Below are 144,179 nucleotides of genomic sequence, written 5' to 3' on the forward strand. Positions count from 1 at the left end.
GCTAGCTAGCTACAGCTAAACTCTGACAGCGAAAGTCAGCAAAATCAGCAGTCCACACCTAAAACTGAAAACCTTACTTTTGTCTACGTCTGTCTGAAATCGATGTGATTGATTGATTGTTTTGAAAACTTACTAATATTTGGCTGTTAAATCTGACACTGTTGTCTTTGCTAACTGCACACACATGCTATGTGAGATTGGAAAGACTGATGAGCGTAGAAACAATCAGTCTGCAAAGGTCGTGTCTAGAAAGGAACCACTGATTTGCAAAACTCTACCAGGATTTGTTCATGTTGTTTGTTTGTTTGGGTAACCAGGGAGCAAATACTTGGTTAGGATGAGAGAAAGATCATGGTTTGGGTTAAAACGACCGAATTCATTTGTCTGGGTTTCCCTTTTAGACACAACCATTCACAAACTACAGTAGACCTACTGTTATGACCTACATATGTATATTTGAAATAAATCAAGTTACTTAATTTGTAAGTCTGCAATCATCAGATTTAAGAATAAATGATTTTCCCTGAATGCAGTGGTAAAAATAAAGATCATGTGCTGCAGCTGAGCTTTAAAAGGAATAATATCATTTGATATCGGGGTCAGTCTCCACTGTGAGATTCTTTACAGAACACGAGTACAGTTTGGGACCTTGGAGAGCAGTAGCCTGCTGGCACATCCCGACTGAGTGAACAGATGGTTCACTCAGCCACGCACCCACAAGTAGTGGGCGAAGGACACCGCCGGAGGGGACTCCAGAAGATTCTGCAGGGACATCAAAGTCTGCGAGGAGCAATCAGAGGTCTCATTAAAGCTTCATGAGGTGCAAAAAGCAAATATACAATCTTATATCTGGCTTACGGCAGTACTGTAGTAAGTACTATCCTTAAGTAAATATTGAGGTACTTGTACTTTACTTGAGTATGTCCATTTTATACACCCTCCACTACATTTTAGATGAAAAAACAGGGACAAAAAACAGTTAGCCATAAACCACAAATTGTGTTTTTTTTTTAAACTTCAGGGTTTTTGTAGTTTTAGTGGCACTTTTGTTCCCTTTGGACAGAGCTAGACAGATGGACAGATCATTTTTCCAACCTACTTAAGATGAAACCATGCCCACTAATGTGTAACAAAAGTCTTGACAGCTTTGTTCTTTGCTTATGTTCTCCTTCACTCAATACTCAACACAGTTGGGAAATAGCATGCTATCTAGCTAATTCTTATCTTATTTGTAGTCTGATAAACAGTGAATTCATTAACTCCTGCGGCTGACAGAGCTATTCTCCAACTGTAGCTGTAAAATACCACACAAGCTAGCTAAGCCTTATGTCATTTGTGGTCTGATGAACGGTAAATTTATAAAATTCAGTGCCCTTTATCACTAGTTTAACTGTAGCTGTGAAACAGCATGCTAACTAGCTAATTCTTATCTCATTTGTGGTCTGACGAACGGTAAATTCATAAAAATCAGTGCCCTATATTGCCCTTTTCCAACTGAAGCTGTCAAATAACACACTAACTAGCTGAATTTTTTTTTCTCATTTGCAGTTTCTATGCTTGTATCAAACTACTGACTAATTGTCCTTCAGAATCGAGGTTTTCCATTAAAGTTAGGAAATAGCATGTTAGCTAGCTAATTATTGCTTCATTCGTGGTCTACTAAACAGTAAACTGATCAAATTCAATGGGGTTTATGATTATTTTCCAATTGTAGCTGTGAAATAGCATGCTAACATGCTAGCATGTGATCTGATCTGATCTAAATTAATCAAATTCAGATTGCTTGACCCATGTGAGGTTTTGAGGCTTTTGTCATACAGAAGCCAGGCTAGCTGCTGCCTCGTAGGCTAAACTAGATTGCTGCTAGCCATAGCTTAATTTTCCACACAGAGTGGCATCTGTTTTCGCGTTTAACTTTTGGCAAGAACATGTGTATTTTACAAACTGTCAAACTTTTAATTTTTGGAATGCAGGACTTTTACATGTAGTGGAGTATTTTTATTGTGTGTATTGTTGCAAATGGTCTGAATATTTCTTCCAGCACTAACTAACCAAACAATATAAAATTTAGATCATTTTATTATTAAGTGGCTTTACAAGCTGTAGTTATTAAAATATTCAGGTTTGAGCACTCTGGTTTCTCAGATATTTCCTGATTAGTAAGCATTCAGGCTGATGGCATGTTGATTCAGAGCGAGCCAAAGTAAAAACCAATCTCCCCCCTCATGTTACTGTAATCTCCAGCATGTGACCTCCCCTCGGGCTGATGACGGAGAGATGCTGGAGAACCTGCAGCGCTCACCAAACCAGTGGCCGGTCTGCCCTGAGAGGATTTAGAGGCAAAAACACAGCAGCTCTGGGACACATATTATATTCCCACTGGTAAATCCTCTCCAACTCATTACCAAATCCTCGCTGCAGGGCTGCTAATCTCTAAAGAGAGACCGACCAGGTGCCAGTCTTTTTGTAATGGAATTGCACGGCGCTTTAAGTGATTGCATCAACAATGGCCAGTCCTGATAAATTAGATTAGAAGTAGAAGAATCCCATTTGCACAGCACTGTCTGCAACAAGACCCTAAGAAACTTTAAAATAAAAAACAAAGATCGACAAAGGTGGGTAACTAAGTACAAATACTTAATTACTATATTTCAGTAGCTTTTCAGGTATTTACTTTTTTTTTGCAACTTTTTACTTTTACTTCTTAGTTTTGAACACAAATATCTGTACATTTACATAACTGGCTTGTTACATTACTGCATCTGAATACTTTTTATTTTTATTTTGCATCATTGCGCACCACCTTCTCAACATCAAGACTGATTTCAACCTAAACAGACAGGATTTCTTTTCCTTCAGTGTAGAGCAAGTACAACAAAACAAGATGAAAAAGACAAGGCAATAAAAACTCAGGGCAAAAAAAATTTAAGACAAATAACATAAAATGAAAAAATACGCGGCAAGATATAAAATGACGACCCAAGACGTAACAAGACGAAAATTATATTACAAGACTACCAGCAACTTAAAAGACTAGCATGATGAAAAATAACAAGACAAAAAAGGACATAAAAAGACTTAAAACAACTTAATGAGACCTGACAAGAAGAAAAAGTAGTAACAAGACAATAAGATGACATGACAAAAAACAATGTAACATAACAAATGAAACGATTAAAAACTAATGGGACAAAAATTATATTAAATGAAAAATGTCCTCCAGAACCTTTTTACTTGAGTACTTTTTCGCTTTTAGTTGAGTAAAGAAGTATTTCTACTCTTTCCAGAGTCTTTTTCAGTACTTCTACTTGAGCGCACAATGTGTGCACTTTTGTCTCCTCCGAAGATCGGATGAACCTATTAGATTAATCTATTAGAACTGATTTCAATGCGTCTAAATTCTAACTAATTTGATTGATTGCAATATTGTGTTTACATCTGCTAGTCTGTGTGCGAGCGCGCTCTTCATCCACAGGCCGTTCACAGCCAGGAGGGAAGCGATTGGAGCTGTCAGAGGAGAAAGTGATTTGGAAAAATTATGTGGGAGAAAAGCCTGGCAGCGGGTAGCGGCTGTGAATGTGATGAAGAGACAATTGGGGAAATAATTGTTGCACTTGTGCGGATGGAAAAAGCTGCCGTCAAATTTGCAGTTTGTTGAGAACAAAAACAAAAACTGAAGCTGAATAAATCGTCTTTGTCTGTGAGAAAGATTCTGCTTTGGTGAATCCAAATGTCCTCGTTTGATCTGGTGATTGACTGTTCATCTGTTTAGGAACTGTGTGTGTGTGTCAGGAAATAGCACACTGGCTAATTCTTGTCCTGTTTGTGGTCTGATAAATTCATCAAATTCAGTGCCGCTAATCATTATTTTCCAAGCTGCACCTAATACAGCCTCTATGTTTCTATCAAACTTTAAACTCAAAGTCCTTCAGAATCAATGTTTTTCTTTATGGTTAGGAAATAGTGTGCTGTCTAGCTAATTCTTATCTTATTTGTGGTCTGTTAATCAGTAAATTCATTCAATTCACCCCTTATCACCTTTTCCCAACTGTAGCTGTGAAATAACATGCTAGCAAGCTAAATCTTGCCTCCTATGTGGTCTGATTTAACAGTAAATTAACCAAATTCAGTGCCCATCATCACCTTTTTCCAATTGTTGCTGTGAAATAACATGCTAAACTAGCTAATTCTTGTGTCATTTGTGGTCTCTCAAATTCAGTGTCCCATATTGCTATTTTCCAAGCTACAAATAAAACAGCTTCTATGCCAGTATCAGACTGTTAACTTGTCCTTCAGAATCAATGTTCTCCATTAAAGTTAAAAAAAATAGCATGCTATCCAGCTATTTCTTGGTTTATTTGTGGTCTTTTAAACAGGAAAAATAATCAAATTCAGTGCCCCTTATCACCTTTTTCCAATTGTAGCTGTTAAATAGCTTGCTAACAAACTAAATCTTGTCTCATATGTGATCTGATTTAATTGTAAATTCATCAAATCCAGTGCCCTGTATCACTATTTTCCAAGTTACACATAATATTGCCTCTATGCTTGTATCAAACTGTTAACTCAGTCCTTTAAAATCAACATTTTCCATTAAAGTTAGTAAATAGCATGTTAGCTTGATACTTCTTGCCTTATTTGTGGTCTGATAAACAGTAAATTCAGTGCTCCCTAGCAATATTTTCCAACTGTAGCTGGACGCTGGATAGCTAAAGCTTGTTTCATCTGTGCTCTGATAAACAGTAAATTAATATATAATTCATATAGGCTGTGGGTGAAAGATTCAGCTTTGGTGAATCTAAATGTCCTCATTTGATCTGATGATTAACTGTTCATCTGTTTATGAAATGTGTGTATGTGTCAAACACACACACACACACACACACACACACACACACACACACACACACACACACACAAAATGCTTTTAATAATCAGTGATGGAGAGGATGTGCTTGAATTTGCATTTTCAAAGACTGATCTCACACTTAATTCATAAATCATGGCTTTTACATCAGTGATTAAAGGATTACACAAACAAATTTGGCGTATACGCTGCTATAATCTTTGTTTTTGATTGAATATGACGGGCTTACATACAGGATTTGATTGGTGGAGCTGTAACTGGGAGAAGAGCTGTGGTGTCCAGTTTATCATCCAGCAGCTGATGGTCTCTGCAGAGGAGATTTGCACTGAACTGGAGGCCTTCACTTGGCCACAGACACACAGAGAGTCTCCACAGAAACAGATATGAGTCCGAGGCTGCGGATGAGACGCTGTTTGTGACATTTCAATAAACAAATCTTAGTCATTTGCTTGAGCACGAGTTCCCTCTGCAGCTGTGGGGAGCATTCAGACGTTCTTATTTACGAGAGGCTGACTAAACCGAGCCACAAAGATGTGAGCTTTCTAACCAAATTATTGAAATTAGATTCACAATTAGCTTTGTTTCGCCACTAAACATAATTTAATGTCAAAACAGAGCAGGAGAGCAAAGGGCCGAGACGTGTGGAGGACAGTTATTTCTGCAGGATGTTTACTTGTACTTTACTCTGACTAATGAGATCTCAAAATAACCAAGTACACCAAAAGTGCTTCAGACTGAATGTGTTGCTGCACAGCTGCTGACTTAGGTCACCTAGTTACTAGAACCTGAAGGCAAAGAACATCGTGGGTAATGCACGGCACTTTTCATAGACATAAAGGGCTCAAAATGGAAAGAGACACAGAGATACAACCACGTATCCTCTTTCTTCAGAGGCTTTGAGAAGCTCTTATACGTGAAAATGCAAACTGTAATACTCTGATAGAGAACAGGACATTTTGACGTGCAAACACTGAATTCTTTGCTGCAGTGAGCTCGGTCTCTGCTTTCCAGCGTATATCACACATGAAAAAAAAAAACTGAAAGGAAAACTTCTCTGTTGGTAATGGGAAAGGCGTCAGTCGGCTCTTTTTAGTGGGTTTACACGTGTTTAAAACCTGCATATACATGCTAATTATGATGCTCTGTGGTATCATTACCAATAATAAATATGCAATGCAGACTTGAACAATAAAGCCACAAAAAGTACTTGGTGACGTTAGGGGGAAAAAAAACATGGTTTGTGATCGAATAAGAAGGAAATTTTGATTTTTTTTATGAATCCATCAAAAAGAGAAAAACCCGACAGATCGGAATAAACAACTGACAGCAGCAGCTGCAGCTCAGGGACCCCCGCAAACTCTGTATCAGCAGAGCAGCGAGCTAACGTTTATCAAGTGAGCGGAGAGAAGGAGACACAGGACGTGATGACAGGTTTCATCCGGTGAATCCCAAACACAACAACACCTTCTGAGTGTCAGTAGAAGATGAGGCACCTTGCCTCTGATCACCTTGCTTTGGCTGTAATCTTATGTCAGTGGCTGCTGTTTTATCATTAAATACTGTGTTTACTTATTTTTTTAGGGTCATAATCATGTATGAAAACCTGCACGCAAGCATATTTATACAGATCTTTTTATATGGCTGAGATTCGTGCATGTTCCCGCGACTATGACGCCTTCTTATGCAGTTGTTTTGTAAGAACTTGCAAGTACACCTAGTTGGTGCCGATGTCAATCAGTACCACGTTGGTGTCAATCATTTTAACAGGTGACATCATCAACAACAAGCCTCCCACACATGCAGCTCTGCGTTGTGGAGAAATCATGTGACAGTTTCTCTGATTGCACACACGCTGACTTATTTTTTCTGGCTACACTAGTGATCCAAAGTCAACTGAATTTGCTGTTTGACATGAATCTAGGCTCAACTTAAACGCAGACTCCAGTTTAAGAAAAAAAAAAGTGATTGTGAAGTGGCAGGTAGGAGAATGGCAGGAGCTGATGTGGCAGCTGGAATCCAGTGTAGTGAGCTCTCTAGTGGGCTTACGTGGCAGATAAAGTGGCAGATTGGCAGGAAGTCTTCAAGGGAGGAAAAACAAGTGCGAGGCAAAAAACTGGCAGGCAGGTGAACAACTAACTGAGCTGCAAGTTGGGACTGGATGTCTGCACTGGTTTCTTATAGTGAGGAGGTGATGACCTGATGATGGACTGGTGTGCTGACTGCTTGATTACTCTCAGATGTGCAGAGACAGCCGGGATCCTGACACTGTTTTACCCTGGAAGACATTTCACCCCTCGCACAGGATCTGCTCTCCTGGCTGGTGGGGAGTAGCGGGCATCTTAACTTCCTCCGGGCTCATTCACACGTCCGTGTCACCTGTGGGTCACTGAGGTCTCACCGCAGTCGAGAGAGAATCGTTAAGAGTTGCGAGAATAAAGGCGTGAATTGGTGTCAAAGCGCCTGAGGCCGGATGTGTCAGGACGGCTTTGTAAGTAGCTGATAAGTGCTGCCTCAGGCCTCGATCTGGATGACACTCACGTGACAAATCGAGAGCATCTTTGTGTTTCTCCTGCACCGAGGCTGCTTCAAAGGAAAGAAGGGAAGCGGCGTTTCAATTTCTGTCAGTTTAAACAGAGGATTTAGCTGCTTTTACACCTTTTTGAAGTCACTTAACTCACGGCTAGGATTTGTTAAAAGGTAAATTTGCAGCATGAAGCGAGTTTTACTGCTGCAGTAAAGAGTTTAACTTGATATTATAGTCATTTGGCACATTTCTGTAGATGCACATGACAGATAAGATGTTTACACCTGGTGTTAACATGCATCTGGCATTACAATGTGTCTCCACATGCATCTCAAGTGACCACTTATAATCACTTTCCCACTATATGCAAATACACACACAACTACATCAGCAACAGTTTGGAACAGACAGTTTTCAAGAATATTTCTTTCAAGAAAGAAATAACTTTTATATAAATTTAAATGCAACTTTTGAATCATTTTTTATCAGTTGCTCTTCCAATTATTGTTAAAGATTGATAATAATTTGAGGGGACATTAACTTTTTTCAGTTTCTAAAGGAGGGCATGGCTGAAAAAGTTTGGGAACCACTGTCTTAAATGGAGGCGATGCAAACGAACGAGTGAGAAAACAACCGATTCTTTCAATTTTTCTAAATGAGGACGTCCTAACCTGCTCTGTGCGTCACCAAACAGGATGAGCGATGTGTCGCTTGCTTGAAAAATCACTCGCCCTGGCTCTGTTTCACCAAAGTTTCACGCACCTCCAACCTGTTTCATCTGGTTAAAATCTATGTGACATCCTTGACGATTCTGTTTCCCCTCATCAAAGCAGTCAAAAGGGATGATGAGAGAATAATTAACGTGGTTGAGAAGAAGCAGCACCTTATTTATGATCCCCAGCAGCCTTTTTATAGGAATATCCTCAAAAAGGACGGGGTTTGGAGGGAAAAGGGGAACTTTTGGGAGTCACAAGGAAGTAAACTTTCCTCCAACTATATAATAAGGCTGATTTAAGAAACTTAAATTGTGAATAAATAACAAATGCGCTGCTGCAACATCAATTGGACACGTGGACAGTTGTTTGCTCGCATTGCTTCTAGTTAGGAGGCAGTGTTAGTCTTTATTTTTTAATTATTCCTTGTCATTTGACATGTTAACTGTGAATAAAATGCTGTCCTCTGTCGACGGCGTGTTCAAACAGCTGCTAAATGTTGGCAGGTCCCTTTTTGCTTCTGTGCATTAGAAAGAGGCTGCATTTGAATTTGAATTTGTACTCAAACTGATTAATTAATTAGCGGTGATTAATTTATTAATGGATTAACTGATTAATCGTTGCAGCTCTACATTACAGGAACCAAACTTACAGGATGTCAGTTTGAGTTGGCAGTTTCCAGGACACACTGTGAACACGCAGCTAAAAGAATGTGGCCTAAGCAAGGCGTCTTTGGTGCGTTCACACCTGTACGTGGAACTGTCCACCTGTGATCAGGTCACCTAGAACGCATCTTAACACCGTGTGGAAATGGGCTCAAATGTATGCAGACACAAAACCAAATGCAGCCTGGTTTTGACATTTGCACAGACCCGTGTTTAGAGCTCAGGCTCTAAGAACATCATGTACATTTGTTTTTGCAGTTACGGTTATTTTAAGTTGCAGAGTGTTGATTGAAGTGGTGCGGGGCTCTTCAGATGTGTTAAATTGACTTTCATAGGTGTGAATGTACTCTGCACAAACAGCACGGAGCTGAATTTTTACAGTCACAGAGTTAAATTAAGGCGGAGGATTTTGCTGAGTGTGTTGTAAATTATACAGAAACAACACAGTACATTCTGTTTCAACATTATGCAAATCCAACTCATCAAAAATAAATACAGAAACCAGCAAACATCCATACACACACACACACACTCGGAGGGAGTATTATGGAGCAGCGAGATTTGGGGGAATCACAGCAGGGAGTGTGTCAGTGGTGAAAGCCAAGTCACAGTGAGGGCAGGCCGTCACTAAGTCGCCCTAACAGGTCACTGTGGAGGGAGATGGATGAAAACTGGCAGCGGACGACAAGAATTAAGCTCCCAGCCTGAACTGCTCGCTGAGATATGAAGAGTTTCAGTCCAAACTGAAATATCCACCATTTGAAAAAAATATGGGCAGTGCAGCAACCTTAAAGATTTAAAGCACAAATACTGCGCATGGCAGTGGATAATATCGTTTTTTAAAATTAACCTTTTGCAGTGAAATACTTCTTTTAAGCTTTAAAGTGAAGTTCTACAGATTTTACACGTCAAAGTCTGTTTATGGGTCTTGTTTTTGAGTCCTACTGTACATGTGAAAAAAGTTACAAGCCTTTTGTAGTTGCAAAGGTAGCTGCATAAAATTTGATACATTACCTCAAGTGATGTAATTTGAGTCAGTGTCAGTTGTTTTCAAGTTTGAAATTTACAAGAAAAAAGACCTGGGGTTGTGGAGTTTGAAAGATGTATAGGCCGCTCTTCGTCTCTGCTTAAGGCTAGAGGCTTGAGGCTTCATAACACACGTGAATCTGCAACAAATTGTTAATGGTAGAGTTGCATTGTGGGTAATGTAGTTGCAAGGAAGAAGGCAAGACCCCTCTCACAAACAAAAGAATCAAAATGTTGTTTTGACATTTCTTTGGCGTTCTTCTTTACTGAAAATGCACTGAACATGAGGAGGATTTGAAATTCAGTTCTGGGAAATCCTGTAAAATGATGTCTGCAGCGTGTGCGTGTGATTATCAACCCCGCTGATCTGATCCAGAGGACACCACAGGGACGAGGGAGGAAATAGCTCTTGCGTCACTGAGTCCAGTTTTCTCTGTCCATACAAACACCAGCACTTAAACTGATACTGTAAACTGACTATATTTGTACAGGAAATCCTCTGAACCGTGACGACACAACACGCCACTGAACTCTGAAAGACTCCTGACTTCTTTCATTCATATTTTCATGTCTTTAGTCTTACTCTAAAGCCCTACAGCACGTTTGAGAAAAATATTTTAATCTCTGTATAATGAAGAGTTGTCTTCAGCCATGCTGTCTACTCATGTGGTGAAGCATCGGGGACAAATTAACACACAGAGAACTCACTTAAGTAAAACCTGAATAATTTATTTTCTTCCACTGTCTTGTTTCTCTTTCCCATTTTTTGTTTTACTTCTGACATGGAATAATTGTCACAGTCTGCCAGTCTGCAACAGCAGGAGACAATGAACACAAAAAGAGTTTAATGTACAAAAATATATCTGGAATGTTTTGTCTTGATTATACTTATGCATTGTGATGTACAATTTGTCATTCAAAAAGTGCATTTACTTATGTTTTTGTGACATCTTCTCTTTACAAATCTTCAAATACCTTCTATAAAAGCAAAAGCAAAGACGGAAAATGTGTCCTGAGTCACTGATATTATAACAACCTGATTTCTGCAAGTTTGAGAATTTAAAATCGTAGAAACAATCATAGTAAACAGTTGCTTTTCGAGGCAAAGTCCTGACAGTTACATATTTACATCCCTCTTCATCTTCGTTGTGATGTTTTGTGGATACTGAGGGACCAGGTCTCGGCTGAGGTTAAACTTGTTGGTGGTTTGTTGGACGGACTGTTAGTTAGCGGGGACGAGCAGGACGAAACCATCTCGGCTCTTCTTGAAATCCACGTTGGTCTGACCGGGTTTGGTTTCCACGGAGACGCTCTTTGGTTTGCCCCGCATGTGGAGCTGCATGGCCGAGCGAGAAACCTTCACAGGAAACGGGACTTTTCTTATTCTGTAAGACAAAAAGACAAACACAGATTCTTGCATTATTATACTTGTTTTTCATTAATAAAGTTTAATCTGTGACCTCAACCTTCACTTCATTTCTTAACACCAGACAAACACTGGGGCCACATTCACACAGCCTATGCATACAGTCTCACAAGTCAAAAAGTGCTGAGCAGTTATGAGTGCGTAGGGATGTTGGTCCTGCACTGGAAACCAGGGTTGCCAGGTTTGTGTGACAAAGCCAGCCCAACTGCCAATAAAACCAGCGCTGGCCAGCAGAGAGCATAGGCATGTTTATATTAGAGTATATTATGGATATTTATTTATAAATATTATTCATGTAGTTTACATGCAAAAAGGACCACCCAACCAGCAGACAAAAAAATTAATCCTGCTACAACACTTCAAAAGTAGATCAATTCTGAGGGAAAAAGACAACCCTGCTTGTCAAAGACACAAATGCTTGCAGGACTGCATTTGTGCATTTAAAATAAAAATGCTCCCTCACAAGGAAGCTTTTGCAATCGCAGATAATGTTTTGAGAACTTGTATCACATGCAGTCGCCTGTTTTTTTTTTATCTGTTTGGGGTTTGAGACTAAACAAACACAATAGAGGAGCTCCATGTCTCACTGCTTATCGGTCGTTTTGCCTCTATTTTGGTGCATTTTGGGGCTCCTTCCTCTCTTAAAAAAAACAAAAAAAACAAAAATCCCCCCAAAACATTTGAATACTGATTTGGACGTTGATTACAACAGTAGAAGGTTTTGAGTCCTTTGCAGGTCAATGAAAATAAAAAACAATACTTCGTTTACACAGTTGTTTACAGAGAAATTTAACAGTAAACCAAACTAATATCAAACTGGAGCAACTGTGTTTCTTCAGGCAACCAAATTGCCCAACAATATCTAGCTGAAATCATGGCATCTGTGACTCAAGTTGTCAAAAGACACAGTATTGTTCACGGTGCATTTGTCATCAGTTGTGAGTTTGTGCATCACAGGTCAATAATAATTCCAATCACAGTGAGACCAGGTTCAAAACAGGTGTGTCTGATACCTTAACACAACTTTAACCCCAAAGCAGCTCCTCACAGAGATGAAGACCTGCAGTATGAGAATTTGTCTCATTCCATCATCATTGTGAGTATATTTTTCCACACAAACATCTCCCAAGCAGTGAGCAGATTCCACCTGATCTCATCCAGAGTGCAGGTGCTGTGGTGTCACACACCGAACCCGTCGGCTGACAGTTGGGACGAGGAAGTGCGTCTCTGCACAGTCAGCTGAAGACGATCCACTGTGAAGTCGCTGCTTCCTCTTGGCCCTCGGGGATCCTGCAGCCTCAGCCGGGCTCCAGTGACCCCACTGCTCCACCAAACACAGGCTGGCCGGTACGTGGCTCAGTCTCTGCTGTGTGCATGAAAAGAGACTCGTACCGTATCCACCTACGTCACACCCTGAGACCCGGGGGACTCTGGTTGATGTCCCTGGTTGTTGTGAGGATATTTTTTTCTGTGAATATATTCAGAGTGGTTTGTTGTTTTTCTGTCAGTAAAGAAACTTTGTTTGAACCCAACACGAAGGCTTTAAGCAGATGCAGAACAATATTTGCCAACACAGCTATTTGTGGACGCCTTTGAATGTTGATAATGTGACTGATAAGCAGCGCTGGCTCACGTATTTAGGCCAACTTGGCAACTGCCTGCCTACTTTGGCAAGAACGGCCCAACGTAACTGTTAGTGTCCTGACGGAGAGGTGCTCTTCAAAAACGTGGCTGAACATCATGGCAGATGAAGTCCCACTTCAAGGTGAATTTAATTTATGCAGATTACATAATTTTTTAGATGTTATGTAAGAGTTCTGGCAATCTGGTTTAGCACAGGAGATCCACACCAAGTGAGTGCATCAGATAAATTAAAATCTGAGAATAGAGACAGAAAACTGGCTCCACACTCTAAACCCCTGCAATACTGCATGTATTAAATATAAACGTATAAAAGACGTACAAGTCACGTGTTTATGTGTGCGGTTTGTGCTTCTGCATGCGAAAGAGAGGCACTGCATGATGTTTGTGTTTATTTTGTTTGAGTATGTGAACAGCACCAATGTGACATTGCTAAAATCGGCTTATTGACATTATTATGTAGAAGATTACATAGCAATCCATTTTAAACTGGCAACTGTGTGCACTTGAAGTCTACTCTTTGTGTGCAAAGAAAGCAGCTTTTTCAGCTCTGATAGCACTAAGCTAACGCCTTCCCCCTGCCTTTGTGCTGTGCTAAGCTAAACATGTTAAAGAAATATTTCTGTATTGTAAGGCTTACATGGTCAAAGTGTAACATAGCTAGTTGCATGAAACAATTTTCACTTGATAAGATCAATTAACTTCCCACTGAGCATTGTGTATCTACATGACAAGCATGGAAGGAGGCATAGGAATATTTAGGGAGAGACAGAAAAATGTCTCAATTAAATAAATCAGTCACTAAAAAATAACCAGATCCGAACCACATGCATGAAGAAAAATAATATTCTTTTGAAACTGTCACCAGTTTGTGTGTCTGCCACTTTATTTGCTTTAGTGCTAAAAGAAGTTGGACTCGCTGCACGTTTCCAGATCTGTGTCGCTATTCATCATAAGTCACTCCAACAGGTGTGGCCTTGCTCTCTATTTTCCAAAGTCCCATTTGGCCCCTCGTCAACCCCAAACTCCGCCTTGCTGAACCCCCTAAACCAGCTGTCCTGCCCGACTGGGCTGGACACAGGAACCCACTGACCTCCACATGGTTGTGATTTGTCTGTGATACTAATCTCATCCTGCCAGCTACCACAAGCCAAACCCGACACCAACCAGCAGAGCGTGCTGAGGAAAGCCTCTGGCTGTGCCTGAGGACAGTCGACGATCGGCTGTGAAGGCCTGCGGTGCAGCAATGTGCAGCTCTCTGCTGCTGCAGGAGGACAGATGAAGATACAGCCGAGTAAACACGACTGTCTGTCTTCATTTGAGTGCTTCTGTTCCGACACAGCTGGGTGATAAACAAGCGCCATTACAGTCTAAAATGGAAGTTTAATCAAAGCAGAATTTATACTCAACATATAACAACAACAAGAGTTTTGGCTGCGATGAGTTTTTGTCATTTCTTCCAATTCTTCTGACAAGCTACCCTGGAAACAGAGGAAGTAGCATAATGTTGTTATGGTGCTGCCAAACCTCTTAGGCAGGGAGAGGGTGGGGTAGATGGTTGGGTGTAATTTGTCTGTTTGACACCGGACACTGTGGTTTGCAGCCCGTCTCCAACCAACAATCAGCATGGTTTCTTTGAACTATGACCGTGATCGTTTCCTGACCTTAACCAAGTACTTTTAGTCCCCCAAACTTACAGTGACCCTCATTTATCTTTAGAGGTTGTTCACATTGAAAACTTTTTGTAATGGTTGTGTTGGACGGCACTAACAAATGACTCTTTTTTTCATTTAGCCTGCAACGCATTTCAAAAAAGCTGTGACTGGGGCAACAAAAGACAGTTGGGAAAGTTGTGGAATCCTCAAAAACACCTGTTTGAACTTTCCACAGGTATATGGGTCATGCAAGGATGTGGTGAGGTTCACCACATCCTTGCATGACAGTGGGCAAATAGTCATAGACACAGTTTAAGTTTAAGAGAGTGCTGTGATCTCTGACCCCTCGGGAAGCACTGTATTAAAAACCCACATAATTGTATAAAGAATATAACATGGGCTCAGAAACACTTTGGAAAACCACTGGGAGTTTGGACAGGGCAGCAAAGAGAAAGCCATATATCAACATCATACGTAATATGCTGCCAACTTCTCTGGGCCCACAATTGTCTGAGATGGACTGACACAAAGTGGAACCTCTGCTGAGTCCACATTTCAGATTTGATTTTAGAAATGGAGGTTGTGACATCCAGGCTAAAGACAAAAAGAACCATCCAGAAGGAACATATAGGTCTGCCATGCAGACAGCGTCTTTTTCAGAGATGTCCCTGCTTATTTCAGAGAGACAATTTCAAGACATTCTGCAGGTTACAACAGCTTGGCTTTATAGTAAATTAGTTCAGGTAGTAAACTGACCTGCCTGCAGCCCAGATCTGTCTCCTACTGAAAATCTGTGATGCATTATGAAGCACAAAATACAACAACTGAGACCCCAGACTTTTCAGCACCAGAAGTTGTACATCAAGCAAGAATGAGAAAGAATTTCACTTCCAAATTTTTAACAATGGGCATCTTCAGTTCCCAAACAGTCACTGAGTGTAGCTTATTCTCTTTCTGGCAAAGTAAGATAAAAAAAGATCAATTCCACTTTCATATCTGTGCAGTCCACATGAAACCAGCTAGCTTACCATAAAGACTGGACACAGGTGGAAATAGCTAGTGTAGCTCTTTAACAGGAACAAAACCCACCTGACAGCGTCTTTAAAGCTCACTAATTATCATGTTACATGTTGTATGTTTAATCCATACAAAAACAGTAGAAAAACATCAAGCTGTGGCTTCATGCTGGGTTTTGTACTGGATTATTTCTTGGCTTGGAGCAGCAACTTCCTGCTCAGAGCCAAGAAATATTTTTGGCACATAACCCATAAAACGGCCTGCACAATGGATTAAACAAAAGACATATATCGTGATAATTAGTGAGCTTTAGATGCATTGGTAAGTGAATTTTGTTACGGTTTTAGAAAGCCTGGCTTGCTGTTTAAACCTGCGTCCAGTCTTTATGCTAAGCTAAGCTGCCTAAATTTGAAAGGTCAGATAGAGTCGATCTTCTCATCTAACTCTTACCAGAAAGCAAATAAGCATATTTCCAAATGTCAAACTTCTCCTTTAAAAAGAAGGATTAATAAAATGAAGCCATCTCATCCTCACCTGTAGCTCTCCATCCATCAGCGCCCCTCCTCTCCACCCCACAGACCTCCTTTTCTTCCATCCCACAAGACTCAACACCCACTCGTCAACACAAGCTTACAATTTCCTCTTGCAATCCTAATTAGCGCTCCCCCAGCTGCCTGGCAACCATCACTGGGGCAACAGCAGCATCTACGGCCCTAGCAGTGGGGGCAACGTGGGCCGATGCCACTCGAGTCCTCGGGGGCAGGCGGGGAGCGGACCGACCCTGCTGGGTTAGTTTTGGCGTCACAGTGTTGATCATCGCCGCTCTCATCCATTATAATTACCATCACCGTCATCAGAAACAGCGGGCCCATCTCAACCAGCTGCACCCTGCGTCTTGAGTCTCCTCAGGGGGCATTCTGGGAAAAAAATGAGTCATACTGTACAGCAGAGCGAACGCATGTAGAGTGATTTCTATAATATGGTTTATGAAAAAACGCAGCGGTCTTGTGCTCGCACATGGCTTGAATCATAAATATGTCAGAAATGTGTGATGTACGTAGACTTCAATAATTTCCTTCGCGCTGATTAATTCTCAGGACCACCGACACATTTCTGAGATAAGATCAAATCAGCTTAAGAGCGAGTCAGTGAGGGAGCACGCAGCGGAGGAGCCGAGCGTCTCGTCAAATCGATTATCAATGAGGGACGACGGTCGAAGCTACCAGGGGTTTTTATGCAGCAGGAACATTAGTCCCACCTCGAGGGCAGCTGGCTGTTGTTGAGCTCCTCATATCAGCTGAGTGACAACACCACAAAACAGCCAAACATGTGCTTGCTGAGATAAAAACTCTTTTTTTAACTGATGAATTGCCTCGTAGTACTCGACACTACAGTGAGACCGTTGTCAGGAATAAAAACATTGCTGAGGAATCCATTTGTTTCACTCGGAGGTCGATTTTAAAGCAGCACGTGTGCCTCGTTTGAATCCACAAAGAGGCCTTTTGATGCCGGTGCAGTTTTTAAGGTCAGCAGTAGCCGGCTCTGTGAGTGCGCCCAGGAGGCTTTGAGACGCTCGAACAGAAAGTCCCCGAGATTTAACATCCGAGCAGGAGGCACAGTCAGGACGTCTTTATGAAATCCGCTCCTCCACAGACTCTTTGATGTAAACGTGTGGGAATGAGCTCATCGAGAAAATACGATGTAGAATTCACTGTTCCCGAGTCTTTTTCACTGCACGCTTGATGTTTCCCTCCCATCACACTGTTAAATCGTTCTTTTACATCACATCATCTCTTTCATGTCTTTCTGGAACTTCTTGTGAAATTTGTTTCACCTGAAAAGTGCTTTCAAATTTCATGCGAACATAATAAAATGATATAATGGTTTATGTAACATCCATATTTAATGTTTCATCATCTTACCGCCTATAACTGCATTTTGTATATAAAATTAGTTTGCTGACTGACTTGCTCAAATATGAGTTATTTGCAAAAGAGCATTAATCTCTGTACAACACAGTGTGAGCAAGTGAATTTGAGTTATACTGACACACTGCTTGTAACAATTAGGCTTATGTTAATATTATGTGCATGTATACACCAGTGGTGGAAGATCTTTTTACTCAAGTAAAAGTAGTGATACTGCAGTGTAAAATACTTAAAATGAACAGTCCTGCATTTAAATATTTACTTGATTAAAAGTACAAAAGTGTCCAAATATACTTAAAGTACAAAACGTAACTCAAACTCAAAGAGCACATTTTTGAATATTTTACACTGCGTTATTGGATTATAACTCATGATGCAATAATATGCACATTACTTTAATGTTGCAGCTAATCTGTAATGTTGCAGATCAAGTCTTTTTTTTATCCGTTACATCATAAGGTATTTATTGATTTGGTTGGTTGGTTTTGTATTAATTAATTAATTAATTTGGATCTGCAAAGAAACTAGTAACTAAAGCTGTAAAATAAATATAGTGGATTAGAAGTATAATGCAATAAAAATGGGAAATATTGAAATTTAGCACAAGTGCCTGAAAATTGCCCTTAACTGCAGTACTCGAGTAAATGCACTTGGTTAGTTTAGACCACTGGAATACCCAAACTTAAACTTTGGTTATCTACTGTAGGGATTTCAATTTACTCCATGACTGCGCTCCTCGGCTCCATTCAGCTGGATTTTGTTGGAGGAGTGACTTCAATAGCTCCTGCACTGGTCAGTAATTTTAATCCTGTCCAGAGTGAGTATGTCTGTGATTTTTCAATCCCCACTTATAATTACAGCCTTAATTACCTGCAGCTTTCCAGTTAACTCACTGGTCCTCCTGTAATTTAAGTCCATTCCAGAAAGACACTTTAAAAGTATATCTTTGAATCTTTATATGTGGAGCTGTGTTTATTGTGTTTAATCTGACAGACTCGTTAATTTCAACTCATACACTAAAGGTAAACTTTATTAGACAATATATTAACATCATTGTTCCCTTTCTTACTGTAAAAACCTGATCAACATTCAGATATAAAAGCAGTTTTTTAACTGCCAATGTTGATGAGAAAATTACAGCGATACAGAAATATTATACCAATATTAAATATGATATTAAAGCTCTGTTAAACTGGACTAGTATTATCAGAGGCCCACATGGGACTTAGAACTGACCTCTCATGTCTGTTTTTGCAGCACAGAATGAGCAAAGTCTGTATTCTATACAAACTTACTGACATTGTACCCCAAATATGATCTCAATAATCTACATTTCATCAATGTTTCAGAAGTAGAACATCTGTTCTTAAACAGTCACATCAACAGCATAATTAAACGGTGTTTTGCTCACTTTCTATATATGTTACAAGTATAAATAAACATTTGCAGCTCACTTATATCAAGCTACAGAGGCTTTGTGGCTATACTTGAATATAACAACCTGTGGTTGCTCCTGACCGCCTCTGTCATCATCAGTTTGCTGAATTAGTCGATCTCACAGCACATCTGTTTACTGCCGTTCAACAAATTATGAGACACTATCAAATTTCAAACCTGTTCAGTTGTCATGCTACCCAAAAAACAAAGGCAAAAACTACCCCAAATCACCAAGATGTCAACTGCATTATCACGCAACCTCTCTGTCTGGCAAAATATGGTAGGTATTACAAATTAAGATTAAAATTACTGATGACCTCCACATTTACTACAAATTAAAAGAGGTCTCCTGGTAATGCTTGTCCCATGTAATCTGCCTGTGATGACGGTCACATGATTTTCCCACTCATCTCTTGTAATTTGCCAGTGGCTTAAATGCCACCGGAAGGATGACTTTTGGAAGAGAAATATTTTATCACCCACTTCCTCCTGTATTATTAATCCTTTATGAATGGGGCTTTTGTAAGTCACTTGGGTATATTGTATATCCTAAGGTCGGGGTGTAGCAGCGAGGATTCAGAACCCTGTGAAGACAGAATGAAGCAGCAAATCTTTATTTGAAATGTCTGACGTTAAAAATATCATCGGATGGGAAAGTACAGGGAACATGTGACCATAAAATGACTTTTGTTCCAACTTGAACTATTGCGAGGGCGCACTGTAAGAAAGTGTAACACCAAGAACTGCAGCCTGAACTCACAAATTTCAATTCATCCACCTCCCAGGCCCCATGTACTGTACAACCCTGATTACAAAAAAGTTGGGACACTGTGTAAAACAAAATAGCATGTGAAAGTTTGTTAATCCTTGTTTTAATATCCTTAATTTAAAACAATACAAAGACAATATATTTGATGTTTTAGCTCATCAAATCATTCATTTTAATAAATATGTGCTTAGTCTGAATTTGATCCCAGTAAAACGTTTCAAAAAAAGTTGGGACAAGGCAACAAAAGACTGGGAAAGTTGTGTAATGCATCCATTTGGAACATTCAACAGGTAAACTGGTTAAAAGCAGGTGACAGCATCATGACTGGGTATGAAAGGGGCCTCCTTGATTGTTGGAAGTGTGGACAGACTAACAAAGACGGTTTAGGTGAGTTTTACATATTTTTCTGTCGAGTTTGAACGGAGTGTGTTTTCTGAGTAGTTAACGAGCCAATTAAGCTCGTCTTAGTTCGGTAAAAGAGAGAAACTTGAATTCAGAAGGTGTACAGTTGTAAAGGGAAAACTAGGTGTGAGAATATTTCATTTCTTGACACTCACACAGCATAATGTAGTGAATTCGCAGGTTGCACACATCTCCCACTTGAGAATGTATTGCCAATTGCTGGTTGATGAGCTGGCAATGGCTGCTTGGAAAGTTATCACAACCAACCCTTAGTCAATTTTGTCATGAACGACCACGAACATTTTGGCCAGACAGAGGGGTTGTGTTCACAGTGAAGCACAGTAAAGAGGCAGAAAACCCTACACAGCGAAGACTAGGTGAGACTGAGTGTATGGCAGGAGCGTGAATGGTCAGTGTGTGAAAACATGCTCACTTTCTTACAGCGGTAATCTGTGGTGGTGTCTTTCATGTGAATTCCTGGAAATTAAATGCTCATCTGCAATTTTCTGTCCCAGTCATATCTGTTGTTAATGCAAGTGTGCTGGAGAAGCATATCACATGATTAAGCTATGTCTTTCCACTCATGTCTTAAGGAATCCTATCTATTTTTCATATTTGACGATAATAAAATCTTCATGGAAAAATGATCAAACTAAGATTACTATAAATTACAACCGATCAAAGCAGCCAATCCTGTTTCTTCCTTTGTTGTTCCAGCTTCCAAAAACTGTGATAAAAGTTAAAATATTCTATTCTCCTTTTGCTGGGAACTCCCTACAACCAACTTAAAGACCTCTTTTGGTCCCTGGACCCCAGTTTGAAACAACTGTGCGCTCTCTCTCTTGACTATCGGCGAATGGAGAGCTGTTTTCTCTCAGCCTCTGCTCTGTGTTTGCTCCATGTGTTATAATTATGAAAGTAGCTTAAAAACACGAACATGAGGGTAACCATTTAGTGCATATTGCTGTCAATTAGTAGATAAATAGCCTAATCAGCCACGGTCAGTAATCAATACACACATTATTAAACCATTAATCAAACCAGTAACTACTGGCAGTCAATGTCAGACAACATTATCATGCATACCGAAGACGTCAGTGTTCCTGCAGTGGCAACAACACATAAAAACATATATATTAGCAGTTTGAATTAAACTGAAGCTCCCTGCGCTCTCCGAGGAAAATATTACATCAAACTCCCTTTAAAGTTCCTTTAAGAAATATGACTTTACTATGCAACCTAATTATTTTTCATTGCATGAAAACTGTGTCACGGTATCTAAATATGAGCATTTGGTCACAACATGAAAGGCAGAGACAGAAAAACACTGATACTAAACTGCCGCCAGCTCTGCTCGCACACACTGAACTGAAATGTGTAGGATAAAAGCGTATTTTTTATACAGATGCTGAATTATTCACACACACACGCTGATAGCAGCCAGTCACTGATGATAACGATCCTGTTTGATGCAGAGCGGCTGTAATCGACAGCTAGATTCAGACTGGACTTTGTGGATACATAACTGAACCACATGACCTGCTGGCGCTATGGGAACTGAGAGGGAAGTAGGTCGGTGTGTTAAGATACACTGTTTACATCCACCTGGGTTAAAAGCTGTTGCCATAGTTACTCTCCATATGATCCTGTGCCATGTATCAGACCAAAACTAGAACCAGATCAGAGGCTGTGGCATTGAAAAACCACACAAAAGAGACACGGAGCGAGGGACACGGAGCTGACCGAGGAGAGTTCAGAGCCCGAGCTGCCTCTCCTGTTGCTCCGACCGGCAGGACCGACTAAGACGAACACATTGAGGACAGCCACTGAGGGAGGAGAAAAGAGAGGAGGCTATTTCAAGCTTGGGATGACGCCTTTCACGACCTAAAAAGTGAATTTAGACTAGAGAGGGCTGATTTTGCCCACCCCTGCACTAACTGACAAACTGTCTACGTCCAACGAGGTCAAACTAGAAAGTCAACAAGTCCTTGGACACCAGTAAGAGCTCACTATGTGCGTCTCTGGTCATTAAAGCCACATCACAAGACCACTCACATATGCTTTGAGGTTAATGAAATCACATTTTTTTTTCCCCTCTCCTCGTTTTCTTGCTTCACTGTGGAGGGAGGGGTGACCCAGAAGATTGCTATTAATGCAACACCGTCCCAGGTCTTTCCATATTCATAACTGAAAGTGCTGATTTAGAGGAGCGGAGAAAATGCTGGAGAAGGAGAGAAGAGGAGAAGAGGAGGAAGAGGTTGGGGAAAGGAAAACAAACTGAAGGCAGAGGAAAAAAAAACAGGATAGAGAATGAACAAAAGAATCAAGACCATAAGAAGATGATGAGTCTGGACTCTCCTGATGATTCAGAAAAGGTTTTTATTAAGACAGTTTGAGATGAGACTGAAAACAACACTGCGGCAACAGTCTGCATACAGTAGCTCACCACGTGTCTGCTGAACTCTTCCTTTCAGCTATTGATGCCAACAATAGAAAGCAACAAGCTCTAACTGTTGTGCAAACCTAGATGTTGCAGTTTGGAGTGTAACATAAAACTAATGAGGACACAGCTTCATCTCTTGGCTCATGAGCTACACCTGGATAGTGCTTGATGTCAGCACATACCTGCAGCACTATACCCACAGAACTAAGACATCACATCTCTCCACTCCTTCTCCAGATCTATAAAACAGTCAGTGGCTGTCTGAGGGGTTGGCGAGAAAAAACATAAAAAGGGCTCCAGCTGAATGCGGCAAGGCAGCAAAAGTTGTGTTGCATTATTTGCAGAGGTGGAAAAAGAACTGAGCATCTGAACTCAAGTGCAAGGACACTTACTTTGCTAAAATATTACTCGGTTACAAGTAAAAGTACTGGTGTTCGAAAAATACTTACATAAAAGCACAAAGTATTCATCTCAAAAATCATAATAATTTATGAGATAAAACAAACACATTTCTGTTCTTTCTTCTCATTTTCATTTTGTTCTGGTTTGATGTGTTATTTTTTCACATTTTGCCAAAACAATGTCAAATGAGGTGCAGGTACTGCCATTTCTAGACTATTGATTAAATATTATTGAATACATCTTTAATTGGTTAAATTCTCAGTGGTGATTATTGATTCATTGGCTAGTTTGTAATCAGGTAACCTTATTGGCAACAAAAATGCAGAGGAATGATTTGGATATTACTTCAACTTGTACTCAGTACTCAATAATGATTTTAAAAGTAACTAAGTACCAAGTACCCCCAAAAACACTCCTTAGTTACAGTAATTTGAGTATTTGTAATTACTGTAAGTACTTCCACCTATGATTAATGGTGAAACAGTTTCAATTCCTGGTTTGGATTAAAATTGTTTTATAACAACACCTCTGTCCTAAAGTCACACAGGGAACGATTTAATCATTTAAAGGCACTGTGATGGCTGCTCTGCTGGTTTCTCTGCTTGTTTCACTCAGTCTTCATTGCCGGTGACAAATTAGAAGCTCAATCATCGGCATGGGACACACCTGAGCCTGGTGTGTGTGCCCCATTCAGATGAAGCCAGAGCAGCAGCCAGTCTGAGTGGCAGTCCTCCTCTTCTCAACCCTTTTTCTGCTCTTTCTTTGTCTTTGCAGCACAACACCCATGCAGCATTTCCACTCACTCACTCACTCCCTACAGATTTCTCCCATCTACTTCTTTGTATTTTTTGACCATTTCTGTTTTGATTTAGTTTACCCATGTGTTTCCTGTTTTTATTGCAGTCTCAGAGCTGGGCTGTAACAGTACGCATGTAGCATGCATAGGGCAGCCTATATGCCACTTCATCATGTTTTTTCCATTCTAAGGGCATCTTAGAGGGAATTCACGTTTAATCTACCATATGGATATCCAAGAGGGTTTTTGGGGAAGCATCTCAGCTGGTAAAGAAACTTTTCTGTCCTGAAAAGAGTGACTGCAGTGATCAATAAAATAATAAAATCCCCAAATTGCCTTTTAAGTAAAGAATCCTCCTCAATCTTTTAAGGCCGGGGCTGATCATACCCTAAATCCTGCCTTTAGCCCGCTCATACTCCCCCAGCTGTCCCAGCAGATGGTCCACGAGTCCAACCCCCCTCTAAAACACATACACACACACACACACTTCTTCTCTCTCAGTAAACATACCGACACACACACACACACACACGCCTCATTCATGCTGACAGCTCAGGCCCAGGTGACAGGAAGAGAAAGCAGGAGAGAGACAGGGATGAGAGGACGTACAGGAAAGAGCGACGGATGAGGAGGAGAGAGCGGAGGAGCGCGCTTCGCCGAGGGAACAAGAGACGGATGTGACATGACAGAAAACCAGACAGCTTGTCTTTGCTGTCCTCACCGACAACACAGAGCGGCTTTGAAGTCAGATTTTACCTTGTGCCTCTAACGCTGCCTTCGTTGACCCAGTTTTGTACAACTCAGTGATCCAGCGCTCACTCTCTCAACTGTAAACACTCACAGATCCACTCTGTGTCTCTGGTGTTTGAACTGGAGGGAGACGCAGCAGGAGTCACAATCACTCCATTCACTGCTTCCTCCTCTGACCGTTCTCCAAACCTCATAAACTAAAATGACGTGCGCGTGACTCTCATAGTCTGAGGTCTCGCTTCCTGACAGAAGGAAGCATGAGAGGACCGCGTTTGTGTGTAGTCATCCTCGTCCTCCCCTCGCACATGCTCACACACTTCTACAGCTCACCCCTGACATTGTCTCATGAGTCTTTTGATGAGTAGCCTGGTTGAGGTCACGACCCCCTCCATTCACCGCAGATGGTGGCACAAAGACAGGCGGAGGGCTGAAACTGACTCTCCTCTGCGACGCACCCCAAACCAGAGCCCCGCAGCTGCTGCAGAGACCCATGACGCAGAAAACCCCCCTCCCAAAAAAAAACGACAAACCCAGACCAAAAGTCTAAGACTCGTAAAACCCACAAAAGCCTCACCGGGGATCTGGGATCAACTATCTGAACATACACACAGAAGGACTCATAAAAGTGGGAACACACACTCTGGTGCGGCTGCCGTCTGCACGGCCTCTGAGCCTCTGAGCTGAGCAAAAACAACAACAACGCAACATCACACTGATACACTGAGTGAGCTGACAGCTCATCTGATGTTTGATGATGTCTGATCTCCACAAGACCAGAAATCACATTAACACTTAAAACTGCCTGTCGAATGTGAATACGGCTCATTGCTTTTGTTTTTCACAGATTTTCACTGATGTATAGCAGGATTAAATAACCAACCGTTGCAGGATTTTTGGGGCTGATGTTGATGTTGAATCGGCCGATATACTTTATATTTAATAAGTGCAACAGCTTGATCTGGGATGTTGAGGAGCAGGTCTCTGGAGGATATGGGTACAAGAGTCTCTGAATTCCTGTTGTTTGGTCAGCCTGAGCCCCATTTTGTCCACGCCTTTTAGATAAGTTAGCATAGCTCCTACAGTGCCTATAAAAGGTATTCACCCTCTTGGATGTTTCCCCCTTTTATTGCTTTTATAAACTAAATCATGGTCAATATAATTTGGCTTTTTTGACAAAAACATTTGCCAAAAAAACTCTTTAATGTCAAAGTGAAAACAGATTTCTACAAAGTAAGGCAAATTACTATTATATCATATCCACATCCTATTATATATCCTATTTATAAAAAGGATAAAACATTCAAGGGGGTGAATACTTTTTATAGGCACTGTATGTTGCATGGTGAAGCAAAACAAAACATGGTCAATAAACTTATGTGTTATACTGATGAGATATTGTACTGAAGAAAGCCTATTTTAACCCGCCAATAGTGGCTGACCTGATTTATTTTATTCTCTAAAGTAGATTTATATTTGCATTTGGCACGTGGCGGATGCTACTTTTTGACCCTCTTCCAACTGCAAGAGGACACTAATCACCAGAGTTTTCAGTCAACGAAAAACAACTTTGAAAGCTCAGAAAATACTTCCAGGACTAAAAGCAAAGATAAAAAATTGGGAGGAAAAGAAAATGGCTTGAAATTATAAGCCAAAAGTAAAGTGTAGATGTGAAGTTGAATCTCTTCAGGTGTTGGACTGTCAGTTGGATCAATGAGACACATGCAGAAGCCAACTTTGACTCTGGGCACTTATGATGCATCTTTCACCATTTCCTGACATTTTATAGATAAAAAATACTTGATTGTTAATGAAAATAACTATCAGCTGTGCCCCAACATTTAACAGTTAACTCTGTGTTTACTCAAATGGCACTTTTAAAATCCACGTTTTTTGTATTATTGATTGATTAAATTCAGTTTGGCTGTAAAAATTCTCATTTTTCTCTCTCTTTCAGGCACATCTAATGGTCTTCATCACATGGAGCTGCTCAGTTGTGTCTATTACTGCAGTCAATGTGTGTTCACTATAGTTATGCATGTAACTGGGAGATTTGATCTCTTTCAGCCTTGAGTTTAAACACATCCAAATAAACAAATGCAGATGGTTTAGGTTGTTATCATGTGACCTAAGTGTGTAATTAAATAAACCCAAAAATAATGAGTCTGATCTATAAAGACACCAAAGTTTGGTGGATTTTGGCAGAAGCTCAATGAATTTCCACCAGAGACCAACTGTGTGTTTGTTTTTATTTTTTTCGCCCGTTTTTTTTTTTTTTTTTTTTTAACGTCACTCCATGTGGTCCTGGCAGGATTTGGAGGATTAATACTTTGGGGGACCAATCACAGCAGACTGGGTGCTGCCCCAGCGGGCCGTACTTACAACAACACACACACACGCACGCACACACACGCCCACCAACACAACCAAAACAGTCTGCTGCGTGTGAAAACTTGCGGGTTGTGCCATTCAGATGGAGTCTGGCAGAGATGAATGTGGGTGGATGTGAATCAGATTTATAAACAGCGACGACAAATCAGGTTCCGAGTGATAAATGTGATAAATGTCAGCGTGACTGATTCATTTCACGGCAGTTATTCACATCGGGGCGCACACCCCGACAACTATGACAGTGATAAATGCCAAGAATATGATTTGCGTAATTGTTATGCTGCATTAATAGACTCGGTTTGAGCCAGGGTCTTTGACCAGTAACAATGAGTCTGATGCTGAGCTGTTTATTCATGTGACACCGAGACCCCAAAGGCTGCATGTTTTCTCTCCAAACAATCACTAATTAATTTCTCCTCTGCTAAAAGTTTTCTAATGAGTGAAATCAGCTGCTGCAGTCTTTTGTTCTCATGCAAACCTGCCTCATCTTATAACAAACAAACAAATGAATAATCTGAATAAGCAAACTAATTATACTAATGTTATTAGGGGTGGACAAATTTTTAAAATGGACAAAATCAGGTATATTATCAATATTTTGTCCAAACACCTCATTATACAGTATATTTATCAATATAATGACAATATTGTCAAGATGACCATTGGTTGGTAAAGCCTGCCTTATGGACAGGTGTGTCGGACTCTGAAAGAGCCAAAAGATCCTGCAAACTGTCAATCATTTGTACTCATTTTATTAACTTTGTTTTGGTCCTTTCATCAAGTAAAACCTTACCTGATAAATGAGTTCAAGCAATCGACAGTGTGCTTCCATGTTTTAGTTCTCTCACAGTAGTTGTAATATAAATGGTAATGAGTGAATCATCAAGTCTATTATCAAGTTTTTTTCAATCCTGAGCTGACTGTTTAAATTTTTGTCCTACATCTGTCATGTCACGTACAAAACACTGGAAACGTGTCTCAAAAGCAGATTGTTGCTTCCGACCTCATATGTGTTCTGCAAACAACGTTTTTACCCACGACATGATGAAAGCACCAGGAACAGACTGCTACCACTTGAGGATTCGAATAGTAGAAATCACAATCTGCACTTATATAGCTCTTTTCTACTTTAAAAGACAAAGAGCTTTTAAAATTCGCCTCTCATTCACACACACACTCACAGTGGCGGATGGAGCTACCATGCAAGACACAGGATTGTTAATTGGGAGAAGCTTTCCGAAGGTCACTTCAACACAAGGACAGGAGAGACTGGTTGTTTTCTCTAAATACATTTGGTCAAAATGTTGAGAAAAATAATTCCTGGTCTGGTCCAGATTGAGCCTTTAGAAAAACTGAACTTGAACTTCAGCATTAGTATTCATCTTTAGCATGGACTGTGACTTTTGACCATCTCACACAGACCATTACAAAGACAACAGGGACATAATCCGCAGTGTTAACCTGGTAAGAAAACAGTGTCTGATTGTGGGACTGACCGTGTGAAGTGGTCCACCATCGTTCCTACCAGCTCGCCCACTCGATCCTGGTTGGGGCACAGCTGCCCTCGCTGCAGACACAGCAAGATGTCGTCCTGGGAGGTCGTGTGTAGCACCACCATCTGGTCAACCCCGCTGGTCACACTCAGTCCCGTAAACTGTGGAGAGAAACAAAACACACAAAGTCAGACACCAACACCACCTGTGATAAAGTATACAGCCACAGTGAAAGACATATGTCACTGGTTAATATCCTCTGTCTTCATGCAGGTTGCACTCATCTAATCTACGAAGATTGTGGCTTCTTATATCTCTACCACCATGTTTCTCGAAAGACAGACAACTTCTGCTGTGTTCAAGAAACATTGCAGAATTATACAGAAACAATGAAACTGACAGTCACTTACATAGCATATTGTGGGTTACTAATCCATTAGATTTTGTATTTGTTGACCTTTTTTGGTCCTAATTTCTCTGTCAACAGCATTTACATATACAGAAATGGAAAACAAGGTAGCTCCCTAAAAGTTAAACCAAAACACCTCGATCGCCCCCTGGTGGCTGGCTGCAGTATTGGTCATTATCCTCACCCCCTCCATGTTAGCAGAGAGCAGTTAATGAGCTGTCCATTGGCTCATGACCACACTTTGCACAAAATCTTGTGCAATTCTGTGAATTCATGTTGTGATAGGCCACTCCCATTACCACACCGTCTTCCATCCAATGGGCATGAACACAAACACACACCTTCATGCACACACATATACTTGATGCCAAATGTCATCCTCCTAGAGTGAAAGCTGTGGCCACCAAAGAGTGGGGAAAATTTCTGTGGACCGACCAGTCAGCCAACAGAGTGAGCTCTAGAGCTGCTGGTCGCAGCTAAAAATAAACTTTCCGCCCTGCTTTAAGTAACTCAAAATATTATTGTCTTCTGTACATCAGAGGAGGAACACAACAACTGTACAATTCTGAGCTACCTGAAAGGCTCCATTTTCTGTTCAGAGGGAAATATTGCACTTTTTACTCACTACATTTATTTGAAAAATGTTGTTCTTAAAACCTGTCCTGATTGTGATGATGATAAAATGCTTGCTACAGATCACACTACTAAGAGTATATAATGTAGTCAAAGTAGCTGTAGCTCGATCAGGTGCAACAGTAAAATGCTGCTTACACATAATTAACAATTATTAATGTAATATGACAATCACTGTTTGCCTGCATAACAAATGCTTTTGATACTTTAAGTACATTTTACTAATAATAATATTGTACTTCTGAAAGCAGGGCTTTAACTTGTAATGCAGTGTTGTTTAAATGTTGAATCACTACTTTTAGTTTAGTAAAAGATCAGAATATTTCTACCACTGCTGTGGTGAAGCCCTGACTACTAGGGCTGAAGGACAGTAATGATCAGTGGGACATACAGTATGAGAGTGCTGAAAATTAATTTGTATAAAAATGTCAGGGATTATCACGTCAATGTATAATACCTGTATATTTTAATACAGTAACAGCACAGTATATCCTGGATCAAAAGCCAGGCCATGAATGAAGTCAGAGGATTATTTCTGTATGTAGGGTGAGAGAAATGTGCACGTGTGGAGGTGCACTGAAGGGAAAGTCATGAGGTGTGACCCAGTTGGAATAATGCACAGATTTACTGTGACCAGTGAGAGGAGAAATATTCAGATACTTAACTTGAGTAAAAGTTGCAATACTACAGTGTAACAGTAAAAGTCCTGCATTCAGACTCTTCCTTTCTCATGAAAAGGTACTGGGATCAAAATATACCTAAAGTACCAAAAAAGTTCTCATGATCAGATTCATTTCAGAACAATTTTATTACATATCTGGATTATAATCAGTGATGCATTAATGTGTCCATCACTTTAATGCTGCAGCTGATAAAAGTGGAGCCCATTTTAATTACTTTATATACTGCAGGGTAGTAGCATAAAAAGGAAACAATTGTAGGTGCAGTAGTAAAGTAGATGTGGGACAGTATGTATGAGAGGTATGCAGACTGTGAGACAGAGAAAGTGAGGTGCGTCACAGATTTTAGAGAGGGAATGGGAGACAGAGTGGACTAAGCCTCTTACGGCCCCCGGCACACACAGGTTAATCCAGCCGGGACGACAGCGCGCAACACTGTCAAGGCCAGACTCTGGTACAACCTGTCCCTTCTGGGACGGGGACACTGCAGAGGTTATTCAGCAGTGTCCACTCATTTATTGGATTTAAAAAGAATGTGATGGACAGACAGATTTCTTCAGTGAAAGTATTGTTAATTAAGTTAATGAGAGTAACTTTATGGAAAAGGTGTGTGGGGTTTTATAACATCAGTAAATCCGTTTGTATAAGGTTGTAAAACCAAGGTCATTTGATCTAATCAACATAAAAAGTGTTTTTTAGAGCTGCAATGAAAGATTATTTTATATTATCGATTCATCTCTTTTTTCCCTTGATTGTTTAGTTTAGACAATAAAAATGTAATGTATAATAATGCATACATATATGCTATAAAATTGAAAAAAGATTCTTATATTCAGGTGATTATACACTAATGAAAACACTTATGAACATTACATTCTATTTTTGCTACATTTTGCCAATAAATCCCTGTAAATTTCATTTCATTTAAGAGAGGAAAATGTAAAATATGTCCACTTGTTGGTTATATTTTTTTTCATTTTACATATAGTGTTGTTCACTATACTTTTGTTGTAACTATCTTTGGCTGTAGCTAGTCTACTAGCTGCCGTTAGCCATGCAGCTAGTGGCCCTTAGTTGACCCGAATCTGGACCTTCAGCTAGGAGCCCTGGGAGAGTGATCGTGTACACAGCAGGAGAGGAGCAGGCATCAAAAAAGCAACAGAGAGCCAGAATATTTCCTCACATAACGCGGTGGATCGAGGATTCATTTTAACCAAACCAGAGTTGGTGATTGTTGAACTCGTGGGAAGACAAACCAACATGTTTTCGGTGAGTTTTATTTTGTTTCTGTTGAGTTTGAAGTGTGCTGTGCAAAAAAACTCATCTTGGGTCAGTAAAAGAGAGAAGACGTGTCTTGGAGTCGTAGTTTGCATCTCACTTTACATTTTTATGTACACAGGCTCGTACTGCGGACTTGTATAAAAGAAACAGATATTTTCTGATGCAGTTGTTCATCTTCTGATCTAAGCACCAACTGTGAGTCATGTAACATTGAAAAACTAATTTTTAGCAGTTGTTATGTCAGTGTTTGGTTTTGTGAGTCATTGAGGTCAGTTTTTTCATGTGTTTAACATGAGTTTCAGTTGAGTCAGATGAGTCCGATCGATTCAGGAAAAACACTAAAGAACATCACAATTACGCACCATGCTGTTGTTTTGTCACACTGTTCCAACAGTTTGTGACGTTAGTCTCCGACCTGTTTGACATTTTGGTCATCAGGACGGACAGCCAAACCTAATGGCTCTGTACCGTATAGTCTGGTGACACAGTGTGAGGGCAGAGCTGCACTGCTACTTTCAAGCTCTATTCTCCGTGTCTGACCTGGATAAGACTCATTCCCCTCAATCTGAGCAGCGCAGCTTAATGGCAGCGGCTATCTTTAGCCGCTCCGCTGCTGCATAATGATGGTTTTTAACCCTCTAGCATGTTTTGAGCTCTCTTTCTCTTTCTCTGTCTCTTTCTCTAAAACCACTGCTCGATGTCCAGCTGTGCTGAGTCATTATGTGATATGTAGGTGTTGTTGGTGTTAATATAAACCTTCAGTATAATTACGCAGTACAGTAGAGAATGGATCAAATCTGCTATTTCACTTAAAACAGAAAATGATAGACTCTGAAAGCAAAATGTCATAAAATGATCCTTGAATATGACAGAAATGACAAATGACATAGAAATGTCATAAAGCTGATGATGATACATGTATACTTAGTGGTACACAGCATCAGCAATAGTAATAAACAAATGCAGCTCTCTTGTCTAAGAGTGGAAACCATCCTATACATTAAACTGTATCTCCTGCACAGAAAACTGTAAATATGTTTTTTATTTTATATTGCTAAAATAAATTACATTTGACAGATCCATAAACTTTCCGAAGCCTAAACTGAATCCTGCTTCTATGACAAATATGTCAAATATATTTCAATTGACTGTTAAACCCTTTCGCTGAACGATCATCCAATCATAGCGAAGCAACTGTACCGAGGCGTAGCAGACCTGTCAACATGTTGAAGCAGTGTGCATGGAGCTGTGCTGAGAGTCTCTGTATATAACGAGTTAGGAGGCTGGTATCCCGACGAAAACCAAAAACACAAGAGCAAGAGAATGGATCAGACAGTGTGTTTGTCTGCTCATATTTGAGCTGCATTAGCGTGCCCTGCTAACTATCTTACTACATAGAATAGATTTGAATTCAAAGCCAAAGAGCATATTATTTTAGTGTATTGCTTTTCAGAGCTGGAACTTTGACTGAGTTTAAACTATGAAGCTACTATATATCAGAGTTAAGGTGTTACATGCTGTTAACAGATCTGTGCCTCCACCTCCTCTCTGACTCGCTCGTTGCCTCTGTGTCGCTCATGCTGCTGACTTTTTGTCAGTCTGCGTCCAGCTCCCACTGAAGCTTCTGCAGCAGCGGTGTGGTCAGAGAGACGATAGAGGCAGCAGGGTAGAACGAATCTCAGGCCAGTGCAGTGTGTCTACCTCATGTTGAGTAGTTAGTCTGTTAGCTCACTGCTAACACATAAAGGCAATTCCTATTGACATGCTCATGAAAATTTGCATTGAGCTCATGGTAATATTATCTTAACAGATCCATTTTACTTCACATGCTCAACATAAACTGACATGTGAGCTCATACTAATGGACATGTATTTCCTCTGATCTGTGGAAACAAACTAATAACTGCTGACTTCATATTGAAAACTTAATCTATTACTCTGGCTTCAACTCTCCACAACTGACCAGCTACAGCAACATCAAAATGTCAAAACTCAAAAACTACTCAACAAACTATTTCAAAGTTCAATTTCACATGTATAGGAATGTTAATTTAAAGGCTCTTTGTGCAGTTTTCAGGAGTTCTGATTTTCTTCAAAAAGTATTTTATTTACTACTTTTACACGCAGTATAGAAATGTTGTTGAAATGAAACTCAAAGATTGACTGACATGTGATGTGCATTCTTACCATAAATAAAATCCATGATTAACAGTCAGTTAAAGTGTATGACTTAACTTTTTCACACGGTCTAGTGTTATAAAAGCAAACAAAAATCACAAATTGTAATATTGATTTGCAATACTTTTAGAATGGCAATAATTAAGAATCTGAATACACACTGAATCGGCACCCCAGTATTGTGTCAGTATCAAAGCGAGAGTTAAGTGTATCGTTGACATTTTCCATTCTTCTTATTTTCTATTTATGCTGCTGTTTTTGACTCGAAATACTTGCCTTGATCAATATTTATATTTTCAGGACTTTGGTTGTTCTTTTGCATGAATATACCACAGCAAATTTCTTGTACATGAACACCTCCTTGGCAATAAAACTGATTCAGAATCTGCTGATTAAGTACAGCCCTATATATTTTTATTGGATTCTCATTACAAAGTGAATCTGCTGGACACATTTTAATTGTCAGCTACAAAGTTTTCAGGTAATTCCCAGAGTTACTGTGAGGTAATTAAATAACACTATCTAGCTATAGTAAAAATCTTACAAATTACTTGACACATGTAATTTCTGAATTAAACAAAATTTGATTCAAAGTCTGCCATCATTACTGTAAACTACGTATGTGACATGCAGGAAAAGGTTGATTGTCAAGATGATTTCAAAAGGCCTCCTGCAACTGTACCTTTTGTTAAGCTCTAAATCAAGTCCCTGCTGTCTACAGGTTGCTTCACAACATCCTGTTTCATTCAGAAACACATCAAACTGTGACATCTCAAAGCTATTTCCAGGGACCATGAAGCATGAGATTAAATAAAGCTGTTGTCATTTACTGCCTCAACACAAACAACAACACCAAACATACACATAAACACACACCGACTGATCAACACATCCTCTCAAATCTTTGCTCTCCAAAACAGGTCATAAACCCTTTAAGTCGGACAGAGATGGTGTTCTCGCACTGTGAGTCCTCTCGCTGCTGTTGTACTGTCAAAGGTCAAATATGATGGAAGATGTGTGTGTGTGTGTGTGTGTGTGTGTGTGTGTGTGTGTGTGTGTGTGTGTGTGTGTGTGTGTGTGTGTGTGTGTGTGTGTGTAGTGTATAGAGGAAGTGTGCATTTGAGAGGACAGCGTAAAAATAGAGGACAGCTGGGATAAAGTACAAGGGGTCTGACCCACATTGCTGGTAGTTATTAGGAAGTGGAGCTGCTACTTGGAGCTGCACAGTGTGCACGAGTGTCTTTGTTTATCTTTTAGTTTAGGGTTCATCATTTGACAGTTTACTTAAAGCCTCTGGAGCTGTGACCTTTAACAGTAAAATACAGATCTGAGTGTAAATAAACATTCATAGCTACTTAAAAATATATATATAGTTAAAAAGACCATTTCTCAAGACTATGTGGGCGGCAGATCATGTTTGATTGACAGCTCCCTCAGGAGTCAGAGTATGAAAGCTGAACAATGTGCTGCTGTGTGTGGACCATAGTACATGAGAGCAACAGCTTAACATATTTAGCCACCTAAAAAAACAAGACCACCTAAAAAAAAAACAATATCGGATTAGGTGCATGCTATATTTATGACATTTTCACCACTTTACTTTACCATCATACAGCCTTTTCCAATGGGGAACTGCCTTCTATGCCCTCCTCAATGTCACCAGATTCTTTACCTTGCAGAACACAGGACTTGCTGGTCTACCGCTGTCTTGATCTGTTAGTTTGTCTTATTGTGTGACTTTGGTGTTTTAAACCATCAGTTTAGATCTGAATTAACGTTACCTGCAGCAGACCGTGGCAGCAGTAGACCAGCAACTCCTGTGCCCTGCAAATGACTGTTTTTTCAAATGAGTCTTGGTGGATTTGAAGGCAGCACAGACGGCGGCTTCAGTTCAGTCTAACAGCAAAGTTAAGTGGTGAAAATGTTCTAAATATAGCGTACACTTAAACTGATGTTGGTTTCTGCAAAGTAAAATTAATGTCAAAGGAGTCTAAAGCGACATAACCGTTTCAGCTCCCCGTGGTTGAGTTCAGACTGAGAGGCAGATTAAACCAGTTGGAGCAGAGAAGTTCTGTTGTACCCACTTAGTGACTGACTTGGTTTATTTATGATTGTGTAATTAACTGCGTAATTTCCTTAATAAATATCAGAGCATGAGCCACATTCAAATAAAATACAGGAAAATGAACGAATACCTAAATGACAATATTTCAAGTTTGGATTAAAATTAATTTCTAATAATTTGCAGATGCTTACTAATATGTACGTACAAGGTTAGAAGGCTATTGTGGATTTGAGTTTCCAGAGGCTTTAAGAGTTAAAGACTGGGTTTAAGGGTTAAGCTCAGAATTAGGCATTGGTTAAAAAGGTACACCAACAATTTTACATATCATGATGAGTTTACTTGTCATTGAGGATAATACTCAACCTATAAAAAAGTTGTATGTATTAATTCAAACATACTACAAGGAGGTTTTAACTGGTTATAGAACAGTCTCAACTTAATACTGATGCCTCTATATGACCTATATAATTTAAGAAGACCATCAGCAAGAAGATCATCCATTTCTGTTGTTCTTAATGTGTGCCCTTTCAAGTGAGATGAAACAAACCTGTGTTAACATTTTCCCAGATAAAGTTACAGTGAGTAGTACATTAGCCAGTTAAAAAGATTTTATTTAGTTAATTTTATTTTTTAAGTCATTGTTTGTGGTTATTACAGTGGAAACACTGCCATTTTTGTTCACGGGGGCCTCCAAAATCAACAAAATCTGAAAGTTCCTTGTGGCTGCTTTAATTGGTAATTTCTTAACCAAACACTTGCAAGTTTTATTTCTCTCATTCATTTGCTTTGTTTTCTCATGTCTGCTTCCACTGTTTATTCACTCTCTGGCTCTCTCAGCCACTGCTCTTTTTCAAAAATGAGTCAGAAAGCTGACAACAAAGTCTAACTTTGTTTTTAAAATGAACAAACAACAAGAAATGCCCAACCCTCATCTTTACATCAGTACAAGAGTTCCAACTTGTTCTGTGAATGAAGCCATGCACAAATTGTAGTTGCCGCAGGTCAGAGTTTAAACAAACGACGACTTCAAGCCCTGCAAAACTCCAGAACCTGAGCAAAGTGTCAGAGCAGCAAGTTGTTTTTTTTTTTAACATCTTACTGGAACTAAATTTAGTCCCGGTCAAAAGGTGAGTTTTATTCCTGAGTTTGTTGCCCCCCTGGGGAAGCTGATGCAGTGGAAACACCCTGATAGAGTTTGAAAGATGTGCTTGTTTACTGGGCAGAAGATGCTGAGAGGGAAATAGAAGATCCAGTGTTTTCCGGGGCTGACCTACATTAGAGACAAGAGTGAGGACATCTCTGCCTCTGGTGTTTTATTTGTTGAAGTATTCCTTTAAAGGGACAGATCAGATTATTTTAAGTGGGGTTGTCTGAGGTACTTATCCATAGTCAGAAGATGGTGGTTGACACAGCTCCAGTTTAAAGAAGCAGCAGGAGTACCAGGGATACTGTTGACAGGGTCAGCAGCAAAATGTATTTTAGCCACCTAAAACGCTATATTTTGATCTGTTTGTTTGTGTTATTGTATGACTTCAGTGAATAAAAAACTAACCTTTTAAAATACCATAGTCACACAATAATACAAGTGAACTAACAGATCAAAGCAGCAGTAGCCCAGCAACTCCTGTGTTCTGCAAGGTAAAATGTCAGGGGAGTTTCACTGTTTTGGAGGGTGATATTTGGCTTATACAACAGTGTTGCACAGTCGAAAAAGGCTGTCTGACATCGAGGTGAAACTGTGAAAATATTCTAAATACAGCATATACTTGAAATGATACTGATTTTTTTTAGATGGCTAAAATATGTTTTGTTGCTGATCCTGTCCACAGCAGTACATTGCATAACTTCCTACACCAGTACTCCTGCTGCTTCTCCAAACCAGGAACCTGTCGACCAACACCCCACTTCAAATAATCCGAACTATCCCTTTAAGATCGAGTGTAATGAGTAGGGATAACACTGACATTATTTTATCTCTATTGCTTTTATCAACAAAACCCTGAAGAAACCAAAACAGCTGTGGTGTGATACATCTTCATGGCTTTTCCAAAGTGCCATACCAGCACATTTAGGGCACCTACTCTTCCACAGAAATGAACATGGCCAGTGTATTCGCAACACGAATCCATGCTCACATCGCTTTCAGAGGAATACACTGGTCATGTCAAACGAAAATATGACCACAGTTCAACAGTATGGCTCTTACTTCTGTATGTGTGTGGAGCTCTATAGGCTGGTGTGTCGTTGTGCATTTGTGAGTGAACGTGTGCTCTCCCGTGTGAGTACTTACAGCATCTAAAGGAAGTCTCTTCAAAACCTTGTTCTGTTTCTTTGGCTCTAATTTGTAGACGTACTTGTCTGTGACGAGCAGGACTCGGTCTGTGCTTTTGTTGAATCTGTTCACCTGAGAGAGCAGCAGAGAGGAAGGAGAGAAGAGGAGAAGGATGAAGCCTCACATTTGTACATTTTCTGTTAAGAGCCCTTTTCTGCAGCCTGTATGATCTTTTGAGTTATCGCTGCTCTGAATTCAAAAATGTGTTTTCCTTGAGGAGCTGCAATACAGACAAATCAAAACACAAAGACAAATTCAGACAGAAAAGAGACAAAGGATTGTTTGGGTTTGTTAGTATTGGACAACAACAAAACAAATTGATTTGCAAAAACCTTTCAATTCATATTCAAGTGAATAGAATACAATACAAAGACAAGATTTTTAAGGTCCAAGCTGATTAACTTTTTTGCTTTTTTTTTTGTGAATATACACTCATTCTGAATTTGATGCCTGTAACGTTCCAAAAAGTGGGGACGGGTATGTTTACTACTGTGATACGTCACCTTTTCTTTTAACAACACTCACTAAAGTTTCTCACTCTTGCTTGATATACAATTTCTCAACAGTGTTTTTATATTTTTTACTTCATAACGCACCACACATTTTCAATAGGAGACAGGTCTGGGCTGCTGGCAGACCAGTCAAGTACCTGAAATCTTTCAAAGCCACACTATTGTAACACATGCAAACTGTGTTTTTTGGTATTGTCTTGCTGACATAAGCAGGGACATCTCTGAAAAAGATGCTGTCTGGCTGGCAGCATGTGTTGCTCCAACCTTGTATGAACCTTTCAGCATTAATGGAGCCAAGTTAACCATGACGCCATCGGCATTAACACACCCACATACCATTATGATTGCTGGCTTTTGAAGTTAGCGCTGGTAACAATCTGGATGGCTTTTTTCTTCTTTAGCCCAGAGGACACATCGTCCACGATTTCCAAACAATGTGAAATGTGACCACAGCTCACTTTTCTACTTTGCTGCAGTCCATGTCAGATGAGCTCAGACCCAGAGCCATCAGTAGTGTTTCTGGATGTTGCTGATATATGGCTTTAGTTTTGCATGGTGAAGTTTTAACTTGCAATGCAGTTTTTTATACATTCCCACCTGAGAGATCAAATGTCACAGGGATTCAATGCTGGTTTTCATCCTTGTCCTCTGGATTCTCTGAATCTTTTACTGATATTAAGGATTGTAGATGATGTAATCCCTAAATTCTTTGCAGTTTTGTGTTGAGAAAAGTTGTTCTGAAGTTTTTCACAAAGTGGTGAACCTCACCCCATCCTTGCTTGTGAATGACTGGGCCTTTTGAGGATGCCCCCTTTAATACCCAATCATGATACTGTCACCTGTTATCAACTAACCTGTTTACCTTTTGAATGTTCCAAGCAGATGTTTTTTAAGCATTCCACAACTTTCACTTTTTGTTGTCCCCTTCCCAATTTTTTTAAACATGTTGAAGACATCAAATTAAGAATGAGTGTATATTAACAAAACCAATAAAGTTTATAAATCTGAACATTAAATATCTTGTATTTGTACTGTATTCAACTGAATATAAGTCAAAAAATATTTGCAAATCATTGCATACTGTTTTTATTTACACAATGTCCTGACTGTTTTGGAATTGGGGTTTAATTTCACTCTATCAAAGCCCACATATCTTAAAAATACTAAAGTCGGATTTAGTGGAAGCCCTCGCTCTACAATCCCTGATAAGAAAAATATGGCCACTAATATCCACAGGGAGATGATAAGGGCAAGTTCAGAAGGAGGTTAAATAATAATCCTCTTAAAGGTTAAAAAATTGTAGGAGTGAAATCATAGTTTAATTCTTTTCTTGATTATTTTTTATCTCATGCCTTTATATTCCTGTCTGAGACGGCTGTGTTCACCGTTGGAACATGAAATCTTGAAAGACGAGCTGACACAAAGTAGAGAAAAGTGCGAGGGGGTGGAACAGAGAACACAGCAAGTGAGAAAAACATCCCAAAGCTAAAAAGGAGGCAACAAAAGAAAGAAACTCCTTGTACAAAACAGACATTTTCATTTCGCCGTGTTCTTTTCCCATGTACTGTACCTTCCTACAGAAGCCAGAGAAGAGGACCTGACTGTACTCGTCTTTGTTCCTCAGCTCCTTGGTAACACGGATGAAGCCAGTGCTGGTGTGAGGGCAGTCTCGCACCTGCAGAAATGAAAGGCCAGTGTTACTGCAAGAAGTCGGCTGATGCCCCCAGCTACAGTGCAGCACAGAGATGGTAAAGGAATGTATCTCGTTGTTACTCGTAAAACTCTGGGTGACCTCCCTCAGCCTCTTTCAAGCCTTTTTATCGCTTTAATTCCATAAGCAGCAGATCAAAGCTCGGGGCCTCGAGCTGCTGTTACCAGACACGGTGTTTGACGTGCCGTTACAGAGGGAGCAGGGAGACTGATACAGGAGCTAAACCGCCTGATGAGAAATACAGTCGGGGGTCGCTAAGAAGGAAATTTAAACCCGTGTCGTAGTCTCCCTCCTATAGAGAGGAGACTTCATAATATCTTTTATGTCACTATTCCTCCTAAGAACTGTTTTCCATCCTAAATATGTACTGGGGAAAAGGTCCATAATTTAAAGATGTATTTATGCTGAATATGCCAAAGCATGTGGCCAAAAGTATGTGGACACACCTCTGGCCCCCTGAGAAAGGCTTGTATGCTGAAACCAAGGAAAATTGAAAAAGCAGGAACAGTCGTTACTTTACTATAGAACATCCTCTGCTCTGCTTGGTGCCAGACTTGAGGACAGAGGAAAAAGCACACTTCAGAGAATAAAGCACTGCCTGATTTTTAGAAATGTGCACATTAATTTTTTTGCTGTTAGTCTTCAAACAGCATGACTGATATCACATCTCCCATAAGATTCAACAGAATATTGATGTAATGACCCTCCCTTCTTTTTGTACTCCTTTTTTTTTTTACGTTGGCTGAAACATGCCAGAGTTTGTTTTAAGGTCCAACATGACAATGCTGTGACAATAAAGGCAATTTAATTGTTTTAAGGGAAAGTGCCTTGGAGTTTTTGTGTTTTTCTTACTTGGACATCTCTGTCTGGTTTTCATGGTTTGAGCTAGAGCCTCTGGTACCAGTGAGGGTAAATCCAGTATACAACTAGAAGAGTGCACTAAGTAGAGTGCAGATCTCTGCCAGGTAACAGATGAAGCACCTACTGCAACGGCAGTTGTGCCCAGTGCAACCAGCAGAGATGTGCAAAGTTCTGTGTACTATAGCATAGTGTAAATTTTTTTATCTAGACGTAAGCAAAGCTTGCAGTTAAATGGTGTTAATAGTTGTGGTAGTAGTTTAAGATAAATGTTTTGGCATGATTAGATTGTCCCCAGTAGCTGATCTTAATTGCAATAAGTAAGCAGCATCATTTACCATTTCTCATGTTTATAACAAACCAAATTTCAGGAATATCAGTCTGTCAGTCACAAGTCTGCATCTCTTATTTGTTTACTAGTGGACCTTGAACACTCACAGAAGCGCATAGCAGTGACGTACAGCAGTGGCCAATGAGGTACAGTCAGTATGGCAGGGATTTATTCATCTGGCATCGCGTCTAACTTTAGTGCATCATAACATATTAGATATGGTATTAATCTTTTACTGCATCTATCATTTTCTGACAATACAAAGGGTCAAAAAAACAGCTGCTCCTTTTCTAATGGAGCAGCTGTAAATAGATGTAAATAAAGAAAATAAGTTGCATGTGAGGTCAAATTCAAAGGAGGAGTAGCTGTTTTGATTAATTATGAAGTTAGATGTTTTGCAAACAAAATGTTCTGATGAACTCACACACCAGCAACATGCCCCTTTTGATTTCCAAGATGAGCCTGAAATCTAAATAATGAAGTAAACTTGTAGAATCTTGTGATGTTGCTGAAGGTTTCTGAGAATACGTGACATACACTAATTGGTCTAATGGTCGATCTAAAGCAATGTCAGGCACATACAAGTCACGATCCAGGCCGACTGCATGCCGCATTACATGCACTTATCTATGGGTCTTTGTGGAATTAACAACAATCACGTGAAGCCGGAGCCCTGAAGGAGGGCAGCGAGTCACAGGCCGTCTGACAAACTAACGAGGGGAGTGATTCAGATCTCTGCAACAGTCATGCTCACGCTCCCTGAAGGCGTCTTTAAAGCCTCAGGCCACCAAACACCCTCAGATTAGCCAGTAAATGAGCCGACTGTGGGATTCATTAAGGAAGGGCTGTGTTCACAGGCACCATCCTCCTTGAGTCATGCTGTTTACTGCGAGGCTCGTCACATGCACCATACATTCACAACAACAGATGATTTTCTGTGATCCTATACACTGCTGGTCATTCAAGTCTTATTTACTGTGAAAACCGATGGATTTTCCCATTTATTATCTTAAAAGTAATAAGCATGTTGTGCGCAGTGTCACACTGAGCTGTTAATGTAAATGAGGTCATCTTGTGTTGAAGATTTCTTAGAAAATGCTTCAGGAAACAGGAAGTGAGGAGAAAGCACAAAACTTCTGTTGATTTTGCAGCAGATTTCAGTTGAGTGAAAGCTATTAAAAAACTTAAGTTTGCTCTACACAGCGGATTTATATCATTGTCTATTTCTCACAAGATTTTCACCAGTTTTTGCAGAGTCCGATTCAGTACCAGTAAATTCACTTCTTTAATCTTTTTGACAAAAAATGTTGCCACACAAATTCCCAAAGCAGTTAGTAAATGTATTAAAAGAGTAAAAAGCTGCTTTCCTTCAATAGCACACTTAAATATACTTTGCTGTGTGTAGGATTTAGTGCCATTTAGCAGTGAGTTTGCAGAGGTGAGCTTGAGTAGATTGTAACCAACTGAGCACCACTAGTCTCACTTGTTGGGGTAAAATATTTGAAACTCATTGTTCGCATATTGGATTTTTTTCTGTATCCAGCAGCCTTATTCATCAACCAACTCAAATGAAGCTCAGGTCAATCAGGAAGACTAACTTTATGCTTCATTCATTCACAATCTTCTATCTCTCTCTCACTCCTTCCACTTAATCAGCTGATTATGAGCGTTCCCTTTTTACAGCTTTTTGCTGTGATCACCATCAGCCAATCATACTGCTGCTGCAAACTTTAAATCTTCTCTGCTGCTGTCAGCTGTCAGTTTAGACAACTGTTGTGGGCCTCCTAAAGCCTATTCACCTCCAGTGGGCCCTATCCAGAGTCGACTACACGACAAATCTAATGGGGGGACTTAGGGTAACCACAGGAGGAAACAAACTACTGTTTCAAGAACTCAGTCTTCCACTCAGACATGCACTGTCAGGTTAAGTCCGTCTCAAACGCCAGCTAAACCAACTGGGACTTTCTTTTGTGTACGTCTGTGTTCCAAAAATACTTTTCGCAGGGTGGAGAATGAGTTCTCACACACTGCTGTGGAGGCTCCACGTGTTATGGCTTTCACATTCAATACGATACATACAAACTGATTAATAAAACACAAAGTTTGGTGCCAAAGGCTTGCCGTGTTTGTGTTGGAGGGGAGCACAACAACTCATTTTGGGGGGCAAGGGGTGCACTTCTGAAGCCCACTCCTCATAGTGTCCGGATTTTAAGCATCATCTTCATCTCATCACCACCACCACTAGTCTCCTCATAGTTGGATTTCCTTCATCACCCTCTTAAAAATAGTTTCTATGCATAATATATACCACGGTGGGATCTAATCACCAAAGACTATTCACATTGTCAAATTAAAATATTTTTTCATTTAGAACAAAGTCTCTCCTGATTGAAATGACATAAGTATGGCATGTTGGTGACAACGTGTGTCAATATTGAAGAGATCTTCACCTCTGTCCCTGTCTCAGGTGCAAAAAAATAGCCGGACAGCAAAAATTTTATCTGCAACAATTTTGATAATTGTTATCACTGATAATTTCACTGGTTCCAGATCCTGAAATGTGATTATTTTCTGTTCCTCTCTGTTCCTCATAACTTAAATAGCTTCTGGTTTTGGACTGTTGCACAGATTTTTAAATTATTTTTTGAGTATGAGTGCTGCTTTAGAAAACTGCAATTCACATTTATTACTATTACCTTACATTTTAAACACCAAACTTCAATAGATTAATAAAGAAAATAAGTGCAACATTAATCGATAATGAAAATTGAACATGATATGTGGTTGATTATTGATGAAAGTTAAGTCTGCCCACATGCCAGTTCATTTTTCCTTTGTGTTGATGTGTGTTTCTTACATTGGCCAGGTAGTCCCTCTCCCAGGCTCTGCTGACTCCCCAGTCTTTCCTCTCTCCACTCAGAGCAGTCAGAGCTGCCACTTTGGCCCGAACCTCCAGCATGTCAGATGGAGGGATGTTCTTCACGATCTGCCTCGCCCACCACCTGACAACAAAAGATGAGAACAAGGCAGCATGTCACGTGGGTGGAGTAACACATCAAAGGTGCAGAAAAAAAACAACACAGTAGGAGGGACAGCTTCAGGATTAGTTCTGTGAAGGATAAAAATAAACTTTTATCTGCAGTAACAAAATGCATGATTGATCCAAAACTCCCTCACTCTGTCCCGATAACTCACATTATTCTGCAGTTGATGAAAGACTATTTAAAATAATAATTTGTTTTTAATAAAAATCAGTGTTTTATAGTTAGAAGAGAAGACTCCCTCGGCCTCAGCCTCAGACAACTTTCTCCAGTCCTGTTTCCTGTACTTACACATGCTATATGGTGGCTCATCTAAGTAATGTTAGCAAAACACAAGCTGACTAACAAGCTAATCTACATCAAACATTACCTAGCTAGCTTGCTAATTTTAACCATCAGATGTAACTAGCTGGCTAACAAATGATACTAATGATACTTGATTGTACTTGCTGCATGTGTCAATAACTATATACAATGAACATTATTTTATCAGCTAACTTGAGCTGGTGTGATTTTGCTAAACATGAAATACTGTGCAAGCTTAAAAAACACGACTTTTCTACCATCTTAGAATGTAGATCAAAAAACTCAACTGACACGCTAATGGTAATAAGCATGAAGTTTCACTGTCCTCAAACTGAAATATGAATAGTTAAATGAAATAGTTAACAAAAAAATAATGCACGTTTGAAGAAATGCAGTATACTTAATCTTAGACATATGACAGAAGAAAGGAGCAGAAAAGTAGTGTAATGTTAGACATATGATGTATGCATTTTATTTGCATGACACTTTAACTTGACTAAATCTACTGTAGATTAGTTGACAAAAAACTGACTCAACGACTACTCCCAAATAGTAGTTGACTAGTCACAGGAGATATAACAATTTTTTTTTCACCCAATAATAACAAGCAATTTTCATCAAAAAAGTGTCAGATACAACCTGTAAAGGATTAACTTACGTAGGTGGACCCAAACTGGAGCTAGGTAAAATAGCAGAATCCTCAATTGGATGTTTACAAGTGAGCTGCGATCTGAATGGACTAAACCTCCAAAAAGGTTTGTCTGAGTTGGAAACAGTTTGACTGCACAACACGGCTGCTTTCTTGAAGGGTTAGCAAGTTTTTCCTTCTCTAAATAACATAAATTCTTTTTTATCTAACAGCTGACCACAGCTGAATAATTAGTCTGCAGTGATGCACAGTACTGACTAGTATGTCTGTAACCAGATGACTACAAAATGACTAAAGCTAATGACATTTCAGTCAAAAGATTATGACTAAAACTAGATTAAATTTGCTGTCAAAATTAACACCATATTTATGATAAACATAATTTAATTTGCTTATTCAAAACAGATTTACTCTTTATTAAACTGATTAATCGCTATCTGGTGACAGTTAAAGACTAAATATTGACATATTTTAGATTGTTATTTTTATGATGTTTGAGTTTCATTGTGACAGCTCTGACCTGCGATGCAGCATGACTGTGATGTTGTGAAACTGGGACAGCGCTGCAGGCGGGGTCGGCCACTCCACACTCTTTCCATAGTCGGCCGTGGTCCGCACATTAGCAAACCTCCTCTCCACCTCCCAGAAGTGGGCCTTCACCTTGTAGCGCTTATAGCAACCCATAATGGCGTAGATGGCCCTCATCCGCCGGCACCTCATACGAGCTAAAGCCCCACGCCACACCTGTGAATTTGAGGAAAAGAGAAACATTAGAGGCAGGAAGCAAGAGAGGAGAAACGAGAGAGTCCCAGAGAGTTGGAGACAAACTTGTGCTCCAGTTAAAGATCCAGACTTCTCTGCAGAGTCATCAAAGTAGGTCAGGAGAAAGAGAAAGGAGAAGTGTATTTCATTGAGGTAATTGACTTTAATGTTAACTGTGCTCTGGATCTCATTAATTATCCCAATTATTGTTACAGGAAATTAAGATTCAAGCTGGCAGATGAATTTCAGTCAAACATAACCAGAAGCCACATATTCATGAGGCTGAGGCAAACGGCAGTCTCCCCTTTGAAAGCCAGAGGCCTGCGTTTGAAACAGGAGAAGATAACGCTGCAGCTGATTAACTGTAATCACATGATCCGAGCTGCCTGTGACATTAAATCAGATCTATGTGTCAATTAGATCAATTCATCCCCATCAGAATACAAGCACGCCATTAGAAACAGCTGTAGAGATTTTTCATTTTAAAATTCAAATCATGTTGAGGCTGTGAAAAAAAAAAATAATGATGACAACACTGATGTCAAATAATGGATTAAACTATTACTGCTGACCTTCTGCAGGAAGAGCACCAGGATGGGGATGAGGGCAGCTCTCTCCTGTTCCAGAGTGTAGAGAGATCGCGGAGTTCGGACGAACAGCTTGGTGTGTCCGTAAGCCACATCGTCCTGGAAACCGTGCTGAGTGACAATCGTCTCCACGGCCTCTCTGTCTGAGGCCATCAGGTGGTGCGGCCAGGTGTACTCACAGGTCATTTTATACCTGCACAACATTCAGGAGGAGCAAGAGGAAATCATGGGTTATGTAGCAAGAGTGCTGTCAGTATCTCTGGCTGTGTGTACAAAAGAGGAACCACTGCTATTGTGACTGTGACTGAGAAGCTTCTTAATTTACGTGCAAAAGTCTTTTTAACCAGTGGTTTTATTTAAAGGGGCAGCCCATCAATTTTACATGTTAAAGGCAGAACAAGTAGGACTTTCTGAAAAAACAAAATCTATAGACTCATCCAGGGCAGAAAATTCACAGTGCCACAATGAAGGCCACTGTGCCCCCTCAATTTGCCCTTACGCCCCTCAAAAATTATATGCCCTGCAGACACAGTGGCTTTGAGGACCTGCCTGCACTCCTCAAGCTGATTTTGTTGTTTTCTCCTCTGCCCCCTTACCATCAATACGTTTTTTAGAAACCTTCTTTCTTCATCTTTTGTTGAGATGCTGACATCAACTGAAATGCTGCACATATAACCAGTGGTGGGTCAAATTTTAACTCTGGTTTGAACTGCTGGACAAGCAGGCTGCGATGAAGAGTCACAGCAGAGACAGCGCACTCAGGATGAGTGCAATAAACAGAGCGTGTGAATATGGACAGAGGTGTCAAGGTTAACTTCATTTTTACTGTGAACCTAAAATAATTGTCTTGTTTGATGGTCTTGCTACCCTGGAATTTGGAATTTTTGCCCTAAAAACTAGACTCATCTAAAAATAATCCCTCTCAATAATCCCTCTCGATCATCACTTTGACCCACTAGACGCATGTAATGGTGCATGTATGAGACCCTGTCATCTGCTTGTATTCTATTTTCCTATGTTTGGGATGTTTCTGGGGGCCAACCTTTGGGCAGTGGGTGTATCTCACCCCAAGTAAAAAACAGTGCACAGGGTGTGAGGGTGGGACTCTATAAAGGCATAGCTACCAGGTGCCAGATCATAAGCACACATCCAAGAGGAAGCTAAAAAAAATGGCAGACACAGCGCCAAAGAAATGCAATTATATTATTTAAATTCATTATTTTTAATTAGATTAAGTATTATCAACCATCAATGAGGATAGCTTCAGTGTCAAAAGGAAAAAGAAAAGTAGCCTGGTTCTATGTGATTTGTCATTTTGTTTTATCACTCAAAGAGAAGCGTATAGTTTGTACTTCCTTTCCTCTCTGCCTTTTTAAGCTAAATGAAAAGATTGCATGGAACATTTTTCTCCACTAAATGTAACATGGAAACTTCAACTACTTTTAAGTAAGTAAAGATTTCACCATAGTAGCAACTTCTGACATACTTGGGATAGTTTGGTACATGTTTACACTCTGGGTGTTACACTGAGTGGCAGAAGTAGAGCAAAAAGACAAGACTTTTTCTCAACTTCCTCACAGAGGAGATTACCAAAGGAGGAGCTGAAACACTAAAGAAGTTTTGCTTCCTAGAACATGTTGTTGTCTTACCGCTGCAGGAAGCGATCGTAGGGCTGCCTGTAGGCGAAGCCGGCCCTCCGCACCATCACATTCTCGATCAGGCCGAGGTAGGCCACCTGGTGCTGGCAGCGAGCGTCATCAAACAGCACCGGAGATTTCATCTCGTTGGGCTTTATGCATCGCACATAGTAAGGCTCCTGAAAGACAAGACAGAGGAGAAGCAGGTAACTCCACAGATGACTTTCAGAGATCACAGAGATTGTCTTTCAACCGGACAATAATAAATGTCTGTTTGTATTTACTGTAAAATATTTTACTGGACATCTAAGCAGAATCAAAGTTTTTAGTATCAATCAATTTACAGAGAGATATACACAGGGAATGTAACAATATATTGAATACTGTGATATTGCAATTAAAATGTAAACTGAGTTTTTGGTATCGTTGCAAACCGAATATACAGCATACTAGCTAACGCTCAAGATTTTCCTAGGAGACTCCAGTTTTTCTTTGCCCTCTTCCTGTCTCCCTCTGTCTCTCTCCCTTAAGGACAAATTTTCAGATCTTTTTTTTTTTTTTCACTGAAAGTTTTCATAGAAAGGGCCCCATTTTTCTAAGAGCAGTCCTAATTAATGTACCCTTAGAAAACATTTGAAAATATTTTCTGTGTTAAGTGTAATCAAATTTGAAACTGGAGCACTAGGGGAAACTGTGGGTCCATTGTGTTTTCCAGCGTATAACTGTCTTTTATGTGTCATCTGCAGAGTTTTTTTCATTATTTTCATTCCTTAAAAGTCAACTGAGTGCAAAAACAAAATCTAAACCACTCAAATTCTTTCAAGGGAAGGGCCCCTTGCATTGGTTTTGTAATCCTTCCTATTTTTGAGGGCTCAAGTTTAGTAAGTATGATATACAGTAATACTGCCAATAAAGATGCATTAGCACTGACACAATGTTGTGTGCTTCCAACTGATTCAGTGTTTGTATGATTGAGTCAATATTTTTTCATAACAGTCTTGTTTTATCACCTGCACAAACTTGTATTTGTCTTTGATTTTTGCATGTTTTTCATCGTTGTTTTCAGCACTGCTGTGTTCATCACTGTGCAAGTAAATAAACCACACTCAGCTTGTAAACTATGACACAGCCACAGCCGAGCTGGCAAACTGAGTTCACTGACCTTAATCAGAATATTTCAACAAACGCTACAGTGAGCAGCTGAGCCTCATAACGCAGCCAGCATATCGACTTATTAACAGCACATTTAACTGTACGTTTCAACTTCAAAGGTGATAAAAAGCCCCTAGTGTGGTGTTATGGCTGGACGCCTGCACCTTTACAGGGACCTCTGAGGGACACAATGTCCTGTCACAGAACAGAGGCTGCTCTGTTTTCACTGTCTCTCACTCTCCGTCCATGAAAGATGAACAAGGCAGAATGAAGTGAGCACTTTCTGCGCGCTCTCCGACACTGTCGTCCATCACATCAATGATGCATGTGCATGTGTGCCCCCAGTTTCAACTTGAGCAGAGATTTAAGAAAGGAGTCAGTTAAGGGGAGCTGGGAGCAAATGAGGAAGGCAGACTGGGCACAGGTGCGTCAGTACAGCAGTTGAAGAAAACATACGCTCTCTCAACGTGACCTGAAGGAAAAAAAACATCTGCCAAGGGAGTTTCCTTTCATTTTACCTCAGCCACACCGAGACGAGATGTTACATCGGCCCGACAGCAGGCCATCCCAAAATAACAGCAGGAAATGTCAGACTTCAGTCAGTGAGATGAGGCCAGGAGAGGTGAGCAGCACATTTTGCGGTTGACCACCACCTCTCCAACACTACCCTCCCAACTCCACACGCAGTCAGACAGGAAGACGACAAGCACCCTTCAAAAACTGTTACTCTGTGACACCAAAAAGAGCACATTTCTATGCATATATGTTGGACGGCTGCGTTCTCCTTCTCTCTCCATGTTTTGTCATTCAGGAGGATGAACCCGCCTCCTGATAGAGACATCGCACAGACACATTGGCAGCCTCAGAATAGCCTGTGAGTCATTCAGGCTTTACAGGGACCAGAGCAGCCCAAACTGGTGCCGCATCCGCCTGTCCTGATGGTGACAGCAGTATAAACTTGGGGAAAAAATCTATGTTGGCACTAAACACCAACTCCGACATGAAAATATGATCACATAATCAAGCCTCCACTGATTTTCATTTGACGTCAATTCTGCCCTACAAATACAGAAAACTACATATTCAGTCAAATCTGACTGTAACATTCAGACATCTGTCTTACCATATTATCTTTTTTATCTTTCAACAATCATATCGTCATTTATTGTTTTTTAATTTTTTTTGTATTGTTATTGTCGATTTTCTATTCATGCTTCTTGCCTTGCAGTGACTTACTTTCATCTTTTTTTAATCTTTTATTCTGATACAAAAATATTATGCTGTATAAATTCAAAACTAGCACAAACTACAAAACAGAGCTTAAAATCAAACCAAACCACAGTAACAGCTAAAGCAAAACAGCTATATCAAGTGTAAGCAAGCTGGTAAGATTGCCATGGCTGACCTAAAACTCATATAAAATGATTTTTTTTTCCCTAGCTCTTTTCTGTAATCAAATATATCCCCTTTGATGAATTCTTGATAACTTTGTCACATAACAAAATGAGACAGTAGCTAAAGCCAGTTACGACAGACAAAAAAACACGGCTAAACTCTGACTAGCTATCTAGCTAGGTAAACCAAAGAAGCTACATCAAATTTTAGCTAGCTCAGCTTAGCTGAGACAGATCTATCTTTAGCTAAAGATAAAACTAAATTTAAGTTTTCTACGATTTGAAAACCTGCCTTTTGATGAAATGATTTTCAGTTTAGTTACAGAACTTATTTTACTTAACTACTTGAGGCATGAGATGTAGAAGAAAAAAAGCTGAATTCATTACATTAACAAACATAGCAGTAGCTAACTGTGGAGCTAACTGTGGAGCTAACTAGAGCGCTACCCTATATTAAATATTACTAAGCGGGTGACACAGCTATCTACCGGAAGTTACAGCTAAATTCAGTTTTCTTTAATTTGAAAATATAACCTATATTTTGATGAAACAAGATCTTGGCAATTCAGAGACAGTAGTTCAACACAACAAAATAAGGCGTCAGACTCTTGTGAAGCTAACTAACTTAGCAAAACACAGTAACCGCGATCTCAAATAGCATGGTCAAGCTACCTTTAAATCACATATAACAAAGCATTAATTTGATAGTCTAAATACAGAGTGTATCTCCAATCTCCAGCCGAAAACAGTACAAAATGAAGGTTTTACAATCTTTATATTGGTTACACAGTTGTCAAATAAATAGAAAAACCTAGGCTGCTTGTCTTCAATTTATACTTACCAGAAAAGTAGGCCTCTTTAATAAGCCTAAAAACTATGCCATTCACAGCTTCCCCCTGGGGTTAAAGGGGAAGGAACAGGAAGTCAACCTTAAACTGAAACCACTGACCTTGCAGGCCAGTTTATCCACCAAGGCCACAATGGAGTTCTTGAAGAGAGTGGCGGCGGTCAGAGGTCGCTTGGTGACTTCTGTGATGCTCAGATGACCATCTGGCCACATCTCCTTCAGGACTGGGTTGGCACTACAAGAGAGAGGAATGATCAAGAAAAGGGGGCAAAGAGCAAAGAAAGGGCATCATTAACTGGGCTTAAAGAGGATCGGTGTGCAATCAGGGTGAAGAAAATAACTCATTTGTCACTCATTTTTGAGAACTGGGACAAAAACATACTTTTGGGGGTATGATTTTACTCAAATTATGCTAGAAAAATACATTTAAAAGATCAAACTCTTGCCTATTTTAAATCTTGTAGCAGGCCAACCTCCTAGTGATTAAGGTGTTTATTAAATTTGACAGTTGACAAAATGTCAGAAGGAAGTGAGACAGGGGGTCCTCAGGGTATAGAACCATTTTATGCCTGATTAAATCATGTTTTTGTAAAAATCTGATGGAGTTGACAGAAATCTATTCTAACTGTCTTAGCAGAATTCAGTAACTAAATGTGGATCTAACAAGAGAGCTATATCGCATGTTAGCTAGCTGGTGAGACAGCCATCTAGCTTTGGTTTAAGATAAAACTAATTTTAAGTTCTGTAAGTTGAAAATCAGCATTTTGAAGACATGATTTTCAATTTGGTTACAGTAGAGAGTATAAGATGATACAAGAACTGCTGCTGCTAAAGTTAACTAATTTAGCAGAATAACTAAGTGGCGCTAACTAGAGAGCTACATGTTAGCTAGCTAGTCAGACAGCTATCTAGTTTTCGTAATTTGAACATCTTTATATTGATGAAACAACATCTTGGCAATTCAGTTACTTCACTTAACTTAATGAGGCATTCGACTCCTGTGAAGCTAACTAGCTTAGTAGAACACAGTAACTGCAGAGACGCAACATATAAACCTAGATAGGGCATTGCCACTCAGGCTTGCCTCCAATTCCTCCCCAGGCCACTGATAGTATCGTGGCACTTAAGGCGAAAAATTCATCAAACTGCAAACAAGCTCAGTTATGACTCTTGCTGTGATTAATTTTTTTGATCCATGGAGGTTAATATTTATAAACTTTCCTCAAGTTGAGAAAAGTCATTAAAAAATCTGTGATTTTTAAATTGTTTGAAACAGTGAATTCTTGTCTGGGACAAGGGTGCTTTTGGCACAGAGCAATTTTAGAAATTAACAAAAAATTCACCAAAAAAAATGTAATTAGAGTGTTGGTATTAAGAATTTTAAAAGACTTTTTGCTAGGACATGATTTGTCCCAATTTTTCAAGAATGAGTGTTAAACACTTAACCCAATTATTGAACTGTTGACTGGCAGTGAAGAGTGTGTTTGGCACCTGTTGTACATGAGACGCTTGAAATCCTGGTACAGCATGTCCTTGTTTTTGTCCAAAAACCCCTCGACAGAATATCTGCAATGAATGTAGAGAGAGAAAATGAGAGTAATCAAGAGTAATTGACCAAAAGTAGTTCAAGAGAAGGAGGGAGGTCCCACTGAAGAGCTGTAAGAGTGAAGTGGTGTGTCAGGAAAAGAGTCAACATGTTAAAATCACAATGAAGTCAGACAGAAAGTAACAGTTCCAACAGCCACTAAAGGGGTCACTATCATTACCCGTTAACAGACTCCAGTCCCTGTTCCAAATGATTCACAGTCCTCAGGCTGGAGGATTAGAACAACAGTCATGCCGCTTAGACGATTTACAAATTAGGAACATGGTCAAATTCTCCCCATGGCTCACATTTTATAGAGGAAAAAAAAACAAAAACAGAACTGTCTACAAACTAATCTGTCTGCTTTTTTTTCAAACTGCTCAGTTGGTTTTTGGTGAAGCATCAGTGGGAGGTCACGGGCACACTGTAAGGCACAGTTACATAAGCCGTCCAGCTCCGGGGTAAGAGCCTGCTGTAGTGTAAGTGTTGCCTCAAATAAACCTCTCCCTCTCCATTCTCACTCACTTGCATAGTTCTGCTTAAAAATGCATCCAAAAATCATACTTTGTTCTTATTACTTATTACTATCAGTTAAATGCATTTAAAATGTCAAAAGTAAAGGTACTACACCGCACCTGTGAGTGAATTGATGAGATTTTTTTGGTAAAACTGCAATATCACTTCTGCTTATTGGTCCAGTTCTTTATTGATTCCCTTATTGGTTCCAGATCAATTTTGTGGGGTGGGAAAAGCAGGTCTACACAGGGTTTCAGTAGCAATGCAACTGTTTCATTATCTAAGTTTAAACACAGTGTAGAAAGAGAGAAGAAAAAATGTCTGCATGTGACTCAGGTGTGCAAAAGCACCACTGTTTAACTGCTGTTAAATTTGGAATCCATTCCTGCTCGGTTGGGAAGAAGTAGCACTTGTGTGTACTGTGTCAAATACATGGCACTCCTGAAAGCTCATGTTGCGTAGAAAGATGTTCAGCATATTGCTGGTGTTCCTATCTTACTTTAAATGATCATTTCACAGACATTAAACTTTTTCATTAAATGAAGCCAGGCTTTGGACTGCTTCTTTCTCTCCATGACTCCTTTTTGCTGCAAGTTTCCAGCAGCGTAGATGCATGAGTTTGACATCATTGTTTTGCAATGCGTGACAGTCAGAAATTATGCTGGCACTAATGTAGCGACGCCTGCAAGCTAGTTCAGCCAGTCCACTTGAGCTGCACTGCAATCACATGTGCATGCCTCACACTGTGTAGTACATACCAAACGCACCTTCCTATCTGGCGGTCTATTTAAACTGCTAAAACCTCTCATGTCTCCCTCTGCCTGTCAATGTCATTGCTACCTTGCAACAGCGTCACTGTCTGTTCATTCAGCCCCACCATCACCCCAGCATCTACCTGCAGGCTCTGACAGGGGGTCCAAGATACATGTTCATCACTCCTCAATATCTCTTTGTAAACATCATCTGCGAGGAGTGATGAAGTCAGAGCCTAGACACCAAACTTTAATTATGTTCTGCTGCTGCAATAAACATTCTTAAACGTGAACTGTCAGACTGAAATAAAAATAACTGATAAGCTTGGAAGCAAACAATTCAGAGTGTTGGGACAACGGCAGCTTTGGCAGCTGTGCTGCTGATTAGTTGTCGACTATTAAATTAATTGCCAATTATTTTGATAATTGACTAATCAGTTATAATATTTTCCTCTTAAACGTAGTGGAAAAGAAGTATAAGAAATACTCAAGATAGTACAAGTACCTCAAAACTGTAATTAAGGACAGTACTTTAATAAATGTACTTCTTCTATATATTCTCTCTGCATCCCTCCCTCTCTAACAAACACACACAAACAAAACCACAAACACACACACAGTGTGTCACATGTTGTCTGTGTGGCCGTGTTTGTGACTGTGTCCTCGGCTGTCACATCTGGAGGCAAAGAAGCAGAGCCTGGCCATGACAGATGTGTCCCCTTGGCTCACAGGCGCTGAAAACCACCTGACCACATCCCAGGAAGCTCGCCGCAGAGAGACAGAGTGTGAAAGGAAAAGAGAGAGAGCAGTCAGGACACACAACAACAAGCCACAGCAGTCATTTACAAGGACAGGATAGGACAGGACAGGAGAGTGCTGGGAGAGGACAGACTAGAGAGGACATGCAGAGAGAGAGGCTCTCCAGAGACACAAGGATGATTTAGAGAAAAGTATATTTAAGTATGAAGGTCAAGGCTGGAGCAAGGAGAGGGCTGCATTGTACAAGGTTAGAGGGAGCATGCAGGTGACAAAGATGTGATGTTTCTTGCGATATAAAGTTATGCATAGAGGGGATATGTTCTATCTTACGGCTGCTCAAAGTGCTGCATTTGCAGGCTGGAATACTGCAGGGAATTAAAATGTGGATGGCAATGAGAGCCAGGTGAGAGTTGCAGCAGAGAAGGTGGAGAGAAGGAGGAAGCAGGATGAGGAAAGAGAAGAAGGAAGAGGAGGAGGAGGAGGGAGCGAAGTAGGTCAAAGCTTGTGACAGCGATGGTTCAGTGAGAGTGGAGAGAGGGGGAGAGGGTATATTTAGCCAGAGTAAGGATAGACTCGGATGTGACAGGGGATGATGGGGGGGCCAGTGCCACCAGGAAGCAATAGACGAGGGGTGACAGCTCAGCTGGAGCGACCCAGACGTGGCCCTGAGACGAGCTAAGGCAGGGTGACGGGGACATGCAGGGACAGGGACAGCCATCTGTCATTACCACTCCAGGTCTGTCGCACATGCTCTTATCCAGCCCGTCATGTTAACGCTGGCAGCGGTGGAAGGTAACTAAGTTAGTAAGGGTATAGTTCTGATGTTTTGAGGTGGTGTTGCATGAGGTACTAATTGATAGTCAAGCTCCCAGTTTGGAGAAACAGCAGGAGCACTAGTGTAGCAAGCTAAGCAATGTACTGCTGTGGACAGGGTCAGCAGCAAAACGTATTTCAGCCAAGAAATCTATATCACTTTAAGTGTATGCTATATTAAGAATTTTTTCTCCACTTTACCTTGTCATCAGACAGCGTTTTCCAAAGGGAAATTGTTCTTATATGAGACAAATATCACTGTCTTTAAAGCAACCAGACTCAGTTAACAAAATCAATCATTATATGTCACAAAATACATGAGTTACTGCTCTACAGCTGCTTTGACTGCTGTGTGTGTTTTAAGACTTCTATTCTTCTATATAACATTAAATTGTCACTAAATACATAGAAATTGAAGAATACATTTAAAGATATTATAGGTAATTATGAGCATTTCTGACATCATACAAACCCAACAATTAATGGATTGATCAAGAAAAGAAAATAATGAAAATATTCATTAGTTAAAACACTCTGTAAACTAGTTTCAACCGTCAAATGCTGCTTACACATTAATGCATAAGTAAAAATGTAATAATATATAATAGCATAACATTCACTGTGACATTTTTAATTTTTTACCTATGATACTTGAACTGTTATGGTTTGGGGGATTTTGTTGGTAATTTCCTGTTTTATTTTGTAGTTTTTGCCTTCCTGGTTTCTGTTGACTTGACTTCCTGCCTGTTTTCCCGCTCTTTTGATTTCTAATGAGGTTCACCTGCTCCCTTTGTGTATATTGTCAGTTTCTTCTTTCAGTTGTCAGGTTGTCTGTGTCTACTCCCCAGTGTTCCTATTTTCATTCTGGATTTTTCTTTGTGGTTTTTGGACTCTTGTTCTGATTTCTCTTTGTTGGACTGTTGAGATGAGCCAATTTTTTGTCATTTTAATTATCCTTGCCTTTCTCCAGTAAGCTCATTAAAGTTATCTTTTCATTCATTCTCTCCTGTATGTCTGCATTTTTGAGTCCATAACTGAACCTACTACATGAAGTATATTCCTGGTAAAACTAAAAGTTTCTATGCAGGACTTTTACTTATTGTGGTGTATTTAACCAGTGTGGTATTTGTACTTGAAGGACCAGTGTTTAGGATTTAGTTGCATCTACCAGTGAGATTACAGAGCGCAACCAACTCGCCTACCCCTTCCATTCCTAGTGTGTAGAACCTATGGTGATTTAAAAACCAAAAATATGTATATAGTTATTTTATCAAGAGCCAGTGTTTGGTTCTATTCTGAGCTACTGTAGAAATATGGTGGTGCACATGGCGGCCCTCATGGAGGAGGGCCCTCTGTAGATATAAAAGGCTCAGGTAACGAAAATACAATTCTTAATTTTAGATGATTATACACTAAAAAAAACACACTCATGAATATTATTCCATTTCTACCAACGTCAATCCTAAAATCCTAAATCTTGCACACTGGACCTTTAAGTAAAATATCTGAATACTCTCTCCACCATTGAGCACTGACACAGGGAGGGCAGTTGGGCAGAAAAAACACAGTGCAGTGAGCTATCTTGTGCTTTAGAGATAAATGAAATTGCCGCTGTGTTTCAGTATGTTTACATCGTGTTAGTCTGGATTTCCCCAAGTCAAAGAACCTCAATAAACCCTACTCCACTTCTCCTTTGATTACTGCTCGTGCTACATCTCACTGAGCCAAAATTGTCTCATCAGCTGGCTGCATCCCTCACTGCCCCCCTCCTCCTCCTCCTCCTCCTCCTCCTCCTCCTTTCGTGTTCCCTTGACATATTAATGTCCTTCCCCTGTCTAGATTGAGGCCAGTACACGTGAGCGGTGGGGATCTTCTGGAACCAAAGCCATGACGGGTGACTACTGGCCGGGGGCCTCATCTGGCCACTGTGAGGTTTAAATCCAGTGAACACTTCAAGGAAGTGGAGCAGTGATGGAGAAGTAAACTGAACAAAATGTTTGATCTCTACCAAACCACTAATGTGAACAAAAAATATTTTAAGAATAAAAGATAAAAAGCCCCAATATGCATAAATCCTATAAGTTCTGTGTAAGAATATCTTGTTTTAGGTCCCTGTTCTAGGGGAACCCTAAACATAACATAATAACAAGAACTGAAAACAGCCTTCCTACATGATGACACTTATGTTGTCCACTTCTTGAAGTCAGTGGGTTTTTTCAACATGTTTTTGGTTAGATGTCTGAAATAAGGTCTGTGGCAGCTGGAGAGGGACTTGATTGGCATTTACAGAAGCAAGTAGCACTCTGTGTTACACCCCCCTGCCTTGTAGCTATAGCAATTGATAGATGTAATGCTAGGAGGGAGAGCTGTACCTTAGGTGACTCTTCCTGGACTGAAAACTAAAACAGCCTCTGAGACCATCAGAAGCCAGTTTGACAACAGGGAATAGACAACAGCACTGAGGTGGCGGTCTTGCTGGGTTTAGCTCTCAGTGCCCCGGAGGCTAACCAAGCTAAAGTAAGTTTATCTAACCACTAACTGCTGGGAGCCAAACCCAGCAAGTACTTTTTAGGGGGCAACAAAAAATTATTTTTGTGATTATCTTGCTAAATAGAATGTGTCATTATCATGACACATCATTTTGAGCACAAAGCTTATTTTCTGCAATAATCTGAAATTAAATGTAAAAATCTTGTTGGCTTTTTGTGGAGGGAACCAGAGCAAAGCTAACATCTGGTTTGGCCGAGGGCAGGGTCTCTAAACATACAGACACCATCAGAGTCATAAACGTTGATTGAGAGGGATTACTTTTCATATGAATCTATATTAGGAAAATCCTGAATATTATGCCATTAACCACAATTTAGAGTAACATCTGATCAGTAAAGCTGTCACTTTGAGCACAGCATTAACAGCAACACTGGAACGCCTCTATGAATTCACCCACTGCTGCCACTGTCATAACCTGACCTCTCTTTAATAGGATTATTTGGCTTACACTTATGAACTCTGCACAACATCCTGTCACTTTTTCAGCCACAGTCTAGCCCATAACGAAGCAGATGACTGCAGCAAAGCGTGTAAATGTGTAAGCAACTCACGTGACGTCTCCAGCATAGTGGCGAATGCGGAAGTGTTTCTGAAAGTCCATGGATTTGTCTGTGGGGGTGAGCTGGAAATGAGGGGGAAAGACACTGTGAGTGCAGAGCCAACAGTGAAAAAAATAAACAGTTTTTAAATGTATATTGTAAACATTTACAGTGCACAGATGTCAGTTTTAAGAGGAGGGAATAGTGGTTAGATTTTGGAGCACCTGTTGTTTGAAAAGCATCTTATGTCTGAAACAACTCTAAAGGCAAAACAGGACAAACTCTGCTCTCTACTGACTGCAACGCAAAACTGCACCCCTGAATGAAGGACCCTTTTTCTTGCTTGTTCATTTTAAGTCAAGAAAGTACAGGGAAAAGTATTTATCTATGCTCTCATCAATTTTAAGATTTTGGCTTCTTTCAGACTAGTGGAAAGAAAATGCCCAATATACACATTTAGATGTTTTTTTCACTACATTTTGTCTCTTTGAGTCTGTAAATGTCTCCTAAATTTAACAAAAGTTGTCATTAGATAATGCATCATTTCCATATTTAAAACATAACATTTCATAAAACTTATGACACAAAAAATAACTGTCTCAAGTAATAAACTGAGGACGTTTCATGGTCATATCTAGCAGTTAAAGCTCTCAAGAGGTTTTACTCATACTCTGATCCCGAAATATATTCACCATTTATTCCTATCTACAGTAAATTCTGTCTGTTCATGTATTATGCATTGCTGATTTTAAATGACATTTTATTGCCCAAAAACAAGGTTGATTTTTTTTTTTATGGCTGTTGACAGTATTTTCTGATTTATGGAGTGATAAAAACAGATATCCAAAATTCCGTCTGTAAAAACATTTGACTGTTATGACAACAAGTTATGCAAATTAGTGCATATTAAAGTAAAGCAACAACAATTATTTGTTCCCGAAAATTGTTACACCACATAAAATGTGTTATTAATCACCAAGCCAAGTGTGAATGATCATCAAGAATATAAAGTTAGGTTTTCAAATTATAAACAAATGTGTCCAAAAAGCGAGTTAGCGCTGTTGTATGGTGTATTAAATAGGCTGGAATCCTATTTATGGTTTTTCACAATTGCTAAAACAACAAAGCCTTTTCTCTGAGCCAAATTCTCAGTGCCCTAAACCCATTTATCAAATCATTCACTCTTTGGCAAAACTCTAAAGGCATTCTTACTCACTAAAACACAGTTTGCACTGTGATGCACTTGTGTTGCAAAATGTTAAACACAGGTGGCAGGAGCTAAACACAACTCCAACACACCTGTCATCATAACACAACTCAAAGTTGTTTGCACTTTTTTCTAATAATGTCATTAAACCAACTGACTAGAATAGAATCTGGATGTACGAGTAGATCAGTAAATGTTTCTTCCACCATACCCCCCTTTACTCAATGCAACAGAATAGTTTCTCTTAACATGGCGGTGGCAATGGAGTGATAAGTGTAGACTTTTGTCAAGATGTTTTTTTGCAAAAAGTTTACAAAAGCATGCACATCCAAACATGATAAATACTAATAATACTCAACAGAAATACATATCAAAAAAGGAAAAATACATTCCTACATCATGATCCCAAGAACATGTATTCCTTTACCATCATGCAACAGAGAATCATCAAATGGTTATATGTTTTCTTGAAAATGCAAAATGTGGTTATAAGTAAAAAAAACAAAAAATGAAAAACCATGTTTTGCATTTTCTTTTTATGTAGTGTGTAATGCCTGCTCAGTTGTACTCATAAACTGACTGGATGTGTGTAGGTTCTGAAAACACTGTTTGATTTTGAGCACAGATAAAATGCTTTTGAGGTGACTGATTGGTTTTGCCAGAAGAGTCAGAGGTTTTGTGAATGTGGTTTGAAGATTTGGTTTTGTGTTTAGTGTTTTGAGAGAATGGTGGAAGGGTTGTGACACATCCATCATTGGTTGAAGCTCAGGCAGGCTGCAGGAACACTGCAGTAGCACAAGATCAGTGCAATATTGTAATTTGACAAAAACAAGTGAAAATGAGTCCTACACTGTAAATTAAGCTGTTTGTAACTGTCAGTTGTTTGTCAATGTAACGTTAGGCCTGTTACCCTGAAAAGAAAAGTCCACTGCTCTGAAAATACGAACTCTGGAGTTGGAGTTCGGTGACTGCCTGAATCCATTAACATGTCGCTCAAAATTAATTGTTAAAGACAAACTTACTCATTTGGCAAACATATTGTGGTCCCTGTATGATTTACAACAGTAAATATAAGACATATTTTTCCTTTAACTCAAAATTCAAATCAAAATGTACATCTTTCTAAGAAGAAATGCTCAAATATTACATATTTTTGATTGTGTAATCTCATTATTGTTGGTGGTCAATGCCAGCTAGTAAAATACTCGTACAACAACTTCACCAAGTGACACAACAGACAACCCCTAAAACACAATTTGCAGTGGTCATTTTTATCTGAATTCATGACAGCTCAGTGAACATTATCATGCATAAGTCATTTCTCAGGAAATTGCTTCATTAACTAGAACCCATATGTAACAGGTTCCATGGTTTTCTGTCAGCGTGTTTCTTGATTGCCCATAATTAAAAGTGCAAAATAACTTATTCTTGAGATCTTGGGCAATTACAGAAGTGCTTATTAAAATCATTTACTTTGGCATTTATATCCTACAAAAGCAAATGTTATCTCCAGTCTGGGCTGAAAAAAATATTTTCTCATTTGTGTTTTTCAGAGTGAAGTCTGAGGAGGATATGTCAACAACAAAATAACCACTTCCCTCCAAGTAAGGCTTCAGAGATCCCCTTTTAAATTGCAACATCTTTTTCAGTTTCATGTTGACCAGCACCCTAGTAATGTAGGAATGGATCTTCATTACAATTGGCAAATGTACTGCTCATATGATTTACAGATGTTGTGTCGAGTCATATGATAAAAAGAGATGAAGCACGTGATGTTGTGATCTGTTTTTTACCTTGCGGGAGGTGTAGTGGGGGTGCTGGGCCAGTTTGGTGTCCATGCTGTCCAGGCAGACCGTGTCGGTGACTTTACCAACAGTGAGACACGCTTCATCCAGAATAGAGATGATGCCTTTGTGGGGCTGCTCCACCAGGTCCACGATGATCTGGTTGTTGAAGTAATCAATCTGTGTACAAACAGCATGACTTTTAAATTTGAGGGGAATGTAGTGATGTGTCTGAATCATTTGACTGCATGTCAGCTTGTGCTTTTCTGTGTCTTTTTGATGTGTGAGTTTTCATTTAAGTGCCTAATGTTGCCTTTGTGTGTTTCATTTGCATTAAATTTATCTCTAACAAATAACTTTTTTATGGGCAACTTTTTAAAATGAGCATGTTAGCATTTTCTTTCTACGAAACTACACCAACTATATAACCATCAAAATAAAAATACTTTGTATAAATGATCATTGCTGCTAATTTTGCAAATCATATCGCAACTGCAATATCAGTCAATCACAATGGATTTTTTTTTTCCAAAATCGTTCAGCCCACTCACACCAGCAGCAGTGTCTGCCCATTCCAATGACTGAGCTGTAACATTAGCACCAATGAGCTAACTAGCATGGTGATGCGGTGGCGGGTGTAGTTTGGTAGTCAGAAAATAGTTCTTACATCTAACAGCTCATAACAAGGTCTGTGTTGTGATAATGACAAGATAAGAAAAATATGCATCCATTCATTACTATAACTTCAACACGTCCTTATCTGTATGAACATCAGACTATTTCCTGCATAGCTGCTACACTTAAGTTGTAAATCCAGAACAGCTGAGTATCAACTGATCTGCAAATGTGTGTGCTCTTCTGTATGACACAACATCTCTTGCATTATGTGTGCGTGTCAGTGTTGGTGTGTGTGTTTCCTCACATGTTGCCAGGTGATGCCCTCTCTCTGGTATTCGCCTTGTTCCTGTCTGAGGATGAGCTCGATGAAGAGCTGCTGCAGCTTCTCATTGCAGTAGTTGATGCAGAACTGTTCGAAACTGGCCGACAACAGAGGAACAAACACTTGAGCAACACCGTCAACAATGACTCATTTCTTTCCATCTAAATAAAGAAACACAGTGGACAACATGATGACACCAACCTGTTGTTGTCGAAGATCTCAAAGCCGTAGATATCCAGCACGCCAATGACAGTGTTTTTCCCATGAAGCACTGGGTTGTAGTCTTTAACTTCAATGACACTGTTGATGCGGCCTACGATCCAGCCAAAAAGTCTCTCATAAAGAGCCTACAGCAGGGAAATAAGAGAGGGTGATTAAAATAGCGCAAAAACTGTGAAAATGAAGTAAAAGTTACAACACAATTTTTTTATTCAAGGGAAGCTATAAAATGACAAATCATCCTGATATGCTATTTTGTCAAAAGGAAGTAAGTTGTTAATTTTTTAAGTAAACCCATGAAGCAACAACACAACACCTTGGCGAAAGCATCCCGTGCAAAGCAAGCCTCCTGCTCCGTGTGCCCCTTCTCGATGACCTCGCCGCCCCCGGTGGCAACAGTGCGGTATAGCAGGCTCTTACTGACACTCTCGGGATCTGAGTCTGTCAGCTCGGCGATGTGGTTGACAGCTTCGAGGTCTTGGATCTGAACGCTCTCACCGTCACTCTCAAACTGCATGTTACCCTGGTAAAGTTCATTATAGGATGCTTTTAGCATTGGTGATCTGAAGAATAACAGATTACTCCACATTGATGAAAAATCTAAAATACACACAGGAGGTGAAGAAAATACTCTTTGTATTAAAGGAATAGTTCAGGTTATATGTGGGGTTGTATGACGTACTTTTCCATGATCAGTGTTTTACCTACAAATACCGATAAATTAACAGATAAAGACAGCAGTACACCACTCCTGTGCTCTGCAAGTAAAATTAGTGGGGGGGGGGTTCCATAGAAGTCTGGTTGGTTTAGAGATAGTTATAGCTGGCTTTTATAGTAGCTCTTTCCTGTCAGAAGCTGTCTGCCAGCAAGGTAAAGCAGTGAAAATAAATAAATATAACATAAATTTAAACTAATACTGATTCTTTTAAGTGAGCTTCTTTTAAGTCCCTAAAATAAATTCTGCTGTTGAGCCTGTCCACAGCTGTCCAAACTATTTACAATATTTATTAATTCATGTTATAACTTACCAACAGAAGAATGGAGGCCAAAATCTTATAAATTGAGTTGATCTCCTCTTGTGAAAAGCCAATCACTTCCAGAGCATTCATCACTGCTTTGTGGCTTGATCGATCATTGTTGGATGTCTTAATAAAAACAAGGATTTAGAAAAGGTATTAGAAAAGGTCTTCTTGCAATTTCTGCCTAAAAAAGTAATATGAAAACTATAAATTTTTCACATTTCAACAAACAATATGAAGGTGACAAACTCACAGTAATTGCAGCTCCCTCTTTAGTATACATATAAACAGAGGGATCATTCTGTAGATGTAATGTCTGCAGCATCTCATCTGTGCCTCCACGCAGTAACTGTTAAAACACACATCAAACATACAATTAGCTCAGATCCAATATGACTATATCATTGTGTAGGAACTACTAGAGTAAAGTTTACCTGGTAAAATGAATGGAAGTTCCTCTCTCCATCCTGCTGCTGGACCACCCTGGACTTGAACAGGAGAACAGATTATGTTAGTGTGCCAAACATCTATCCACAGACACTCATTCACAATTATTCTGTGATGATTTAAAACATTACACAAATTCAAAGTGTTGTTTGCTGTAACTGCATTGTCTATAATTTTACTTTAGTTTTCCGAAAAATTGCTTTCAATTGCTTTACCATAAGAGAATGCATATTTAGCTACAGAAGAAACTGAATGTATACTGGGATAAATAATATTGGTAGTAATAGTAAAAACCAGTAATAATACTAATACCAGCAGCATTTCTATAGGGGGAGGCAAAGACCAACCAACTGCTCCTAAACATCCGTTGCATGTTTGGATGAATTTTCTGACCTGTCACAAATTTTGGACAGCCATTCTAAGGCTCTTCTCACCTGTGTGAAAAGGCAAACGGGTCTGAAATTGCAATGGCAGCATGGCACGTCATGCGGAAGTAAAATATGGACAGGAGAACATAGCTAGCCTACCTCCCATTTTCTCAAGTCATACTGTCTAGGTCTTCTGAGCCACCTGCAAGTCCACATATGCTGGCACTTTAATTAAGAAGGTTCAGCACACATGATGGCACATATGATCAAGGCGGCACGTTTCTGCCTTGTTAACACAAGCTGTGGCTTTACACTGCAGACAATTTACTGGTACAGTAGGATTTGGTACTAAACAGCATTTCTAAAATCGTATAGCGTACACTCAGCTTAAGTGTGAGAGTTTCTGAGGAAAAACGAGACAAACTAGAAGGGCACTCGATGAGCACAGACCTCTGCCAAGTCCAAATGTCCAATGTCACAATGTTAAGAATAGTAAAAAATAGTTTGCATGATCCCCTTCAGAATTTTATGGGTTTACTGGCTTTATTGGTCCATGCTTCATCCTTCCTCCATGTTTCATGATAATCAGGCCAGTAGTTTTTCTGTAACCCTGCTGACATACAGACAAATGGCACTGAAAAGATAACCTCCTTGGCAGAGGTAATAATAGAGCTCCAAAGAGGTCAAGGCGAGTTTTCTAGTCCAAAAGAAAAGTAAAAGTAACACTCTGACCTGAAGTGCAACATGTCATGTGGCTGCACTGGGGTCATCTGTCTCTTTCATGTGTCAAAGATATATATTTCCCTGGATGGTTGCTGAACTCTGGTGAGAAATTGTACATCTAAAAAGAAAGTCTTTGCTCTTTGATTTTGAGGGACTGACATCATGTATAGACCTGGAGTAAAATGAATCAGATCTCCACTATAGCTGCACTCAAAATGTCTAAAAGTCTAAAAACACCATGCGGTCAAGGATGGACCACCCAGTTTTCTGTAGAAAAAAAGAAAAAGATCACCACTAGATCTTTTTCCAACAGAGTTTAAGTTCAATATTTTTTCTTCAAGACAAACACTCAAACTAATCACCTATCATGTGACTACAGCAGCACCACTTTCACTGCTGATGAGAAACATGACGACTTGGAGACAGTGTGGTTAATTCTGCCCTTTGAAAATGAATCATGGCACCATCATTCACACCGGCTCTGGGTGCCAGACGGTTGTTTAACGGAGCGTATAAATACAGCAGCATCAAGTACCCCCAGGTGAGCCATTTATTAATGTGCAGCAGCTTCACAGACACATCTATTCATGGCTGTTCCCTCACACCTCTTTGTCATCACCTCATGAAACATTCATGTTCAGGAGAGGAGATGTAATTTAAAAACTAAATGAGCAGAACTTTTCTCTACTTTCCTGCCGAGGTAGGCTCACTGTGTCTCAACTAACTCCTTTGTTGTTGTGGTAAGTCTCCTGTCTGCAGCCAAAGCCCCTCCATCACTGCCCACTCCCCCCCTCACCTTCTCCAGCAGGTAGTTGTTGATGTGTCCTCCGGTGGGATCGCCGTTGAAGTTGAAGTTGATGTCCATGTACTTGCCGAAGCGGCTGGAGTTGTCGTTGCGATTTGTCTTGGCATTCCCAAAGGCCTCCAGCACACAGTTCGATTTGAGCAGCACATTCTTCACACTTGATTTATCGCATCATAGAAACATGTGACAAACAGCCATCAGGGAAGTGGAAATGGAGTCAGGAGGACAAGAAATTTAGATGATTTATGGCAGTGTCAAATTCTTATGATACAATTTGTTATTTGTGTTGGATTGAGATGTTTCTGTTTATTTTGCACAATAAAACACAGCAGCAGAAACACAACAACAAAAGAAAATAAGTAAGTTTTCAGGTTTCAGATTTTTTTTAAATCCTTGAGGCTTATACAAGGAAAGCCAACAAAGCCATCTGAATTCACTCTAATGCAGTGGTTTTCAAATTTTCTGTGCATAATGTACATCAAAGGCAAAACCAAAATCTGAAGGCACACCTGTATTCATATTCATGTAAAATAGCCTCAATAACCAACCTAACTAATGGAGATAAAAAGAAGCCTACTAGCCATTAAGAGTGTGAAAACTGGTGTTTACTTTGATATATGGTTTTTAAACAGGGTTTCCAATCGGAATTATCTTAAAATGTCTTAAATACGATTTTGACAGATCTTAAAAATCGATTTACTGTTATACAGTTGGATTTAACTTCAGTCTTGCTTTTTTTTAAAAAAAAGTGTAGGCTATTGAACACACTGTGAGAACTACAAAATGAAACCACTGAACCACTACTGCAAACTGTGTATGTACTTTTTTGTCAGTATGGGCATGTCTTACGTTTAGCTTGTTGAAATCTGCAGAAACCCTGCTTACAGGATTTTTTAGGGTATAGAGTTAGAGTGTGTCTATTAGGAAGTAAGTGCACACAAATTACTAATATAATTCATTCATTCATATTTTTAAATAATTCTGTATTGCCATAATAACATATGGCTGGCACAAAATCCCAAGGTACACTGGGACTTCTATTAACAGAAAGCACGACTTACCTCTCAACCTCTTCCCTCTGGCTTGGGTTTGTTATAGCTGCTATGTACTGCATGATGTATTTACTAGCTTCTGTTTTTCCTGCCCCACTTTCACCTGAAACACAAAACAAATAAAGATTGTTTTTGTTGAACAGATCACTATAGCGGCATATCATTTTTTTTTTTTCTATCTTTACTCTTTTTAGTTCTTGTATGAAGACTGTGAGGGTGGTATCTGAGTTGTGACCACCTAAACCCATTGAACATAAGATAACTTTTTATGGACAACAAAGGCTCTACATTAACCTTTAAAAGTGGCTGCAAGCATCAAGCATCATCCAGAGAAACTTTACCCTTAAAAGGTTATTACTTTACAAAAAGCCACAGCCTACAAATTAAATGGTGACTCAACAAAATATGCAAAGAAAACATTTTTTCCCACACTGCACTGTAATGTTAGCAGTAGCTAGTAATTGACTCTGACAGGTGACGTTCAACATTTAAATTATCATATTTATTTAAATTCTGGCCCACGAATCCGAACGTTAACCCCAGTAAAGTAACAAAACACACATAGGTTAGGCTAAATAACAAAAGACAGATGCCTGTTCGGCAGAAGGTTACCGAAGGTATCAATATCACAGATCAATCGGTTGAAATTTAGCTTACTGTGGATATCAACACCGTTACCAGTAACATTATAGCTGTGTTGCGGGAGTTGCTGTGGCTCCTACATACTGGTCCAAAGTCGAAAGCCAAACAGGTTATTTAGTAAACCTGAAAACATTCATGGCTCCCAGAAGATAACTAGCTACACTTGTCCACTTCAGTTCAGTAATGACAGGATGCACGTTAACCTCAGCTAGCTAATGCTAACTGTAACATTAGCTTAATGCTAACGTAACATTCTGAATGTTAGCATGTTTTAGTTGGTTAACTGTTGAGCGCGTTATCGTACTAAATGTAACCGAAACATTGCTACATGTCGGCATGTAACATTTAGCGTGAAGCTACGTGCTGAGTCAGATGAAGTTCACCGAAGTTGGCTGACTAAAGCTGACAAAATATCGTTTCCAAATCAAAGTAATGAGGTCGTATTTTTCACGTGAGAACTACAAACAGTTACGACTCGAGAACACTGTTGCTAGGCGACCAACTAACCCCACTCACAGACCATTAAAAGGAGAGTTGAAGCTGATGTAGACTGCAGAAAAATGAATTAACTGGCAACATGCTTTGACAACTGATATATTGTAAAATTATAATATACTTGATTTAAACAGCAGTTGACTTTAACCAGGATTTTTAAAAAATCAGGATTACAATTAAGTACATAAAGCAATGTGCTATCATTAATAAAAGATTTTTTTAAAGATGAGTTTTGAAGTGATTATCTTTGGGTTTTTGACTGAACAAGACATCATCTTCACCATCACCTTGGGATCATTAGTCTTATTTTGTGTGAGTTTGATAAATCACAAATGAAGTAAACACAAATGCTCATACAATGTAAAATGGGCAAGCAACCAAAAGAAAAGAAGAAAATAGAAGAAAAGCTAATATTTATAGTTAATTTTTTTTTCCTTTGATAATGATTTTACGCTGTATTCTAATATTTTGTAGACCAAACTATTAATCAACTGATTAAGACAATTAATAATGAAAATAAACGTTAGTTGCAGCTCTGGACTGATGGTTGTTGAGCCAAGTCTTACATTTTAAAGCAGTTCAGATCAAGATGAGATGTGGTAAATAGCCACAATATAGATGATCATCTCTTTTGATTTCTATCACAACATAGCTTTTCATCTGGCGCCACATACAGGCCAAAACATACGATTAACAGAGGTAAGAATCTAAGAGTTACAAAGTTTTCTCACCATTTTTTATTGCATCTCACTGTTACCACACATGTAATGAGAATTAATTCAAAGCAAATATAATGCCCTGAGGAATATCCCACAAACCAGAGAATCAGGAAGTTGTTGTTTACAACTCGGTTTGAATTCAAGGTGTGGGAAATCACTTGTATTGAAAACTGTCCAACAGCCTGAAGCAGTACACAGCAGAGAGTTCACACTCTGCAGGACTGTGACTCATCAGGCTGAGAGGGAGAGTGTGGAAGTGTCAGACCTGATATGACGATGCAGGTATCTTTGGCCCGTCTCTTCATGGCCTTGTAGGCAGCGTCAGACACTGCGTACAGGTGAGGAGGGTTCTCATACAGCTCGCGGCCCCGGTACGCATCAATGTTGTCTTTGCCATAGATGTCCATCTGTCTGTATGGGTTAACAGAGACGACTACTTCTCCGATGTAGGTGTAGATCCGGCCCTTCTCAAACCTGTCCAAACAAAATAAAATCATATATTGATGATGTAGTTCACACACATTCATATAGATATATTTGACCTAAGTATGTACAGTAGAGGTACTATATGTTGGATAGTATATACTTAAGTTTTGGCAGATGTTATTAGTACCCAGCAGCCAGTGTCCAACAATGCAATTTGCACCTGTGGTGGAATAGCCAGTGTGGCTATTTACACTCAGTTCCATATAACTTAGCATGGCAGAGATAAGCACCCAGGTGTATTTGCACCAGGGTGTACATAGCCACATGGCAGAAAAAAAACATGATCATGATCTTTAACATAACCATGTAGTTTTGTTGCCTAAACCTAGCCGAACAGCAACTGATAATAATAATACTAAAAAAAAGATAAAATTATAAGTCAGCTGCATCTCAGAAAATTAAAAGTCAACACTTACTTTTAGTTTTACCGATGACTCAGACCCAAGCTGACTTTGTCACTCTTTAAAGGTAAACTAGAGGGCTGGGTGTAAATAGCTGAATAGCTGCTGTGTGACTATTTCCACTCGGGGATACAAATAGACTCTGTTAAGTATTTAATTTGTTCAATCATTCATTTAAGGGGGGAAAGAGCCATTTGAAACTTGTGATTTACACCACTAGTAAGTATGATGAACTTTTGTTCACCACAGAACTTATTTGGTGCACTAATCCAAAATCCAATGGAAAAATGCCATTATTGGGAACTAGAGTGTTGGTAACCTTTGCGCTGGCCAACAAAAATATGTAATCTTTGCAACACTCTATAAATAACATTGTTGTCTGGTGCCTGAATTTTGTGTTGATATGCTGTAAGGTTGATTCTGTGTTTATTTATATACATAAAAAGTCACCAGTATGGAGGAAATTTAGGGTCTAATAATCAACTTTCCCTGGGGGAAGGAACACCAATATCCCCTGCATAATGCTGGGCCCTGGTATGCAAAGTATGGGCCCTTTGAGGCCCTTAATTTAGAAAAATCTTCACTCTGCCCCTGGTTCTGCACCATTTCCCATGACATGTTCACACCACCCATGAAAAAACCCTCAAGCTAAAAGTCCCAGTCTGATCATGCACCTTCATGACATATGTGTTGCTGACAGGAAGTGACACAAGTGCATGTACACCGAAAGCAGGAAATGAAACTTGTGGTTCAAAGGGCGTCACAGTCTTGTGTAACCTCAGAAGGCTTTTTGAGCTGGGAGGGGTAGAACTGACGTGTTACAAGGGTTGATGGAGCTAAATAAAATACTTCTTTGTTGCATGTACAGTATTATAGTCCATCAGTGTTGTAAGCGAGTTGGTCAGTTGGGTCAACATTTACATCATAACTATTTCAAAGGCTGCTTCAAATACAACTAAGACACACAACCTTAAGACACAACCAGAATATTGTGGTGTTAACTAGATCATTCATGTCATGTGCTTCTTATCAGTCCATAAAGTCATTTCTCATTAAACTTCCAGGACAAAAGTAACCAGGCCACTGTACTTTTTAATTTTGGGAAAGTTTAATACTTTTAACTTGCATAAAGTGAAAATTACTTTGCAGATAAAAATTGCGCGCATGAAATATACCAGCATGAAAAATTAAAAGGCTTAATGATAAAATGTACGAGGCCATTTTTCATAATAAGTTCTTAAACTTTTATATAATTTTGACTTTTTTTTCTAAAACAAGGTAATATTAAATACTTTGTCTAGCAATGGAAACGTTACAAGTAGGGCTGTCACAATATCAGATTTTCACAACACAATTATTTTGGCCTAAAGAATTTCTAACAACAACAACGATATCTATCAAAAAATAATACATAAATAAATAAATAAGGCAGTCTAATTCAGCTTTATTTATTGTCAGTTTTGTCTCTTTTTTGGCAAATAAATTAAACTCCAAATACGAGTGTAGCTAGATAAATAAGTGATACAGGAGCAGAAAGTATGTTTAAGGATTATTTATACGATGTTATCATATGTGCATTGCCTGAAGGCAGGAATATTACAGTGGCACTGGTGCAGCAAATGTCAGGTTTCCTCTGAGTCAGAGTTGAGTTTGCTGCCAAAAAAAATAGAGAAGTTCCCCCCGTCTTTTTCCTAGTAATATACTGACCAATAAAGTCACAGGAGACCATGTGAGGCAAAACTGGATCTGAGCTAGGAGGAACTCAAAGAGCACAGATCTTGTATTGCCTGTAGTGAAAGTTACATTAAATGTCTCATTCTACTTGTTAAACTGATGTCTTGTTAATGAAAATATATTCCATTTTCCAATATAGTCTTGATCTCTGCAGGTTTTCCAATTTAAAGGGATAGTCTGGATTATTTTGAAGTGGGATTGTCAGTGTATTAGCTACAATAGAAGCAGCAGCAGGAGTACTGATGTAGGAAGCCAAGTAAAAGCAGCGGCAAAACGTTTTTTAGCTACCTACAAAAAAGGTCCACCTACAAATATCTGTGCGCTACATTTAGAATTTCCAACGGGAAATATACAGTATAAATATCACTCTTCCCAAAGCCGCCATACTCCTTTGTCAAAAACGGTCATTTTACCTCACACAGCACAGGAGTTGCTCGTCTACCGCTGCCTCCGTTGGTTAGTCTGTTTGTGTTACTGTGTGACTTTGGTTTTTTTAAAAGGTTAGTTCAGATTCACTTAAGTCACACAATAACGCAAACAAACTAACTGATCGAGGCAGCAGTCAGACTTAAACTGATGTTGATTTTTTTTTTTTTTATGTGGCTAAACTACATTTTCTCTCTGGCCCTGTCCACAGCAGTACATTTAGCTTCTTACCCCCTGTCTTGACCATAAGAAGCGTTTTTCACTTGCATGTCTCAAGCAACAGAAACGCTTTAATCTTGATCAGTGTAGCCGTCTGCATCAGCTCTGTGCAGGGTGTGAACGCAACCTGAAGCATTTAAGACTTCAAGGCTATTTTTTCCAACAATACATGTTTAAACATGAGGCTGGTTCCCAGTAAAACACGTATTTCGTTCAAATTTTGTAACCCAGGTGAAGCAGAGTGGGCTCCACAGTCTGAGATGAGCTCACTCTGCTCCACTTTAATCCCACAGACTCCTCCTTCACTTCACCCAGCAGCTGGGAAATAAGACCGAAGAACTTCCTGAACTTCTTCTGCAGTGTTTTCATGGTCAAACTGTTCATTTACTGCCGCTCGACAACTTTACTGCTGAGCTTCAGTCCCTCTGCTCTGATTGCAAACACCTGTCTGCTCTGAGTGCCATCACCATCACTCTCTTTTATCCCTTTTTCTCATCCACACCCACTCTGTGCGCGCGCACACACATACACACTGCAGTGCTTATGCATCATATTGGTGGAAAATACATCAGGAATATTCACACATCTTGAAGGAAAACTGCAGCTTGCACAGAAAGTTTGAAACGTCATGCTATTAAATGCATGATAATATGGAGCCTATATAGACAGACGCTTCAGTGTGGTGTGAACACTGTCGTCATGCAAGCATGATGCAGACATGACGTTTGCAATTTAGACAAGGGGTTACACCGCTGCTCCTGCTGCTTCTCCAAACCATTGATTAGTACCTTATATAACCCCACTTCAAAAAATCCAAATTGTCCCTTTAAACTAAAAGTCCCTTCATAAGTTTTAAAGAAAACTATAAAACAAATGTAACAACAGAAACACAAACACATAAGTCTGACAAACGCCTGAACTCACAGTTCAAGACATGAAAAAGTAAAGCAGATCACTAAAGCAGACACATTTCAGCACAAAGTTTACAACCTGCTTTTGCTCTGCCACCAGACAAGTCTGATCAGGCTGTGTGATGAAACTCTACATACATCATTAGCCAAGAAGTGATGACAGACACACGCTAACTATGTGAAATATGTTAATTTGGAGCCATCTGTTGTGCAACCGAGAAAGCGTGAGTTGTTTTCTCTGAATCCAGAGCTTATTTGATATTGTTTGACATTTTGGCGCCTCTGCTGATCCTTAGATGACTGGAAACGGTGTGATTTCTCACAGTTTGAACCGAGGACATGATGCCCCTGCGAAAGGGGATGAGGAAGTGAGAAAATGAAGACAGAAAAACACTGTCTGGACTCAGAGACAAGGGCAAAAAAATTCCATAGCATTACACACCTAAAGAGTAGAAAGGTCACAGAACAAGACAAAACATGTTACAATTACATATTAAGTTAGACAGGTTTGGTGAGACTAGCTGTTTTATTGGTAACATGGCCTCATTTGGCTCGCACGACAGCCTGTGTTTAGTGTGGTGATTATCAAATTAACCACAACCTTATATCTGAACCCCGAGGCTGAACAGGAAATGCAAGGTATACACAATTCACAACTATCTATTTTTCTCTTTATGTTTCAGCTTTAGTAGCCTCTTACTTCAGAAAAGTCCTCAAAATAGTGTCAACTTGGTGATTTATTATTGTATTGCAACAGTTTTGTAAGTGTGTGAATGTCAGTGACAACCAGGGTCTGGAGGGTGACTTTAAAAATGTACAAATACTAATTAATTGTTTAAAAACAATGTATTCAGTAACCTAATCCAAGTATCACAATATAAAAGTAATCTAACTTGATTACTTTCCATTACTTTTGGAATACCTCTAATGTTAGCAATTTGTCTGTGTAGCCAATGTTAGCGGTTCTTCTGTGCCGTGAAAGTTGGCTGTTGATCTATGTAGCTATCAGTTGGTCTGTCTGGCTAAAGTTAGTGATTTTTCTGTGTAGCTAACATTAGCAGTTGACCTGTGTAGCTAAAGTTGGCAGTTGGTCTGTGTAGCTATTGGTAGGTGCATGTAGCTAATGTTATCACTTGGTCTGTGTAGCTAAAGTTAGCGATTTTTCTGTGTAGCTAACGTTAGCAGTTGACCTTTGTGGCTAAAATTGGCAGTTGGTCTGTGTAGCTAACCTTCGTGGTTGTTCTGTGTAGGTAACGTTAGCGGTTGATCTGTGTAGCTATAGTTGACAATTCATTTGTGTGGGTATCGGCTGGTTTCTGTAGCTAACGTTAGCAGTTAGTCTGTGTAACAAAAGTTGGCAGTTGGTCTGCGCAGTTATCAGTTAGTCTGTGTAGCTAACGTTAGCGCTTGATCTTAGTAACTAAGGTTAGCGGTTGTAAATGTTTCTTTAAATTAGATATTGAGACAAGGTAAAGGCAAAATATTCACCTAGTGCATATCGTTCTTTATTTTAAAATGTATTATAAAATTGTAATTCTGCTAATGATCCTCATTTTTACTAAGTGTAACTGTAATCTGATTACATCTTATTTTTTGTAACTGTAATAAAATACCTTTTTTTGCATTATTATTACGTAATCTGGATAGATGTAATCCATTACTCTGCAAGCCTGGAGACAGTGTTAGGATATAGACCTTAATCTTACCTATTTCACTCTACTTTTAATATACACTGAAAAAAAATCATTTGGGAATTTAGTGGAATCACCTAAGCTTTTCTCATAAACTTAATGCAAATATAGAAATTTTATTCATTCAAGTTAATCAAACTTAGAATTTCAATCATTTGAGCTTTTAAACATGTATTCTTCTAAATTTCTTTTGTATTGAAATGATGAGTTGAATGAATGTACTGTATTGTGAATTCAATCAACTCATTAAATTAAGTTTCTAAAGAAACATGATCAATATCACTGACTTTTCACACTGAGAAAGCTGTAAAAGGAAATAAAATTAGTTTATAATGTATGTCAGTGTAACTGAAGAGCTGTTGGTTTAACTTAATATCTTAAGTTTATTGAAAATATTTTTCTAAAGTACAACTGAATTAATATCAAGTTAATTTGACTAGAATAGTTTGTTTGGAATGATTGCACAATTGCCTCAACTTGTTTTCTCAAATTCAGTCAACTAAAAAACTAAAAGTACTCTTAAGTACAACTGATTTAATATCAAGTTCATTTCATTTGTTTTGAATCATTACAAATTTACTTTTCAAATTCAATCAACTTAAAATTTAAAGGCAGTTTACTATCTTAAATCTATTGAACATGTTTTCTCAACTACAACTGAGGTAAAATTAAGTTTATTTGACTGGAGAACTTTGCATTGAATCATTACAAAATGACCTCTTGTCTTTTCAAATTCAGTCAACTTCAGTCAACTTTTAGGCAGCCCAGACACTAACTTTTTTAAGATAAAATGTGAAAAAAAATTGTTTTTACAGTGTAGTGACAATAAAAATAACCCTCAAGCTTATATTTGAACCACAAGGGTGGGCAGGAAAAGCAAGGTGAAAAGACTCATGCTTGTTTCTTTATTTTTCTGTTTTTAGTGTTTCACCTTTATGGCCACTTACTTGACAAAAGTTGTCAAAATAGTGTCAACATGGTGGTTTTTCCAACAGTTTTGAAAGTATGTGAATATCAGAGGCAGTTTAATCTTATTTTACACTCATTTTAACATATTTTATAGCTGATGAAACAAAGACTTTAAGAAACATGTTGTTGCCCTTCATATCAGGTATGGCTGAAACGTTACCCGTTGCATCTCTGACACCCGGCTGCTTCCACCCTCCTCCCCTCCCTTCCTCCTCTCTAACAGTATCTTAGGCCTTACCTCAGCCTCAGATTCTCCATAAACTGCTCCATCGTCACCTCATCCAGGAGCACAAAGTCTGACTTCCCAAACTCCAGGCCCTCCAGCTCCGCCATCCCTGTTTGTGTTGGCCAAACACACTACAAAAAAAAAACAAAAGACGTACGAGACGCAGAGGAAGAGAAAGCAGCTCAAGAAAGAAGAAAGAGAAGTATGGTGGTGTTGTACGCGGCCCGGTAGTGTAGGCAGTCTGCTGTGGGCGTGGCGTGCTTTTGGTGGATTTAGGGTGTGCTTTGTCAACTCACATCGAGCTGTGGTCTACAAGCTGCAGCACGTCATCCTGTCAGTCAGCCCATGCCCTCATGCAGATCTATATAAATAGCAGGAGGCTATCTTTAAAAGCTCATACCACTTCTGCATCCTCATCCGTCACGCTCTTCCTGCCACAAGGCCTCTGTCACTTAACAGATCGCAGCTCTCTCTACAAAGCTTTACGTTCTTGCTTTTGGACCTTGTTTTTTGTGTGTATTTTGTGTATCTGTTCTTCCCAGAGACAGGAACCCACATCTGACATTCTGCCAGACAAGAGCAGTTAACCTTGCAAATTTGAGGGTAGAAAATGGCCTTTATCTGCTGGGAAGGATCATGGCATTTCCTTTCTTAACTTGGCATTGGCAGCGCAACGTGTCCCTCGGGGTTTTGTCTAAAGCAGAGGTTCCCATCTCACAGCAGAGCCAAGCTGCAACTTGAGAAAGTCAGTTTTTTTTTTTTTTGGATGCTGGAGGGTTGAGCAGCGCTGTTTGTCGTGTGAGGCAAATGTTACGTGTGTAGGTGTGTGTGTGACTAAAGTTCAGTGAGTGTACGGGAAGGCAGTTGATTTCTAAATCTGCTTTCACAGCATTTGACCTTTTCCTTGAAATTGGGAATCATTTTCAAGAATTTTCAAGGTGGTTTATCACTTTTTCCACCTGAGACATTCATTCATTTTGGGTCCCTGAGACATGACACACTGTCTGGAGTAGGAAAAAAGAAACATAATATTACTACTTATTAAGCAGTCACAAGTGAAAAAAAAAGATTGGGAACCACTGGTGTGAAGGTTATGGCTGCCACAACTAGTTGGTTTCTCTTGAGCAAACTGTTGCTATGGCAGCCGCGACTGGAACAGTTCTATAGCAGCTGAAGTTAGCTTTTTTTGTTTTTTTGTTTTCAAGGGAAGAATCAGTACGAGCGCCTCCCTCTTGTGGAATTTACTACCTCTGATCTGGAAATTATATGAAAAGGTCAGAGTTCACGATTTGTGAAGTTTTTGCTGACATTTCTGGAAAAGAAATGTCACTTTATCAATTTAATCAGCTGTATTGGCCTGACGTTTTAGATCAAACGTGTTCACTGCCAAAAGTCATATTATACATGATACAGACATCGTAATATACAGTAAACAGTAAATGTTAATAATAAAATAAACCTGACATTTAATGTTTCTTGCTTTGTGACGTGCAAAGAAACATCTTCTGCTAGTTCTACCATAATGCTAATTTCTCAGGGATTAAATGATTTGTTTTTTGTGAGGGTAAGAAAGCCAGGGACTTTCCTGTTGAATTTTGGCAAGAAATTCTCTCTCTTTTTTTTTTGTATTTGGGGCAAGTTATGAGAAAATGGGTTTCTGTTTCAACTTCCTGTTCCACAGTGCACACAAATTTATTTTGTTCTTTCGAGCCATTCTGTGCAACTTATGATCACTGAGTCTATATTTTGTTGGGGTATGTCGTTCATCAGTTATGAAATGTATGAGAAAAGTTGATAATTCCCTATAATAATAATCTTTTCATTACGTCTTTGCATTCCCTGCATTATGTTACTTTCTCTCTAACTTGCTAAATTTTTTAGCTCCTGAGTTCCATTTGGTTTTAAGTCGAACATTCCATTGCTATAGCAACCACGACTGGTACAGTTCTGCAGCAACCCAAAGAAACTCCAACACATTTTTGTTTAATTTGTCAATTTTGTCAGAGCTGTGACCAAGTAAATATTGACAGGCATCTTTGATCTTCTCCCCAGATACCCTCGCTGATATCTGCAGGTACTCTTGTTGTTCTGAGTGGTTTGTAATTGTTTATTTGTCAGTTCATGATCAAGCTACCCATTACAGGCTTTTAGCTCAGGTGTCTGAGGCAACTGTTTTGCTTGTACAACATTAAGAGGCTGCTGGCCTCCATTACTCTTGTGGTGAAAGCTTTCTTAGCCTTGGACTAACAGCTCCCTTAGTATGGGGCTAAATGCAATGTGGAAAAACCTCATTACGTGTAGGTTTACCTGATTATTTTACTTGGACAGTTGAAAGAAAAGGAAAACCTACTGTTATTCCAACGTGGGAGTTTTTCACACGTCATTCCAGAGTAGCTACAACCACCGTTAGCTTTGTAGTCACACATAATTTAAATAGCTGAAATTACCAGTGTGTAGGATTTAGTGGCATCTAGCAGTGAGCGTGCAGATTACAAATAACTTGTCTCCCCCTCAGAGCGTGTAGGAGAACCTACGATGGCAACGAAGCGTGCACAAAACACACGGAAGGCCGTTTCTAGAGTCAGTGTTGGGCTACTGAAACATGGCGGTGCAACATGGTGGCCTCCATGGAAATACAACAATTCTTATTTTCAGGTGATTTTACACTAATGAAAACATACTTTCTGCCATATTCTGCCAATAAATTCCTACAACATTAAATTTGTGTTCTTGTTCACATTTTGTATTCACAGTCTCACAGTAAATGCCTCGCTCTGTCTTCAGCCTCAATGGAAACTATATTAATCTTTAGTTAAAGGTTGTAAATAGGAGGAGAATTAATATGAAAAATAATGAATGACAAAGAGGAAAATCCCCCCATGTGTCATGTGTTGTCAGTGCTACTGCAGACCAAAACTTACCCACTAAACATTTTCTGTCACATCCTCCTAATTTGCCTAATTTTTTAAAAGAGTTATGTTGGGATAGAAAACAAAAAAACATGCTCGAAGCCTTATTTATCCTTGAATCATCAAGCAAATTTAATCCCATGAATTAACTCCAAATGAATGAATATGAACAAAGCGATTTGAATGTTCAGAGTGATTCATGATTTCCACCTCTGTGTGTGACTTTTCAGCGTTTTGTGATGGTCAAGATGCACTAAAGTGATGAGCTTTTATCCCTCGTCATCATCAGCTCGCCAACATGTTTCAGCAGTTTTGTTTATCTTTCAGGCCGAGTGACACGGCTCAGGTCGTGACTCAGATGGGTTGTTTTTTTCCATGATGAGCAGAATCTGCGCCTCCATTGTGTTGCATGAATGAGCCAGTGATAATGACAAGTAGCTTCAGGCTCTATGTTTGAATACAAGAAGGTACTTTCAGAGCGCTGGACTCCTGTCACTCCTTTAATTTAAAATTTAAAGGTTTGATTCACCAAAATTACAAAAAACACTTGTGTTTACCTACTTGTACTTGTGCTTTTATTTGACCAGGTTCTGTAATTGAAGTGAGAGGAATTTTATTTCTGCTGTTCAAAGCACTGGAAGAAGACATTACTGAGGGAGACTCAACTTGCTGCCTGTGAGATAAATTTAAGGTGCTGTGTGGCCCTCTCACCATTTTTAATTCATGGAAATTGATTGACTCACACTTCCCAGGAAGGGGGTCCAGCCCACCAGCTCCCATGTAACCTCTGCTTACAGTGACACTTGATTTCTGCGTATAGCTGACCTGCATGTGGCTGCTGTGGTCGGATTACGGGGAGTGAGGACAGCAAACGCAGAGAGGTGGAAAATGAAAACAGACATTGTCATTGTGTCCACTGTGTTTTATTTGCCAAATGATACTGTATGACTGTATGCAAAGTTGCTCATGTCAGGCGCCATCACAAGTCAAAACATACTGGCTTCAGTGTTTTGTCAGTCCACAACTTCTAGTCAAGATTACAGTTTGCAATTTGGGTGAAATAAGCCTTTAATTTAGTCAGTCAACCCTCTAAGCAGACTGCGAAGTTTCCTGCATTAAATGTTGTAATGGTGCAAAATCTCAAATCTAAATTATTTATTGTCTGACTTTTTGTCCATCAGATTTCAAGTTACCCTGGCAACAGACAAAACAAACAGGGGGAAACCACGGCACTGAGCTCAGTAGAGAGATTTCTCATCAGACTGATGAGTGTTTTAGAAATGCATCTGAGTCATACATACAGCCATCAGTGCAGCCCTGTTTGAATGGTCTCTTTATTTCATTCATGATACAAGAACTGTTTTGAAAATTAGGACTAAAGGGACTTTACCATCAGACTCACACCTTTGTTTGTCAGAAGTAAAAGAAAAAACACCTACCCAACTGCCGAGTCTGTTTCTTAACAGCCTGCTCTTTTGATGCTCAATCTAAAGCTTGTTTTATACTGTAATGGCCACAGTGTCCAGTCAAACCCTTCCTGTAACTAAACATCCCTGTTAGATCCTCATCAGCCATAAGTACTTCCTCTCTTAGCATGACTTCAGTTCACTGTCTGACGATGTTTCACTTCCTGCTCATGTGTCCTCTCACATGTGTTCCTGCCTCCATCTAAATCAATGTTTCTCAAATCAGGGTACACGAACCCCTAGGAGTACTTTGGAGTACTGCAGAGGGTACGCTCTAATAAGTATACTCTAATAAATTAAATACAAAGGTAAATGTAAGTTCCATAAACCATATTTTATACTATTTCATCCACCTAGTACTATTTTATTTTATTTATTCTGTCTTACAGTTTCTCAGAGAAGCCAGTTTCAATACTGAATGACAAAAATCTAGAGAATGGATTTGTGGTTGAAATGTAGTAGCGACACAGCTAAAAATAACAAACAAAATACCAACAAAATACCATCAGTATCAGGAAGATTTTGTTTTACCTAAACGAGCTGCAGCCCTCTGAAGGCATTTTGCTTATTTTGCTGGGAAATATTAGCCAAAAGTTGCACAAAGCCAGCGCACGTCCAACATCTCAGTCCCAAACATCAAGGTCATGTTGGTAAAGACAAAACTTTCTGACTTCAGATTATCCCAAGAAACAATACGAAAAGTCTCAACATTTACTGTGCAATCAGCTGGCAATCATGAAATACAAAGATGTCAGTCAAATAAGTGACAGAACAAGTTGACAGTTTTCATTGTATTATGTTATAATACAAAATCTGACATCAGAAGAATATTGTATCAATCAAAAGTAGTGCATTTCACCATCAAACATCAACATTCAGCAATCTGAATGATCTGATCTAAAATTTACACTTCAACAATAATCATTTAAAAAAAATGATTAAAGACTGAATACTGTAAAACAGAGCCAAACTGATATATTTGAAAGACTATCAGCAAATATTAAATTGCTAGTTAGTACAGAAATGTCAGACATGTTTGTAGTAAAGGTCTTCACAGGTTCAACATTTTACTCTTGATCCATAACAGACCTGCGGAAAACCTTCCTGAACTTGACATGCATACATAAACTTTCAGAGAGTAAATATTTGCCGCTTTTCCTTGTATAATTTAAATAAACTTGTATTTAGGTTTTGGACTATTAGTTACATGAAACAAAACACTTAATGACATAACAAAAGATTCTACCAAATGTGCATTTTTAACTTTTTTCTGATATGAAATTATTTAGAAAATAATCAGCTGATTAATAGATTGAGAAAATATACATTAGTTGCAGCCCTAATAATGTTGTATATGTTTCCAAGACTAATTTATAATGAGTCCTGTTTTCAACTCCTGCATTAATAATAAAACATTCTGTAGCCAAGAGGGTGATGGACAGGCGAAACAGAAAAGATACGATTTAAAAGTTAAAAATACTTAATAGTAATAATAAGTAGTTTTTGAGGAGAACGCTTTGTACTGTTTTACTTAAGTATTTTTTTTCTACACCAGGGGTTTTACTTGTAGTTCAGTAATATTTTGGTAAAGTTACACTACCTCAGTCTGAGTACAGATTTCCAGTTCCAGTATCTTCAAGTTTGCTTATGTAATGTAACGTTACATATCTGGACAAGAGGCAGCAAGACAGTTAACATTACACTGCAAACTATCAAGCAGCAAAGTTAGTTAGCAGCTGAATGCTAACATTAGCTGTTGTCTCACAGTAGCTAATGGGCTATCAATTATGTTGTTTTAGCTTAAAATACGTCCCTCCAGATTTTCACTAACCATAGTCTTTTCAGTTGCCAATCAATCACAAAGGAGTGAAATAACAATTTGTCCTCATTTATTTGACTTTTCTACCTGAAACACAGCCACGCGACATTTGAGCTTCCCACCCTGAGTTTGACATCAGAGGTAAATGTTTAAATGAAAGTGTACAAGATGTACGTCAGTAGTTCAGAATTTAATTTTCGCCTTTCCTGCCGTATCATGTAACGCTAGCCAGGAAGCGGTCGAATGCTAGTGTTAGCTGTTAGCTGATAGGATGTCAGATACGTTGTTTTAGCTTGAAATATGGGACATTGTCCCTCCAGATTTTCACAATACATTATCTTTTCAGTTGCTGATAAATCAGGAAGTGGAGAAATGATGATGATTTGTAAATTTGATAATGATTTTCTACATTTAAACAACTTGCAACCTGAAATACAGCAGCGTGACATTTGAGCTTCCCACTCTGAGTGCGAAGTAGCCACCATGTGAACCTCAACTTTAACAAACAATATAATATTTTAATCAATAAGATTTAAAAGTGCTGGTGCACAGATTTTGTTTCCCTGTGTCCAGTCTTTATTTTAAGCTAACTAGCTGCCAACGGTAGCAACATATTTACTTTACTAACACGTGTGATATCAATCTCTCTTCTAACTCTCAGCAAGCGAAAGCCAATAACTTTAATTCCCAAAACATCACACACTTCTTTTAAATCCACTATCAATCAGGCTCCCTTATTCAACACCGTTTACCTGCATATTCAAACCTGTTACACAATAAGACCATTAACAGGTATTTAGACACAATACAGTTGAAAAAGACAAAAAAGAGAAAAGTTTCAGTGCTTTCTGTCTACCTTCATGAACATAAACTCACAGCTCATCTTCTCCAATTTTTAAACTTTTGCTTTATGTCTTTTATACCTGTAATTGTTAGTAAAGGTGGAAGGACTTTCTTGGGTGATTGAGATGACGGTTTGTTTTCCATGTCTTGCTTGTAGCCATTAGTCCTTTGTGCTTGGGTTTTTTGGCGGGACTCAGAGTGGCTTCTTCTGCTAAGAGAGTCAAAATGAGAAGCAACTCCACGCTTGGGTTCCGGTTTATCATCCTGGTATTTTGATGGAGAGTAACCCGCAGCCCCCATGGGTGATTGATTCACAAAGGCGCCGCTGTCTCCTTTTGTGGTTTTTCGCCCCATTGGTGGCAGAGAGCTTCCCCTTGCCCTGGAGTTTCGGTCAAAAGTGCGCCCTGTACGTCCTGACTGTTCAACCGGCCTCCCCAGCAGCCTCTGCTTTAACTCGTAGCTCTCACCAGACGGTCCTATCAGGTGAACTCGGTCATTCTTCCGACACACAAGCACTAAATTATGAATGTCTCTGCTTTTCTGAATTCTCTCTAACAGAGCTCTGCCGTTACGGTCCAAGTCACTCAGAGCAACTTCTTGTGTGCGTAGTGATTTGCTGAGGTCATTCAGGAGACTCTGTAGTTTACCAGCAGCTATCTTTGCGCTCTTCCCCTGTATGGTGATGCTGCAGCTATCGCCAACCGGTTGTCCTAGCATGACAACATTATGACTGTGAAGAATGGCATCAGTCTCTTTTTTCCGGAGCCGGTTTGCATACTCAAACACATCTGCATCAACGACAAAGGTCTCTCTCCCAGGCCTGAATGATCCACGTTGGTCTGGTCTTGGAGAAAAAGAAGCGCCGTACTCTGGAGAGGTTGGACGGTTGTTATAAGGACCCGACACCCAAGATGGGGAGGTGGCGGGTGAAGATGGAGAAGCGTGAGAAGACTTGTTTCTGCGAAGGCTTCTGTTACCATCGTTGTCAGTGTAGTTTTTGGGAATGGCTCCGGAGGAAACATTGGGAACCGGCGAGAATGAAGATGGCGTCTTGGGTTGCAAGTCAAGCAGCGGCTCCAAAGAGGCCTTCGCAGCCTTAAGTTGAAAAAATGTTCCCTTGACGCGCACCCGGTTGCTGCTCGCATCTGTCAGCTCAAGGCCATGTGACCTGAGGATTTCTCTCACCTGTTTCCCACTGGGGAAATTATTCAAATGTATCGTCGCCTCCGCAGGAAAATCCATCTGAGAATAAGAGGTGGAGAAAAACACCAACAGAATGACTCATGAGGAACTTGCAGACAATGCTGAATAGGTAAATAATTAATCCAAGAGTACCGAGCTGCAGACATAATGGCGGACCTCTGCAAGAGCATTCAAAAGAGGTTTTTATTTTTTTGACTGTTCGGCCCTAGTCCCGCCCTACAGTGCTTTGACTTGCTAGTTCTTGCACTGAGCTGGGTGAGAAGTGAGAGGTAAACAGCCTGCAGAGCCAGACTCTGTGCACTCTTTTGACACGGCGGATTAAGGATTTAATTCGACCAAACCAGAGCTGGTGATTGTTGGAGGAGTGGACAGACTAACAAAGATGATTTCGGTTTGAATGAAGTGCGTTTTATGAGGAGTGAGTGAGCCATTAAAAATAACTATAGAAATACCCAGTCTTCTCCCAGGTCAAATAGAGGCATCGGCATTAAATTAAACTCACTATATTAGCCAAAAACTGTCTGGTTTTTGGGCGGTTGGCATCAGGATACCTCTCAGCGGAGGAGGTGCCTCTTGCACGTGCTCTTGCGAAGGTCCACGTTCCATGTCCCTCTCAATTAATCTGACCCAACATAAGACGGACTGTAAATGTGTTGTCAATGTTCAGTTACCTCAAGATGGTCCACTGCTCTCAGTGTTAAAGGATATTGTTGATGATTCACCTCCAACTCACGAGGTTTGTTTCCCAAGACTCGAGCAGCAACTGTGGAGAGAAAAACACGATTTGACTTACTGGTTTATTCATTCAGTGACTGAATCTCACAGTCAATATAGCACTGAGGAATTTATTGCTTCAGTTAAGGGCTGCAACGATTAATCGATTATTAATCGACTATTTAATTAACCACCAACTATTCTGATAATCGATTAATCATTTTGAGTCATTTTGTTAATTAAAAAATGTCCAAATTCTCTGATTTTAGCTTCTTAGATGTTAATATTTGCTGGTTTATTTAGTCTTCTGTGACAGTAACCTGAAAATCTTCGGGTTGTGGGCAAAACAAGACATTTGATGATTTCACCTAGAGTTCTGAGACACACTGATCGACATTTTCACCATTTTCTAACATTTTATAGACCAAACATCTAATTGATTAATTGAAAAAAAAATAATAATTGGCAGATTAATTAACTGTGAAAATAATTGTTAGTTGCAGCCCTAGTGTTATAAGCACTGATGCAAGATACACATGAACATGTAGATGCTTTTATTTGTCTCTACAGTGGCGGTATTTTATAATTATAGGTCAGTGTGGTGACACTGCACGGCTGTTGAACTGAACCACAGTACACTACTGCAACCCCCACTGATGACCAGCAGGGGGCAGATTAGTTAAATGATTATTGATTTAGTATGTACGCAGATTCAAACTTCCCAGAAAACCATGGATGTTTATCCACTTCAATGACTTCAGGACCACCTGAAATCATGTTTTCATGTCCTGTTTTACTCGATTTACCCTCCGGCTCCTCAGATATGATGAAACAAGCCCCGTTAACACCTTCGGTATCTGCTGCATTTCTCTGTTTGGCTGTGAGGAAATAAATCTGTGGTTTATCAGCTGTCCTGTAAAACCTTTTAAACTTCATATCATCCACTTTGAATGTGTCATATTAAACGCTACATGGTTATATGTCAAGGCTACGTGACATTTCAAGTCCAAGACGTTTCATCGAAAGTGAAACTTAATTCTGTTCTTTGTAAACTGTGGCTGTTTATAAAACGTGGTTTCTGTTAGAACACGATGTGGTTTCTTTCAGACACAAAGTGAAGAAATGAGACGCACGCTCTTTGCAAAACAACAACTCGTGTTTTCTTATTAGAAATGTCCACATAACTTTTTAGAAATACCGCCGAGTGACACTGCGAGGCGACTTATGAGTTAATATTTCTTTTATGGACGTACAAACTGTAATAGATGCGAATTCTTACAAAATCAACACACTGAAAAGTCTTAGTCTGGTTGTTAAGTTACCTTACAGTTCAGTCCTTTTAGCTTCATGGCAGGTCTTTGTTTTTATTTGTGAAACTGAAAGTAAACTCGTCATGTCCGCCTGACTTACACTTCAGACATTTCACAATAAAATAAAATAAAATAAAATAAAATTCACTCTTAATTTTTCATGTTCCTCTAAGGAAAAGCACATATTTATCTTATATTATTACAGTACTAATATTGGATAATATTATTAATCAGTTGTGGGGAGTAACTAAGTACATTTACTCAAATACATGACTTCAGCATGACAGCTTTGAGTTACTAAAGATATACAGATTTAGATTTAGCTAAAAATCGTTATATCATAGTGTGCTATAAACTGTCCAACAGTCCATGAAGTAGTGAAGTAGGTTACACAAGTAATCGCCAACTATTTTGATAATCAATTAATCCCTTCGGTTTCTTTACTCCTCTATGACAGTAAACTGAAAGTATTTGGATTGTGGAGAAAACATTTGAGGAGGCCTTTCTGATCAACACTGTTTACCATTTTCTTACATTTTATAGGCCCAACAACTAATTGAGAAAATAATTGACAGATCGATTGATTACAATAGTCATTGTTAGTTACAGCCCTTAAGTAGGCTGAGGGACAGTTTCTAACCTCAGGCTATGTTAAATAGAAATTGACATTAAAAATGTTGTGAAAACAAGTTGAATGTGTTGAAATATTTCTTTCTGAACATCCTCAGGAAATCATGAACTCAATTTCATTTTACTGGTATTAAACAGATTAAAAACAACCTGCTGGTCAAAATAAAAATGTTTCTTTCGTTTTCATGAGGAATAAATGACCTGCACATGGTGCAGTATCACCCTCACATGGATCTTAACCAGTATTACACATAACCATCAATTTTTTTAACAGCAAAAATCATACAGGATTTGAACAGCAGGCTAAATTTTCTTTGTCAAAGTGGATTATACACATGAGAAGTTTTTTAAAACCACTTTAGTCCTGTAAAAGTCACCAAGAACAATCTTCATTTTAGAGGTAGATCATTTATCTAATCAAGGAAGGAAAAAAATGTTCTGCATTGTTTTTAGTCAGTTTCAAGATTTTATGTTAATCTGCCCTCCAGTTGAACAAAGTACAGACAAATACTGTTGCAAAAACACAATGCTCCCCACAATAAACATGAAACCAACTGAAGCCTGAATTTATGTTTTATAATAATCCAGGGACACCATTAATGTGTTTTTACAAACTCAGACAAAGGCATTTCTAATAGCAAATCAAGTCACAACCACAACAAAGGTGTTTAGGGACATTTAGTTTAAGTGTTTGTCAATCCATTGCACAATATTTTATAAATAACTTTACTATCAACATAATTCTGGACACATTCTTCCCTCTCATCTATCACAGAATTAGACTTCTCTGAGTTTCACAATCAGACAAAACAGTTATCTCCAAGTCAAGTATGACCTTTATTTCCCCTCTGCAGACAAACTGGCTCTCAAACTCTCAGATCAAATCTGCAGATGAAGACATTTAAATACATTTCCGATTGTCAGGCACAGAGAAGCATCAGACTGACGTGGAGGAACGCTGTATCCTCCCCTGGATCAAAGCCTTGTCATGTTGGTGAAACGCTGAAGTCTGCAGTGCAGTCTGGATTCAACGGGGAGCCCAAACACCGATCCACACGGTTACTGGTATGAACTCTGACTCAGGCCTGTGAAACCTTACAAAGAGCAAAAATAGAGCACGAAACAGTCAGATGCTTAATTACACAACACTTTTATGTGTTCATACAAGAAGTCAGCATCACCCAATAACTTGACATGGACTAAAGAAAGAATTAAAGGCTGACTGAGTATAGAAGCAAATAAGAGCAAACCAACCATCAAAAACATTGAAATATCACAATCGTTCATTTAATCACTGCCAAATGAAACTGGATCCTGACAACCCAGGGTTGACAGATGTTCTATGATTAATTGCCACATTAAGTGGTTTAAAAAAAACCCTCTGCTTAACGTACCAGTTGACCTCCCTCGACTTCTGCACTCAGCAGCCTCTGAGAGCAGTGCTCAGTTTTCCACTCCTGTAAAGCAAAGACGAGAGATTTAAGTCAACAACCTTACAGTAAACACTGGAGCAGTGGAACAGGCACTTTGTCTGGATTAAAAGCTAAGACAACAATGTCTGAGGTTAACCTATAACCCTGCCACGAAGAGTCGCAGCAGGGCCTCAAACTGCCTCACATCTCTCTAGCAGACACTACAGGAAAGGACAGAGCCACCGCAGGCTGAGCCTCGCTGGAACGGCCTGCACGCAACTTAGATTTAATGTTACATTCATTACCTTTCTGATATGACTATATATGAAGTATATTTTTCTCCCCCGATACAGGGATGTTGTCTTCTAATCAGGCCAACACGTACTCATTCAAGACCCTACGAGCAGATCCTAAAAGCTGTTATAACTTTCTACATCAGTCTTCAGACAATTTCACTTCATTTGACTTGCAGACAGTGAAATGAAATATAAATTTTTTTTTATAATCGCTGTGTTCTTTCAAAATCCATCTCTCTTCTCCTCCTGCGAAACATGTTTTTGATGACTCATCATGAACTCGGGGGCAGTTACATAAGTGCCTCCAATCAAATGTGATTTGAGGTGACTAGCAAACCCCACTTGACCGTTAGCTAGCAGTAGGAGGTGCATGTTTGAGGTTTCAGCCAGTAAACCTGTGGAAATAAATCTGTATTCAGTAAAACCGTGACCCAAAGTGATCCAGTCACGCCTAGAAGATTTGATTCACTGCGTCTTAAAATATGAGAAACATTTTGTTTACAAGCAATGGCTTTTTTTTGCCTTTATTTTGGATAGGGACAGCTGAAGATATGGCAGGAAAGGGGGTAGAGAGGGAATGACATGCAGCAAATGGGACGAATGTTCTACCAACTGAGCTATGGGAGCACTCCTTACAAGCAATGTTTAATGTATGGGATCAGTCCAGGGGAATGTAGCGGTTTTAAAAGTGCACAACAAGACAAAAGAGCCCGGTTACATGTTGTCTTTACATTTCAGAAACTAACCTTTTATTTCAGAGTCATAGTTAGGGAGCAGATGTCAGTCAAGAGGTGCGAGTAGGACGGGACCTGGCCTCACCTCTGCAATCCTGTAAAAAGAGTATTTTACATTAAGTATTGGACATTTCAGCAAATTCAACTACAGGTCACTTCACATATTTTGTACCACAAAGGGATGAGAGTCTTGTGACTTATATAAAGCCTGGGGCTTTACATCCAATTATTAATAAAACATGATACTTGCAGTTTTGGCTGACAGGATAAAGAAGTTAATGCAGGTTTTCTCCAAGACAGATTTGTTTATTACTGTTGCATAAGGCTGACAATGAAGCAATGAATCAAATTAGCAGCCAGTCTCATAGTAAAATTCTGTATTATGTCTATTTATGTGATAAAAATATACCCATACCATATCAATGTATTAAAATTCTGTTTATATTTATGATCACAGAACTGACCTATTAGTGAGTGCTGACCAGATGAAAATGTCACTTTTAGTGTAAGCAGACGACTTAACAGGAGATCGATTTGCATGCAAAAACAGATAGTGGTTAATATTTAAAGATATGAATATTGTGACATTTTTATACAGCCGGAGTTCTGAACTATAAACAGAGTGAATTCCACCAATGTCTTTTGCAGGAGTGAAAACCTTCACACACACATCTCTTCATGGCACGTGGTATCCTGTTATGGTTCAAGGAAAACTCCTTCAAGGCGTACATAAATGAGCACTCAGTACTCAGACTTAGGGCAGTTTTATTTATTAATAATGATAAACTATAGGTGGGTACTTAACCATGAACACTGAAGTTTGTTGGAGGTTAACCCATAACCTTGCCACACAGAGTCGCAGCAGGGCCTCAAACTGCCTCACGTCTCTCTAGCAGACACTACAGGAAAGGACAGAGCCACCGCAGGCTGAGCCTCGCTGGAACGGCCTGCACGCCACTTACAGATTTAATCTCCAATCAGACAAGATCTGAGGTACGTTTTAATCTTACACTGACTTACAATATTATTATGACTTACAAAAGCTAATAACGTTCCTGTAGCAAGGACCAAGACTTGACTTTCTTAGTCTGATCAGCTGTCAAATCTTACATTGCTCACCAAAATTATGACATTAATTTTATGAACTTTTCTCATACTGGCCTGAATTTAGGACCTTTTTTTCCTTACATGACCACTATTTCACATTTTCAAATGTCTTTCCAAAATATGTGTTGAATTCCAATCACGTATTCATATGCCAGTTACTAATTTCTCTCATCTTCCTGTAGTTTGACTGAAATCATTCTTTTCTTGGTGTGAAACAAAAATATTTTTGATGACTCATCATAAACTTGGGGCAGTTACATAAATGTATTCAATCAACTATGATTTGGGATGACTAGCTAACCCCTCTTGACCGTTAGCTAGTAGTAGGAGGTACGCGTTTGACTTTACAGCTGGTAAACCCATGGAAACAAATCTGTATTCACTAAAACCATGACTCAAAGTGATCCAGTCACATCTCAAAGAACTGATTCACTGTGTGTGAAACATTTTGTTCACAAGCAACGTTCAAACATAGGAAATCAGTCCAAGGAAACGCGGTAGTTTTGCAGGAGTACAACACGACAAAACAGCCACTTTAAGGCCACATGTTGTCTTAACATACAAAAACTAACCTTACTGTTCAGCTCAAAGTCATACTTGAGCACCAGGTGTCAGTCAGGAGGCCTGAGCAGGGCGAGGTCTGGCTTCAATTCTGCAGATGACGTTCTGTAAAAAGAGCATTTTACACTAGTTAGTACTTGACAATTTTGCAGAATTCAACTAAAAGTACCCTGAAGGGATGAGAGTAACAGGCCTAGAGTTTTAGTACTAATTCTGAATTTTAAAAAAAATGATACAATTTTGTGTCTGTATTGACTAGGGATGGGTTGTGATTTTCTAATATTCATTTAAAAAAAATCTAATAGCTCACATGATAATCGTTTTGACTATTAAAATCTACTTTCCCTTGTTTTACCAGCTACCAGTTACATCAGCCCCCAGCCTCAGAGGACAAGATGTTTATTTTTGAGGACAACATGTGTGGATTTTACTCCACCTGACTGCGTTCTTCATGAGTGCCTACCAATATCACTTCAAGCTCAATGATGGTTAAATACCAGCTGTTGAGACCTGATTTCAAACTGGAAAGCTGTAAGTTTTGCCGTATTTTGTGTTGTTTAAGTATTTACTCCGTAGCTTTTCCTGTTTAATGTGATGCCACTATGTTGCTAACATGGCTATTCGCAGAGGCTCGGAACTGTTGGACTAAATTAATGGGCAACCATTAAGAGACACTGTGTGGACATTAAGCGTCGTTTGAAGCAACTTTACATGGGTGTGTTGCTGTTGTGTGTAAATGTGTGTCTCTCTGCGGCTGCATGTGCAGGGGGCCATCTCTGAACTGTCAAATAGTGCCCAGTGAATATCGAGTAGCATTTTGGTTTGAAATACCCATCCCCAGAGTACAAAAGAAATCAAATGTATTGTCATTATACGTTTTCTCCCAGAAGGATTCATGCAATACTCTAGAATAAAGCTAACAAGAAGGCAAATTTATCAATTTAACTACACTGGGATTGTCTTATCAATCTAATTGTCAGGAAACTGGCTTACCAGAGAATGCTGACCAGGTGAAAATACCAGTTGACTTATTTCCATATAAAATACAGATAGTGGTACATGATCATATCAACATAATGTTCCCTGGATATTGTGGCTTGGATACAACGAACACTGAAGTTTGTTGGAGGTTAACCTATAACCCTGCCACGAAGAGTCACAGCAGGGCCTCAAACTGCCTCACGTCTCTCTAGCAGACACTACAGGAAAGGACAGAGCCACCGCAGGCTGAGCCTCGCTGGAACGGCCTGCACGAATAATACGGTAAAGTCTCTCCAAGTTATAATGCACGTGTTTGCATGTCGTTTCCTGCGTGAGCAACACGCGAAGTTTTTAACAACCCTGTCTACAGACACTGACAGAGTTCCTGCCAGATAAGTCAAAAAGAGACAAGAGAGAAAGAGAAATGCAAACTCACATTTCCATCTTGATGCTGGATGTTGTGTACACGTATCCAATCTGTAAAGAAATAGAAAAAGGCTGTTAAAAACTCGCACAAGCATGTTAGCTAACTTAGAAAGAGTACAGCACGCGCATTTCATTGACTTCAACCACTTAAAACAACATTTCCTCAACAAAACCGCCATCTTGTCAAAACTTTTCTTTCTAATAACATTTCACTAAGCCTGAAACTTTATACGTTTTATAATTAAAGTTGGATGGTTGCAGATTAAATGTACGTACCTTCACTCTCACCCACTGCCTCTTCAACTGAGCTAACTAACTTCCCGGATGTGACGTATATATAGGGTCTTCTTCTTCTTCTTCTTCGTCTTTCACAGAGTGGTGTCTAAAAGGGAGAACCAGATACGAAAAAGATCTCGCGAGAGTTATCGTTTTAACCCAGTGTTTGATCGTTACCTGACCTGAAACAAGTGGGTTTTGTTCATAAACCTACCCATATCGTAATCGTAGCTTTGTCACATTATAAAACCTAATTAATTTACAAAACGCGCGCAAAGAAGAGACAACGCGCACAGATCTCGCGAGACTTTTCCAAATCAAGGGTTCCCTTCTAAATACGACGCTCTTTTTTACTGTTAACAATGCGCGAGATCGCCCAGCAGGAGGCAGTAAAATACCAAAGACGGCTGCCAGGTATAATCTATTTTCTCATCAGTTTCCTCTTAAAAATGTGATTTATGGGTGGAAAATCCCCGTATATCTGAATAGACAGTGGTCCCGACTCTAAGTAATTTATAAATTAAAATGACATTGCAATATTAAACGATTAAGAAAAGTGGTATAAACCAAATAAAGATGAATATAGTGACAAGTAACATTTATGGCACTTTTCAAAGCAGATAGCCTCAGTTAATTATCCATGCTGTGTTACAAGAGGTGACAAGAAGAGAGAATGCAAAAGATAAGGCAAAAACTAAATTACCTATACCAATTTACTAATTTGAAGTTAAGTGTGTTGGCTAATAGAGCAAATACATCTAAAGCAAATCGAGTTTGAATTAAGTTTGTTATTTCAAGAGACAATGGGGAGCATTACAGTATAATCTGACTGACTTCATCATGCTGGAAATTTCACAGTGACAGCAAATGGAAAAACAAATCCTCACCTTTTAGCAGAATGGAAGTTCCTCATATTATGACCACATTATTTAAAAATTACTTCCCTTTTTCCCATGTAGACTGATGACATGAAAGTCTGGCAAATAACAACTTAAAATTAGAAATTAAAACTGTAAAGACCTGTCATTTAGAGGACAGTAACTTATAAAATACAGTTATTGCGTGTTTTAAATATTTGTGACAGGTTTTATTAAGTAAAAGACTTCCAAAATAGTTATACAGGATTTCAGAATGAAAACATCATCATAGTATATATCAAATCATTTAAAAACTGTTTTTTATCCATCAAAGACTATATTTCCATGTAGGAGGGGGTTTGTATCCCAGTGGACAGCCGTTGCTGGTGGGTGTTGGCAGCTCTGGGGTGTCCATGAGGAGGACGCTCGTGGTGGGTGACTCAGACTGCATTGCCGTACAACAATACAGGCCATAGAAGAGCAGACTTCTTTTTCTTGGCCGTCTGTTGTGGCCCGCACCATCAGCAGACGTCCAGGATGAATTTCGGCTTTGTTTTCTCGCAGTGACGCTGACCACTCGCCCAGCTGACGCGATTTGCATACTGATGGAGATCCAAAACTGACAATCTGAATCTGTGTTTAGACAAAAACATGGGCTGTTTCACTGGCTTCTGAATGAGACTGCAGCGTCTTAAAGAAAGTTTGTGTAAAAACAAAAGTGGAGCCAAGTAAAGCTTTCAGCATCACTGCTCTGTTGAGGCTGTAAATAAGAAAAGGCTGCATTATCTTTTGGCCGCCGTCTCTGAAGTCTCCACCAAACAATATTCTGTCGACTTATCATAATTTGATCTCTTTGAATAATCCTATTTCGACCATGTCCCAGGATTAATCCTGACAGTCTGTTTTGCTGCATGAACATGTCTGTACCATAAAAACAACGTAAACAGAACAGATCAGGCTTAAAATAATTTCCCAGACTCAAACAATCAGATAATCACGTTAGAAGCTCTGGGCAGAATCTTAAAATAGCTCAGAGACCAAAATGCTTTTCCAAAAGTCTGTTTTACTTTTACTTCAGTTGTTGTTTCATAATAAGGCAGGGTGATAGCTACTAACAAGGGTAGGGAGGTCATGTCAATTGTAATTTTGGGGTGTGTGTGTGTGTGGGGGGGTGTACATTGACAGACTGGGCCACAATAATGCACCACTGTGTTTCCAGAATGGAAAAAACAAACACCGGCTTTAGACGCGGCCTTTCACATTTTGTGCAAGTTTTGCGGCCACTGTAGGTTCTCCTTGCTGAAGGGGACAGTGAGACCAGGTGTTTGTAATCTGCAAACTTACCACTAGATGTCAAAAAATCCTACACACTGGTCCTTCAACAGTGTAGGTGACATGTAAGCCCACAGATAATTGACTCTTCGCTAAGCCCCTCCTGCAAACAGCAACTATCCAATTATAGATTAGCAGCTGTAACTAAGCACTATAAGTCTGTCAAGCTTTGTATCTATGCTGTATCTGCTCTAAAGTAAAATTTAAATGTTAGCACCTCTGGCTAACTTAAGCTAGTTTAGATGTCACTGCATTTACTAAAGTCACAGTTTATTCCCAGGGGTTAAAATGGGATTTGTTGTGTAGGGGAGGAATTTGCGGTCCTGTGCATATAATCAAAATGGGCCGACAATGACTCTGACTTGCTCTCTTAGGTCTAAGATAGGTTAGCTTAGCTCTTATCCTGACTCTCTTCCTGAGGCGATCACAGGCCGGCTGGTCTGGCCCTTTACCACATTTATAGGCGTATTTCTTTCATCTATCATATATGTGTATGTGTTGTATTTCACCATCCAACCAATGTTTGTGGAGATGGAAGCTAGCTTTAGCCTCAGCCTTTAGGCATTAACGCAATATCATGTATGCATATATGAAGTAGCCAAATATATTTAATAACACACTTTGACAGGGTTCTTAATTTAAAATGCACCAGATGGAAACAATAAACAGTCAGATGGAGACCAACTTCTCTGCTGACTCAAGGAGTTCAAGCATTAACATTAGCTTACATTAGCCAGCTACACTTATGAAATCTCCTAGCAAGACAAAATCCACAACTGTCAGCTAGAAATTAGAAGTTACTTTTGTTTACTTCTCTGTGGAATCAAAGACTGTTTCAAAAAATCTTGACAGGTGTCAAGACAGCAACAGTAACTAGGGAGGGCGGGGCTTAACAAAAGGTTAGTTATCATATGAGTGTTTTTAGTCTTTTCAGCTCATTGTTTTGGTTTTTAGAGTCTGTAACTTTCCTGTAACTTTTTTGGTTAACTCTCCGATTTGACCACTAAATGCCACTAAATCCCAAACACTGGACCACTGAGTGTTTTCAAGGATTTCCACGATCTGTATAAACCCTGAATGCCATTCCCTGAAAAAAAAATCCCTAGAAAATGTTAATAAGAGGTGATTAAAAAGATTACCAGTGCCAGTGCTAGTGCCCTGATACAGATACCGATAGAGAGACTGATTGAAAACCTTTTCTCTTTTTGTTTTTGGTGGCATCTCGGCATGCCCACTCCTTCAAACACACAGTGCTCAACCTGACTGGTGCAGACTATATGGCGCAGGTAGCTGCTAGCTGTAGCTGTGGTGGTGAGCCAAGCACATGTTGCATTAAATTGAAGAACACTTGCGGTGCTTGGCTGAGTCCAAAACTATACAAATAGATCTGCGTACAAAAAGGATTGAATGCAGGTATCGTGACTGGATAAGGTTCGACTTGGTAGGTGGGTTATTTCGCTTGATACCTTAAAGGTATTGAGAACCCGGCCCTGGTAAATCTCTAAAATCCAGACTCTGCAATAAGGGAAGACTATGTGTCTAATCAGGAATAAAAGTCTGGTAATAGTTAGAGTCGAAGAGCGACAGAGATCTAAATAAAGCTGAATGGGCAGAGAGGACAAATTTCTGAATCAAACCTGCGTCACACGTCAGAGTAACCACTCCGTCACCAGTGTAGAGCTATAATCTACCTAAAGGCCTTTTGGCGAGCGGACAGCTAAGTGAACGCCGCTCCAAATGCCGTCACTGCTCCTTGATTTGTTTGAAGGTGACGCTCTGAGGATCACCGCCAACTGAGACGTAACAACTCTAATGTAACATCCTGTTCTCAGAGTCGCTCTGAGGTCCCGTAACACACCTTTTGACTCCAGCTGCTGAGTTTATGTCCTCCATTTGTTCAACTGCTGCACAACATACATGCAGACAGCGTAGAACAAGTGGGTTTGTTTCTGTTTAAGATTAAACTGAGAGTTATGTAAGCGGCATTACACCACACTGAGACGGTATGTGAATAATGCCTTTGTGTGAATGTGTGCATGTGTGAGTGTGTTGCCTCCTCATGTCATCTGACTAATCACTGAGCTCCAGGAGATGCCACCTTGTCTGAGAGACTGCTGCAGCGAATAAGCCGCAACTAATGCTTGTTTTCAATTAATGATGAACCATGTAGTTTATAAAATGTAAGAAAACAAGAAAAAGGGTAAAAAAAAAAAGTTCCCAAATCCCAAGATTATATCTTCAAAACAGTCCAAAACACAAAAATATTAAATAACTAACAAGGCTGCAACTACTAGTTATCAATTAAACATTTAGTCTATAAAATGCTAGAAAACAATGAAGAATGTCAATGTCAAGCACCCAAACTTCACGATTGTGTCTTTAAATTGCGTTGTTTTCATACAACTAACAAGTCTAAACACATAAATATATATAAATATAATAATATAATTAACCATTTTAAACATCAATAACTAATTTGTAAAATTAATTAGCTGTAAGGAGTACAATGGATCTTGCCAAAGAGTGAGCCCACAGTGACGTATGAAAACTGGGTTATAACTTGTTTATTAATAATCCAAAAAGTGTTTACAACAGAATCAATAATGTAATTATCAACCATTAATAAATCATTCATAAGGGTAGTCTTATTGTAAAGCGGTAGCAAATTCTCAGACCTGACGTCTTCACATTTATTTATTTATTTGTGCAATTCAAAGTCCAAGATACAAAAATTAAATTTACAGTATTAAAAAAAGCAGAAAATCCTGTATTTGAGAAGCTCCTTTTGCTTGAATGACTTTAAACATCATACACACATACATGAATTTGTTCTTATATTTCATTGAAATATATATTACTTTGAGTTTTGAGGCAGATTTGTTCCAGTATTCAAATCTTTAAAGACAAAGGAGAAGTTGGACTATTCTTTTAAAAGCAATGAAAGTAAAGTGACGCTGCCGTGTCTCCTAATCCAACAATCTGCGAGCTCTGCCTCTGCTCTGACTTTATTGACTTTTATGTTAACTGGCAAGGCCGCTTCTGCTGGGGCTCTTTCACGCGGACCCACGGTTCAGGATGATCTGGATGCTGCATCAGCGACAGAAACACAAGGCGAGTCGAGGTGCAGCCGAGGTTCCAGCCGGTTTCTCCCCGTACAGTAGCTCCTGGCCACTCTTACGAAACCGTGCAGTGACCTGAGAGGCTTTGCTGGGTCGCAGTTTGAGGATAATTGAGGTTTGATTCAGACTTTGGGATTTAATGAGCACATAATCCTTTTCACCTGATCCCCGCTCGCTGAAATGAGGTGAAAGTCTTAATTCCATGTGGTCAAGAAGAAGGCAGCGTGGGGCTTTAATGTCGCCATGATCCTCCCTTCCTGAGCTCATGTATTACAATTAAGTGGAATTTTTTAAAAGCAGTTTTTAATGCAGTGCTGAGGGGTCGAAGGGCACAGACATTCAGTGATGGATTTTGGCCTCGCCCTTTACATGCAGATTTCTTTTGATTATTTGAATCGTTTAATGATATAACGGATTGCAGACGGAGAAATCCCTAAATTCCTTGAAATTGTGTTGAGAAATCATGATGCTGTCACCTCTCACCTATTCATCCGTGTACAAATGGAATGACGCAAACAAGTGTTTTTGAACATTTCACAACTTTCACGTCTTTTCTTACCCCATCCCAACTTTTTTTGAAACATGTTGCAGGCATCAAACTCAGAATGATTGTATATCACAAAAATAACAAAGTTTATCGGTTAAAAGATTAAATATTTTGTATTAGAAGTCGATTCACATCATTGAATTATGTTTTCATTTCCATTTTCCACAGCGTCCCATCTTTTTTGGAGTTGGTGTTTGTGCGTGTCATGTGAGCGAGCTGTCACTGTGGACTTAAACATATTTAAATGAGGCAGCCTGATTTATGGGTACTAATGTCTCTGGTCATTAGTTGACTTCGGATTAAATATCGTCTCCTCAGTTTTGCTCTCACTCACGATAAAGTGGTGAGTAAACTGTTCGATTTCAGAGCGGGAAAGTGACGTATGCTGACGTCTGTGTAATAAGCCAAGAATGTCAGCGTCATCTGAGAATTTCACAACGTATTTCTGCTGACACACCCGTTGATGTATAATATGAAAATAACTGAGACGCTCACACTCCCTTAGGCTATGGGGTAATAGATGTAGGCCAATATCGCTTTATTGGCTATTATAAAAGAAAAAGGCTTTAGATTTCAGCCCACAATGTACGGCGTAATTACTCCAGAGTTTTGTTGTAATCTTTTATACTACCAGTGTACCAGTACAGTGTGTACCGATACATGTACTGTATGTAGGGGCAGTTTCATACAGATGTTTTAGTCTGTAGTGCTAGACTAGTCTTAATTTTGCTCATAGTTTAGCCCATTGCAAGTTAGACCATTTCACAAAAACAAAGATTCACTAACTGTACTAACAGGCTGTTACCATGGTAACATGGGTCAGTGCTGATCAGAAGCACCCAACAAAAAAAAAGAGGAAGGCGGTTTGCTAGCATTGTTTCAGAGAGAGCAATGATTTCTTTGAGTCTTGAGCCATTTTTTTTTTAAAACATCTAATGATGCTCCTCTCAGTAGTGGCTTTAACACTGTTTACTGTCACTGCATTTTTTTTTCTATATCAGATTTTTTTTGTATTGTCACACTCTTTCCTAAACTTCCCAAAAAATGTCCTTGTGTCTGTTGAATTCCTCCAAAAGACACATAGTTTTGCTGTTTTTATGCTTCTTTGTGAAACCAGCCCCAGGGGAACAACATGTGAAGTTGCGGAATAAGGGGGAAACAATTAGGTAACTACTGGGGATTTTACAAAGAAATAATACTGTAGTTAATTTCAGTTATTGAGAGCGTATATATGACCTTCTGAGCAATAATCTGGATGTTTGGGTGGAGAGAATTTTCTGTCTGAGTCTTTGCAGAACAACAACGTGGAGTGAGAATCGACACTACGACAAGCAGCGCATATGGACCCTTGGACACTCAGTGCAGACGATTCATTTGCGTGTGTAGGTGTAATTCAGGAGCTGGATCACAGACTAAGAAGTTTTCCAGAACATGATTTTCCCACCGTGCAGCGTGAGTCAGCCTCTTAATGCTGCACAGCACTCTACTCAGGATGTTCTCTCTCTGTGACTCTGACTCAGCTTCTCAGCCTGGTTTTTAATAATGTCTACCACCGTTCCTGTCCCTCCTCCTGTGTGCCACCCCATCACCCTACCCCATGCCCTCTTGCACTACCTACTACTCTCAATAGCACCACAGAAGGCTTAACTCCAGGTTATTTAAGGAGGCCAGATCCTTCTCTAATAGCCTTAATCACATGACACAGTGTCCCGGCTTCATGACTGTGCAGATACTCTCACCCAAGCTCACCTCTCGGCGTCATATCTGTCCATTAGTTCGGGGAAATCCACATCATGACTGACTGAGATGCAGCCACTGTCCTTACAGAGGCGTCAGGATGCTTAAAGAACTCTTATCTCAGAGTAACGTGTCCTGCACATGCGAGACATTGTGTCCTGAGCAGCATTACTCAGCAGGACGCCTCTCACTGCATTGTGCATGCTGCGTCTGGATTTCACAACTGAAAGTGGTGGGAAAACTCTTACTCATTTCTGTTTACAGTACAAATGGATCAAAATGTTTTGTTCCCGAGCTGAAAAAAGTAAGAACACGATGCACACAAAAGGTGTTTCCCAAGGTAAAGCAATAAAAGTAGTGATAAGGCTGTTTTATCATCAGCCACTGAAGTTATACTGCAACTTATTCAAACATGTTTCGCAATAATTCAACAGATTTCTTCCTCTAAATGGGAGGTGATGAGTGCTTTGTTGTCACATTTTATTGCAACTCCACAATGCCTTGTGAAATACAGCCCATAAAAATACCAGGGAAAGGCATTTAAAGTATTTACAAGGAGTGACGAAGTGTGTCAGCACGCTTGTTTTTTTCCACCTTTCATTCCGAGGGGAAAATATGGTTTATGAGGCTTTGTTGTGTCCCATGTCACCTTTTCTCTACTTTTGAAGGCTCGTATGGAAATATCCTGCGGTCACGGCGGCTCTTTTTATCCACATGCAGTTGACACACTTAATCTGATCTATCTCATGTTCTCACACTCGGGATCAGCTGATGGAAAAACACTCAGATTCAGGCTGGAAAGGGAGCTTTTTCTCCACTGGTACCGGATCCATTTTACATGAAACACGAAAACACAGCGATTCTTATTTTCAGGTGATTATACACTCATGAAAACATGCTTGTATTCAATTTCTGTTCACACCTGGAATTACGATGTCTTTAGAGTAGGAAATCTTGATTATAGCAAAAAATCTTTGAGTCTACATGAACATTTGTTTCATATTTGCAGAAATTCCCACAAAAACAAGTGTGTGATGACGTGAAAACATAATGTCTGCGGCCATGAAAAGACATACAGGCATAAAAAGAAGGGTTTTTTTTTTTTGAGTTTTTTGACATTCAACTGACAGAAGCGCCCTGTTTATTTGCACTCAGGAGACATTAATGAAAACTAACACACAAATAGGATAAAATGATGAGGTGATCACATTTCATCTCCAAAAGGTTAAAGGTCAACTTCACTGTGACGTCATAATGTTTAGCTCTCTATCAGTCATCTGTCCTCCTCTGTAAAAAAATAGTCTCTAAGTGAAGACAGCATGTTTCCCACTGGAAAGCTCTGTGAAGTCCTGCAGTTTTATAAAGGAACTAGGATCAGGAAGGTGCTTTTACTGACTGTGTGTAAATGTGAGGTTTTCACATCACACATGATGAAGAAAGACATTAATGACAGAGTCAGAAGGCCGAACAGAGAAAGAGTAAAAGTATCCAGAGTTCTGGCGCATCACACAGCTTTTCACAGCAACAAGGAAGGAAAGACACAACTTAATGTTTTGTCTTTAAAGGGACAGTTCACCCAAAATTGAAAATTCATTCATTATGTGCTCACCTCTGTGTCGTCTGTTAATGCACAAAACACTGCTGGACTTTCACAGGAAAACAGCTTTGCAGAATTTCCCAAACAATTTAAGTGAATGGTGACCAGTTTTCCAAAAAAAAAAACAAAAAAAAAACATAAAATTCCTCCATACCGCTTGTCCGGTGTAATTCAAGTCTACTAAAGCCCCGACATGACAAAGACGTCATTTACACCATGTTGTTAACCATAATCTTCACTGTAGATCCTTAGATTGGAGCCACATCAGAACGGCATGTCGGGGCTTTAGGGGACTTTGGTTACACCAGACAAGCAGTATGGATGCATTTTAATTTATTTTATTTTACTATTTTAGAAAATTAGTCACCATTCACTTGGACTTTGCAACACTGATTCCTGTGAAACTCCAGCAGAGTTTTGGGAACTAAAAAAAACTAAACCCGACCTTCAATCAGCATGAGGGTGAGTAGATAATGACTGAATTTTCATTTTTGGGTGAATTATCCCTTTAATGCAAACAAAATTATATGTGGCATCATTTTTCCCAGCTGGAACTCAGTAATGGAATGCTGTCTGAGAGGTCGGATCTCAGATGCGTCCTGAGTGCGATCAGACCTGTATTTCCAGCTGTCCCCTTGTGACTGGATCACTGCGGACGCATGTTCATACCAGATCTAAACAGGGCCACGGTTCTGCAAAGAGACATGTAAACTGTCTTTGGGGAACTAAGCAAAGGTCCTAGAGGTCCACAGAGGAGCCTGCAGGTCAAACAAGCTGACTGGTGAATCCAACTTCATGTCAGGATGCAGGGAAGAAATGGAGAATAAATAAATGTCAACTTTACATAAAGGAAACAGAAACAACACTTTAACCTCCTGTTCTGATTTCATGTCTGTCTCCAGAGCAGCCTGGCAGATACCGCAGCACCAAAGCAGAAATGCAGGAGTGGATCTGAGGCTGATTTGACTGCGGCGGTGATTATCACTCCATCAGACAGGCTGTAATTGTGAAGTAGATGCGAGGAGGCAGACAGAGGCGGGGGGCTGAGCACGAGCAGCTTGACAGCAGGCCAGGTTAGAGGGAGGAGGTCCGGGACAGAACATGCTGCTCATAATTGGTTGTCTGTTTCTCGGCCTACCTGTGGGTGTTGTTCAAACCAAAGCCACAATGTCACCGCGTCTCCCGCCGGGAGTCAAGCTATCCGGGGTTTAATCGTGCCCCGTGCAGGAACTTTCTTTTTTTTTTTAAATCTACACAGGGGCTCCACTGGGAAAATCAATTAAGAGTGGCTAATGGCAACAGAGATGCTTTTTTTTCCTCTGATGGATTTAATCCTTTTACACACGTTTTAGGGACAGTTGTGGGGAGGGAGGATGTTTTCACCAACAGTCCACGTGTCTGAATGCATCAATGACTTTATCAGATTATTTTACTTAGTTTCTTCCTGTCTGCCTAAAAAAAAACCCCGCCTTGAATACTTAATAGAAGCTGGTACATCATGTGTTACCCTCTTATTGTAACTGAGCTTCTGAAGACACTGCCAACTTTGAATGGCAAAAAAAGACCAGCTGTAAGGGCCTGGTCACACCAGAAAACAGCACCACAAAAATGAGCCACACGTCCCCCGGAAATAGGTGGGATTTGGCAGCATCTTGCAGTGGGTGCTGTTGGTTGTGGTTAGTTTAATTTGTGGATTAGTGGATATGAATCTGTACAGCCTCTGCCTCTCATTCAGCAGAGAATTACAAACTGGATACTGCAATAAAGCTGCAGTAGTACGATGGTTACCCCGATATTGGGCTCTCCAAATATCTATACATCTCACTCACTCAGTGCCTCGGTGCAGTGTGAGTATCCTGCGGGTTATTTTTATCTGATTTGATTTCTTTGATTTATTGACAATCTTAATTAAATCCCAACTGTGCAGCACATGTCTTTGGCATCACGGGCTCTCTAGTTTTCCAGTTGATTAGCTGGCACAAACAAATTGGGACAACCTTTGACCAATTTTTTTCTTGGCCATGCAAAGTGACGGCTCTACTGGTCTTTTGAAAAATACTACAACCTGAGCAGAGACTTTTAAGACTTTCACACAACTAGTTCTAAGTGTTTAGTGTCATTGTAAACTTTGCATTTTTGTACCTAAGTTCTTATTGTTTTCTGGCTGGATAATAATCCACTGAGCCTCCACTGAGTGCATTTGACCTTTGATTAAGGAAAATAGATAAATAAACAGCTCTTTGTTGCCATTTTGTGACATTAGTTTGAAACTGTAGCTTTGTATATGATTGTATTTTAGATAACAGCTCATATTTTATTCAGAACAGTAGCAATATACTAAAATATAGCTATAACTAAGCTAGCGTCATCAATTGCCTGCTAACTGCAATGTAAACAAACTTTGCCTCACTCATGTGTGTTTGTTTACAGCATTACCAACCTGACACGACGACATGAAACACCCTAAAAGACCATCGTCTGTTATTGGTGATAAGTCATTGTCAAGTTGAAATCAGTCAGTTAAAGTCAGTTGAAATATTTGTAATGTTTGATGTCATCATCTGCCAGGTTTTCAGCATTTTGATTGGCTGCTGATTGGAACTAGTTTCAACAAAATAAGGTCCCCGAAATTTAATTTAGACCCTGGTCCCTGCAGCTGAAACACACTTTTGTCAGAAAAATGTCAGAATGATAATGATTTTTTTATGGAGGAAAGATCACGAAAAGGTAGTTTTGCAAATGACTGACTTTACTTTGAGGGTTTTAATTTCAAAACTTCAATGTGACATTTTGGGTAATGCTTCAATTTCCAGGTCTGATGGTAAATAAAGTAAGTAATTACTAAATGTAATATATTTGAAATTTCTAATAAATTACCCCCAGATTTCATGGTTAAGGATGTGATAATTACCATAAGTACACTTTTCATGTAGTTGGTGGTAATTACAAAACAACAGATTTGAAATTTCTCTGAATTTACCTGCAAATTACCCCCAAAATTCAAAGTAAGTGTGTAATAATTTGGAAGTGTTGTTCTCATGCAAGTAGGTGAAAATTACCATTTCACATATATGAACTTTCCTTGAAAATTAACTTCAAATTTACCCCAACATTATATGGCTAGTTATCACATCATAAACGATGGAATCTGTGGGTAATTTCTGAGAAATTAAAAATATATTACGATGTTACTTGATAATCACCACCCATTTACCATTAAAATCTGGGACCTGGAAATCGAAGCGTTACTATATTTTGTTAATGGTCAAACGCTGAGTCATTCAGTCAAATGAAGCACCTCTAACTGATGGATGAACAGCAACTGACCTAACACTCGCCCTCATGCATCGCCTTTGTGTTCGTCAGCGAGTCAATCCCGTTAACACGTTGGCCAGAGTGCAGGTTATTCTCGACTTCTAACCAAAGGGGACAAACCCAAGGCCAGGTGATCAGCTTGTAACCATGGTTACGTGTTATCAGGAGCTGACATTTTGTGGCCTCCCTCCTACTGATACCTGTGTTCATGTGCAGCCACGAAGAAGAGCCTGCAGCCACAGACGCATCTTAATCAACAGGTTGTTGGGGAGTTTATGAGGAGAATACTGGAAATTTCCCTTTAAACTTCACTATGACAACATGATTTATATCGGTCTAAACTAGACTGCAGTTTGGAAATATTAAAAATCATGATACTTTAATATAGAACATTGCATTTTGACTCAGTGGTGGAAAATAATCATCATGAGGTAAATTTAATATAAGGTTTCATGTGATGTTGAGTGTGTGACCCCATGCCAGTGAATGTGCAGGTTACACATCAAACCGTCCTGGGTGGAATTTTCCACCATGGACCGGATCAGCTGACAGCAGCCGATCAATGCGACCATCACAGTCCATCGCGCTCACAAACTCCGATTCCGTGGCGAGTTTCCAGATGAGCAGGCTCAGTGATTACAGCTCTCATTGAGAGAAGAGGGGCGAGGCTGCAGGGATCTGTCTTTAAGTCTATTATCTGTAGCCCAAATCCTGCAGGATCCTCCGCTAGTCTGAGCTGAGCCGTGTCCCCTTCAGTCACCCATCCCCTGCTACAAGCACAGGTCTGTGTTTCATTTTCACAGCGAGAACAAACATGCTACACTAATTATTTCAGTTTCTGGTGTTTTTCACCTTCTGGCTTGAAGCATTTGTTTATCCACATTTCGTTTTACTTTATTTTTTCTGTCTTTGCCCCCCGAGTGTGCTCTGACTGAACACTCACCTCTGTTGTTTGCATATACTAATGCTTTTGATCTGAAAATTTAAGCTTATTCTGCTGTTTGACTCTTTGTAATTAGCTCCAGATCATCTGCAAGCATCAGCTAAATGTTATAAATGTAAATGCAAAACTCCACACTTTCTTTGCAGACTTAGATAACCCAGGAGCCTAGTTTTCTCACTTAACACCAATTCCTATCTTTATAAATCACAGTAAAGCTAAAGATAATTCTCACTGCTGATTAATCTGTTGATTATTTTTGGCCTCTGCAGCTCTAAGGATGGTAACTGCAGCATCGCAGAGCCGCCAGCATGGCCTTCCACTCGCTTAGCCTCGCTTCAGTTATAAAATTTAATTTGCAAAATGTCAGCGAACATTGATGAAGGCCCACCACAATTTTCCAGCAGTAAAGGTGTCTGTACTGTCAGATCAGTACAGTCCAAAATGCAATATTCAATTGCATCAGTAAATTTACTGCTGATTCCAAACTGGAGCGTTGTTGAGCAACATTGACTGTAAATAAAACACCTTCTATGGATACGTACCTTATATCCTGACTTTTATTTTCTAGTAAACTCCCCAAACAGTGGATCCTACATTTCCCATAATTCAACTTAATAGCTGGGCTTTATCTGTAAAATCTGATCAATCAACAACTTGACCAATTAAATTTCAGTCAACTACTGGTTAAATGATTCACCGTTTATGTATGAAAACACAACCTTAGAAATAAGATGTTTTTCACTTCGCAGCAATAAATTGAGACCGAGCTTCGTGACCTTCTGCCGCATTACGAGCCAAAAACAGCTGAGAGCACAGATTAAAAAACAAAAACAAGGTGTTGTCTCCTTGTGAACTTTGTTCAGCGGGAGCCCGTCAGAAACGGAGGAGCAACAAACGCACATAACACCAGATGTCTGAAGCCGTCCTGGGCGGCGAGCTGCTATAATTAGCCAGACACACTTGAGTCAGAGCCAAACAAAGAGCATATCTACAGGAGGCCAGATCGTCCACGGGGCTGTTGGGAAACACTCGGCTCATTTCTGAGGTCTCTGCAGGGAAACGCTTGTGACATAAAAATATTGGCTGGGCCCAGCGGCACCGTCATGATAGTTAAAAACACACCCCGGCCCTGAAGACAGCACCACTGTTTTTGCTGCGGCTTAAAATTCTGCACCCTCGGTACAGACTGTGTCAGATCACTCAGCACAGTTAGTACCAATCTGTGCTTTAATCTCTTAAAGTTTCGTGCGTCTGGGTCTTTTTTTCTCCGCTGATTTCAGCCTGTTTGTGTCCCTGCTCCTCCAGCTGTTGTTGAGACGAACAAGCAGCAGCTCAGGACAGCTTCAGTGCTGAGTTCATCCAGTCATCCACAGAGAGAAACAGCTGATACGACCGAGTGTTTTAAAGAAGATGACGTATATCATTCACATTAGAGACTGAGATCATTAGTGAGTTAAAAATAGATGATCATTTCACAGACAAAGACTTATTAACTGGAACAGATGTGAGCAAACAGCTGATTGTTTCCGTTTTTTTCATGAGAATGTCCAAACCTGCTCCGTGCGTCTCTATTTGATTGAGGTTTCATGCACCTGCCTCGCTTCCAACCTATTTTATCTGGTCAAAATCAGCACTGACGTACTTCATGTCTCCGCTTTCCCTCATCAAGTTAGTCAACATGGTCGACAAGGGACTAATTAACGAGCCAGGGAAGTGGATTCTTTCATATGATCCACAACAGCTTTTTTACTGAGATGTCCTAAAAAAGGACGAAGTAAACAGGGAACTGTGGAGAGTTACAAGTAAACTGTCCATTAACTATATAGAAGCAAGGCTGACTTAAGAAAAGTACGTTAGCTATGAATAAATACTTCACTTAACTCGCTGGTCTGCAGTAAGCTGTGCCGCTGCAGCACTGCTTGTGTTATATCTGGACAATTTTTTGCCGTCCATCAGCTCAAATTCACTTTCATTTTCAGTTTGGAGAGTCAGGCTCCTGATGATGAATTTAGTCACATAAAAAACTACATTTTGTTATTTTCCAGCATGCCATGTCCCTGGACAAGAACATGAATCTAGTTTTGTCCAATCAGGTAAGACACCAGGTGAGTTGACCCTGCCAGTTGGATGTACAGGAGTAAAACGTATAAATAGCTGGGATGAGTGGTGGAGGAGCAAAGACCACAATGGGAGCAGAGAGACAACAAAGGTAAGTCAGCTTAACCTTAACCTTCACTTAAGACGCTCATTAGTTGGTGGACAAACAATTAGGGCCATGACGATAACCACACAGCCACGGTCGATGTAATGGTTGAGCTCATTACCATCATCACCTCAAGAAACACTGTTCGATGCAGCGTGGTGTAACGTTAGCAGCAGTAAGGTTCCAAAAGGGTTTTTTTCCTGAGGGGCTGAGGTTCTACCCAGAACCATTTGTTCGAGTGGCTTCTATCATTACATCACAGAAGGTTCTCATAGTTGGTTCTAGGTCCCTACTAGAGTCCAAAAATCAGTTCACCTATGGGGACAAGCTGTTTTTTTTTTTCCTTTTAAGATATTATGCTCATTTCATCACCCAGACTATCATCCACACTATTTTTAATTTATTTACAGTGTTATCTTTTTACTTTGTAATTTATTATGCCGTCTTTTCTGCATCACGTAAAGATCTCCGAAGTGTCCTTGTGTATGAAATGTGATGCATGAATAAGTTTTGCCGTCGTGAAATTTCTGGAGGTCATGTTCTACTGTGAGACAGAAGAATAAAGGGCAGTTCAATTTGCATGTAAGTCACTGCTGCACCTGTTTACTGAATAATGGTTCCTGTCATTCAGAGCGTGCAGAAGCTGCTAACCTAATAAACTATTTTCCATTTTCCTGTACTGCAGGAAGATTGGACATTATTATAATCGCTCACACACACTCTCTCTCTCTCTCTCTCTCTCTCTCTCACACACACACACACACAGACTAAACCTGCTGACTCCTCCTGCCCATCCCCCTCTTCATCCATTCATTCATTCATTCATTCATAAAGTCAGATTAAGCGCACACGTCGCCTGTTAAATCCCTCTGTGCATTACTCTCATCGGTCTCGTCCGTGTATCCACTCCACATTCAATTCTAAGCCCTGTGGTCAGAGTGGGTTGCAGTGGGGTTTTTTTTTTTCTGAATGATGGTTTTGTATCGAGATTATGGCGCAGAATCATGCGCAGAGGCTCGGCTAATCCCAATTATGCACACAGGAGATGAATAATCCAACCAACACCCACTGCCAGCTGTTGAGAGAGAGGCAGAATATCGGCCAGTCATCCGCCTCACCTACGTCAGATTTTCCTCCCTGACAACAGCGACGTAACAGCAGGAAAATGTGCAGTGAAGTTTATCTATTTGATTTACTCATTTATTCATTTATGGTTTTATTTTTATAAATGTTTCCCTACATAACTGATATTCCTAAATAAAAAAAGTGAAAAGTGTGAAAAGTTTTAGTGTCCAGGCGTTTAATTTCATACTACAATATATATATTCTATACTGAATATTTGTTGTTTTCAACATGCAAACAGTCAAATCAAAAGATTAAAAGACACATAGTAACGTCAACAACCACAGACTATGTTTTCAAAATATCAGCTTTTAAAAAAAAAACTCTTATTAGCTGTCTAAAAAAATACTGCATGTATCAAGAGTGATTTGAATCCATTAATCACATCACACATGCCTCTGAAAGGTGTGACGCATTATGAACACTGCACATTAACCCACAAAGCATGACAACAACTCACTCAGTGCATCAGCTTTTCAGGCCGAACAGGATCACAGCATCTGTGAGTGAACAACATCGTTTACCTGGAGCAGACGCTGGCTGCCACGCTGTGCGGCTAATGTTAGCAGTGCAGCAGCAGCAGCAGTCTGCTCTCCTCGCAGGTTAATGCCACATGCCGGTGCTGTCGAGTGGTCAAGTGGTTATATGACAGTTTATTCTGACACAGCCTGCAGACAACCTTATTTTCATTTTTTAGATCAACATGCTGTCAAACCGTGCTGTTTACAAGACGTCATCTGTCCCACTTTGCAGATACAAACATCCATGGCATAGGGGCATTAGCGAGAGTAGAGGGGAGCTGGCGTCTGCCTGAGCTGCTGTCTCTGCTTAATACATAGTTTAAATGACTAGTATTTCTGGCCTTGACTAGTGAGAGTGGTGGCATTTAATTGTTTTGCACATGCCTAATATTTAATCACTTTATATGCACACTTTCAACCAGCTATTAAAGCTTTTCCACAGCAGACATACTGATATAAATAGGTAAACACGTGATGCTAATTGAGATCCTGTTCCATTTAGTGAAGCAGAGCGTGTACAATAGCAGCAACCTGACTCTGTTTGACCTGAATGTAACTGAACCTTAATTAGTATCATTGATAACACCTGCGTTTGTCCCACTATTTCACGTTAAAAATAGCTGCCACGAAAAAGCTCCTCTATGTTTATCTCACATCTGTCACACATGCACCTGGTTACAGTGCGGTGCATCAGAGCGCTAAAAGAGCGCGCTCATGTTTTTGATGAACATATCCATTTGCAACTAATGAATGTGAGCATCATTAACTCCCAAAAGAAGCAGCGACGCTCGCGCAGTGTGGTTCACAGCACTCAGCGTGCCTTACTGTGGTAAAACACTCATACGGCTTTTGCTGTGATTCTATAGTAGAATGTAATTCCTTTAGTTTGGTATATCATGCATGGAAAGTATCTTTTATATGTTATGTAACCTACGTATGTTACGTAAGTTGAAAAGAATTGGTTTCACACAGGATACAAATGTCGGTCTGCTGGGTAAAAGTCCTGCTGTTTGACACAACCATCTAGCTCACCTCCTCCATGTAGACTTTCTCGCTCCATATACTCCATCACCTGTTCTCGACGGCACATCACAACATGCTGCTGTGAAAGCACCACCAAAGAAGACATGAGACGGGTACTGAGAGCATCATACTTTGAAGAACAGGGGCTCTGATCAAGCTGCTGTGTTTGACACGTAGGGAGCGAGAACAAGCTGCCCACAAGTACATCATTCCTTCCCTGTATTTTAAATGTTCAGAAACATAAACTGCATGAATTAAGTTTTATAATCCACCACTGATGCAACCTGCAGGGAATATTATCCGTGCTTTACATCATTGCTTATTGCTCTTCTCTAAATGAGGCATTTATGCATCAGACACCAACGTCTGAATGGTGAAAAGATACCAGTTTAATAGACAGACGAAGCCAGCAATGTGACAGATTCCCTGTCTGAGAGCGGCTCTAGAGACTTACAGCATGCATGTTTGTTTTCATTCATTTATCCTGAATTTGCCTTTTAAAAGACTTACATAACCATAATATATTTAAAGCCTGTCTTATTCTGTTTAACAATATTGTAATGTGATGTTGCAGGAGTGTTTTTTTTTCTGCTTGTCTGAGGTCAAAAGTCTCCACGATAGTACAGAACTGAAACCAACGTGTTGATCTGTATCCAAAGGTCAGCTGACAAAGCTTTAAATAACTTCATGTAAAGTGGTGTAATCTAACCGAACATTACAACATCACATTTCAACATTCATATACAGAAGGAGATTAACTTTTTTTTTCCTGTCCAACATTAAGCTAAAGGAAACTGATTGTCCTGCTTGTTAAACAGGCCTCATTTCTGTCGTCTTAGTGGTCTCATGGGTCTGCTTTAGATAAATAAAGAAAATAAAGGTTACAGGCCAGGCGCCTGTAGAATAAACGCAGCATTATATAACTCCCTCATCGGATATTAGCCTAATTCCACTCATGTGGCCGTGCAGGAATGCAGCTGCTAAACGGTTCTCATGAGCAGAAACATCAGGAGAAAATGTGTGTGTGTGTGTGTGTGTGTGTGTGTGTTTACAGTAGATAAATGTGTAGACAGACAGAAAAGAGGGATAAAGTGAGGTCAGGAATGCAAAATGTAAAAGTGTAACCTTCTCGTGTCTCGGGCTCCGTCATATGATACATAAAGAGCCGAGACGGTTCGTGTCTGCAGTCTGCACCGGCGATCAGCCTCTGGTTCCCATGATTCAGCTCAGTGACCCTCAGCTCTCATGATCAAACCGGCTTCAGGCACGAGGGACACTCGTGTTTTAGACTGAATATTTCAGGAAAGAAACGTTTGTCTTGAGACGTCACAGGGTGGGATGATTATCTGAGAGTTCAGGACCAAGTGACGAAGCGAGAGCTGACAGAGTCGCCTGAGTTGTTTGTCCACAGGACAGACTGGTGTTGCGCTGCGTTCATGTCACACTGTAAAAGCCGTAAACGCGAGCAGCTGAGAGGTTAAAACAAGTATTCATGTCGGGGGCTGCCAAGATCAGGAAATTTTAGCTGATGATTGATTGTCATACAAACGGTTTAATGATTTGTCTTTTTCTGTCCATTTCATGCCACTGTAAGTCTAATACATTTGTGTTTGTGAACAAAAAACTGCAAATAACAGATATAACATAAACAGTAACTTAAAGGTAAAGTCAGTAGGATTTGTTTGACCTGTTTATAAACACATCAGGATGTCAGCATCTCAAGCACAGCAAAATAATGAGAAGGAAAAAATAAGTAAATACAGTCAGAGGGCAGCCTCTCTGCAGACACAGACACTTCTATTAGGAAATAGGTGATGATTGAAAGGGATTATGTAACATGAGTCTGTACATTGTTTTCTGGGGGAAATGTTGCAGATTATACTTTTAAATCTGCAGCATTTTACTGAAATCATCCACAAACATATAACACAAAGAAATAAGTTTCCAAATGCAGTTTTAAAACATAATGCTACGTACTGCTGCTGACCTTACAAAGTATGTACTACTGCATGTAGTATGCATGCAGAGGTCATACTGTATGTAGGCATACTACTTCATAGGGCTGCGCCCGACTCAGATTTGTTTCTGTGAAATCAGATTTGGCTGTATAATATGAATATTCAATGATTTGTTCCTTTAGTTCAGTACATCATACTAATTCCTATATCAGCCTACATAAACATGTTTTACCAGTAATCAGATTTTCACACAGTCAGAAAAAGAAAAAATGTGCATCGTCCTGTGGTTCAGTTATAAAATGGAGCTTCTGTCCCCATGAGCCTTCACACTGTGAATCAAGGGTTATAACTGTTATTATCATTTCACTATTTATTACCAAACCAGAGCTGGTGATTGTTCGAATAGTAAAGAGACAAACTAAGATGAGTTTTATTTTGTTTCTGACAAGTTTGAATGATGCTGCTGCTGATGATGATGATGTTAAAATTACAGTTTTTCAAAGGGAGTCTGGGGAGTTTGGTGCGATTAAACAGCTGCTTCTGGTTAAAAAAAATGTATCTTACTCTTTAAAAGAAGGTCTCATTGTAGAAATTCTCTCCATAATGTTGTGAGACAATGACAATCTGAGCCTGACAGTGACAAAAACAAGCAAACAAGCAGGAGTCGTCTACCTCGTGCGCTCTGCAGTTAGTTTTGTGATTTTTGATTTAGCGGCTGTAAAATTTTCAGCCTGTCATGCTGTTGGATTACTTTGTGTACAATGACGCAGATAAAAGCTGAAACTCGTTTCATCTTCTTTCACAGTTAACCAGCAACACGTGTTGTCACGAGGGTTTTTTGTTAGTGTGACCGCTAACATAAAAGTGTATTTATGATTCCTTTTATTTATAATTCCTTATTGAAATGTTGTGTCTGTGATTTTGTAAGCTTCTGTTTTATCCCGTTATTGTAACGCACCCTGACTAATAGAAAAAAACCCCAAAAACAAACAGTTGCGTGACTTGAAGAATTTCGACTGAGGGATCTCTGACTGATGATTCGAATCTTTGACTTTGAGAGTGCAGCCCTGATACTTTGTCATAAAACTGAGCCTTTGAACTTTTACCCTCTTGCTCAAACATCTGTCACAGTCTGGAGCACAACATTTAAAGTAAAACAGAAAAAGCATATGCAATTTAGAACACACTTGTACACTTAAACACGCTGCCATCTGCCACTGCGGCTCCTGTCATCTGTCTGTGCTCTCTTGAACCTGTGACCTATCTGTTACGGTGCAGAGGATTGTGGGTCAGACTGGCCAGAAAAGCCTGCTGGTTTGCATACTGCAAAATGCCACTGGGTGCAGTAGGACATCCTGTTATTTTTGCCATACTGCACTTGGAATAATATGTACTGGGACATGCTAAATCTTTCTCTGGCAGACTTCCTGTAACATGAAGCCTTGATTAAATGTTTCATTGACTGTTTTCGTATCACTCTGACACCTGACACCCACGGCAAGAAATGTTGAAACTTCACTCGGATATAATCCCTCATAAAACATGTCGCCCTTTAAACTGTACAGTCTGTGCCTTCTGAAGTGGAACATAATGTACTACAGGTATTCCCTGTCAGTTATAAACTATAAAAGACACTTTTATTATTCTTTAAAATACATTTGTTTAGCTTGTCTGGAAATTTAAGTTCAGACTCGATTCACAGCAGACACGAATCTGCTCTAATTATTATTTTTTACAGAGTCCCATTTCACATGTACTCACAGACTCAGCAATAATTTAATATGTTTACACTTTGAAGTTCAGCGTGTATCACAGGTGCCTGCAGCTCACTGTGCCCCGACTGTGATATTTCACACCGGATAATTTGTTGCCCGTAGAAGTTGAGCTATGTTTGGAGTCTCCTTGGATGTAGGACAGTTACGTGAGCCCATCAACTCATCTTCCTCTTTTACATAAACACACTCCAGCCCGCCGCTTCCTGTTGTATCAGGCTGACACCAGGACGGTGATGTTTCACGCTGTTAAATCAAGTGGGTACAAGGTGTGGGTTTGCAGGGAGAGACTGTCAAAGTACCTGTAAAAGATGCACAATGCTCTTTCATCCCAAACTGAGGCTGCGAACAGCAAACTTCAAAGGATGAGCGGCATCAGGCGGCGAGAGCAGAGGCCCGCGCCGCATCCTTTGATCTCTGATCTGGTTAAATCAACCAGCTGCTTTCTGCAGGGATACAACAAGACGCCACTCGCATCTCTGCTTCCTTCCCCTCGTGAATTAGAAAACATGCTATTATCAGGGTCAGTGAGGCTGGAAGACGCTCACTTTGAAAAGTATATCAAAGTCACACAAAGAGGAGAGAGTGTGTTAATCAGCGGCTGCCTGCTGAGTTCATTTAGTTTAAGGTTTTCACAGTGTCACATGAGTTCAGGATACAGGGCTCAGACTGTACAGCCACTGTCCAATCCTGCACCTTTTCCAAAGTCAAATTCAAGCACATTTCAAGAATTTTCAAGGTGAATTTTCAAGCTTTTCCAGCACCTGATTGTCTTTCATTCTGAAATTGCTGCTCATTTAAACTTTTCTGAAGACTAGTACAGTAGGTTGTACACAGTTAGATGCATTTTTAAGAGTGTAATTATTATATAAAGACTTGCATACACCACACTTTAGATGACATGTAAGAGAACATGTGTACTGACATTACGGTGCAGCTCTATTAGCATGTGCAACTTTTCTGGCACACATATTTTGACAAAGCAACCTTCAGTATTTTTCAGCAGAACCAGAGATGTCGACTTTTGAATTCCACACATTCCTTGTCAGAATACGGCACCTACATTACCCAAAATGCAACTCAACCACAGACATTTGGTGTCGTATGCTGGCAGCGGCTAATCTAGCCTCAAGCAGAGATGAAGTGTGGGCGACCAAGGTTTTCAAAACGTTCTTCTTTCTAACTAAATGCCAACAGTTTTTTTTTCATTCTCAAACTTGAAATTTTCAGCCCTGATGGACACTGACTCAAGCATCACTTGCTTTGCACACTCCACAGTGCACCGGGATGAGGTGGCTGACAGTGTGTCACCAGCATGTAGTTTCTTTTTTTTTTATCTTTTTTTTAATTTTATTTCATGGTCTGGGAAAAGTTTTTTTTATAAAGCTCATATATTGGTCAGATAAGGGCAAAAAGAATGAAAAGTTTGCTGCTTATATTCTTGTCCTGGAATAAAAACCAATCTCAAGTTACCAACACATAGTACTTCTCATTTAGTCATGGCACATGGCTATACATACAACGTACAAGTGTAATGAATATTCATATCCATAACATATACAGTATATATCCATAACATATGCATATATGCATACACCTGCAGACACACATACTCATGCATATGTATGCATACACACACATTACAGGTGTATTAACATGTGTTTACATACATTCAGATCTAATATACATGTACATGCACTGAAGGTCTGTGCTCCGTCTCTATCACTCTTCTCTGCTTCCATCACAGTTAGTTTTTTGGTTTGTGGTGATTTAGAGGTTTAGCTTGTAAAATGTACAGCCTGTCATGCTGATGCATTGCTCTGTGTACAATGACGCACCTAAAAAACAAGAGCCGAAACATATTTTCCAACCACTCGTTTCACCTCCTTTTCATCTGTTAGCCACCAGCACATGTTGTATTGAGGATCTGTGCCAGCTAATATGAAAATTATGATTCACTTGATTTATAATTCCTTGCCGAAATGTTCTCCCTGTGCATTTGTGTAAGCTTCTGTCTGTGTCATCCTGTTATCGTGATTCACACTGACTAACAAAGAAGAAGAAGAAGATACTCTGTGCGTCTGTAAAAGTCGCCCAGGGGTTGACAAAACATTGGTATTTGATGACTTCATGAAGAGAACAGACGGGAACTTAATATACTGTGTTTTCTCTGATGATTCCCTTCTACCAACAACAGACTTTTCTCAATGACCCAGTTTAATCACTTTGTTCTACATGTCCACAAACATGATATCCAGTATTACTACTATTGTCTTTGTCTGTGGGTCGAGTTGCAGCAGGACAAAGATTATAATGAAATCATTCACTCAGCTCAGGTCAGGCCTGCAGATAAATTTAGATTGGCCGAGCAAATGTTTAAGAGGATTAGGCCTGTGGTGGCGTGATTTGGTGTCACTTGTAAAATACTTAGAGTACAGCATGTAATCTACGCAGTTACTCTTAATTTATGCATGAAGCGGGGACACACGGTTTTCAGCAGTGAAAAAAATCTCTCGGTACTTTCTCCCACACTTTTGCTTTGTCTGCAAAGCAGCATCAAAGCCAGCTGGGTGAGGCAGACGATCGACTCGGCTGTTGCCTGTTGCGTCAAAGTGGTGACACAGTGCTATTTTTAAATGGCATTGACAGGCCATGATCACTGTAAATGAGAGGGTGGAGGTATGCAGAGTCAAATTGGGCATGACTTTTGTTAATCCCTGCATGGTATCAGGATACAATGACTTGACGTCAAAGAAAAAAGCACTGTTTTGCATTCTTGACAGCAGCATTGTCTCCATGTTTATGCAAATCTGTCCTTTCATGTCAGAACCGCGAGGCGGTGACACAAATTAGATGCTCGCAGATAAATCAGCGCACCATCTTGGCCTAAATAAAACCCACTTGCTGCAGTGGTTCTGCTGTCAAACACTGTGCGAGAAAAACAAACCGACCAAGTCCAGATTAACATCTTCTCACAGATGCATCAGTGTTTTCCGGATAAAAACACTGTCACACGCACTGCGGTGACCCACTTCCACCTGTGTCTATAAAACAAGACGAAAAGAAAGCTGCTCTCTCCAGGGAAGGCACGGACTGGAAAATTCCTCCTTCAGTGGCCAAACAAACAGCATGACGTCCAGAAGTCGCCTGGACAAACTTGGCATTGTTCGGAAGAATAACGGCCTTATCGGAGGAATCCCTGCACGGGCTTCAGGGATACAGACGGAGCTGCAAAAACACTTATCGCCATAAAAACAAGAGCATTCCTCTGAGAGAAAGCAGGACAAGATTTCAGTGAAGACATGCAGCAACTTCTCTGAATGATCAATAAAAACACGTCTGTAAACTTTCCTCAATTGTCTGTTTTCCAGCAGGCTCACATGACCCAGTGCCCTCTGTGGATGTTTAACAGACGGTAAAGGACGAACGTGAAGCGGTTGCATAACGCCGTTTATACGTCGGAGCTATGATTAACCCCTCGACCTCGCTGTTCTTTTTATTCCCCTTCATCCTTGACCTTGTGAGTGAATCTCCAAATGATCCAGAAACATCACACCCCGTTTTGTAAACAATCTGAGGGTCGATCTCAGGCTTATAACCTACATACTTCAGGCCAGTTTCCACTCAGTGTGTCGTTTATGGTGGCTAGAGCTGCTTCACAATCACAATAAACCAAGTGGACGGTGGCGTCCACACCACAACTGTAAAGCTGCAGTCTCAACTTGAGTTAGAATGATTGTTAAAACAATTTTTTTTACAGTTATAGTTATTTTTGTTGGTGTGGATGACCCTTTAGGGCAGGTTCACATTCAATATATCAAGACATATATCATTTATATCGTGGAATAGTCTATAAATATTGACTTATTATTTCTAATCATAGCCCTGTTTTGACCTCGCCTTGTTTTAAACTTTTTAAACAAGCTCATTTGTATCAGAAACAGGTTGTCATCATCTAATTGTCATATTTTTCCCTCAGTCTCTCCTGAAACTAATACACACACGAGTATTGAGGCCAATACAAATATCAAAAACATACGTATAAACATAAATTGTCCAATACTTTTTCTTTTCTTTTTCACTAACATTTTTGAAATAAACATGTTAAATGTGGTTATTACAGAGTTTTGACAGTAAATATGAGACATTTTATGGTAAAAATTTCATTTTAAGCAGTAAATGTCACTCAAAGTTTGTATCAAAAACAAACAATCTAGGGCTTGTCAATATATTGATATTACATTAATATCATCATAATAAACTAGATATCATCTTAGATTTTTTCCCCTACTTTTAAATGTGGCATTACAATTAGGTAATTGTGTAATTTTATGAACTTACTAGTTTTAGCTTTTATTATTTGCCTTTACCCATTTAGTCATTATATCCACATTACTGAGGATTATTTATCAAAAATCTCATTGTTAACATTTTGTGAAAGCACCAACACTCATCCCTACAATATTAAAATATCGCCCATCCCTACTGCATCATATTCTATAGGATCATCATATATTTGCACAATTTGAGAATTTATGGTGTGTTATTTTAGAGAAAACATATATACTGATATATATATTGTATATCATGGCATAGGCTACAAAAACAACAAAACTAAATCTCTATATCAAGTTTATCAACAATTATTTTCCTTGTCAATTAATCTGCTGACTGTTTTCTGGTTGTTTGGTCCATGAAATGAAAATGGTGAAACATGTTGATCAGTGTTTCCCAAAGTTCACAGTGACGTCCTCAAATGTCTTGTCTTGTCTACAACCCAAAGATATTCAGTTTAATGTCATAGCAGAGTAAAGAAACCAAAAAGTTTTCATATCTAAGAGGCTAAAATTAGAGATTAGAGAAATTAGAGAGCGTTAGCAATTAATTCAATAGTTGACAACTCATCGATTAATCATTGCACCAATCATCGCCCAGCCCTAAAACAACCACACAAATATAACACATAAAAACAAAAATATAATATGACTTGACATTATAATATCTGAAATTAGCCACAATGACACCTCACTGTCGATGCATTTCAAGTGACAAATCGCCGTTGAGTAAAATTGACCCGTCATCTCCAGCAGGAACCATGAGACAAACTACTTTCATATTTTGACCCACACTGAGTCACCAGTGACCTTGTAAGAGAATATCACTGACTTACTGGTAACAATTCACCACATATCGTAAACTAATTGCAGGGGATGTAGGGTTTGTTCAAGCACCACACTTCGAATAATAAGTCATACATCAATAAGAGACAGTGGTTACGGAAATACGACCCAACACTTAGCAGGCACTTAGCACTGGGAATCATGTCAGGGGCTTTGGCCCACAATGTTGTACAGTACACAGATGATTCAGTTACTCCGCCGGGACTGTTACATAAGCAGCAAGACGAGCTGCAGAGGAGACAGGCCCGAGATGCCGAGCAGTCCCTCCAGAGTGGCTCTGTCCAGCGCTCACTTACAGGACGAATTAAACCCAAATTGGCAAAGAAGATTTAATCAAGTGATTCTGCAGCACGTGCGATCTTTTGAGTCTCTGCATCTGGAGTGTGTCACAGTGGCACCAGCCGGGCCACAGCCCACAGGCACACATGGTCACCATGACGATCTACACAAATTAAAATGCCATCTTAAATATCTGCAACTAATCTGAAGTAAACAATCAGAACATGATGACTGATCTTGATACTTTGCGTGAAGATATTTTTATCTGGTGTAAGACGTTAAGAAATATCCTGTCAGTGGCAAAACATACTCTAGCTACTTAAAAAAAGTTTAGGTGTACGCTGCATATTTTCACACCTTTAGATCGCAGGCAGTCAGCCTTTTTCTATGGAAAACTGCCATTACAGAAGCAAAATATCACTCATAAATGCAAGGTTGATGCCTAACAAAAAAAGCCACTGAATAAATATATTTATCTATATTTTGCAAACAAGGCAGAGTGGAGTGTGCCTCTCAGTCACAGAGCAGCTCACTTTGCTCCCGTTTGTAAGAACAGACTCTTGCTTCACTTCATCCTGCAGCTGAGAAGCAGGACACGGGACCTTTCGGAGGTTTTAAAAATATATTCCTGGGCAAACTGTAACGTTAACTGTACATTTACTGCCACTGGACGAGGAAGAACACATCAGGAATATTTACACATATCGAAGGACAGCTGCACACAGGACAGAAAGTTTGGCTGCTCCTTTGCTTCAAAATGTGCAGACATGATGGAACCAGCATGGACAGATGCTAAAGTTTGGCATGAATGCCGGTGTCGCATGAGCGTGATGCTGACATGATGGTTAAAATCTTGTAGACTATTTTTTTTATGTGGCTAAAATGCAATTTGCTGCTGATCCTGTCCACAGCAGTTCATGTCTTAGCTTCCAACACTGGCACTCCTCTTTGCTTCTCTGAGAGAGACCGTGAGTGACGGGTTGGATCCCGCTTACAGAACAGGGGCTGGGTTGTATAACTAACAGGGACATGAGATTGTATCTGACGCAGAATGGCATAGCTGCAGTTGCCTCAGGACGATGTTCCCTCTTTCATAACTCTTCATGTGTTCTTAATCCTCCATCAGACTGAGCCCTCCCCAACCGAGGCCAAGTCTTACCTCCCTTGCACCTGCCCCATCTCGCTCCAGTAAAGCCCCCCACTCTGTATCCAGGTCTGACCACAACACTGCCGGCTAAAGTACTTTAGAAGAGAAGCAATAAAAAAGCCACAGTGGTTCTATTTTTTTCTTTTTTTTCTCTCTGTCACTCTGCATTACCTTCCTGCAGAATGACGCTACTTGCTTTCTCAATGAGCATTTTCTGAATGAAAACTTAACCATAAATAGTTTCAGTTTCGATTTTACTTAATTGAATAACCTGTAAATAAAGTCATGGAGAGAGATTAGACAATAAAAGAAGGGAGGCATAGTGTGCATGTTGTGTGCTACCAGCTGAGCACACCGAGTGCTTTAATTAATTAGTTAACAACAACAAAATGCCATGAGGTCAAACGCTTCTGACTGTCAATGCAGTTAGCGCAGTGACTTGTGGCTCTACCATCTGAAGTGGATGAACACAACATAATTTCTGTCCCTAGATTTGTGTGAAATAATATTAAACAATGTGGCTGCAAAGTGTTTGATATCTGCCTGAAATAGACTATGACCAATGTGTTTTGACGGTATAGCAAAATTGTACCTTAAAAACAAGTGCATTTGAGTTTATTGTCTACTTCCTGGTTGAATTGTGGTCGTCACTGAGGACCAGAAGAACTTGAGTCTTCACCACATGCTGACTGGTCCTGTCCGTCTTTGTAAATCACTGTCTCGCTAACAGAGGGTGAAATGTTAAGCTCTTATCCATCAGCTGTCTGGAGGAAGTGAATCACATCTCTCAGATCTCCGAGGCTCACAGGTGACGCTGACACCTCCCACAAGTCACCGACTGTGGCCGGATCTGTCAGCTCGCCATCACAGACACTTTCCTGCTCATTTCCGTGGTTGATTCACAACCAGAAAAGGTCAACGCACCACTACCACAGTCACAGCTCCATGCAAGGGATTCCCATTATCGCATTGTACATGGCACTACTGAAAGAGTACGCAGGTGAGCAATAATAATCATGTCATACAGGTGAATCCTGGTCCAATTCAAACACTGAAATGATCCTTTGTCAACAGATGCACAGAGGTAGAAAGATTTACAGGGGCTGTTTTGTGTAACAACACATTCTCACTCTCAAGTCATCAAATACTGCAGCTTGGACAGTGGCCCTACGCTTCAAGTTATGATGCTGTAGGTACTTCTGTAGCGTCGGTTTTGCACGTGCAGGGCTCCACAGTCAAGTTAGCAACTTCTGTAGACTTTCAAAATAAAAGCTACCACGTTGGTGGGCACTTGTACCAAGTTTGAAGAAATTATTTCGAAGCATTCCTGAGATATCGCCTTCACAAGAATGGGACAGACATGAGGTCACAGTGATCTTTGACCACCAAAATGTTATCAGATCATCTTTGAGTCCAAGTGGTCATCTGTTCCAAGTTTGAAGAAATTCCCTTGAGGCATTCTTGAGCTATCGCATTCAAAGGAATGAGATGACTTGAAAACATAATGCATCTGGCCACATCTGTTGCTGGCTTCGAGCCATAAGAAAGTTTTTCATGGCTCTACAAGATATTTCATGGTCCCACTGGGGAACCTTTTCATGGGATCAGCATCACTGCATCAGAACTTTCATCAAAGATCAATAAAACTGATATATGACTGATAAAACCAGTAAAACTGAAATATTCCATGACTATTACATAACTGTAACTATATTACCATTAATCATGGTCGGGAATTAGAAGATAAACGCGCACAGTTTGGGATGAGAGCCAGGATTATATAACCTACATGAATAATAGAAATAACATCTTAACTTTCTGCAACTGATCTGCAGCCGATAGTCCAGTCAGAGCAGCGTGACTGACCTCACACAGCACGCATTATAAATCAGCGTGAAGATTATTTTATCTGTTTTAATTAATTTCTCTGTAAGCCGCACAGAAAGCACAAGATTTCTGTTATAACAGTCAAACTTTCAAATAGTAAGTTACTGTAAAGTTGATAAGTTCATCTAAGTTGGTCTTCAGTGTCTTCAATGGTACAGAACAGAAAATACACAACCACAAATTAACAAAACAAAAATTTTGAGTTTTTGCAGATTGTTTTTTTTTTTTGACATGATAAATAAAATACAGGTGGGTTTTGGACTGTTTTATGGACAAAACAAGAAATTTAAAACTGTCACTTCAGGCTTATGAGTAGAATCAGAAGAAATCAGTTAAATTCTTAAGTGCAATTAATTGATTAGTGAATAATCATTAACATCCTGAGGTGCAGCCCAAATTCAAATTATTCAGTTGAATATTTATGAAATAATCATGAATGAAAAACTAAATAATCCAACAATCTTTGCCACCTCATGAAGTCTGCAGGTAAAATCTGAGAGAAACTGACCTTGACAGCTTTGGTATTTTTTCATTGATTCAATTTTCCATCTGGTGTTTCGTGACGTCTGTAAAATATAACAAGTTCAGAAAAAGCAACTCAAATCAAGCGGCAGAGAGACATTAATCTCCTGCTTATAATTTCCATTAAAAGACTCCCTGTGGGATTAAGACAGGCAGAGTGATGCACAGAGAGGACCGACGCTGGGATTTACAAAGAGCAAATCACCGTATTTAAGATGTCATCCATATAACACTTTAAACAACACGCCAAATATAGAACCACTCTGCTTATTCGCTGTATCTTGATGCTGTTTTCCATTTGGCTGAAAGCTCTTTTATTTTCCTTTCTTTCTAACCTTTATATCTCACAGAGAAAGAAACCCACACTGCCTTCTTTTCCAGTCTCACTGAGGGCCAATTACATGCTGTCAATATGTGCATCAGCCCACACCAGCGCTTTGAGCTACAGATTAATTAGAGCAGCAGCAGGGACTCGCATCCACTGACCTTCATCAGCATTAACAAATCATTAGGTAACATGGTGCACTTATAAAATAATGTTATGAAAACGGAATAATACGATAATTCTTTTAACAACACATTCTCAAAGCAGGTTGTGAAAATGTCATGAAATTGTATCTATTATATTTGTGTACATGGATACAAAATTTTCTCTTTTGTTTCCAGCGCAATTTTATTACCCTTTCACCTTCGTTGTCGTTTTGCAGTAAAGTTTGCAATAATAAATGTGCAACGTCCGGTTACACTTTTAAAATGAAGCTTGCTGAGAAACGCTGCAGGTGACGGTTATAGTTTGGATCCTGGACCAGTTTGCAAGATTTATGGTCATCTACTGACAGAACATGGTAGACACTGAATATAATATTCATAAGCATGTTTTCATAAGTTTGTAATCACCTGAAAATAAGATTTGTGTGTGTGTTTTTTTTCTTTGAGTTGTTTTTATCTACAGAAGGTGCGGGTCCTCTTCTACGGAGGCCACCATGTTGCATCGCCATGTTTCTACAACAGTCAGGAACAGACAAACCAAACACCGGCTCTAGATTCGGCCTTTTGTGTTTTGCACGAGTTCAGTGTGACAAGGTGTTTCCCGCCAGACGCCACTAAATCCTACAGGCTGCCCTTTAAGTTTAAGCAACAAAACTACTTGGTTAGTTTTAGGAAAAGTTCATGTTTTGAGTCAAAATAACTTCTAAATAAAACTCCAGTTTTCTTTGTGACAGTTGTGTGTTTGACCAGCGTTTTGGCTCTGTATACTACATGTGTCCTTATCACTTTGAAAGTTGAACTATCCCAAAAAAATCAACAAATTGTGTCGATCTTCACAAACCTATTGATTACATTTCATTTTATTAACTGCTGTGATGCTGGGCTGCTTTAAACGACACACCCTCAACAACACGGCCCCCCTGTGCTGTTTTTCCTGTTCCCCCTGTGGTTTGAATCTTTGCCAAGTGGGCGCCTCTGCCAATAAAACATGAAAATCGGCCTTTGTGTTGCGTTTGGTATGACAGTTGGTCGAAACCGGAGACTGATCTGCCTCTCCAATGTTAATAGATAAGTCATAGGCGAAACTAAAACATAAAATTAGCCACGGATGGCTTCTGTCATGTGTTAGGTAGTTCTTATCACATTGCTGTTTGTTCAAGTGTTAATTTTTCTCATCAGTTTGGTTTTAATTAGCTATGATGATATAAAAGGCAGGTTCCATGCTATGATTGACAGTTAAGCTCAGGTCTCTACTGCGCAGACTCTGGCTGAAAATGAGTTCACCAGCGCAGGATGGCGGTGCTCATCAGAGTTGGTCGATATGTTGAAAATGTCTACATGACCATTGTCAAGCCATCAATCGGTGATTGGCAAATATCTTCGTACCCCCTCTCGTTCTCTCGCTTTTACCAAACTAAGATGAGCTTAAGTGGCTCGTCAAACCCTTGGAAAATTCACTTTATTCAAACTCGACGGAAAAACATGTAAAACTCTCCAGAACCATCTTTGTTAGTCTGCCCACTCTTCCAACAACCACCAACTCTGGTTTGGTCAATTTACTCACTGCATGAAAAGAACGCAAAGTGTAATTCTGCAGGCTGTTCATCTCTCAGCTCAGCACACTCATGGTACAGCGAGTGGGTTTGTACTGTGCGGCTGAGCAGCAGCTGTCACTCTGCAGGCCGTTACATTAGCAAAATAAAATGATAAATATCGTCCTAAAAAGCGGCCCAACAAAGCATCCGACGATGGATTCAATATATTTGTCCAATTGCCCACCCCTGGTGCCCATATCCGCATATTTTGGCTTTAGTTTTGTGCAGCTGGAGGAGGTGGAGCCATCTTTTATTTATGTCAGTGTTCTGACCAGGCAGAAATACAAATCAGAAATCACACACTGATAACATGTAGAGTGGACATTTGTCTACGACCAACAATCCAACACCTAAATATATTAAAATATGATATAAAACAAATTAACCTTTGAGAAGTGGGAATAGGAAAATGCAAATTTTGCTTAAGAAATGAGTTAAAAGCTGATCAGTTATCATATATATGTGTTTTAATGTTCAGTCAACATGAATAGTGAGGGCTGGTGAGGACGACGACACTTGACAAATCTGCGCTTTCTGTATGTATCAGGATATCATCTCTTCTTATCAGCTGTATGAGTCTGTACTGTTCCTTCAGTCAAGCTGCGGCAGCATTAACCCAGATACAGACCAGAGCAGTTTGGTAGAGAAAAACCTCGCCTCTTATGCAACCCCATCATCTGAGCGGGGCAGCATCACCCGCGGTCTGATCCTCAGAGTCATAAAGGAATGTAAAGAATGAAAAGACAAGGGAACAAAACAAAAGCACTGGAGGTTATGTGGGAAGTAAAAGCCATCGCATTCATTGACTGCGTCTCCTCGGGCCAGCCGACGGCAGAGACTGAGGTCGAGTGCGCAGGCAGCCGCGCATCAACTCAACTGAAAGGAGCTAAAGAGCTTTCATCTTTCACAAGGATTTGAGTTTCTGTGCTGCGCTGGCCTTGCGGTTTATGTAAGAGAAAGACTGGCAATCAGGCCGGATGACGTCAGTGGTCTTTGGACAGATGACGAGAAGACAGAGGGGCAAATTAAAGAACAAAAAGTAATCAGGAGACTCATACAAAGTCCGGCTTAACAGGTTAAGATGATTGAACTGCATCGTCGCGTATAATCAACCTGTTTGGTCATATAACTACTTCTTTGTGTTTTGTTATCATTTCTAGCCTGGACTGTTGCATTATTGTGTCTCCTCTTCATCACGTCACTAGTAATTCTTTTATTTAGTGTTAAGGCAAGTTAATGGTTGAGTTACATTTTTACATAAGTCAGTGAGTCAAATCTTGTGAGCTCCTCTTTCACTACAGCCAGCTGTTCATAGTATCAGCAAATTAAAAACTCTGAACAAAACATTTTCTCAGGGTTATGCAAGCTTGTTCATAACTTCACCGGGTCAGCAGCAGCAGCAGCAGCATTTGTTCCACTGAGACAGCAGATTCATAGTTAATCGTAAATGCAGAGCAAGTGTGCAGGAGGCAAACAAGTTATTTATTAATACGTGCATCCGAAAAACATAACTCAAATGGTGTTTTTTTTGACTACGTGGAGAGAGGAAATAGCACTGACTCAGATTTTCCAGATAAATCACCCTAAAACCCTTCATGACCGGTCAGTGAATTTGCTACTTTTCTCCTCCCACGTCTGTGTTTTGGACAGACGCTCTACATTACGGTATTATTAATCTCTAGTTTACATGTCTCTGGGTTACATAGACACCACAGCTGTCTGATCCAGACCTGCTGGCAGAGGGGCAACGATGGGTTACGCAACTTGTATATCCAATTTATGTTGCTGATGATAGTTTCACAGGGGGATACTTTACTCGTATTATTTCACTATATGTATTTGGCAGCTGTAGTTCCTTGCTTAAAAGCAGGATGTTTACTTTTAGTGGAGTATTTGTACATTGTTGTATTGGTACCTAACAATTGCATGTCCAAAGATGAGTACGGCAGTTGAGTTAGAGCCATAGATGGTACATTAAGTAAGTTGAAATCCTATATAATGTACAATCTATGGTTGAAGGGAGTTGTGTCCCTCTGCCCCCTCCTCCCCAGACTTGAGGAAGCTAAGGCAGGCTGCAGGAACACTGCAGGAGTGCAGGACGAGCGGCAAACGAGCTGTAAACTGACAACAGCTAGCGATGACAAGTCCTCAACTGTAAGTTGATCAGTTGTTTATAACTGTCAGTTCTCTGTCGATGTAAAGCTAAGACTGTTATCCTGAAAATAAAAGTCCACTGCTCTGAAAAGACTCCATTAAAATATTGCACAATTTAACTGATTATTAATAATTAAGTCTTTGTACTCAAGCCCCAAGTTCTAAACTTTGAGTTTTGGGTTATAAAGACGTCATAATGTCACAGCGAGTTTCCAGTCTTATTGATTTAGAAAGTTACTTAGCTGTTAACGTTAGCTAAGCATTAGCTTGCTAACTTTTTTATTATCAGCCTTGACTTACTGATTTTTGTGCAACCTTAAATGTCAAACAAAGTCAGAAGTTGTTGCATTTCCAACTATAATTTTCAATCTGCACATTTTTTGCACACTGCACTTTGTTCTTCTGTTTTTCTACACAACCTAAATTATCTCTGGAGTCATTTTTTCCAATTGGAGCACAGTAACGTGACTAAAATTCTTCATGGTTCTCTCCTGCATCTTGATTGGATTCTGTCAGATTGGTTCAAACAAAGTGGATCTGAGGAATTAAACGCTGACTTGCTGAAAATGAATCATATTAACATTAGTTGATTCAGGAAATTAAGGGAAATAAATTAATTTGTAGCAGACCTTTTAATCTTTGGGCTTGGGTGGAGGGTATCAAGTATTTTCAAGTCCAAGTGAAATCACAAGTCACTGGTGTTTAAGCCAAGTTCATGTCCTCCTGTCCTCAGTCATCATAAATATACATACCGGCTCACTAAATGTCAGTTCAACTCCTAAATGTAAATGTAAGAAGTAAAATATCAGACCTACACAGTGTAATGTGAATACCTCGTGTAAAGGGATTTAAAATCTAAAGCAGCTTAAACCTCCGGTACAAAGGTTGGGTCAGATCAGGTTGAATGCTGATCAGCAGCTTTTGTCAGCTACAAAAGAGGTCGCTGAGCTGTCTGGACTTTGATATCCAGGTTTTCATAGGAACATGAGACACTAACAGCACTTCAAAGAGCTCAAACCATCCAAACTACAGGTACAGTGGTGACAAAAGAGCAAAATGATTTAAGAAATATAACCAGTCTTTTTCAGTTAGTTTACAGCTAAAGCCACTTTTCCTCAGGTATTTACAGTACACCACATTAGCCCCTTTTAGTGGCTGTTCAAGGTGGAAATGTTGCAAAGTTATTCTGGCTTGCTGTGTACTGGCATTGTTGTTCTGCCTTTGACCTGACCTCGGAGGTACTGACAAATCAACATCTGTGTAATAAGGGTGAGCCGACAGGACAAGTCAGGATGTTCCCGCGATGTTCTACAGTGTGTGTGCGAGCCACCACCAGCGGATTTACAACACAGCTAGCAGCTAACTGAAAGAAGAAGAACAGCAACAGAAAATGTCTAGGGCCTCTGTATGAGCAGAGAATAAAATCTAACAGAGGTGGAAAGCAGTGTCACTGCCTGACACATATTTTACGCATTACACTAGACATCAATCCTGTTGTGTTACAGGTCACACCTGTCGAGCCTCTTTTGCTTATGGAAAGCTGGCATGCTATCGAAAATCACGCACAAGGGCAGCGGTGCGCCGGCCTGTTTGGTTCAGAGTAAAAAAAGCAAAGCTGCTGTAATGACGGGTCTTCTTTTCTTTTCTGCAGTATTACAGGCTACTGCGGGCCTTTTCCACCAAATAAACTCAGGTTCTTGCAAGTGAAATAAATTAATCAAGAACCTTGGTGATGCCATTAACAGTGGGCGCTGCACAATACACAACAACCCGTCACGCCTACTTTGGTTCTTAAGAAAAACACATTTTTTTGATTTTCCAGCTGGGAGCCAACCTCTTCAGGTTCTGAAGCATGCTCAGAATACTTCAGTGCTTGAACTGGAAATGGTGCCAGTTTTGCTATAATAGTTATGGCTTTTAAAGGCATCAGAGTTGTTTAGATTTAATCTATCATTGCTCCCAAGGATTGTGTACAAGGTAACATACTTTAAAAGAAGAACATCTCTTCAAAATCTTGACACTTGCTTGTAAAAAAAAACCCCATCACAATAATAATAATAATACTAAAATAATAAAATGTAGCATTGCTATCTAGCCAAGTATTATTTCTTTTCCACTAAAACACAGAGATAAAATGGATTATCCCTCCTGGTTTTGTCAAAATTGGCCCAATGATGTGTCAGAATTGGAACTGCAAGGTGTCAGATTATGAAAGGTAATAAAGTTAACTCGAGTTATCAAGTAAAAGAGGTTCCTTCGGTCGTATTTGTCGTTGTTTATTATAGTAAAATTTCCCCACTGTGGGACTAATAAAGGAATATCTTATCTTATCTTATCTTTTACTCATGCATAACACTGTGGGTGCAAGATTGGTGTAAAAAGTGTCACAAAGACTCATTTATAGACAGAGACTTATGGCCTTCCAAAGATTGAAGTTTTCCATCCAAATAAAGCACCCCAATTGTGCAAAGAAGCCTAATTTTTGAAACTCCAGCAGCACCAATATGCATCCATATTTAATCAAAATCAGGCAGGAAGTTTAGTCATTTTGGCACTTTTATGTGAACTTACTGTATACAATTTAACATATGTTTATATATTCATATAGGCTTTCCCCAGACAGCGAGACAAATTTTCTGCCAGGGTCAATACAGAAAGAAGTTTAAGTTGGACGTACAGACAGACGCAGCCTGATTCGTAGTCCATTCAGTGTACCGCGTACAAGACAAAATCTAAAGTACAGACTCGCACAACCTCTCCTGTTCATATATATTCAAATGAAACTCGTCTGTCAGTCTCCTGCAAACAGCTCTGTGTGTTTTCCTGCGGCTGAGAATCCATAGTGAGTCACGCTCTAAATGTTCCTGCGTGTCTGCTTTACATACCGTGGCGGCTTCACCTGGTTTGTTTGTTGATACTACATCCAGCAGCTGCAGCCACAGGGTTTTTATTACTTACGTCACCTCTGACTTTTTCCAACCTCATTTCCCTGAAAAGCCACGGATGCTTGGAACTCCCTCAGTGCTTCCTAAAAAGCTCTGAAGTTTCCCTTTGGGTGCTGAGCATCTTCTGAACCTGTGATAGACATTTTGAATAAACAGTGTGCATTTTTTTGTGATGTCTCCAGGAGGTTTTTACCCAGGAGGCCTTCCAGTCTGTCATGGGATTTAAATGATGGTAGGTGGCAAACAAAAGGTCTATTCTGCAGCCTTGCACACTGCAGCAAGAATGTGCAACTCCTCCGTCATCTCAAACGTGGATGGGTAATGTGAGTGCACATGCTGTCTCTGCGGCACCACATGAAACGAGCAGCGCGGTTCCACGTGCGCTCAGAAGACGAACTGTTTACGACAAGAGCAAAGAGAGAGGTCAGAGAAACCGATATGGTCAGATTCCGGCCACTGAGCAGTTTTCCCCTATGAATAATGAAGAAGTGCCTCATCTAGTTTATCTTGAGGAGTTGTTGTCACACTACAACAGTTTTCATTTACACACACATCCTGCAGTGCAAGACGTACACCCACTATGACCCCTGATGAAGACGAGAAACATGACCTTGAAGATGATGAAGATAGGAACATGGTGTCTCTGAACTTAGTAAAGTTAGCCAGCTGCTTTTGTTAGCATTAGCTCGTCAGCTAAAATGCTGCATCTACTACAAATCCCAATTCCAAAAAAGCTGGGACACTGTGTAAAATGCAAATAGAAACACAATTTAATGTTTGCAAAAACTTTTACAGTACAAAGACAAGTTATTTAATGTTCAAACTGTTTGTTGTTTTTATAAATACAGACTAATGAGATGCATGCAGCATGTTCCAAAAAATTTGGGTCTGTGAAGCCACGCTATTGGAACATGCAGAATGTGTCTTAGCATCGGCTCAGGCCCAGAAAAGTCTGGATGTTGTTGATATATGACTTTCACTTTGCATGATAGAGTCTTAACTTGTATTTTAGATGCAATGACAAACTGTGTTCCCGAGCACGGGGAACCCACGACTGCTGCTGAGGCCTCAGCCGAGCTACATTCACCTGCCTCTAGTTGTTGGCACACATTTCCCCACAATTCGAATAAAAATCTATAAAATATTTCATTTAAAAAAAAGCCAAGATTACAGAAAAGACCCAAAAACAATACAGTTTTGTGATCTCAGAGCTGTGCTGGAGAGCTGATCTGTTAGTGGATGTTTGTCAGACTGCTGTAGAGGAAAGTTTTTCATTTTCTTCCGCCCCAGCAGTTCTTCACACTGTACTATATTATATAACAGCTAAAATATATTTATTATTTATGGACATGTTCAATTATACAGTGTTTTTGACCTCTTTGATAACTTTAATTCATATTAAATCATCTTCTTTGATTAAACAGACACAGGCTCCACTTCTCCAGCACGCACTTCAAAAAATGACGGCGGTGACTCATGAGCCCACAGTTTTTTAATTGTTGCTGTTCTCGAGCATCTTTTCAAAAGCAATTTGTACCCTTGTTTATGTAAGCCTTTTAAAATGTCAGGTGCTGTCAAATCTTTGATCAGTTCATGCAGGTTCGACAGCTTTTATCAGATTCGAGTTTTAGTCATCGTGAAGGCAGGGCTGCTTTGATGACAGAAAATTATTTATTAGTCGAACTAAAACTTAAAGGAACAGTTTGTTAGAAGTTATATGAGAAATCAGTGTTGCTCTGTTCACTATACACTGTCTGAGGCTACAGTCAGCAGCCAGTTCGCAGAAACACAGGGGGAAACAGGGGGAGACCATTAGCAGGCAGGAATTTCATGGCCGCCGTGCGCCCTCAGTTTGGCCTTTTGCCCTTCAAAGAATCACCTGCCCTGCGGTCACAGCGGCCTTGATGCCCCAGATGCACTGCCCCAGCCGATTTTGCCCTTTTTTCTGCTTCTTTCCTGTCAATACAGCTTTTAAACACCAGCGTCTTTTGTTGAGATTCTGGTTGAGCAAGATCAAGTGAAACTCTGCTCACAAAACCGGTGGTTGGTCATATTTTGAGTTTGATATGAACCGCTGGGAAACCACCAAACTCCCAGCAGAGACAGAGGACTCTTTCACTCCTTCTTTGATAGTGAAGCCGGGTGTTTCTTTACAATTCTGTGGTTTACACTGAAGACTGAGTCTGTTAACGGTGACAAACAGCTCGATCTACGTCACATACACTCACTTCCTCTTTATTGCAGAGCTGGATGCACAGCTTCTCCTTATGGAAGCCCATACCCGCCAACATGACGCAAAAAAAAGATCCTGAAAGTCATTAAATTGCTAATAACTATAATATCAAAATAGTGAGTTAATCTCAAAATAATTACTTAGTATCTCACCTTTCAGTGCTCAGTGATTCTAATATTCAGTGCTACTATCAGACTCATCTTGGCGAATAATAATACGAGAACTTGCGAGGACAACTGAGAACAGACAAAATAAATTAACTGTTGGCAGGTTTGAGGAAACAGCTGTCTGTTTTTTGTATTAACTGAGAGATCAGCAAAGCGGCTCTGAGAGCTCGTCCCCTTGTTGCTGAAGAAACAGCATAAGCATCGAGGGTTTGTTTGGAGACGTGCACGATGAGGGCCGCAGGAATCGTGCAAATGAATGTTTCGTTCATTGTGAACATTATTGTGAAGGTACTTATGCTTCTTTACACAAAAAGGGATAAGTGGAGGTGTTGTCATTAAGAGGTTATCATGCAATGGTTTCTGAGATCAAATACAGCTGTATGAACTAAAACGAGCGACACACCCTGGTTTACACAGTCCAGTATCAACAGTGAAATGCATTTATTCAAATACTGCAATAAAATTTTGTTTACATTTACTTGAGAATTTCATGCTACTTTATACTTTTAGTCCGATAAACTTGAAATGATGACATTTTGAGAATGTTTTGGTGGTGGACTAATTCACAAATTAATCATTTATTTCCAAATGACCTACACTAAACATGAAAGTGAACATATTACGGTTTCTGTCAAACTGAATAGCGCTTGTTTGAACTGTGTTTTCTTTGTGCCGACTGGTTCCTCTTCAAACAATGAGAGCAAACAAATCGTCGTCAAAACAAACTACTTCCTTCATTCAGTCTCTGAGGTCATCATCCACCCTTAAGCTTTAACAACATGGTCCATTTAACCATTCAGGTTTTTTTTTTTGCTGTTTGTCAGAGAAGTTGCTGAATTTAAATCCTTTGTGTAAAACTGTTGCTTTAAAATGGCAGGTGGAACCACTTTTTTATCCTGGATGGTAATTAGAAAAATATAGTTTGAAAATTATTTCCTTTTTTCCCCATCAGAATTTCACTTTGAGGTAAATAAGTGAAACATGAGGCCATAAAATCATTATTTTTCAATGTGGAGGTGGATCCCAAGAGAAATTGGGACCCCTCTCTCTCACTTTTGCATTTCTTGTGAAATACTGGATGCTTTTAATCTCTCTGGGGCTTTAATCAAAAATACAAGAAAGAAAAATCACTCTTTGGTCACAACTTTGCTTCATTTCAGGGGATCACAACCCAAAAAGTTTGAGAAGCAGCGCCCTGCTGCACCGGTTTCATACTGTTGACAATATTGTGCTTTTTATTAAAACTGAAGAATTGTTCCAGAATCCAGCTGAATTAATTCACAGACAACCCACACAGGTCATTTCAGTTAAACTAATCTTTACAGCACTACATAGACAGAAACAGTGACTCCGCCCACTCGGATTTAGCTCAAATCTTCTCAAATTCTCTCTGAGCAGCGGGCTGTGCTGGTGAACTTGTTGTCTCTAATAATTCCTGTTTTTTTCTCCTCATGTCTCTGCACTAAATGCATGCATTTATTGGTCTGGGTGCTAAACTTGCATGCAGGGTCCGGCAGCGAATAACTGGCGGTCCTCCCACCGAGGCTGCACCTGCAGGTCAGAGCCCGGCCCCCCCGCCGCGGGCTTCTTTTTTTGGAGCCTCTCCTCTCTGGATGTTACATAACAAACTCCTCCACCGGACCAGAGAGAGGAGAGCAGTCAAAATACATGAGCTTCAAACCTTCTTTCTCAGGGGAGATAAGTTAATAAAAAAAAACAGCTCACATCAAACCTGAACTTACATCGACTCACAGATTTGTGGAAAAATGAAAAACAGGAGATAATGGATGAATAACTCTGTTTCATTGCTAGATCGGCATCGTTTTCTGTGATTTTACAGTAAAATTTAATGCAAATCAACAAGTATGAATTATAAATGATGATGTAACATAATCCCTCCTCATCCCAGCCTCTGGACTGTGCAAACACATTAGTTTAAATTTTTTTTTAGGCAACGATGCCAAAACAGATCAATCACTGCAGCTTCTCAAACAGGAACATGTGCTTGATTTTTTATATTTTAAGGAAATCTTTGAGTTTTTGACTGACAAAACATGAGATTTAAACATGTGAGACTGGGCTTCAGGCAAGTGTGATGGCCGTTTTCTGACACTTTAAAGACTTAATAACTGATCATCAATTAACCCTAATAATCAAATTAACCCTAAGATTAACTGATAAATCAGATTAATTAGCTAATTGTTAAATGTGTCTGTAGTGTTTCCCATTGCAATTGAGTGCTTTCTAAGATTTTGTTCATATTTTCTTTGATCAGATATTGAAGTCCTAACTTTTACTATTTTATGCCACTTTATTTATGCAAATGTCTTCTATATTAATTGTGTTCAAACTGGGGCTGCAACTCGTTTTTATTAGCGATGAGGTGTTTCGCTTATGAAATATCAGCAAATAACAAAAAAAAAACACTCAACGCAAAAATGTCTTGTTTTTTCCAATCATCAGTCTAAAACTAAAAGAAACTGAAGTTACAATGATATAAAATAGAGAAAAACGTCAAATCCTCACTGATGAGAAGCTGCAACAAACAAGTGTCAAACAAACAAACATGACCAAAATCAATTACACTAATCGACTAATCATTTCAGCTCTAGTTAATATAAATAAATACAGCTGTAGCTTGTTTATCATACAAAAATAAGTTTGTACTCCCCCAAGTAAGGTATAAAAATAACACTGGTTTTGGTATCGGTATTGAAAGCCCTGCATCGTGACACGATTTCAAACGACGCCCAGGCCAAATTTTTTCAAGTCTAATAATAACCTAAAGATAATTCTCCAAACCCGCTTAGTGAAGATAGTGAAAGTGAAAATAAAACAGATCTAACATTATACTTGGACTGAGGGTAAGAGTTCACTTAATTTCTTCCTGTAACTAACGTGTCTGTGATTATTGGATGGTAATACTGAGTTCTTTGTAGGTAAGGCAAGTTTATTTATAAAGCACCATTTAAACACAAGATAATTCAAAGTGCTTTACAGGAGCATAGGAATAAATTCAAATTACACATTAAGAGAACATTACAACTGCATTTAAAAGACAATAAAAACAAAAGTGAAAGCAATCAAGTATACAAACAACAGCTACAAATTACAAGAAATTATGTATCTGCTTTATTGGAAATACGTAGCAAGGTCAAAACAAGATTATACTATTTTGTTGTATGCATGGCTGCAAATAATGATCGTTTTCATTATAAACTAATATGCATGTTATTTCCCTAATTCATCAATAAGTTATTTTGTTTTGCAAAATTACCCGACACAGTCCCGGGTTGTCCAATCACCAGTCTAAAACCAAAAAATATTCGACATAAAATGATGTAAAACTAAGAAAGACATCAAATCCTCAGATGGAACAAGAGTGCAAAAGTAGCATTTTGCTTGAATAATTACTCAATTTAATAATCTATTAATCTACTAATAGTTTAAGCTCTAGTGAAACAAAATAAAATCATCTTACTCTCCATTTCCAAGCATGTAAAACAGCCTACACTTGTCTGTGAAAATGGTGCAAAAACAGCTAATTCTAAGCTAACAAAAAGACAACGGTTCGTATTTTCAATGTGATTATACACTAATGAAAACATACTTATGAATTTATATTCCATTTCTTCCTAATTCTGCCAATAAATCCTTGTAAATCTTACACACTGGGGCTTTAAACAAAGAGTTTGTATTCCTCCAAGTAAAGTGTAAAATAGTACTGGTTTAGTTATGGTTACTGAAACCCCGGTGTTATGACACAGGCCAGGCTAATAATAACCCAAAGACAAACAAACGTTCCCAAACATGGCCGGTGAAAATGAAGTGAAAGTGAAAATAAAGCAGATCTAAAAGTTCGCCTGGACCTGACTGTGGGGAAAACTGAACTTTATTGCTTCCTGTAGCTGAGTGTCATTGACCATCACAGTGTAATAAGTGAGTTTGCACTCACTCACACACACACACACACACACACACACACACACACACACACACACACACACACACACACATTATGTAAACGTTCCAGTCATGTTCTTTGGGACTTGTGCTGTGATTCGTCATCTCCACTTCAGGCCTGCACCTGCTCCCTGGTTCTCATCTCTGCAGCTTCTCCCACAAACTCTGTCATGGCAGACAGCCTCGCTAATATTAAACTCACGGCTCCGGGCCGATGTAATCATCCTCCTCTACCCTCAGCTCGCTAACGTGCGGCGGCAGTGATGTCATCTCATGCCCGGCGGAAATGTAACCGCACATCTGGATCAAAACGCTCCGGACGTTGACGCAGCACTTATGAGTTTGACGTTGATCTCGAGCTGTGAAACAAACATTTCCAGAGCCAACATGGCTTCTTGGCAGCACTGTTTCTACTTCCTGATGGCTGTGTGTGTGTGATGCATCCATCAAATTAAAGGCTGAAGAACTGGTTCACTCAGTCAGCACTGTTACGTAAAACACACACGAGAGCCTGCAGCCCCGCAATAACTGGGGAAAATTAAAAAAGAAAGAAAAAAAAATAAGCAAAGCGTCTAATAAAAGATGCACCTTCTCCTCTGTGCAGTACCCACTGGCTTCATTATAGATATTACAGATTACACAATTTTATTTTTATTGTAACTATTTTGACAACATGTGAAAATGTCGTGCCAGTAAAACCTACTGAACTGATACTGGGCCTCATGCAAGAGCCACTAATACGAACAGATTCATTACGAAGTGGTTTGTATGAGTGATTCAGGAAAACTTCGTCAATCTTCTCGTATTTTGAAATTTCTTTCAATTTCCGAGCGGTCTAGACCTGTCATAACTGTCATGAGTGAACTCATGACAGTTTATTTCATTACTTTGAAGCCAATCAGAATTCCTAATTAAATTACTTATAATATTCTGTTTGACTCTGCAATTCGACATATAATCTAATTTGAAATTCATTCACATAGCCTCATTGATTTAATTTATCAGTTACTTCTTGTCAGACCTACTGGTCGTATCTTGACATGCAGGTTTATGAATTCTTCAGTGCCCAACAGTGAAACATCACCTGTTGTTATTTCGTCCATCTTGGTGATGAAGACTTCCCCTCAACCTCGTATAGAAGCATTTCTTCTCTGTTTCAGTGACAGTACAGCCTTCAGGTAACGTGACAAAAACTACACTTGATATTTTTTTCCCATTCCTTAATTTCGACTGCTGATTTTGTTAAAATGACAGATGTTTCCTTTATGGACCCATGAAAGCAGGACTTCAGACTCTTTGATGTCACTGTCACACAGAGCCTTATATGGTATTACTGGGGCGTTAATTATGCAAATGTACAATTCTCAGAAATTTGTGCTTAAATATGCACATCATGTTTACATATGTTATTTACATCCTTACCAGAATTTCGGAGTGTTTGGGCGTCCTGGTGGCTCAGTTGGTGGTTCCTCTGCCGTGTCCGTGAGTTTGATTCCAGTCTGTGGCCTTTTCCTGTCATGTCTTCAGCTGTCCTGTGAGGAAATACACAAAAAGGCCACAAAATATATATGTATTTATATCTTTTAAAATTAAGCGAGCATCTGACGAGGCATACTCGTACAAACCCACGGTATGAAAATTAGTAAGGGAAAGTCAAGATAAGCTTATGAAAATGTTCTTGCATGAGGCCCATTGTTTTTTTTATTAGTTATTAGAGCTGCAACAATTAGTTGATTAGTTGACTGACAGAAAATTAGTCTGCAGCTATCGACAATCAATTAGTTGGTTCATTTTCCACGCAAAAATGCTAAACAGTCAATGATTCCAGCTTCACAAATGTAAATAGTTTCTGCCTTTTTAATAATTTATCACAATAAATGGGCAAATTGTTAGTCGCAGCCCTATGATCACTTAATCTGCTAATTTTTTTAAATTAATAAAGTAATTATTTGATGTAAGAACTGACCAAAAATAGTGAAATATGTCCATGTCTTTAAAAAAATCTTTTTGTCTGATTAACAAAACTCAAAGATATTTAATCAATTAAAACAGAGAAATGCAACAAATCCTCCTATTAATATTAAATTATTGTTGATCAGTAATTTGTAAGGCATTGCATATTGTCAGTCCTTCTTTTAAAGAGTGAAATGAAACTCTAAAACCCATCTTGGTTGTTCTAAAAATCAGCACAGGCTGCTGACTGAGCTCTGATTTATCTCACACAGGCAGCAGGAGCTGAGTTCAGTGTTCAGCCTCAATCTTTTAAACAACATTTACATTTATGGTGCTTTTTTTTTAATCACTTAAACCGTCTCTGCTGCGTTTGGCGGAGCTCAGGACTGCAGTTTATTGCAAGAGGATCAGAGGAGTGAGCGGCGATCATGAAGAACAGTTTCCTACATTCACACAGTACGACCTGCAGACCGAGAGGAGAGGAGGCTGATCAGCTGAACTAACAGGAGAACGTGTGATTCACCTGCATCAAATAACTAAAATCATTTTCACAACCAAGTTATGGAGTCACACACCCATTTTACGCACATACAGAAAGAACAAACACTGACTCTGACTGCTGCATTCCTGCTGCATACCAGAATACTTACCTCAACACACACACATACATATTAAACAATTACTCATATTATTACCATGTTATCCTGTGCATGACGATGACAATACTGGTATTGATATTCATATCAATACTTATATGGCCAGAAATGTAAGTCATCAGTATCTGGGGGCTGTAACTGATGTTAACTATTATTTCTGATCACACTATAGACTCATTTATGATTAGAGCTGCAGGAGCAAGTGTCCCAAGATTATAATTAAATATATATCACACACAAAAAAAGGCTAATCTTAAGAGGCTGTAACCAGTCATTTTTGGCATTTCCGCTTGATAAGTGACTTAAATGATTAAAACTACCATCAGTACATTTTCTGCTGAATAATCAACTGCACACAGTATCAGTTTTTGCCCCCTGGCCGGGGTAGACGAGCCTCTAAAGCAGGGTCTAATCATCGTCCAAAAATAGGGAAATTAACTGGTATTGGACATATCTGGGACACAGAACTGATGAAGCCTCTTGGATAAGTGGTGAAACGTCTTTAAGACGTGATGGAGTCAATCCAAGTGCCCTTGATTTTGTATATTTATATACACTTCAAGATGTTTTGGATGCAGAATTATATTAAAATTACTAATTTATTTTAAAAAAAACAGAGGTTTGTCGAGGTATATTTGTGCATTTTGCTGCCCTGTTTTCACTAACTATAACCACTAGTTACTACTTTTAAAGAAAATGCTAATTTAATTTTTCTGCACAGGAGTAAAGCAAGTAAAATATGATGCTACAGCAACAATTAGTATATTTAATTCCAAAATGTGAAACCTTTGCTGGTTCCAGCTTCTTAAATGTGAAGATTTGCTGCTTTTCTTTGTCATTTATTAAATTAACTGAAGAGTCTTTGGGTTTTTTGCCATTTTATAGACTAAATGATCCATCAATTACTCATGAAAATAATCAGCAGATTAACCAGTAATGAAAATATTCATTAGTTGCAGCCTATCACTGTTAGCATTTAGCTCAAAGAACAGCTGTGCCTACATTCAGCCTCACAGGGCCGCTAGCATGACCCCTAAACTCACTTAGCTTCACTGCCGTCCCCTATACGTAGAGGAAATCACATAATCCTGTATATTCTGTGAAAAGCCTTTATTTACTGATTAATGGCTTTACGTATGTGTCATATACTTTAATTCACATGATTCCCAGTATCCCGCCACAGCTCGGTAATCCTCCCCAGTAGCGCAGCAGTTAGGTAAGACTACGAGAAGTGTTGTGTAACTTTCCCAGCACAAAGCCTTTATGATAGACATTTAAACTCATCCTGCTCACTGGTCTGCAGCGCTGCACACATGCACACGTACATTCATACAGTTATATATGCATGATTGCACGCACTTACACACACACCCAGCCCCTCTTATGCACTTATACAATAAGCTATCATCGAGCAATTGGCGGATAATGACATTTTCAGAGAGGGGATTATAAGTCAATGTAACAGGAGGCGGTGACATTAATGATCTGACCTTTTCGTGTGATGTAATGTGTCTCATTATGTTTTTTTCTGACCTGTTAAAAAAAAAAAACACACAGGAGGGGACTTCTGAGAATTACATGCAAGTGAGCGGGGATGAGCGGGCTATTTTTACATGTTATATTTTCCATCCTGCTCTGTCCTTGGGGGTAGACTGGCCACATGCCCTACTATAGTCCAAGCAAAGCGTGGCGGTGTCCTCATTACTGACAGAAATGAAACTGTCACATTTTTAATAGAGCAGTGGCACAGTCGGCCTAAACTTTCCTTCCTTTCGTCCTTCAGTACATTGAGTGTCACTTCACGCAGGGTCCAAACTGGGTCAGGAGCCGCATTACGGAAACTTCCCATCTTAAGTCCCAGGTTAATATAGGAAGAGTCTGAGATAGGATTTTTCCCTATTTGGAGTTACAGAGGCAAATCCTAACTACATTTAGGAATACAATTTTATTTTACTTCATCATATCTTATCTTAAAAATCCTAAATACTCAATCCAACATCACTTATCAACTTTTATGTATGTTACTAAGCAACCAACACAACAGTTTTTCATCTCAACGAGCTTCACAACTTTGTACCCGTCATTTTTTCAAACAGACATACAATGAAACACCCAAAAAACAGAGCACAAACCAACAATGGGCACTTAACTTTAAGACGGGTGAGTTAGACATAGTGCTAACATCTTTAGAGAAATCCAAGGATGTTCTTTTTGGGTGTTCTCTTTGCAGTGTTAGTGTTACTAGAGAACACTACCAATAGCTGTTCTTAGCGATCACTACAGTTAGCTACTGTTAGTGAAAACTACAGTTAGCTGCTGTTAGCAAACACTACCTTTATTTACTGTTCGTGAGCACTATCAATGGCAGCTGTTAGCGAACACTACAGTTAGCTACTGTAAGCTAACATTACCGTTAGCGAACACTACAGTTAGGTACTGCTAGTTAACACTACCGTTAGCTGCTGTTAGCGAACACTACCTTCAGTTACTGTGAGCGAATGTTATCGTTTGCTACTGTTAGCGAACACTACAGTTAGCTACTGTTAGTGAACACTACCATTAGCTGCTGTTAGCTCACACTACAGTTAGCTACTGCTAGTTAACACTACCATTAGCTGCTGTTAGTGAACACTACCTTTGGCTACTGTGAGCGAGCGTTATCGTTTGCTACTGTTAGCGAACACTACAGTTAGCTACTGTTAGTGAACACTACCAATAGCTACTGTTAGGAAAAACTACAGTTAGCTCGCACGACCTTTAGCTACCTTGTTTTACTGAGAACTACATCCAGATGTCGTGTGCCATCAATACACCTGATATTTGTCTGTATTTTTACAATCTCAGGTCTCTGTACTCTAAAGATAAACAGTCGACAGAGAGCTGTAAAGTGATTGGGGGATTTGCAAATTGCACTTATCCTGTCTGACTCCTTTCGGTTTGTATCTCTCAAGTGGCTGTGAGTCTGTTTGTGTGTAAAGAGGTGTTGAGACTGAAAGCATCTCGTGTCTGCTGGTAAATACACCGTCTCTTGGCTTTCATTCTGTGAAATCACCAGCATGTGTAGCTCACATGCATAACAAGTACCACAACATAGAGTCTGACATAACTAATGCACCATTTCTTCTTACCTAATTTCAATTAAAAGGGTCCACGGTACATAAACTTGTTTACATTTTTTTTCTTTGCTTATTGCAAATGTGTGGTCTATATCTTCTTCCAGCAGACGCCACAACTTTCAGGTGTAACGGGACATAAACTTTGCGTGAAAATCTGTTTAAAGATACTAAAAGGAGGTTTTAAATAGTTATGAAACAGCCTCAGTATATTAATGATGCCTCTCTATGACCTGCATAAGTTAACAAGAAGAAGAAGATTAGCTATTCCTGTATAACTGGTCTTAATGGCTGTCAGCGCGTCAGATTCTCTGTTAAATCAAATGAAACAAGCCCGTGTTTACATTTTACCAGGCAAAGTTACAGTGAGTCATACGTAAGTCAGACAAAAAGAAGAAGCAGGAGATTTTTATTTAAATAATGTTATTTTTGTTGTTATGTTTTGTGGTTGTTAAGGT

General features: G+C 39.6%; 2 protein-coding genes, 1 long non-coding RNA gene and 3 other non-coding genes across 6 annotated transcripts; all 6 read right to left on the reverse strand.

The window, feature by feature from the left end:
- Positions 1-10,618: 10,618 nt before the first annotated feature.
- myo1g (myosin IG) lies at positions 10,619-76,944 on the reverse strand. Its single transcript, XM_084738815.1, has 22 exons — positions 76,717-76,944; positions 69,907-70,115; positions 67,795-67,888; positions 66,725-66,890; positions 64,825-64,878; positions 64,644-64,739; positions 64,400-64,516; positions 63,688-63,894; positions 63,354-63,499; positions 63,135-63,249; positions 62,222-62,392; positions 59,234-59,304; positions 53,199-53,273; positions 51,810-51,942; positions 48,327-48,493; positions 46,663-46,870; positions 45,849-46,072; positions 44,190-44,334; positions 40,003-40,107; positions 37,879-37,992; positions 28,346-28,503; positions 10,619-11,180 (listed from the first exon to the last, which is right to left on the reverse strand). Exons 1-22 carry the CDS (start codon positions 76,809-76,811, stop codon positions 11,018-11,020), a joined length of 3,033 nt encoding a protein of 1,010 aa, XP_084594941.1. The 5' UTR covers positions 76,812-76,944; the 3' UTR covers positions 10,619-11,017.
- A 5,602-nt stretch (positions 76,945-82,546) lies between these two features.
- rbm43 (RNA binding motif protein 43) lies at positions 82,547-84,998 on the reverse strand. Its single transcript, XM_084738954.1, has one exon. It carries the CDS (start codon positions 84,981-84,983, stop codon positions 83,778-83,780), a length of 1,206 nt encoding a protein of 401 aa, XP_084595080.1. The 5' UTR covers positions 84,984-84,998; the 3' UTR covers positions 82,547-83,777.
- A 3,043-nt stretch (positions 84,999-88,041) lies between these two features.
- LOC146313215 (uncharacterized) lies at positions 88,042-93,532 on the reverse strand. Its single transcript, XR_014772108.1, has 6 exons — positions 93,392-93,532; positions 93,126-93,166; positions 91,720-91,813; positions 90,053-90,135; positions 88,993-89,055; positions 88,042-88,692 (listed from the first exon to the last, which is right to left on the reverse strand). It is a non-coding gene; the product is annotated as an uncharacterized LOC146313215 (long non-coding RNA).
- Positions 89,151-89,285, reverse strand: LOC146313216 (small nucleolar RNA SNORA9). The gene has a single exon (XR_014772134.1). It is a non-coding gene; the product is annotated as a small nucleolar RNA SNORA9 (small nucleolar RNA).
- LOC146313217 (small nucleolar RNA SNORA9) lies at positions 90,859-90,993 on the reverse strand. Its single transcript, XR_014772137.1, has one exon. It is a non-coding gene; the product is annotated as a small nucleolar RNA SNORA9 (small nucleolar RNA).
- LOC146313218 (small nucleolar RNA SNORA9) lies at positions 92,827-92,961 on the reverse strand. Its single transcript, XR_014772136.1, has one exon. It is a non-coding gene; the product is annotated as a small nucleolar RNA SNORA9 (small nucleolar RNA).
- Positions 93,533-144,179: the final 50,647 nt, after the last annotated feature.

Source organism: Lutjanus erythropterus, chromosome 16 (assembly GCF_056507025.1).
Source record: "Lutjanus erythropterus isolate fLutEry1 chromosome 16, fLutEry1.hap2, whole genome shotgun sequence".
In the NCBI taxonomy this organism is placed as follows: domain Eukaryota; kingdom Metazoa; phylum Chordata; class Actinopteri; order Lutjaniformes; family Lutjanidae; genus Lutjanus; species Lutjanus erythropterus.

Bases quoted from the DNA above. Each gene is read 5' to 3' on its own strand.
- rbm43 (XM_084738954.1), bottom strand. From the start codon at position 84,983: ATGGATTTTCCTGCGGAGGCGACGATACATTTGAATAATTTCCCCAGT.
- myo1g (XM_084738815.1), bottom strand. From the start codon at position 76,811: ATGGCGGAGCTGGAGGGCCTGGAGTTTGGGAAGTCAGACTTTGTGCTC. The intron at 62,393-63,134 runs GTGAGGAAACAC...GTTTGTACACAG, and splicing joins AGGGCATCACCTGGCAACAT to ATTGATTACTTCAACAACCA. The intron at 46,871-48,326 runs GTAAGACAACAA...AATGTTGTGCAG, and splicing joins TACGATCGCTTCCTGCAGCG to GTATAAAATGACCTGTGAGT.